The sequence below is a fragment of the Castor canadensis genome, chromosome 13, assembly GCF_047511655.1.
Source record: "Castor canadensis chromosome 13, mCasCan1.hap1v2, whole genome shotgun sequence".
NCBI lineage: Eukaryota > Metazoa > Chordata > Mammalia > Rodentia > Castoridae > Castor > Castor canadensis.
The window spans coordinates 13,270,318-13,387,119 of record NC_133398.1 but is presented as its reverse complement, the minus strand read 5'-3'; the positions used below and the strand labels follow the sequence as shown (position 1 = coordinate 13,387,119).

General features: G+C 46.9%; 3 protein-coding genes across 6 annotated transcripts; 1 reads left to right on the top strand and 2 right to left on the bottom strand.

The window, feature by feature from the left end:
• Nucleotides 1–40,950: 40,950 nt before the first annotated feature.
• Ndufa8 (NADH:ubiquinone oxidoreductase subunit A8) lies at nucleotides 40,951–55,546 on the bottom strand. Its single transcript, XM_020173110.2, has 4 exons — nucleotides 55,370–55,546; nucleotides 49,882–50,045; nucleotides 45,562–45,727; nucleotides 40,951–41,271 (listed from the first exon to the last, which is right to left on the bottom strand). Exons 1-4 carry the CDS (start codon nucleotides 55,418–55,420, stop codon nucleotides 41,134–41,136), a joined length of 519 nt encoding a protein of 172 aa, XP_020028699.1. The 5' UTR covers nucleotides 55,421–55,546; the 3' UTR covers nucleotides 40,951–41,133.
• A 74-nt stretch (nucleotides 55,547–55,620) lies between these two features.
• Morn5 (MORN repeat containing 5) lies at nucleotides 55,621–89,555 on the top strand. Of its 2 annotated transcripts, XM_074051078.1 has the most exons (5): nucleotides 55,621–55,758; nucleotides 61,222–61,369; nucleotides 63,462–63,573; nucleotides 67,340–67,471; nucleotides 89,382–89,555. In XM_074051078.1, exons 1-5 carry the CDS (start codon nucleotides 55,712–55,714, stop codon nucleotides 89,459–89,461), a joined length of 519 nt encoding a protein of 172 aa, XP_073907179.1. In that variant the 5' UTR covers nucleotides 55,621–55,711; the 3' UTR covers nucleotides 89,462–89,555. The 2 variants fall into 2 exon arrangements, with proteins under 2 accessions (XP_073907179.1, XP_020028700.2); XM_020173111.2 differs by lacking the exon at nucleotides 63,462–63,573.
• Nucleotides 89,556–91,734: 2,179 nt separating this feature from the next.
• On the bottom strand, nucleotides 91,735–116,267 carry Lhx6 (LIM homeobox 6). Of its 3 annotated transcripts, XM_020173091.2 has the most exons (10): nucleotides 115,987–116,267; nucleotides 114,750–114,821; nucleotides 114,189–114,371; nucleotides 113,716–113,837; nucleotides 104,962–105,182; nucleotides 102,464–102,564; nucleotides 102,143–102,238; nucleotides 101,776–101,950; nucleotides 98,240–98,343; nucleotides 91,735–93,868 (listed from the first exon to the last, which is right to left on the bottom strand). In XM_020173091.2, exons 1-10 carry the CDS (start codon nucleotides 116,068–116,070, stop codon nucleotides 93,848–93,850), a joined length of 1,179 nt encoding a protein of 392 aa, XP_020028680.1. In that variant the 5' UTR covers nucleotides 116,071–116,267; the 3' UTR covers nucleotides 91,735–93,847. The 3 variants fall into 3 exon arrangements, with proteins under 3 accessions (XP_020028680.1, XP_073907177.1, XP_073907178.1); XM_074051076.1 differs by lacking the exon at nucleotides 114,750–114,821 and having other exon boundaries at nucleotides 115,987–116,266; XM_074051077.1 differs by lacking the exons at nucleotides 114,750–114,821; nucleotides 115,987–116,267 and adding an exon at nucleotides 115,137–115,361.
• Nucleotides 116,268–116,802: the final 535 nt, after the last annotated feature.

The following is a 116,802-nucleotide window of genomic DNA, read 5'->3' as shown; positions in this document are numbered from 1 at the left end:
TTGAAAGCTGACTAGTACTCCATTCTCTGCATACAGCACATTATTTTTACCCACTCATCTGCCCAGGGACATCTGAGTTGTTTCCACTCCTTAGCTATTGTGAATAACCATGCTGCCATTACCATTTTGTGCACATATGTTTTTGAACCCCTGATTTCAGTTCTTTTGGGTTGCCATGTATTTTTAAAGGCAATCCAAGAATAGGTCTCTCTTTCACCTAGAAGAGCCATGTTTGTTTTGGTTTGACTTGAGTTTTAGGAAATGGGTTGGAAAGGTGTAAAAGCATCCCAGACTGATGACAGTGACTGTGACTGTACATAGGTGAACCTCTCCATACTGTGCTATGGGATAAAAAGAATACAGAAGCTCTAGTGAAAGGTGGCCCCTCTTCCTCTCTCATCTCTCCAGGACTCTTGCTTCTTTACTTTGACCCAAGATTTCACTTGGTGAGGGACCATAGCCTTAAGAGGTCCAAGCCTCCTTTGCAGTGGCAGTGGGTGGTCTCCTCTCTTCCCTTGGAAACCTCCATGCTTTCTTCAAATTTGCTCACCTAAATACTTGCACTGAGTAACCTGGGGTGCTTACTTAGAATGCAGGCTCCCGAACACCACCCCAAGAATTTGATTCAGAACATAAAGGTGAGCATGGGAGTCCGAATGTTAAATGAGCTCCCCTGTTGATTCTAAGGGAGCCAAGGTCAAGAACCACTGACGATTCTAGGCAAGGTCTCTGGAGACCCTTGGAGCTGTCCTTGGTACCAAAAGAGACTTCACACACGCACGCATGCACTCACAAATGCACACACACATCTCCCTCCACCATCCTGTGTGTTCCTGGTTTCAGCAAATGGCACCCATCATCATGCTTAAAAATTACCAAACTTAACTTATCCCTCTCTTTGACTTCCTGAAACTAGACTGTCTCCAACTCTTAAAGGATTTACATTGAGATATTGCTCACATATCTCCTTCCTTACCCTTCTCTGTCATCATGGCCTTTGGCCTGGGCCATTGTACCAGCCTCTTCATGGGTCTCTCTGCCTCCCATCTCCACCACAACCCCATCCATTCTCAAGACTGAGCCAAGTCTGCTCCTTGCCTGCTTAGAAACATCCTCTAGTTTCCTGCCATCTTTGGATAAGTCCAAGCATGTTAATTGCCCTAAGACACCCTTCCTGATTATTATGTCTGAAATCACCCCCACCTCTGCTGCCATGCCTTTGTACACACTGCTCCCTCTGCCTGGATTTACCCTTCCTCCGTGTCTCAACTTGGGAAACTAGCCTCAGCCTATGTGTCTTCTTGCGTGTGCTTTTCTCAGCAGCCCCACGCAAAAATAGTTGCACTCTCTACTATTCTGTGGACATAGATGATAACCCATCACCATGATCTGTCTGTCGCACTGTATAGAAATAATCTCAGCCTCCTCCTTCAGTCCGGGGAGGGACAAATATAGCCTGTTTCATCTCTATATCCCCATGTCTAGGAGCTAGAAGTTAGCGATCCTCAGAAAGTAAGATGAATGCATTGATTACTGAGTTCTTTCAACTTGTCAAATCTGGAAAGACCATCCCCCATAGAGATACTCATTTTAACCTTATGTCACATGACCTCTTCTGCCTTGGGGTCTTTGCTCATGTGTTTCCCTCTACCAAGAACACCCTTGCTCTAATCTCTGCCTACTTTTCCTTCAGTGTTCAATATAAAGATACACCTTCAGAGCTACCTCTGATATCTCAATCTAAATCAGAGCTCTCCAAGTGAAATAATGTTGCAAGAGGAAAACAAGATGAAGCATGTATATGATTAAGTGTCAAGTGAAACAAAGAGTAAGTTCAAGGAATGGAGAATTTATGTGAATTAGAAAGCCACACTAGGCTCTACATTAGACATAGACCATAAGCAGAGTCTTTAGGACAAAGAAAGGTTCAGGTAGACACGGTGTGGGCCATTGCAGAGGCTGCGAGCGAGCAACTTGGGGTGGGAGGATCCAAAGTAGGCTCTGCCCACTGATCTCCCCATTGTGGCTTTGTCCACTAGGTGGAGATGATTTTACTCATTTACTCATTGGTTCAAAGGCTCCCAATATGGGAGGACCCACATTGAGAGGGAAAAGGCACAATACAAGTAGATATAAGGAGAACGCTCTTGGAGGAAGGGAGAAGAGGAAACAAAGCCCACTGAGTTCCATTATGACGGCTTCGGACATCAATGGAGGCACCCTCTGACTTCTATTCTCAGGAAGCCCTGAAATGCACTAGTGGAAAATCCAGCCCCTTACAGGAGTCCTCCAAGAAAAGCGTCCACTGTAGCTGCTGAGCTTGCAGGGCAGGTTAGGATGGGGGCAAGGATTACAGTCCCCCAGTGCACAAATGTGTAAATACAGCACTTGCCACAGTTTAAAGAGAGTTTACCTGTTTGTTTTCCTTATTTGTCTCAGCAGCCAGAGTCCAGGTGCCAGGAGCAAGGAATTCATTATTCTTGTGGATCACGATATCCCAATACCTAGTTCAGCACCTGGCAGAGAAGTAATAACTATTTTCTGAATGAATGAGTGGAAAATGAAACTTCTCAGATATTCAACAATAAGGAAATTGTTAAGCGAATTATGACGAATGCTATTAGTGACAGCTTCAGCCACGGAGGAAAATGTTGATGATGTAACATTAAGGGAACTAGTGCAAGCATCGTAATTACAATGCTTAAAAATGGCTCCACGCACACAGGGCCTGGAAGAATATAGAGACAAATGAGAACAGCTGTGAAGCTGGAGACACGAGATCTTTCTTGAATTTTTCCTCTCCATTTTAGCAAACTGCAGCATCCTTGTGGGTCTTCATACCCTTGAGCCCAGAAATGAGTCCCATTTCAAGAGATTATCACTGAGAATCAGAAAGACAAAGCTTTTCGTGGTGAGCAGCCTCTCTGTGACAGACATTGGGCTAAACATTTTGCATACATCGTGTCATTTCCTCCTCAGAACAGCTCTGGAATGAGTCCCTTGATGAGCCACCTTTCTAGATGGCAAAGGAAATTGTACTTGGAGAAGAGAAGTCACATGCCCAAGTCACATAGTTAGTAAAGGCAGACAGCAGTCTAACTCAGGGTGGTCTGATGTTAGCACCTGGCTCCCAACACCCACAATGGACACCAAACTCTTGTCCACAGAGACATTCAACGTATGTTTAAACATAATGGAGCCCAATATATGTACGTGTACATAAATGTACAGACACACTAGTCCTCAGCTATGGAACCATACTCAGAGTCAGGCACTGGAAGTAAATATGCCAAATACTAATAGTGATTACTCTGGGTGATGACATCAGGGTGTTTCTTTTTCTCCTTCCCCTTGTCTTCCTCCCTTCTCCCCCTTCTCTTCCTTCTTTCTTTGGCAATTCTGGGATTTGACCTTGGGGCCTTGCACTTGCTAAGCATACACTCTATCATCCCCAGCCACATTCCCAGCCCTTTTTACTTTAGGTTATTTTTCAGGTCTTGTGTTTTTTGTCCAGTGTCCAGCCTCAGACCACAATCCTTCTCCTTGGGCCTCTTTCATAGCTGGGACCACAGGCATATGCCTGGTTTGTTGGTTGACATGATCTTGCTAACTTTTTGCCCAGGCTGGCCTCAATCTGTGATCTTCTAGCTCTCCATCTCCAGAGTAGCTGGGATTACAGGCAGAAGCCACCATGCCAAACCTTTATTTTCCTCTTTATTCTTTTTTGTTTTCCAAATTTTTTAGAGTGAGCATGCAATTGCTTCATGTACTGGAAAATCAATTTCTAAATAAAAAATTCACCTTGGCTGTTGTTATACCACTTTAACAGCAAGTCCACTTCTGACAGACTCATAAGGAAGAGTTGGTCTAGGGACTGGGGTGTGGGCAACTTTTTCTGCCCTGTAAGTATGAAGATCTGCCACCAGGTGGAGCCCGAGGTTAGTTTTTGCAGCCATGGTGCATGGAAGGTTTCCTATCAGTAAGCATCTAATGCTGAACCTCTCACCTAGCTATTGACAAAAACACACCCACCTTTGGCTTTTGCTATTGTTGCTCCTTCTGCCTGATGCACCCTCCCCCTCACCTCACCTGACCCTTTGTCTGCTCAGTTTATCCTCAAGGAAAGGCCCAGATACACAATCTCCTCTTCTTAGGATTTGGCAGGACATCTGGCCTCCAGGATTATATCGTGTAAAATAAATTTTAAGTGATTCTGTGTTTTAAGAGCCCACTCTGTCCATTATCTGCTCAGTGTAAGGAAGCAGCATAATGGGGACTGTTTCCACACAACAGGGCTGTGGGATCCATAACAAACGGAAGTCCATAGAGAGTGGAACCCTGCTTCATCACAGGTGCTCACAAAGTGTAGTTTGATGTCTGTACTGTGAGTGCCCCTTCCCACCCTGCCCACTATATACACATGCTGTGAATAAGGGTTGTGAAGTCCCCAGGGAGGGGACAGAGATAAGAGTGGGGAGACTGGCAGAGACAATACATCAAAGAAAGGCCCAGAGTATTGCACCAGGGAATGTAAGGGAGTGTTGGGATATAGATGGGGCTGGATGGTAAAGACATGATGAGGCTGGCAAGGTCAGTGTCAAAACAAGCCCATTTCAGGCTGGTAGTGCTTGCTAGCACATACAAGGCTTTGGATTCAATCCCTAGCATTGGAAGAGGAAGGAAGGAAGGAAGGAAGGAAGGAAGGAAGGAAGGAAGGAAGGAAGGAAGGAAGGAAGGAAAGAAAGAAAGAGAAAGAAAGAAAGAAAGAAAGAGAAAGAAAGAAACAAAGAAGAAAGAAAGAAAAAAGAAAGGCCCTTTTCACAGCCATCAGGGTCCCTGGTTTTAAGCAGAGACTGACATGGTCAGGTTTCTGTTTCAGAAAGAATGTTCTGACCATGGAGAAAGAGAAGTTAACATTGATCAAGCCAGACCCTGTTCTAAGTCTTTTATGTGGATCATCTAGTTTAGGGTTCACAACAGCTGAGGAGGCAGACAGCATAAGTATCCCCCATAGAACGGATCAGAAAAGAGGCCGAGGACAGTGTGTGTCCAAAGTCACAGCTGGAAGGATGCCAACCCTGGGCCAGAGCCTGACCCAGCTTTATTCTACCTTGGGAGAGGGGTGAGGGCAGCATCAGAGTGGGAGACCAGGGAAGAGTCTACTGCAGGGAGGTGGGAACAGCAAGAAAGAGCAGAGTGCACTCAGACACAAGGGAGTCCTGGGCTCAGTGATCTCTTTCCCTGGCACCAGGGACTTGGTCCAGGCTCCCCACTCACCATCCTAAATCCATAGATTGCCAGCCTCCTTCTTCTCTTTCACTGTCCCCAAAGACTTGACTTTTCATGCTTTCAACTCATCTGAGGAACACTTGGGAGGACCCCACATTCCTGGTCTCTGTCCTGAGGCTCCTGACCCTTTGTGGGAGGGTCTCTGGAAGTCCTGGGGATCGTGGTCCCCTCTAGTTACCATCCATCACCTTCTCCTCTAAACCTCTTCCTCCAGGGCATCCCTCTCCTGGAAGCTGAGCTTGAAGCTGCCATCAACTCCAAGTCTGGTCTCCCTTCCTCTTGGGTGGGTGAGGAGCCACTAGGAGATCTCTAGACCAGCAGCACTCCACCACACCCCAGCCCCTGTCCTGGGAAGTCTCCAGAGATGGCTGATGGAAGACAGAGGGACCATCAGGTGGGCAGCCACACCCAGAAGGAAGGAGCAGAGAGACTTAAAGACTTCTAAGGAGAAAACCGAGGTATAGAAAAAGGCGGAACTTGTCTGCTCCAAGAAAGAGACCTCAGGAAGGAAGAAGAAAGGGCCATGGATAGAAGGAGAGAGGGAGGGAGAGACGAAGATGACATTTGCTTAGCACTTCTGATATACTGGAAACCTGACCTCGACAAAACCTTCACAGCAAAAACCATGAGGCTCCATGGTCCAGAGCAGGAGGCAAAAAATTTTCCTTGTCAAGAGCCATGGTAAAGATTTTAGGCTTTGAAGGCCTGTCACAAGCACCCAGCTCTCCCATTTTGAGAAAACAACCAGAGACAATGTGAACCTAGCATGGCTGGGTTCCAAACTTTCTTTACAAAAACAGGCAGAAAAGATACTCGAAGTCATTAGCTATCAGGGAAATCAAAACCACAATGAGGGAGTGCTTCACAACCACGAGGATGATCTGTGGCTTGAGTGTGTCCCCGGAGCTCACGTGTGGATTCCCAAATTTGTATGGTGATGGTGTTTGGAGGTGGAGCCTTTGGGAAATGAGCAGGGTTAGACTAGGTTATGGGATGGAGCCCACAGTTCTCCAGAGGAATGAGAACTAAATCTCTAACCCTGTGTGTTGTATTCTGTTGAAACTACATAAAAGAAACTAGGACAGATGACTATAATAAAGACAGTGAGCGTTAGCAAGGACATGGAGAAATTGGAACCCTCATACATTGTGATGGAAATGTAAAATAGCACAGCTGCTTGGTTAAACGGTTTGGCAGTTCCTCACATGGTTAGCGAGAGTTACCGTATGACCACCCAGCACTTCTACTCGCAGGCAATCCCAGTTACTCAGGAGACTGAGGCAGGAGGACTATCTGAGTTCAGGATCACTTGAAGTTCAAGTGACCAGCCTAGACAACATAATAAGACCCAGAGAAAGCAACAAAAGGAAAAAATTAAGAAAAGCAAGGAGAGAAGGAAGAAAGGAAGGAGAGAGGAAGTCAAATGAAGGAGCAAAAGAAGAAAGATGTGGGTTTCAGAAATCGAGGTTTGTAACAGACATGGAAGTCAAACGAATAGCGATAAACCTTGAAAACATTATGCTTAGTGAAAGAGTTAGACACCTAAGACCACACACTATGTAATTCCATTTAGATTTGCCCAGGATAGGCAAATCTATAGAGAGAAGGTAGGCCTGGGGTTTCCTAGGCTTGGAGGCATGAGGGGAATGGAAGGTGATGGCTAAGAGGTATAGGGTTACATGCTTAGGATGACAAAAATGATTATGGCAGTGAACACACAATTCTGAATATATTAAAACCCAATGAATTAGATACTTTAGAGACATGAATCAAGAGGTATATGAGTTATATCTTAATAAAGCTGTTTAAAAAAAAAAGAACAGGTTAGATCTGGCTACCATAGTTTTCTGACCTCTGATAAGTAGTCAGACTTTCTGGGTTGGAATGTACTTTTTCTGTAATCTTGGGCCACAAAAACAATCTCTCTCTCTCCCCTATTTTCCGCATCTGAAAAGTAGAGCTATAATAAGCGTATCTATCCAGAGTGTTGTGAGTTGAAATATGTGAAGTGTCTATACATGAGTACTCTATAAAAGCCAGTGACTAATATGATTCCCATTTCAGAGAGGAGAAAACTGAGGCTAAGACAAAGGAAAGCTTTTGTCCCAGTCCCCATAGTGAGTAGTGACAGAGTTGAAGTTGAATCTTCATGTCAGGAAGTCTGTGTTCTTACCATCCCACCATGCTACCTCGCATTCACCCACGGGCTGTTTCCTAATTCACTGAGAGAAAATAGCCTGTCCCTGTGTCCTCTGGGTTTCCATTCCCTCTTGCTAAGTCAGGAGTTTGGCCCAGAACCCGCTTAAGAGCTCTTATGCTGTAATGTTTTATACATCAGTGAAGAACATGGTGTGGAAATGCTGGAACCTTGGCAAGGCTCTGTGTCCCATGCATCCCTTACCATTGACATTGAGCCTAGAGGATGGATTTCTGCCTCCCTGGAGGAGGAGACACATGGTACTCCATTCACAGATCAGAGAATAAGGCCAGGCTTGAGAAGCAGTAAGCTGGAAATAAAATAACTGACAACGTGACACCACCTTGGATTCTTCAAGCACTCTGGGAAGGCAGAGAATAAACACCAAATTTCAAATCACTTTTCCGAAAAGGTCAAGAGAAATTGAAAACCACTGCACTCTCCTAACAACTGGTTTCTCTCTTGGAGAGCTGTCAGGGTTTAAAAATATTTTACAAAGCAATCATCTGTATGCAATCAAGACAGATGCATCTCTCAGGTCAAGAAGCAGGGGCTGTTGAAATACATCAGTGGAGTTGTGCCAGAGGGGGTGGAAGTACCACACCAAGCACTCAGTTTAAGCCTAACTTTGGAAAGCAAGTTTTAAAAAAATAAACAAAGAAAAATAAATCCTTAGTGTTCCCAAGTGGCATAATCTGAGCTGTCCTTTCCCTCGTTGGTTTGAGGGGTAAATTGTAGGAGGGGATTTCCTTCCAGTTTTGGACACCTAACTCTTTCACTCCCTACTACAACTAACTAGCTATCAAGACCTGTATTGGCTTCTGCTGGAATTTATCAAATGGATTTTGAGATGCTATTAAAAATGCCTTGCAATTTTCCAAAAAGCCTGGGTATGAGCTTCAGTCAGGTGATTCCAGCAGCCTATGGTCTCTTCTGTTGAACATGAATGTGTGTGTCAGTCAGGACAGTCCATGTCATGCTCCAGTGACAAACATCCTCAAGTTTCAGTGACTTAGCAACCTATTTCTTACTCACACTACACATCCAAGACAGGGGACTCTGCATGTAGAAGTCACAGGTTAACAAGCTCATTTCAACCTGAGGTAGAAGAAAGGAGACACAATGAATCACACATTGGCCTTTTTTTAAAAAATCAGAGCTGGGGATCAAACCCAGGGCCTTGTACATGTTGGGTCCAGGAACCAACCACTAAAGGCAGGAGTATGGAACTCAAGGAACTGAGAAGCATCCAACATACATCTAAAGTAAGGATAAATAAAGTGACCTGTGCGTGCCTGGTATGTGGTAGGCACATGTAATAAATATAGCATTACAGGATTACAACATGGATGGTGACAGAGAAGAGACAGGGAGCTGGAGTGTAGTTTAGTGGTAGAGTGTATGCTTAGCATGTGTGAGGCACTGGGTTCAATCTCCAGCACAGGTAGAAGAGGAAGAAGAGAAAACATGGGGTGACAGAAAGAAATCTTAAATGTTATTGATCCCAAGTCCCTGAATCAGAAATGAGAAAAGAAAAAGAGAAATGATAGGAAGTGATGAAATGGAAGAAAGTATTTTTCTCACCTGCTCTTTCCAAACAACCCTCCCATTTATGGGAACCCTCTAATGTTCTCTTTCTTGGTAGAAAACAACAACAACAACAAAAAAAATATCATTCCTCTTCTACCATCTAGGGTGATAGGTATCCCATGAGATGCAAAAGTTCCCAAATACCCAACCACCCAAAAGGTAAGAGTCATTTCCAGCATAGAGAAATTGGTCTGGGTGTCTCCCTCATGTCTCTACCTTCAGACCCAGCCTAGGTGAATGAGACAAGGCCCATCTGGACTGGAGAGGGATCAGAGCCCACTTCAAACTTTCTTGGACCAACTTGCTCTTGACCTGGCAGAGCAGGTATGGAGGATGCTCAGTTGTACTCAAGATCATTTCTGAAGAAGGAAACATGACCATGGTCAACAGTTCTTCTGAAAACCCCAGTAATCCACAGCCCACCCTCAGTCATGGCCACATGACTTGCTTTGGCCAATGGAACATTAATAAGTATAACATAAGCAAGGATCTAAAAAGCTTTTGTACACTAGGAAACATGCTCTTGCTATGTTCTCTTGAGGAAGCTGGACACCACGCTGTGAAGATGCTCAGGCAAGTCTGCAGACTGATGTGTGGCTGCATCTCAAGAATGAGAGGATGTGACACCAACTGAGCTCCCAACTAATTGCTAAAACATGAATGACCTCAGCTTCATGACATGGAGCAGAAGTCCCCCAGTAGAGCCCAGTCAACCCGCAGAATCAACAGAAATAATAAACTGCCAATGCTTCAAGTGACTTTGCTTTAGGGCCATCTGTTGTGTATCAGTAAATAACTGGCACAGTAACTGCCTTTTGGTCAGGATAAATGTACAGTAATATACATAAAGGTACTCACTTGAGCCTGCATCTGGACATGGCTCTCCACGAACCTCAGGATTAGTATCACTGAGAGACTTCCTTCACCCCTGCCTCTGTGCCCAGGCCTGTGCCCCACAGTTTGGCATCTGGCTCCCTGAGCTAACATTGGCCATGTCCTTAAAAAAATGGCACTGACAGGCTGGGACTCCAATCACCCCCACCTACCAGTCCCCAGGAGGTGGGAGTGAGGGTAAAAAATGGGCCCTTTGTCTCCTCCCTAACACCTGTCACTTTCTCCACGCCTCTGCTCTCATTCCATTTCTGATTTCAGCATGAGAGAAAATCTGTGTGGAGGCTGTTATAGTTTGAATTGTGAAATGGCCCCCACAGACTCATGTGTTGAAGGGCTTGGTCCCAACTGGTGGCATGCTATTTTGGGAGGCGGTGGAAACTTTAGGATGTGGGACCTAGGAGGAACTAGGCCACTGGCAACAAGCTTTTGAAGATTATACATGGCCCTAGGACTCTCTCTCCTCTCTCTCTCCCTCTCTCTCTCTCTCTGTCTCTCTCGCTCTCTTTCCCTCTCTCTCTCTCTTTCTCTGTTTCCTGTTGGCCCTAAAGTAGGTGGCCAGACTCCTCTTCCACACACGCCAACACCATGATGTTCAGCTTTACCTGAGAGCCGAAGCACTGGAGCCAGTCTACCAAGGACTAAGACTTCTGTAACTGGGAGCCCAAATAAGCCTTTCCTCCTTTTAAGCTGTTTATGTCCAGTATTTGGTCACAGCGACATTACTGACTAACACAGAGGCCAGGGTAATCTAGCATGAAGGACTTTTCAGGTTCCTTCTAACATCTCAGGTCTCTGTTTCATAAGGCAAACACACACCCACAGCAGCCCAAAGTCAGGCACTGGGCTGGTCCTCAAGCCATAGACAAGTCCTCTTGCCCACACTGGCCTGCAAAGCATCACACACAGCTCAGTTCTCCTCGGATCGCCCACCGCCAATATCTGCCTGTGGGAATCCCACCCATCTCTCGAAACCACCACCCCCAGAAAGCCTACCCTGACTGCACCTCTGCTATTCTCCCCACATCCACCTGAGACAGAGCGATGCTCCTCTTCAGCCTCTACACCCCTTCCTCTGACACTGGCCTAAGGTTTAACCACAGCAGGCCTAGGAGCAGCCTCCCCCAGGGTGCCATGAGCTCCTGAGAGCAGCCCTCCTTGGTTCACAGCAACAATGATGATGCTGAGTGCTGCTGCTGTGCTTCATGTGTGGCATGCTCGCCCTCACTGAGTCTGTCTATGCTCTGGCCCTGTGAGATGGGCACTGAGACCATCCCCACCTACCAAATAATGAAACTAGGTCACAACTTGATGAGTTAGTCTCAGAAGCAGCTGGGACCTAAACATAGCCTGGACCTTTTCTGCCTTGCCCAGAGAAAGTGAGGAGTAGGCAAGGCCTAGCCATCTGCCCACAGCCTACTCTTGCTGAAGCTAGCTCTGCCCCACCTGCTTTTCCAGAAGGGATGCTCAGCCAGCTGCCAGCATCCCTCCCAGGGTATGGTATGGACTAGGCTTTCTCTGAGTTGGAGCCCTCCATGGCTGAGTCCGGGGTTCTCAGCCAAGATGAAACCAACCTGACTTATGGTAGCCATGGTGGCTGGACCAGGCTACATCATCCACTCACATTCGTGCCCAGTTCCCCTGCCCTGGAGCTGCTGCCTGCTTTCAGTCTTCAAGTAGCTTCTGTGTTAAGGACCCCAAACTCAACTGGCCACATCTCTGGGCCCCAGAAACATTTTGGGGAAGCAGATAGGCCTTGGACAATCTGTCCCATCCCCACCCTGCCAAACTCATGCTCCTTTCCCAGCCTGCTTCAGGAGTCAGGGCCTCCAACGGACTGGGTTTTCTCCCTCAAGGATGTAACACCTGCAATTTTCTCTCCCAGACTAAGTCCACTGATCCCCCAGACTCTATTCAGAATCCTCTCCTAAAGTCAGCCAGCCCTGGATGCTAGGGTAGGTCTCACAGCACCTGGGCTTCCTCGTGGTCCACATTTGACATGACGCCTTGCTTCAGCATCAGCTCCATGTGTTCAGGGCACTGTCTTCTTATCCTAAGAATCTAGCACAGTGCCTGACTCACAGTGACACACTGGAGCTGAGAACACGGTGTGTAGTTTCCTGGGTCTCCAGAGAGGGAGACAGAGGTCAAACCTAAATGGTCAGTGCTAGCATCTGAGTTCACACCTAGGTGGCCAAGGTGGGAAGGGCACTTCTAGAGAGGGGAGAAACCTGAGCAAATGTCAGACAGAGGCCCAGTTATTGTCCCAAGTGGACAGGCAAGGGACCTGAGGCTTAGCTGGTGGCACAGTTTTCTCAGTTAGCAACAAAGCTACCTTGCAGGCCAGCCTCTGGCTGGAGCCCATGGACTAACTCAGCAGAAAGAGCCTGAACTTTGGGGTCAACCAGCACCCTCCACCCTCCAAAATCCAATAGCCCAGACTGAACCTCACACCATAGCTGCCCATGAAGGAGACTAGAATTCCAGAAGAAGGGAAGCTCTGACCAGTGGTGGCTATGGTCCAGGCCACAGGACATGAGACATGGGGCCCTTGACACGGGTCTCTCTGTGCAGCCCCCTCATGAACCTTCCCCCCAGAGCCCTGTTCCTTCATCATTAAATGGGAACAGCCATGCCTGCCTTGAATAGTTCTTATCAAATGATGACATCTAAATAAAATACAAAGCATCCTATAAATGGGAGTTGTTGGCATATCGATAATTTAGTCAGGACTGTGAGGAATACTATTGGCTCCTGATTCCTACTTCACATTATACTTTTATTATTTGGGGCATGTCAGGATTTTGGGGGTTCCCTTCTGGTGGCAGCAGCCCTTGGCCACAGGCCACCCTGGAATCTTTGTAGAAGCAGAGCTCAGACTCCATCACAAACGTCTTCTGAACAATCACTCCAGCTCCTGTTGCTCAGGCTTCCAGGCTACATTGGCTGTTCCTCTTTGCATTCATTCTATAACATTTACTGCCTACCACTGCATACCAGGTATATGCTGGGGTAAGCTTGAGCACCACGCTCTGCTCCCAGAGCTCATAGGCTACTGGGGACAGAGAAGCCAGGGCTGTGATAGCTGAAGGTAGGTGCCCCAGTTCAGATCTCTCCCAATCTGGTATGGCCTGGAGCTAGTTGCCACTTGCCAGGACCCTTGTTCTAGAACCCTGTTTGGATCTTGCTTCCTTGGCAGCTGTAACTTGAGTTTCAGGTTCTACTGGCCTATAGGTGGCTCTTGGAGCCTGTTCCTCCCTCCTGACTCTCTAAGTCCCTCAGCAGCTCCCCATCCTTCCCTCCTCCCACTAGTACACACACTACTCTTTTTGGGAAACCTTCTGGGTGTTCTGCTGAAGGAAATCCATCAGAATGGCCTGGGAGGAATTTGGTTCCCTTCAATAAATGTTTACAACTGTAATTAGAATTCACAAGTTTGGATCTTAGCCTCAGCTGCCCTTGGAGCTACTAAGATCCCCTTACAGATGGTAAGCTCAAGGTTCCATTCATTCATTCATCTCTGCTCAAGTGCTGAGGTGCAATGGTGACCATGCAGCCAGGACTGCTGTCCTGTGGGAGCCCAGGTACACTGAGCGAGTCATTCCTGAAAGGAGCCCTGGAGTGTAGACTATGAGGAGGGGGTCACCCAGATAAAAGCAGGTTAGAAGTGGAACAGCACAAGTAAGTAATTTGCCCAACCATGAGTCAGAGAAACTACTGAAATCTGCTGGGCCATGGCCAGTGCTCTTCCCACCACATCAAGCTGCAGTACTGACTGCCCTCAAGGCCAAGTCCTGTCCTAGGCACTGTGGAGATAGGCATGCTCACCACTGTGCCATGAATGTTGTAGTGTGAGGGTGCTATGGTGCCCAGAGGAGGAAATCTGCCTTGAAGGAGAGGAAAGACCTGGAGGGCTTCACAGAGGAGGTGATGAAGGAAGCTGGCTTTGGAAGATGGGTAGGAGTTTGCCAGATAGAGAAAGGCTATCATCCAGAAGGAGTGGGTTGTGCCACAAATCAGAGGCTTGTGGAGAATACAGTGAAGGAAGCAGGCATGGGGCAGTGGCTCTGAACCCCTGTAGCTCCATCAGGACATAAAAATAGGGAGGAGGAAGAGCTGGAAGGAGAAGGGGCTCTAGGAGTGGGCTCTGGGGCTGCCTCATGGAGAGAGGACCAGCTGCCAGGAATTGAGGCTGGTTGTTAGCTCCTCTGTTCATCCTGGCTTGGCTCTCTCAGAAGCTGATTAGCAATTGTTACTCCTGCTTCTTGAGAGGCAGGGGGAGGGGGAGCTGGAGATGCTGCCAGGCTTCTATGCAAGATCCAGACTCAATTTGGGAGGCCTCAGACGCCCATCTCCAGATCCTTCATGCTCCCTCTGTTCCAACCAAACCTGGGGGAGAAAAAGCTAAAAATCCTGAGATAAAGTGAAGCCTATTCTGAGGTCGAGGCACTAGAAACTGTGGAGTCAAAGAATGACTGAGGCAGTGGGGGGAAAAAGTCCTTAACCTCTGGCCAGCAGCATTACTACTGTCTGAGTCTTAGGTTCCTGGTTAAGGTTGCCAAGAAGGGTTTAGGAGGCAGTGATGACACAGAGGTTAGCGAACAGGTGTTCAATCAGTGTGTGCAACTGAAAACACTTGGAACTTAATGTCTATCTCCATCCCTAAATCTGTCTTAGGGCAGAGTCCTAATGGGGAAGAGATATAGAGGGAGGCAGAGGCTAGCTCAGCACAACCCAGAGAGGAGAGAGCAGCCTCTCATCACCACCCCAACACACTCAGATGCCAAGGCCCCCACAGATTTGAGTTGTTCAATCAAAGCTGGCATCCTGGGCATGATTCACATCTCAGCTGAAACAGTAACCAGACAGCTGCAAGTCTCTCTGCCTCTCTCTGCAGTGTCTCTATACCCACTCTTGTCTCCATTTCTGTCTCTGTCTGTCTCTGTCTCTCCAGCATCTCTCTCTATGTGTCTGTGTTTTGCAATGTCCTCATGCACTCATCTTCCTGACCATGTTGCCCTATGTGTCTGTATGTTGGTCTCTGTCTTTGTTTCTGCATCATATTCTGTTTTTCTTTCATTCTTTCTCTTGTCAGCTGAAAACAGAGTTCCTGAGAGTAAGGATTGGGATACCCTCACTTTCCCCTCCAGGGAATGTGCCACACCCCAGTCCTGGCGGTGCCTCTGCTGTCTGCCCTGTAGCAGAGGCCTTGTCTTATTGGAGTGGAAAGCATGGCCTACTAGACCTCACCACTTCCTGCATTTCCACGATGTGCAGAGAGAGGTATCCTCAACCTCCTTCTCCCTCGCTGTGCCTTTGGGTCATGAAGTCCTTGGAATGTGAACTCAGTTGGTTCTTCCTGCCCTTCCCTGAACCAGGCTCTCCTCTCAGCCCAATATGCAGGACTGGCCTCCTCACTGTCCTGAGGCCTCCCACCATCTACACCCACCATCACATGGTGAGCTTCCCATTCATCCCTCCCTGGTGAAGGGCCTCCTGTGGTCCCCACCTCCTTTTAGACTCACCCACATCTGCTCCCTAGAACCAGAAGGCCTTCTGCAGTGCCTGCCTCCTGCTGCCCACCTCTGGGCAGCCATCATGGGCCTCTCGCAGGCCCTGAATACGCTCCACCTTCTGCTGACTCTTATCTTGCATTTGCTGTTCCTTTCAGCTGGCACTACAACTCCTCCTTGGAGGACAAGAAGTGTCCTCCAAGCCCAGATCCAATGGCCTCTACTCAGGGAAAGTGGGTCATTCTCAACCCCATGGCCCCCAAAACCTGGCCCTCCCTCTGCATAATGGCAGTCACGCTGACTGGTCTCCTGATCTACCTCCCCATCAGGCCTTGGAAGGGGAGAGGGCACAGAGGAAGGCTCGGCACCTGTACAAAGGAACCCCAGGCCCTATGGAGTTCTGTCTCAGCCACTCCCACCAGCCAGGAGCTTTTTGCCAGGTCACTTTTCCTCTGCCCAGTCCCTAGAGCACTGGACCAGGCTCCTTGAGGGAGGACAACCTCTTTTCCTGGCAGCTGCTCAGTCAACACCCCCAGGACCACTATTGGGGGCCGGCATCCCAACTCTTTCAGAGCCCCCCCATCCTCCACAGAGCCACCCACATCAATGAGTCTGGAGGGGAAGTGTTCCTCTTTTTGTGCAAAGCACAATGATAGGGCTTGGGGTGCAGGGCAGAGGGTTGGGGTTTGCTGAGAATGAGGTACACCATGCATTCCATGAGCCTTTGCTCCCTAGTGGGAACCTCTACTTGCTGGTGCCCACTAGTATCACACAGAGGCAGGGAACTGGCTGGAGCAGGGAGGGCCCAAAGCTGAGGTCCAGCCTTGACTCAGCTTCCAAGCTTGGACTGTACGACCTTCTTTTTGGACATCTGTTTCTCCATCATATCATGAAAGGCTAGGATCTGATGGCATCATTGACCCTAGAAACTCTGACAAGTGGGGCTGTGAGACAAGTCTTCCTGCATAAATAGCCGCTTTGTGCCTCACCAAAGCAGTGTTCGTCTTCCCAGGACACTGGGAGCCATCTCTTACAATTGAATTATTTTGTACCAGGGGTCAACCTCAGCACTCTTGACATCTGAGCGGAATAATCTTCATTGTAGGAGGGGTCCTGTGCATTGCGGGGTGTTCAGTAGCACCCCTATAGTTCCCATCAAGGTGTGACCACAACTGCCTCCAAACATTGGCAAGCGCCCCTCAGCACATCCTCAGCAGGTCGCTCATTTTCTTTGTCCTGTTTCCCTATCAATGAAATGGGACTCCACAGGGTGAGGAGGGGCTTGGGGCTTAGCTCAGCAGTAGAGCTTGTGCTTAGTGTGCTGCAGGCCCCAGCGCTGATGGGAAAACATGGCCAGGAAAAGGCTGCCTTGTAGTTTAGTGTATTAATTGAAGGGGAGAAACTGTTCTTAGGGCTTTGTTTGGTTTTTGTTTTAAACCGCTGAATTCTCACTGCCACCCTAAAGGTGGGTAATAGTCTCCCCATCTCTAGTAACCCCAACCAAGATCATACAGCCAAGAAGCAGCAGGTTCAAGCAAAGCAACTCAGCTTGAACTCCAGGCCGGTAACCTTTATGCTTGACCTGCAGGACAGTTTTAGGATTGGGTGAGACAATGCCTGTGTGGAATTGTGTCTGTGCTCAGTAAATGACATTTTCCACTTCTAAAAGCTTCTTCAACCCAAATGCTGCCTGTTGTGTTTTCTGTGGTCTCTGAGGCAGTCAATGGTTATATATCTGCTACTCTGCGCCAGGCCACAGATAGCTCATTAGTTCTGTGAGAAAGTCCCCTCTCCAACCCCAGGCTGCAGAGGAGGAAATGGAGACTCAGGGGAAGAAAGAATGGCCCAGCGTGACCCACCAGGTGCAGGTCCTGCCTGTCATGGGTCTGCTTGTCCGATGACAGGCTCACCTCCCTGCCTCTGTGCAAGATATCAGGAGGAAGGAAGTGAGCAAGTGGTGTCTGTGCAGAATGACAGGGAGACTGAGGAAGAAGCCAAGATAAGTGTCCTCTCCTCTTGGAGTAACCAGTCTTTCCAGGGTCAGGGCCTGCATGCAGCCTGTACAGTGTTGAAAACAATCATGATTGGTTGCCAACACTTAGGAACTCTTAAAATTATGGAATTTCCCATTAAAATACGTATTACTGCTGTCCTTTAAAAACTGGAAAGAGGGGGTGTACCTGCATAGGTGGATAAGAGCAAGAGCTCTGAAACCAGACTACTTGGGTTCCAATCCTAGCTCTGCTGCTAGCTTGCTATGTGTCCTTTGCCAAGTTTCTTCACCTTTTTTGAGCTCAGGTCCCTTCATGTGCATAATATACACAGTAACAGTACTTACTTCAGGATTGTTATGAAGATTAAATGAGACAGCACCCACAAATCACAGCTTTAGGCACACAGTGAGCACTCAAAATGTTAGATGTTGTTTTTGTCACCATTTACTAGGGTTGGTGTGAGATACCCCTCACCCCACATTCCCTTCCTTGGCAAATAATAATAATAATATTAATAACAGTAAATAATGGGAGCTGAGAAAGGGCTGCTTCTTTAGATAAACTGTGAGCTCTTCTATTGTCCCAGCCCCTGACCTCACAGATCCAGGCCAAGGTCCTTAAAGAGCAGTGCTGTATAGGGACTTGGCTCATGGTTGCTGTATGACTTTAGTCACTCCCTCTGTCTGAACCACAGTTTCCTCATTTACAAAATGGAAACACAGAGCCTTGAAAATGTAATGCTATGCCAAAGAAGCCAGACTCAGAAAGCCACATAGTGTGTGGCTGCACTCACTGAAATGCCCATCCTAGGCAAATCCATAGGAAAGGAGGCCAGGGGGAGGATGGGGAGTGACTGCCAAAGGGTGAGGATCTCTTTGGCGTGATGAAGGGTTTTGGAACCTAGGTGGTGGTGATGAGACCCAGCCTTGTGCATATATTGAACTTGAAATTTAAAGTGTCTCTGAATTATACACTTTAAAAGGCAAGTTATTTAGTGGGGGATTTATGCCTCAATTTGTTTCTTATTTTCAGAAGGAGATTTCCAGTGCCTTCCTGGCACGGCATGTGATGAGAATCAGAGGAGGAATGGGCTGTCAGTGAAGGCCCAGAGTGAGTGCTCAGAGAAAGCACATTCTGAGGCACCCCACCACGGCCGGCTTGCCTCCCTTTGAATCGGGTGGCTTCCTGGTCTTTTGCCTGGACTCCTTCCCTTCTGTCTCTCTCTGTGGCTAGGGTCCAGATGGGGCCTTTGTACCCTCAGAGGCCAAGGCCACAGCCAGACCTGGTTCTGATCAAGAACTGTGCAGGGCAGGGCAGGGCAGGGCTAGATGGCTTCCCTGAAGGTAACAGCTAGCCCTGATGTCCCAAGGAGAGCCCCGCCACATGGAAAAACCCAAGCACCCATGTCTTCTGCTCCCACTCTGGGTCTGTTTATTTCCTGCATGGGGGCTGCACCCACAACCCTTACCTGAGAGGTTCCCCTTCCTATCTCCCCTGCCTCTCCAAGGCCAGAGCTGCCATAAGACGGACGGACTCCACCCCAGGGCTAACAACCCCATCCGCAGGCTCGGAGCCCCTGGGCACCCAACCTGCTCGGCCCAGCAGCCCTGCAGCCCAGCTCCACTGGGCCTGTAGCACCTGGAGTGGATCATACCTCCTATCTCCTCCCCTCCAGAGATCTTCTGTATGTGCCACAACCCCCAGGACCTGAAGACATCTGGCTACATTATCCAAGATGGTACCCAAGACACCTTCCATTGCCATAGGTCCAAGAAAAGGTGAAGTTCACTTTTCCAGTTCCACTAGGAGTAAAATGTAAGTCTCCATCCACCTAAAGCCAGTGCCTGTCCTGGACTCCTGAGAGGTCTGCAGGAGTGGACCAAAGGAGTGGTCTATGCTCTGAGTAAAGTAAGTTCCCTGTGTGCCTACATGCTCCTGTAAGTACACTGTGCCCAAGTGTTCCTGCGTACTCTGCTTGTGTGTGTGTGTGTGTGTGTGTGTGTGTGTGTGCATGCACATGTATGGATATGTGTGTTCAGATATGCATGTTTGCCCATGCAGGATCTGTGCACATGTGTAGAAGTCTGTCTTTCCACGTGTGTCTGTGTCTGTGCTCCTGACTCTGCATATACCTGCATTTACAAACTTACCAGTGTTCATACATAGTATATCCCTGTCTACCCTTTGTGCTGTCTGTACTTTTGGCTGTATACTTGGATCTGATGGTACATTTACACTTGTCTAAACTCAAGGGCTGAGACCCTGTGTCCTCTGCACCTACGTCTATGCACCTGTCTTCTCTATGTTGCACAGCTGGGCAGCACAGTGGTCAGTGTGTGAGCAGACTCAGCACCCACTGCACATGTTAGGTGGACCAGTGAGCTGTCACAGAAGGCACAGATGCCAGAAGAATGGCTGCTCCAGCATCACCTCACCAATAAGGCCAGCACCATGCTACCTCAGGCTTTGGAGGGTTTGGAGCCTGGAGGACCCAAACAAAGTGCCATGAACAAGCCAAAACCCAGAGAGGGGAAGGGAACTACTTGAGGCTGAAGCAGCAAGCCTGGGGAACAGGGATAATTTGGAGATGCTCAGTGTCCTCCTCAAGCCTATGATACATATTGTCCTAGGGCTCCCAGAGTGAGAAGAGCTACAGACAGTGAAGGCCATCCACAGGTCCCCAGGTCCAAGTGTGAGGCTGGGCCCAGATGGGCAAGGAATCAGAATAGACAGGAGGAGATCCTTCTGTATAAAGCATTTCTAATTCCCCACCTGTGGGATAGGGCCTCATCCTGGGGTCTCTTCTCGGGCCACTTACTTCTCCAGAAGTGCCTCCCTCCATCCTTTCTTCAGGGCAGGCTCCCACTCCAGCAGCAGCAGATGTGGGAGGCTGAGGCTCAGGTGAAAAGGCTAGTGAATGGTGAGCTTGGGTAGGTGCCAGATGTCAGGCTGTCTGGTGTACTGCTTGAGGCTTAGCTGAGCACCAAGTCACAGGGCTCCATACCTGCCAGTTCCCTGCACCAAGTACAGGCTCCTATAGTGCCTCGCACCTTGGGTCCCACAGGGCCAAGCTCAGGACCCCCAAGGGGAGAGAATGGACCTGAGAATTGACCCAGCCTGGCTCCTGAAGGCAGGAGGGTGGTGGGAGGAGGCTACTCTGAAGGCCTTACCATGGAGGAATCTCAGAGAGAAGAGGAAATGGCTGCTCAGGGAGGGGAACTGCATGGGGCTGCCTGTCCTAAGAGTGGCCATACCTGTGACTGCAAAGTCCTTTCATTAACCTTTCCAACCCTCAAGCCAAAGTATTGGTACCAGGATCCAACCAAGTCAGATCATCCCCAAATCTCCTGGAGCTCCAGTGGGTTCCAAGGGCCAACCCCCCACGAACTTGGTCCTCAGGACAGGTGAGTGGCCCAGGATTGCCTCTCTTATACCAATCCCAGGGCTGGCCTGAGCCTGTAAGGTGCTGTCCAGAATCCTGAATAGCTTTCCCAAGCAAAGCCCAGAGAGGGCTATCCATGTGCCCAAGGTCACACAGCAGGAGAGTTGGCACTGGCCAACTGGCCCGTGAGTGCTGTCCTGCCCCTCTCTGCAGGCTACCCCAGGCTGGTTCAGCTCCTATGGGGACAGCTGTCTCCCCACATGGGCATTCGTGCTCGTGCTCGGGCTCTGATCACCCTGCCACCCCATCAGAAGTGATCAACTAAGGCCACACTTTGTGAGACGTGTGAATGAGCCCCCAGCCAGTTTCCCTGAAGATCTGATCATAGCTCCAGAACCAGGAACCAACTGTCCTGACCCTCAGCATTGCCACTTCTCCCAACTGGCACCAGAGGCCAGGGACTCACAGGCAGCTCTGGGAGGTCCCCAAAGATAAGGTAAGGTGCCTCAAAGAACTGAGGATGGAGAGGTACTAAGGAAGCACTCATGTTCCCCCCCCCCCCCCGCCTACTCCTCTGTTCTGACAAACCCTAAGGCTCTGAGAGGGCAGAGGCATGGACATGTCACACAGAGGGTTAGTGGCGAGCTCCTTCCTGGCACGAAGCCAGAGCCTCCTTCAGAGATTATCATTCCAGGCAAGTCTAACATGAGCTCTTGGGGTCGTCTGGTCTTCCCTTACAGACCTGGTACAACCCATCTGGCCAGTGTTCTGTGCTGCTGCTCACATTCTGTGCTTGTGCCCTTGCTTTTGGGGCTGTCTCACTGGGATGGATGGATGTAGGGAATACAAAGTGAAGGGTATCCCCAAGAGGGCCCAAGAGATTATGGTGGCCAAATGCCTCACCTTTCAGGAAAAGAAGCTGAAACTGAGGCCCAGAGAGCCTAAGAACTCACTTTAAGTGAAAACACGTCTGGAAATAACAGTCCTCAGATGCAGAAGCCTGGGTCAAGGCAGGACCTGTTTTGGCATCCCCCTTATGGTCAGAGGAGGAATTGCCACCAAGTCTCTCCCCCTTGGACAGGGACACCTGAAAGGCCAATCAGCTGAGCAAGCACTTATTTCAAGGCCCATCTAGCAGCCCCATTGCCATAGCTGGGCACTGTCCTCGGTCCTCATCTCCTTGGCCTCTTGTTTTCAACAAGACTAATCACAACCTATTTCTTGAACTGTCCCTTTTTCAGGGATACCCCTGGTTCTCCTCCTGTCTTCCCAACAGGTCCTTCCCAGACTTTTGTGGGCTTCTTGCTCCCTCTTTCCCTCGTTGTGGGTGTCTTCAGAGCCTCTGACTTCTCTGTTCTTGCCTCAGAGTACCATGAGACCAGAAGCACTAAACAAGGAAGACAGGAGGTAAACATCAGTTGCCATAATTTCATCCATTTGGTGGTATGGAATTTTTTGTAACACATATGAGTGTTACATTTTACTATGTAATCTTCTCTTTGATACACAGAGGTGGGGGGAGTACCACCCTCTTTCAGTGCTTAGGACTTCCCAGGGCTCCTCCTGTGTGACTTCAACCTCCCTTCTGTCTTCAACCATGTGTCAGTAGGCTTCCAACTTACACATGGCTATCCTCAGATCTCTTTTCACCTGTTTCTCTGAGACCACCTGTGTTAGTCACTTTTCCTCATTGTTTCAATACCTGATGAGAACAATTTAAGTCAGGAAAGATTCATTTTGGCTTGTGATTTCAGAGGATTCAGTCCATGGTCAGTTAGTTCCATTGCTGTGGATATGAGGCAAGGCTAAAGAAGGATATGGTGTGGTTGCTGGAGTGGCTCGAGTGGTCGAGTGCTTGCCTATCAAGCATGATGCCCTGAGTTGAAACTCCAGGACCACAAAAAATAAATTAATTTAATTAAATAAAAGGGATATGGTGAAAGAAAGCTTCTCACTTCGTGGTAGCTAGGAAGCAGAGAAAGGGAGACAGTAAAAGGCTAGGGATAAGGTAGATCCTGAGGGCTTATTCCCTCCAACCTGGCCTCACCTTCTCATAGCCCGTTCAGCTATGAACTCATCGGTGGATTCATCCATGGATGAAGTTAGAGTCCCTCACGATCCAATGAACAGCACCACCAGCCGAGGAATCAGAGACATCAGCTCTCCCCTCTCTCTTGCAGCTCCCTGATCTCCAGGACCAATCCCTCACGAGGCCTGGTGAGTCAATGTTTTTCAACAGCTGTGGAACTGGTGCTCTTCTGGCCACCCCACTGTTTCCTTGCCCTAGTCTAAACCACTGTTGTCCCTCCCAGCTGACCTTCTTAACTCAGGCTCTTCTTAACAAATGCTCACATTCTCATCTGCTACCTTCCTTGTCCAGAACAAAATCCATGTTTTCAACGCTGGCCTGATGACCCCAAGATGTGGCCTTGCTGCCCTCTGAGGTCTCATTTCCCACCACCCAGGGTCTTACCCATGTTCAGGTGCTGAGGAGGCCTCGGAGTGCCATAGCTGATAAGCAAATCAAACTGAAGAGTGCCAGGGCTGGAGTAGGGGTAAGACAGGGCTCTTCATGCTGGTGATGCCCTCTGAGGTTGTCCATTCTGCCACTACAGGACACTTATGTACAGATGGTCCTAGCTATGTTTGTACACCTCCCAGGATGGGCAGAGGAGCACCCTCTTTCTCACCATCACCAGACTGGTCCTGCTGTCAGCAAGTTCTGCACCTGCTGTACGTGGAGTGGCGGCAGGGAACTGGAACTCAAGCGACTATTGCCCTCAGGGACACTTAAATTCCTTTTCCTTCCTGAAGCTTCATCTCTGGGAGTCCCAGTTACCTGAGTCTGGGTACCCCCACTATGGCTCATCTATGCCTCTAGGAAGCCAGTCTGGGCCTGACAGATTTCAGAATAGCCACCAGAGGGCAGTGCTGCCACACACACACAGCCCCTAGAACTGGCTTGTCTTTGTGTCAGCTGCGTGGGTCTCTCAAGGAGAATGTGTGTCTGTTTGTGTGTATGAGATTGTGTGAACCGATTACTTTGTCTGTCTCTGGGTGGGGGTGTTTGTCTTAATCAGTTGGTGTCTGTGGTTGTCCATTTTTGTTCACATTTGTGTCCCCCAATTTCCACCCCAGGAAGGGGTGTCCTGGTCACTTTGCATGGGGCTCCTAGGCAGGATGGGGAAGGAAACAGTCCCTGCCACCATCACCCTCACCACAAGCCTCATTAGCCACATCCGGGCCTCAGCACCTGTCAATCAAAGCAATGACCCTGTGAGAAAGACCAGTCATCCTTGTCACTGGGCAAAGCCCAGGCCTCTCCTGGCCTGTGAGACTCATATAGCTGGAGGCTCCAGGCCTCAGCGTCACATTCACTCCTGCCCACCAACACCCTGCTGGGAGGACGGGTGACTACATCCCTATATTGCAGAGGAGGTATGCTAGTTTTGACATTCCCGAGCTGGAAACCAGAGCTCCCAGTGTCTCAAACCAGCCCCCAGACCTCACAGGTCAGGCCTGGGAGGACATGAAGGTACTTCGCCAGTTGCTCTAACAGGACATGCCTAGAAACAGAAATCTCAGGGGAGGGAGCTGTCCTGTGGCCTGGGGAGAAAAGGGCAATCTCTCTCTAGCTATGGTGGGAATGGTATTAGAGAACAGCAAAGGTCTGCTGTCAAGGGACCAGCACATGCAAAGGCAGGGAGGCGTGAGAGGGTATGCTGGCCACCTACGGTGCCTGGACACCTGAGGGGTGGGGGTGACCACATACAGGGGGGAGGAGACGCGGCTGACAGGAGCCTTTGGGAGACTGGCCCAATGGAAACATCTTGAAAGCCAAGGTAGGGATCTTGGGATCCACCTCATATCGCTGTAGCCACTGAGGAACAGACAGGTATCTCCCCTACTGCCCTTGCTGTTCCCAAGGACCAGGAGCCTAGGGAATCTCTGGAGGGAGAGGGAGAAGGGACTGAAACCCATCTGTGTGTCTCACACTCTATTTACTTATTATTTTGGTGCTAAGGATGGAAGCCAGGGCCTGTAGTATGCTAACCACACGACATCTCCAGCCCCTGTTGCACATCCCAGGAGGGAGAGAAGCACACACAGAGTTAGACACCCCGAGACAGACAGAAAGTGTGTCTTGCACAGAGAAAGGAGAGAGAAAAGAGAGAGAAGGAGAGACTCCAGGAGAGAAATCAGACAGGAAAGACAGTCAGGCTGAGAACAGGAGGAGGGGGCAGGGAGAACTTTCTTGGCCTCCCTCTCCGCGCCCTCCCGGGCAATCAGGCCGGCGGGAGGCAGGTGGTCGGGGCAGACAATGGCGCGGAGGAGTGCGGAACCTGGGACTAAATTTGGCGTTGCCTTTGCAGGGCGCGGGGCCGCGCGTTCATCTCCATGCAAAGGAGAGACGAAATGAATATGCAGCGCGGGCTGTAATTGGGCCGCCGCGGCCGCCGCCGCCGCCGCCGCACTATAATTTTCCAAACAGGATCTTGCAATCAGGGCCTTATTCATTAGCGCATAAACAATTTTGTTTCTCGGCACTCGAGCCTGTCAATCACGCCGAGAGGGAACATCTTGGCCGGAGGCGCGGGCCGCCGCGCGCGCTCCCACGCGTGCCGCCTCGAGCGCCGCCCAGTGGCTTTGTACCCCGGTGCCCTTGGGTGCTGGGGTGAAAGGGGACCGGAGCTTGCTGCGGGGTCCCCGGCACCACGAGATGGGGAGGTGGGATGGTTTGGAAAACCCGGCGATCTCAAAATCATGGCTCTGTCCTTGAGCAATCCCTCTTCCTCCTTTCTCAAACTCAGTTTGCCCAGGGCTCAGCCCCGCAGGACTAGAGGAGTAACAGATGGAGGAAGGGGTGCCTCCAGCTTTGGTTGCCAAGGCTGCGGGTGCTGGGGCAGCACGGAAAGAGGCCATCTACTAACTTTTTATTAAAAGGGAGATCAGGGGTCCCACCCAGGGCGGTCTTTGGTACTCTGTATGTCTATGAGGAATCAGAGTAGTTTTCAGAGAGCTGGGCTCAGCCCTGGGCTCCCCCACAAAGGGGCATGTACATGTGTGTAAGCGCCTGTGTTTTCCTGGCAGGAGGGCTGTGGGCCCTAGGGCACCTATGATTCTATAAGTCAGTGTTTGACCCTCCAAAGGGCTTTGTGTTAGTGCATGGTTGTGTCGGTGTGTGTCACATGCCTGTGTGTGAGCACACAAGACCATCTGCAGATACTCTGTGATTGTGCAGTTGCTTGGCCCTCTGAGGTGTGTGTATGACTGTGAGGTGGGGCTCAGTTGGGGCTCAGGTGTCCTGACAGGAAGTGACACAAACATTGAGAGGCTCCTTCCTTCAGAACAGAGAACAACTGTGTCCTCTCACCTTCCCTAGCCCAGTCAGCCAGGGTACCCAGGCTGGGCTGAGGAGAGTGTGGCTTTGCCCTCCTGGCAGGCTCTCCTAGCCTCTCTGACCACCCCAGTTCCCCAGGTGCCCTCCTCAGGCAAAGCCCACTCAGCCCCTGCAACTCTTTCATCAGGAGCCCCATGCCCTCTGGAATTTCAAGGCCAAATGTTCTGATCAGCTCAGCTTTACACAGATCACACCATGGCAAAGCTGGATAGACCCACTGCATGGATGGAGAAACAAGGCCCAACACAGGAGACAGGAAAGAAATCCTTGCCAAGGGAGGAGCATAGCCAGGATTTGAAATCCTATCTGTCTACCCTAAAGCTGTGGGCAAAGGACCTGACTCCCAAACACACACACACACACACACACACACACACACACACACACACACACACACACACACACAAAACCCAGACCTAGTCTGCAGGCCAGTCAGACAGCAGCAGAGGCAGCAGGCGGCTATGGAGATGTACCAGTGTCCTGTCCTACCGCCCTCTCCTGCTCAGTCCCCATCCCTGCCCCCTGCTGTGTCTCCACTTGCACAGAGACAAAGAATTTGAGGGTGTGCCAACAGTCAACTGACAGGCCATCAGTCTCTGCCCAGACACCCTCTTCACAGCTCTAGCCCGGATGCCACCCCACCCGATGGTCACCCCCAGCACCGGGCCAGGAAGGGAGGTGGCCTGGGGAAGGGGCTGTGGGGGGAAGGCACGGAGTCTGGAAGCCCAGAGGAACAGTCTTCAACCTGTGAATCTGCCTGTGCCTGGCCCTGAAGCGTCCCTGCTCCTGTGTCTCCCTGGATGCACAATTAACCCCAGGCTGTGAGGGACAGTACAGCAATGTGACTCTTAGGTATGTCCCATCAGCACCTCTGTGTGCTGGGCAGAGGCTAGAGGCAATGATTTTGGACAAGGATTCACAGCCATTTTCTGGCTGAGTGACCTGCTGCATGTCACTAACCTTCTCTGTGCCTCAGTTTCTTTATATGTAAAGAAGAACTATTTAAGTCACTGGGGACCCGCTTGGTGCTTGGTGCTTGGCACTTGATACTTAGTAAATGATAGGAAGAAGCAGAGCACAAAGAACCAGACTTAGCCCTGGCAGAGTGTAGACTCCATATACAAAGTTTTCACTCATGAGGGACCCCTGCCTGGCTCCTGCTTGCTGGAAGCAATCAAGTCAGGGCTTCTACACAAAACTCATGAGTTTGTCTTGAATAAAGAACAACTTGAACTTCCAAGCCTTGTGCCACTCTTGGAAGGACTGTGTGCTTTTGTGGCTATCATGTGGCCCTATCCTGGGAAGTAGGTTACTTTGCCCATTTTATAGATGCAGAACTCAAATCTTAGCAGGTCAAAGTGTCTTCTCCAACTGGGAAGAAAGAAGTCAGGAACTGAATCTTCAAGCACTGAGAACAGCAATTCCCACCCCACCCCCAACCCTGCTCCTGTCTCTTTGCTGCCTTGCTAGGTGATAGGCTTTCAGATTGGAGACAACAGGCTGCTCCCAGTCCAGCCTCCAGGGCTGCCAGGTCAGCAGGGGAAACAGTCACTGTCCCTTTTAGGGTCACTAAACTCCATGTGATCCTGGAAGAAGATGGCCTATTTCAGTCTCATTAGGAATCATTGGTTCCAAGGTCCTAAGCATCTGCCCTCAGGCCACTGAGGAGAGGGCCTTGAGTGGGGAGATGAGGAGCCATGTCTTCCCATAGGTGTGGAGACCTAAAGGCCTGAGTTTCTGTAGCACGGTCTCTTGGTGGGTCCCACCAAGCCCCCAGCTCCTCCCTCTTGGGAGTTTTACTTTTACTTCAGTTACTCAATACAATGTGGGGCAGGAGAAAGAGCTCAGAGTGTTAGTAGCTGTGTGACCTCCAGAAAGTCACTCAGCTTCTCTGAGCATTGGCTTCCTCATCTCTGAATTGGAAACAGTATTCTAGTAAGAATGACTACTCCATGTTCAATGCACTATTCTCACCCTAAAACCGAGCACAGTGTCTCACACATAATAAGCGGTCAATAAAAGTTTGTCAAATGAGTGAGCAGCTGAAAGAAAAGGACTGACCCAAAGGAAAGCAGAGGAAAAAGCTTCCTTTGACTCATGTGATTGCCTTTTCCCTCATCCTGGCCTTAATCAGCTGGTTTCCCTAGGGCATCTCTACAGACCTGGCACCAACCAGTACCTCATTTCTGGTGGGTGGGCTCAGAGCCCAGAGCTGTGCAGTCTGGTGAGTAGCACTGACAACATGTGGCTACTGAGCACTGGCCTGTGACCAGTGCACACAGATGTGCTAGGACCGGGGGACGTGGCTCAAATGGTAGAGAGCTTGTCTAGCAATCTAGAGGCCCTGGGTTCAATCCCCAGTACCCTCAGAAAAATAAAAAATAAAATAAAATCCTTACCAAACAGATATGCTGTAAGTATGGAATACACAACATGGGCTTATGAAGAGTTTGTGCCCCAACAGGGAAAGGTAAAACATCTTTTCAATAATATGTATATCAATAACCTTTTGAAGTGATAATGTTGTGGACTTGTGGAGTTAGGTAAAATGTCATTAAAACTAATTTTCCCTGCCTCTTTATACTTTTCTAATATGTTACTGGAAAAGGTGACCCATGGCTTACATTTATGGCAAGATGAAAGATCTTGCAGGCTCCAATCTCAATGTCCAGACACCCCTGGACAAAATCACCACAAGACCCCCGTCCCAATGCGCTCAGGTTCAGTGACCAACATGCCATATTTACCTCCATTTCCCTTACCCAGCCTTCCACTTCTTTCTGGCCCCAGCATCCTACATCCACCTGGAATCATCTCATGGCCTCATACCTAAACTAGAGTAGCCCCAGCACAGGGCTGCAACTTCCAACTCAGAAGTCCTCAGAGGCCTCAGGCATATTGCCACCATCTGACCACCTCAACCTTAACCCAACCAATCATTTGACCTTGTACGCCTCTGCACACTTCTCTCCTTCCCTCCACTATGCCTCCCATCCAGGCCTCATTCATCCACTCAACAAATATCTGTTGAGCACCAGGCATGTTCTTGGGGTTTGATGTACATCAGTCAAAGAAGTAATCAAACCCTCTGCTCTTGTGAGCTGACATTCTAGTGGGGAAGCCAGACAGGAAACAAGCATTAAAACAAGTAAGTGGTGTGTGTTAGAAGGTGTAAATGCTAATGGAAAACGAAAGATTGGCATCCACAATGGTCTCCTCCAGTCTCACCCCTTTGACCCATTCTCTGTGAGCTGCTGGAGGGATCTCAGATCCAACCATGCTACCTCCCCACTTCAAAGTCCCCACTGGCTCCCCAGTATCCCCAGGTAAAGATCCAAGTTCCTTAGCTTGGCTTGCAGAGTCTCCAGGTTTGAGCCTACCCCCTTGTGGGTCACCATGTCCCAGGCCTATCTGTGTTCTGGCTGCATGCCTGCTGTTGCCAGAGTTCACTTACGCATGTGTGTGTGTGCACAGACTTGCCACATTCCCGTACATCCTCCCCCTCAGAGAAGCCCAGCCAGGCACAGAGGCTGCCCAGGTACGTCTGACTTCCAATGCCTCAGCGGGAACAGGCACTGTGATTCAGGAAGTCTCCATGGCAACCGCCAGGCCCTCCTGCCATCTCCTGCAATCAGTGCTGGGACCCGGCCACCCGCTGGGCTTCCTGGAGATTTGTTCCCTATGGTGGTAGGCTTGGGGGAGGGGACGTAGGGGTTGCCTTTAATCCTCTCCCTCTTCTCCTTACCAGTATAGCAGGGCTGCCAGGCTGGGACAGCCTGATATTTGGAGAAGACTGCCCTGGACTGGAAGCAGGGATGGGAGTTCTGGTTCCACATGAGCCACTGGCATCTTGTCTGACCTTGGGAAGATCCCTTCCTTTCTCTGCATCTCTAATTCCTCATAGGTGAGATGCTTCCCTGACAGGGTCTCTGTGGGGTCTGTGGCAATGATATGGTACATATTAGGTGCTCAACTAATGCTCTTATGGAAATGGAAGGTCTAGAACAACTCCTTGCCTTTACAGAATTTAAAGGCTCTTTTCAGTTCAGTTTATGACAGGCGGGATGTTTTAATATCAGTATGACAGAAGAGAAGCCTGAGGTCAGAGAGGAAGAGAAAAGGATCAAGGTCACCAGCCCTGGCTGGTCAGAGGAGGTCAGGGACACAGAGAAGGCCCAGGGAAAAAGGCTCTCTAGGAGGGACAGCACTTGAGACCATCCTTCCTCTTCCAGTGGAAGTTTTGACCCAGCCTCCCTTCCACTTCTCGGCTTTCCACCTGCCATCACTGGGCCTCACTTACCTGGTGCTCTAGATTAGAAGATGAGCCAATGACTCGAAGGGCACAGCTCACTTGCATGGGCTGTGGTTCCTATGTTAGATCCAGACAAGCTCCCTGGTGGTTGCAACCTGAGGCAACAGGGACCTTTGAGTTTGCCAAATGTCATGCTTAGCCCTCTGCCACTGGCTGATGGGTCCTGCTCCACACACACACTCAGAGAGACAGGATTCAGAACAGCATCTTCATTCTCCCAGCTCTCTCAGATCTGTGGGTTTCTTAAACATAATGCCACACCGTCTAGTTCTCCATCTCCCAACAATTCATGTCACCCAAGTGAGGGAAAAGGCACTGCATGCTTGTCACGTGCTCTTTCATGTCCTTGACCTTGTTTAAGCCTCACAACCACTCTGCAAAGTAAGTCTTATTGCCTTATTTATGGGCGAGGAAACAAAGGCTCAGAGAGGTAGAGTGACTTGTTCAAGGTCACAAAGCTAAAAAGTAGAGTTGGGATTTGAACACAAGCCTTTCTGATTCCAGAACCCAGCAGAAAGACCATCTTCAATTTCTGCACTACTTAGTTGCCTGATCTCACCCTCAATGACAGTCTGTTACCTGGAACTATTCTTCCTCCTCCTTCTGAGACCTTAGGTGCTACCCCTTCTTCATAATCTACACAGGAATGATGTCTAGACTCATAAGTATGGAGGTGTAGGAGGCCTTTGAGATGACCCAGGCCAGCACCTCCTGACCAGTTCTGCCTCCAAGCAGATGCAGAAACTGAGGCCAGGCCTGGGACCCAGAGTTAAAGGTACAGCCCTCTCCAGCCGTGGGGCATGGTAGAAGGAAGTTTCTATCCAACATGACTATAGGGTTGCAGACCTCTGGAAAGGGTGGTCTGGGATGCTTCTAGGGCAGAAAGGCTTGTCAGGGATTGAAGGGTTTGAAACCAGGCTGGCCAAGGGGAGAGAGAGCAGAACAGACATAGAGTGGGGGCTGGGTGGCCTGACTGAGCAGAGGGTCAGGCAGCCTTGGCCAGGCTCCCATCTCCAGCCCCAGGCAAGCGCGTGAGGTGGAGCTGAAACATTCAAGCAGCTTCCTCTCCTTTGTTGGGAGTGATGTCGCCCATTTCCTGGATGTCCAAGAACTGCCTCAAACAATAGTGCTGTCAGGAAGCCAGGAAGGGGCTGCTGCCCTGTGCTTGGTCCTGCCCCATCCCTCCCCACCTCCTGAGACCACGCGGGCCATCCTTTATGCTTATCTCTTGAAGTCTGATGCCTCGCTCCACCGGCAGCTGGCTGTGTTTCTAATGACAGGCCTCCTAACTTCTCTGGGTGTCAGCTTCCCAGCTGACACTTGGAGGACATAGCCTTACCTAGCAGAACTGGTATGTTGATTAGAGGAGGTAATCTGCAAATGCTTGGCTTTTGGTAGGCACTCAGCAAATTCATGTTGGCTCTAAGTGATAGAAGTTGTCAACTCACATTTTTCAAGTCTATTAACTGCCATACGGTATGTTAAGGATTAGTTTGGGGGTCAAACAAAATTGGGTTTAAATCACAGTCCAGCTATCTATGATATATGACAGCTGTATGACCTGGGACAACAATGTAATCTTTTTTTTTTTTTTGGCAGTACTGGAGTTTGAACTCAGGGCCCACACCTTAAGCCACTCCACCAGCCTTTTTTTCATGTTAGGTGTTTTCAAGATAGGATCTCTCAAACTGTTTGCCTGGGCTGGCTTCAAACCACGATCCTCCTGATCTCTGCCTCTTGAGTAGCTAGGATTACAGGTGTGAGCCATCAGAGAGCTTGGCAGTTGTAGCCTTTTTGAGCTTCAGTTTCTCTACCTGTCAGAAGAGAGTAACAATTAAACCTATGTCAGGCATCACCAAGAGAAATAAATGGGCAAATACATGTAAACCACGTGGTAACAATACCTGGCATAGAGTAGGTGTCCAGTAAATGTTAGCTATGATTGTTGTTTCCACAGAGCTCATGTTTGTCCTCTGCTTTCAAGTCTTACCTTTCACTTGTCTGTCACCCGGCTCTGCACAACTTGGAATATCTAATGGCAGTCTTGTAGGTTGTCCAGGGTGAGGGAGTCAGAAGTCTAGACTCAGTCCTAATTTCACTATTAACTGACCCTTTCTCATCTTTGGGGTTCAGTTTTCCCATCTCTGAAGTAAAGAGAATGTGTTGGTCTCCAAGGGTCTCTCCATTCTCAGAATTAAAAGAAACACTTCTCTGATTCCTGTCCTGGAACTTACCAGTGAGTTGGAGCCCCTACCCGGCTCAAGAGGTTGTCTGTGTCCCTAGCTCACCAACAGATTGCAATCCCCCCCAAAAGAGGGGAGCTGTACAAGTAGTTCAAGCTGTCTCCAAGCTTGGGATGTGGGTGGGTGCTTTTGTCAAGAAACATGGCCTTTTCATTAATGCCATTGTCCACCAATTAGCCCAATGCAGACTCACAGGGAACGCTGTGCTGGGGGCTGCCATTCTGGCGGTCTGTGGTTGGACCATTGTGTTCCGTCAGTCCTGCTCCCCCTTCTCTGGAAAACCTTGGCTGTGCTGCCTGTCCAACTTGTCTCATCACCCCACTGCTCAGTTGCACCTGTCACCTTGATGGGGTCATATATGTTGTACTTGGTAGCAGGCAATGTACTTGTTACTGAATCAGTAAAACCACCCGTAAGGGAAGCACTGTTGTTACCATTGTTTCTTAGAGGAAACGATGTCAGCGAAGTGGAGTGCCTTTGTCAGGTCCCACAGAGGACAAAACTACCTCATTAGTTACCAGACAGGAGCACCATGGGGCCATGCTCACCAAATAAGCTTAGAACTGTGTAGCCTTGGGCAAGTCACTTCACTCTCTGTTTTCTTTCTTGTCCCTCACACCTTCATCACCAATTCCCAACCAGCAACTCAGAGTGGAGCAATGAGTGCAGGTTTGGGAACCATTCAGGCCTGGATTTTAATTCTGCTTCTGCCAACAATAAAATATCCACAGTCCATGCCTTGAGAAGCTCAAGTCAAGAAAGGGAGGTAGAATAGGACAAATAATCACCGTGTAATTGCCATGTAAAGAAGCCACAACGCACAGAAATTTCCCGTGTCAACACAGAGTCACTTCAGTTCTTTGCATGACTACTCAGGATTGCATTGTACTGCTGTATTGCAACTTGTTCAACTGTTCTGCTACTGATGAACACTTGGTTTCTCTCTCTCTCTCTCTCTCTCTCTCTCTCACAGCTCCTCCCTCTCCCTCATCCCCTCTCCTTCCCCATCACTCTCCTCTCTCTGTCTCCATTTAAAAAAATTTCTTCAATGAAACTCTTGTATACATCTTAACATATTGGAACCAGCACTTCTGCAGTATAAATTTTTATACTGTATGTGGAATAGTATACATACTTCATATTTTGAAAGATGCAATAATTTGCCTTCCAATCATAATGCATCAATTATCAATTTGTGATCCTACTATTTATCCACATTTGGATTAACATTATCAAGGTTTTTTTTTTTTACAGTTTGGTGAATAAATAAAATGGCATCTCATGGTGGTTTTAATTTGCATTACTTTGATTGCTAGTGAGGTCAAACATCTTTTTCACATGTTTACTGGCCATTCTAATGTTCTCTTCTGCAAATTACCTATCCAGAACCTTCACAGATATCTCTATTAGAGTTTTATCTCCCAACCACTTTCCAATTCAGTTCTGTCTTAAGATTTTGGTCCCACTTCTGGCCCTTTTGGCTTCTGATGCTCAAATCTCCTCCAGAATTTCATTTGCTGCTCCCTACTCCTATGGATTGATTTTCCAATGTGGACCTCCACACAGGACTGGCCTCTAGGTTCAACCAGCCTGAACCCAAGAAGGCAGACTGAACTTGGCCAATCAGAAATAGTTCAAGTAGCAGATGTTTCCAAAATGTTTACCTGTTAATTTTAAGGTCAAAGCCTTCATAATAATCCTCTGAATCAATTCAACCTAAACCACTATAAAGTTACATGAAATTATTTCTAATGAGGAAAATGGATGACAAAGTCTCTGCCTCTCTTCCATATCATGCCTTCAAATGTCAGTATGGGTGATCTATTCATAACAGAAGTCCAAACACCCTTCTCATCCTAATGAAATTTCCAAAATGAACTACCCAGGGGATTAGATCTACTTTAAGAAAATCAACACAGTCCCACCATTTACCCTAACAGACTGGCTAATAAGAAAACCATATTACATGCAATTCTTTATATGGAATTCTTGATCCAATTCTTTATTTTACAGCTAAAGAAACTGACTTAGAGCAAAAGTGGCTTGTGGAGGCCACATAACAAAGTCAGAATGGAGTAGGCATAGCCTCCTAACTCTCCTTCCTCTTGGCCCAGCTGCCCATCATAGTGATATGGGAGACCAGATGCTGAAAACTTTTTTTTGAAAGTTCTTCCACTTGAGTTCATTCTTGAGACCCTCAGATCCTTGGAAACCACCAGAGCAACACAAGGTGCTGTATGTTCAACAGACAATCAGATAAATAAATAAATAAAGTCTTTAAATAAAATAACTGTCACATCGTGTAATACCTTAGCTTTGGATAGCAAGTGAAAGGAATGTTATTATCATTTTCTTTTTAACGTCAACTCTTCCACCACAGCAGCAGAATTGATTAAAACAAGGTTTCCAGAAAGGGCATGCCTGCTTAATTTGCATTCAACCCTCAAATTAAAGGAATACCGGCATGCAATTATATTTCTTATTACCATAGCCTAATTTGACCTTTTATGCATCCTCCCTTCATTTCACAGACAGCATTTTTCCTGAGTCTGTCACAGGGATTTTTTTGGCTTTTTTTTTTTTTTTAAACAAAAAACAAAAACCTGAGGGTCCCTCTTTTTCTCCAATGGTATTAATCATTAAGGTAGAATTGCAGGCCTCACCCACCTTGAATAGAAAATGTCTTGTGTTTATTCTGTGTCTGTGGTGAACTAGGCTATCTCTCTTGGAGAAGTGATGGTGTTATAACACTCATGCAACAAATACTGTCGTTCAAGCACTGACTTGTGTATTGGCCACTAAGCCTGAAGGAATAGAACAAAGGGAAACAAGACGTGGTGATTGCTCATAAGGAGGACGAGGGCCATGATGTGAAAGTGCTCTTGAACAGAAGGAAAATGAGGTTTCACAGAGGAGACCTGATTTGAGCTGGATCTTGAGGGGAAAGGAGAGAGTCCACCATCTTTCAGGCAGAAGATGCAACAAGACCAAAAGCACAGATAGATCAAGTGTGGAGAGACGATGATGGAACTTGAAGCTGGAGAGCTCTGAGCCAGATTCTGGGGAGACTGGTTGTCACACTGAATCTGGACTTTGTCCAGGAGATTGTGGAGACACCTATGGCAGCAAATGTCCCCATCAAGACAAAGGCAACAGTAAATAAGCTGTAACCTGCATTGAGCTTTCACACACAAAACCATACTCCAGCCAGAGTTTTCTCTCTGTTCTTGCTCAGGGATCTGCTGTTCCCTCACACTGGGACACTCTTCCAACTCCTTCTCAAATACCACTTCTCCTGAGAGCTTTTCCATGGCCTCTCTTCCTAGACATACCTCCTCCATACTACTCAGTGACTTACTCCCACCTTAACCTCATTTAGTGCCTTCTCAGAACTTATACCATACGCCAAATCATCTTGTTTCTGTGTTTACCTGTTTATTGCCTCCACCACGGGAACAGAAGATCCTTGGGAGGAGGCGCCTGTCTGTTTTGTTCATTGTCTGTGTCTGCGTGGTCATTAGCACATAGTAGGCTGTAAAATATTGCCTGGATGAATTAACTAATTGATTAATAATGTATTCTCAGTTTTAGCTGCAACCACATCCCTTTCTCCCACTGAACGAAGAATATATGAGTATAAACGAGCAAGAGTGTCATTGTTTATTATAAAATCTCTATGTCCAAGTCACTCCTTAGACCAATTAAAATCTCTAGGGATAGGATCCAGACATCAGTATTCCAATGTCTCCTGGTGCCTTCAATGTGCGTCCTAGGCTGAGACCTGACAACCTTGAAGGGTAAGAGTGTGGCTACTTGTTTTTTAGACTCATTTTATAGTGAATTTAGTCAGAACTATGTATTTATGAATATAGATGAAAATTTTATCGCTTACCCATCGAAAGATGTGTTTAAAAGATTTAAAAAGATGGTTTCAAAATCATATCCCTTTTCAAATGGATGGAACTAGAGGACACCATGTTAAGTGAAATAAGCCACACATAAACAAATATCACATTGTTGTGTTTTCTCTCATATGCAGAAAGTTAAAAATAAGCTGAAAGTAGAAGAGGGACTATTAGGAATGGGGTAGGGAACTTGGAGAAAGGGGAAATGGGAGGGGAGGGATATATGAATGTATTGAGATGTCACAGTGAGACCCATTATTTTGTACAATATGCATCAATAATTATAAAATTTAAATTTAAAAATGAATGTGACCATTGGAACCAAACAACCATTATTTGTTTCCCAGACCTACTACTTTCCATATACGAAGCAAAGTACACATAGTTGCAAATTTCAATTTCTTATTTAAGCATAAGAATACATACTTGAAATACATACCATAAATGATCAAGGCCCACAAAGACATCATGACCCCCAAACTGAAATTTCCTATGTGGTAGAATTAACTTTTTAAAGCCCATTGGGATCTGTACCAGAGCATGAGAACATGTCCTTTATAATACTCAAAGTATTACAGCTAGGATTTGATACCTGTGAAGATAGCAATTTAGCCTCCAAGAGTTACTCCTATTTCTACACAGAAAACATTTGTTTGTTTGTGGTTTTGTAGTTGGGGTGGAATTGGAACTTCTCTGGAAAAATAAACCTGGTGAACAGTTAGTCATTTCCTAGATGTCTGTCATATAGTGGGCTCTAGGATATAGAAAGTAAAATAAGATAGAAGTCCTACTCCTGCAGTACTGGGACCAGAAAAATAAGACACACCCAGTACTATGACTCTGGTGTCATATGCTTGGAGTGTTACAACCATGCTGCCATTTGTCAACACTGTGATGTACTTCTCAGGTATATAACTCACCAAATACTTATGTCCACATCAGAAAGTAGGTACTATAAATCCCCCCCCCCACACACACACACATACACATGTTTTTGGCAGATGAGGAATGAAAGGTATAGACTGGTCAAGGAACTGGTCTAGGGTCACAAAGTTCCAAATTGATAAGGCCTACATTCAAATCCAGACAACCCAATTTCAGAGCCCTCGTGCTCAGCCATCATACTATATTCTGTCTTGGGAACAATGGAGCAGGAAAGACCACTTCTGATTGTAGGAAGAGGATGCTTCCTGGGGAAAACAGGACGAGTGTTTGTCTTTAAAGATGGGTAGAGGTTCAAAAGGCAGAGATGGGGGAAAGACATTTTCCTGGCTACAGATAGTAGTATAGATTTAGAAGTTGGAAAGGAATCGAGGAATGGCGTTTGGTACAGCATAGGACACATAAGAAGGGAAAAAGAGGCTAGGCTAGGACCACATGTGACTATCAGAATGCCAATAAGGATTTGGGAGCCAGTGGTGGTGTTTGAGCAGCAGAGGCATGGAGGATGGACTGAATGGGGAGATGGTAAAAGGAAACCAATTAGGAAGTAGTTTTAATAATCCAGGCAAGGGGAACAAAAACACCCTAGAACAGGGACAGTGAGATAAAAGAGGAAGTAGCAAATGTGAGAGATTAAAGAAGAAACTCAACAGGATTTGGTGTTGGATTAGAAGTTGGAAAGGAGTGAGTGGCAAGAGCCAAAGATTCTTCTCATGTTTTGACACTGGGAGGATGGAGACAACATGAACTCAGATAGGGAAGACAGGAACAGACTTGGCAGAGGAAAAGGGGGCAGATAAACTTCCTTTGGGAATGTAAGGAATTAAGTGTCATTATAGTCAAGCCAAACTAGTAGGAAGATTTTCTATTCTTTGTAGCCTGCTCAGGAATCTTTCACACTAACTGCTTTCAAACTGTTCTGTGACCTTTTACCTACTGACATTGAGACGTGCATTTGTTGTAAGAAATTATTATCGTTAATTACTTAGACCCTTCTGTCCTAGAAGTCTATGATGTCGTGTAATTCCATCAAGAGTACAGGAAAGCCAAAAGTTGGTTCCTTTGTTCAAGGAATTCAAAGCAAGCTGGGGAGAGGGGAAGACAAGAACTGCTGTCCAACTTAGGTAAAAGTTAAAACATCCTAGAATTGAATTTGAAGCCATTAACAGTTCAGAACGTGTTGCCCTGATTCTGAAGGGGTGAATTAATATTTGGGGAGTGACCAGTGCTAAACATTGCAGTGGAATAGATTAGCCAGGCAGATCCCTGCAATCAAGGGCCATTATGGTTTATTCCCTTATTACCCATGTATAGTCAATGGATCAGCATTATTAGAAATCTCAGGTCCCACCCAGCCCTACTGAATCAGTTTTTTCAATTTAACAAGATTTCCTTGTGATTCATATGCACTGGTTTATATTATGGATATTTTTGCCATCAGATTGAATGCGTTTAGCAGTACAGGGGTTTGAACTCAGGTCGTTGCACTTAATAGGTAAGTGCTCTACCACTTGAGCTACCCTCCCGGCCAAACGGGGTTTAAACCTCAGTGTGGTCACTTACTACTGACCAGCATGTAACTTCCTGACCTGCTTTTTCATATATAAAATCTGTCCATAGCCACACACCTTGGTTTGACATGAGAACAGCCTGGGGAGCTTTCAAAAATCCCAGAGTCCACATAACAGACCAATTAGAACACAAACTTTGGGGATGAGCTCCAGAAATCAGTATTTAAAAGTTCCCAGGTGTCTCTAACATGCATCCAAGGATAAGAGCCACTGATGGCTTTGAAGGACAAGTGTGGCCATCAGAACTAGCCAATTCTTCATTTGTATCCTGTATCTACCACTTCTTCTATGAGGCTGGGATCTCTTTACCTCTCCCTAAGCTTTTGCTCCTTCATCTGTGAAATGGGTTTGACATAAAATGGTATCACTTTCAAAGGCTCTGACCATGGAAGGAACTGACATATGTGAAACACTCAGCATGATGCACACTGTTTGATGAGTGTTTTGTTATTATTTACACAAGATCCAGCTTCCTTTGCAAGAGAAAGCGGAAAGCAATGTGACTTGAAATATTGTATACATGCCAGTCTGTAACCATGCTCTTACTTTACTCACCAGAGGAGACTTCTAATTAATGACTACACCAAGTGGTTAATGAACTTTGCCTCAGCTATTTTCAAAATGCAAGAAGGGCCTATTCTTTAAGTTGGAAAATCTGAGGCAACGGCAAGGTACTTTTGCAGAAAAGTGGGAGTTTCATACAAAATGCTTCCAATTGTGGGGTCAGCAGAGGTGTCAGGGGCATGGCAGATCACACAACGCTTGGCCTTGAACACTTCAGGTAATAAAATTCTGTACCTCATCTGTCTAATGCCTCCTAGCAACCTCCCCACCTATAGAACACAGCAAAGTTGGAGGAGACTTAAGAAACACACTTGTCCAATTCACTTTTTTACAGATCTACAGAGAAACCAAAGCCCAGGGAGTTGAGATGACTTGTGCAGGGTCCTATGCAATATCAAACTACAACCAGAAGGTGGACAGTGACCCAGCCAGATGGAGAGGAAATAGCCTAGTGATGAAAAGGGAATTGAATGAAGGGGGCTATGAGGGGGGGCTACAGTGCTTTGAACCAAACAGCTTTGTAAACACTTGTGGCTCTAACCTGCGCAGGAGGTAGATAAGCATGTGCCCTTTAGTTTGTCCTCAGACCCAACCTCTCACAAGAGGTTAAGGAACACACCCAAGGTTGGAATTGACACTCAGACCTCCTGACTTCCTGGCTTTGGAGCTGGGAGCTCAGCCTCCACCTCCCTTGTCTATCAGGAAAAACATCTGGGTTATAATGCTTGAGGATGGGATATCAAGGGGAAATGGTGGAAGTTAGGTTCTTTAAGAAACTTTGAGCAAGACAGCCTAACACCCAGCCAGGAGCCCCTCCCGTGTCCTGAGTCACAAGGCTCAAACATTTCTTTATGCCTATCCTGGATGTTTCTCTGGAATGACCTCTAGGGAAATAGTTGCTCGAAATGTTGGATGTGGAGGAAGAGGTGAGACCTCAAAATATATGAACAGACACACCCCAGTGAGCTGTTTCAGGTAACAATACAGCTCTACACAGTCATTCCTTCAAGTTCTATGGTGGCTCCCCTGCCACACTAGTGGGAAAGTCCTACTTAAAGCAAAGTGAGAGGAACAGGCAGGACTTCAAGAAGAAAAAGCAAGAGTAAGTCATCTTTAAAGGTCACAAGGTTACATAAAACATAATAAAATATAACTGTTTCCTTTAAAATTTTTAATGGACAGGAAATGGTATAGAATAACTGCCAAGTCACATAAATTAACTTTTTTGTTAATGTCTGTGATCCGGGAAAGAACACTCTATCGGCTGATGCAAACTGCATGGGCGTTTTCATCTGTTGCTGTCTGGGTGCATGACTGAGTGTGGGCTGTGGACCCATCCTTACATGGTCCAGAAAAAAAGGCGGCTGCCGTGTTTGGCAGGCTTCAGATCCCCTTCTATCTCGGGGTTGGGCTCCGGTCTTGGTCTTGAGTGATAGGGATTCTCTGGTAAAGGTCGATCTGTTTTCACTTTGGTGACCTGGGAAGGGTGAAGAAGGAAGAGGCAAAGTTGAAAGTAAGGTTAGAGTTGTTTGTGACCTTATGTGAGCCCTCTGGTGTCTCCTCTCTATTCCTACTGCTCAACTACTCCCTGACTTTAAAGCCCCAGCAATTCACATTTAGACTCATTTAGTCCTTAAACAAACATCATTTCACATGGTGGAAGTCGGGGATACAGAAGGGAACAAGAAATACACTATGCTCAAGGGACTCACTATCTACTAAGGGATACAGACAAGAGTATCAACCAAGACTGGGAACAGTAGCTCCAGCTATGCGGGAGGCAGAGATTGGGAGGATCAAGGTTTAAGGCCCCATCTCAACAAACAAGCTGGGCATAGTGGCAAATGCCTGTGATCCCAGCTAGGCAAGAAGCCTAGCTGTGGTTGGAGCCTGACCCAAGCAAAAACAAGACTATATGAAAAATAAGTTATAAGCAAAAAGGGCTGGAGGTGTATCTCAAGTGGTGTAGCAAATAATGCCCTGAGTTCAAACCCCAAGCAAAAACAAAACAAAAGAATATTGATGAGGATTTCTCTATTACCTAATGACCATAACGGAGACATGAACTGTGTGGGAAGGGAAAAGGATTCTGTATACTCATCCACACCACAGGCTGGGGGACCTGGACTATTTCTGAAGAGCTAACATTTAGTTTAATCTTGAAGGAAGAACAGGAGTCAGCCAGGAAGATTATGAGGAAGACACTGAGAGTGAACAAAGAGTACATATGAGGACAGAGTAGCCGGAGCAAACGCTGCAGGAAGTGGGGGAGCTGAAGCACTTAACCGCTCTCTTAATGTCAGCAAGGATGCTGAGCACATTATTCCATTCATTCTCCCACTCCTATGAGGTCATTTTGCACAGGTTCACTGAGGCCATTGCACTATCAGCAGAACTACGACACAAAGCCAGATCTGCCTACTTACTCCTAAATAACTCTGCACTTTTTTTTTTTAAATTGTTGTGCTGGGGGTACATTGTGGCATTTACAAGAGTTCTTACAACATATCAAATATATCATACTTGAATTCACCCCTCCATCATTCTCCTTTATCTTCCCCCATTCCTGGAATAGTTTCAATAGGACTAATTTTTCCATTTACATACATGTGTACAACTCTGTATTTTTGAATACCATGCAACACTTGTACACAGCACTGGAAGACAAAGGGTACTAAATGATGTGCAAAGGTGCCTGGATTTGAATTTGATGGTAACAGATGCCACTGAAGTGGAGAAGTAGCCAATCACATCTATAGGCTGGAAAGTGGGGAAGCTAGAGAAAGGAAAGACCAGAACTGGGAAGCTGAGCTAATAGGCCAAGTAAGATGATGAAATACTGAACTCCAACAGGGAGATAGAGATATTCACACCCATACCATTCCCAATGGCCACCCAAATCTCACCAGGTGTCAGAAGCTCACACCTGTAATCCTAATTATTTGGGAAACTGAGAATGGGAGGATCAAGGATCAAGGTTGGAGGTGAGTCCAAGCAAATAGTTTGCAAGACCCCATTTCCAAAAGGTGTGGGTCAAGTGTTAGAGCATCTGCTTTGCAAAAGCCCTGAATTCAAACCCCAGTCCCAGCAGAAAAAAAAAAAAATCTCAATTGGAAAGCCAGCAGAAAATATTCGTCTTAAAGATGAGGAACCAGGCACAGATAAGAGGGCCATAATTATTAACCATCTCCTGATTACTACTCTAGGGTACGAATTCTGAGCTGCCCCACATATGATCAGATTGATCTGCATGATGTACAAATTCAGAAACTATTTTTTGTGATCAAAGCTTTTGGATATTCCATCACAAAATTACTTATAACACCCTATGTGGCATTTATTACCTCTGGCTCACAGGTGAGGACCAGGGAGACTGACTTGACTAAGATAATAATACATGGTAACATCAGGCTGGAACTAGAACTCAAGTCTTTGGAGTCCAGAGTGCTATGTTGTTTGCTTGTTCTGGAAACAGTTTTCCCATCCCTCTGCCATAAGTAGAGATCACTAAAGGTTCCTTATTGCTTGAAAGTAATTTCAAATGCCTCTAGCTGATATTTGAAGTTCTTTTAAAGAATTCAAGGTACTTATTAGATAAATCCAGAAAAATGGTTTCTCAAGCTTACAGTAATCAAGGACCTCTTGAAAGAACAAATTATTGAGGAAAACAATAAAGCAACTTCCTCTTCCATACCATCCCCCCCCAAAAAATGGGCAGAGGCATACGGTCAAACCAATTACTAAGTAAATAACTTTGGGCAGCCTATTTAACTTCCATCTGTAAAATGGAGCTATGAGTAGCTCACAGGGTTATTGAAATAAAGTAGAAAAATATACACTAACTACCCAAAGGATATAGGTGCTCCATCGTTACTTTCAACATCAACAGGATGATGGGTTTACAGGTAAGAGCAATTCTGCCTAGGAAGGTCACAAACTTCAGAGAAGACCAAGACATGACACATAAACTAACACCAGATGAATAGGTAAGAATTCACCAAGGGACCATAGGAGGGACAAGTAATCAGATGGGAACAAAATACAAAAGTGAATAAAGCTGCAACTCAGGCTTTACTCAGCTGATTACCACCTTTCTAGGAAGAGACTGGATACTGAATTGAAGTGTAACTAAAACTAACAGTATACTTCAAAAAATACACTTCTAAAAGTAAAAATAATAATTTCACTTTCAGGGTTTTTTTTTTTATTGCTAAAACAAAGACTCAAGAATAAATACATTTTATTAATAGCATGATTTGCTATTAATGTGTTCAGTGTAGCAAAAGAAAATATGTGAGGGAAAGATGAGTACACCAAGTACAAAAAAAATATGACTTAAGTTATTCTGCTACTTATAACACTAAGCTTCTGAACTCAGTAATCAGATGCTATACACAAAGGAAAAAGGGCTAAGAATAACTGTGAACCTATGTGCCTAGGTACTGGAGGGATTCACATGGGCTCTTTGTTGTAATTCTCAGAGGAAGGTGGATTCCTGATCTACTGTAGATGTGGCAGAACAGGAATTTGCTCAAGATCCCGTATCAATTACGCAGTAGCACCAAGATTCAAATCTACTATTTGTGTCCACTCAAAACTTATGTTTCCCTCCATGCCTTGCCACGTGTGCTGGCCCAGAAGGAATGGAGGACACCTAAGCTGAAGCAGCAAGAAGGGTCAGACCACTAAGGGTCTCACATGCCATGCATGATATAGAGAGGATGCTTTATCTCTCTATAATGGAGTGTCCCTAAAAGGTTTTAAAAGGAGAGTGATTCCTGATTTATTTTCCATACAGATCACTCCTACAGTGAAGATGTAGTTTTATCTCTAAATTCTTCAATTTCAGAGAATGAATGTAAAGTCTAAGGCCCAAATTGATCCACTTCCCTTCCCAGAAATGCAAGTAGCTCTGTTAAGGACTCCTCTCCAAGATGGTAACAGCAGAGTGTTCAATGAGAAGATTAAAAAATATACATATTCCAGCTAAAGCTAATCTACTCCTGATCAAATGGGATTAAAAAAAGAGCTGGGAGTGAAGAATAAAGACATCTGGGCTTTGGGTCTGACGTTTCAACAGATGGTAATGTCACAACAAACATAGGAGAAAGAGAAGGAAAACAAACTTTTTAGCTACAACCACGTACTTTTATTTATGTATGTATTTTATTTTTATTTATTTATTTATTTGGGACTGGAGCTTTGGGCTCCCCACTTGCAAAACAGGTACTCTACTGCTTGAGCCACACCTTCAGTCCATTTTGCTCTGGCTATTTCAAAGATGGGGTGTCATGAATTATTTGCTCAAGCTGGCCTCAACCCACGATCATCCCGGATCTTAGCCTCCCAAGTAACCAGAATTATAGGCCTGAGCCACTGGCATATGGCAAGCGTGTACTTTTTAAATCTTAGGTTCCCCAAAACTCTGGCAGGAGTTGATCCTAATTCCCCAATGAATTCCACCACAACCTCAAGGATGTTTTTGACTGACAGTGTTTCACTAACATTTTGTTTAACCAACCTCTGCTCCCTCTGCTCTTCAATTAGCTAATTAACCAAAAACAAATCTGCACATGCTAGAAGGTCTATTTACAGGTATATTTCTATTGAAACACTCCCTCTGGATTGTGTATAATCACTCCCTAATTAATCTAGTTGGTAAATGTGACTTCTCACATCCTTCCTATCCCATGGAGACCCCCTTCTGCACCTCCTGCCTCTGCCCCATCCCTCACTCTGGGTCTGAGGCCCTGCAGGAGCCTCTTACCTTTGATAGTTCTCCTAGATCAGGCCGCACCCAGCCCAGTTTGTCCAGCACACACTCATCAAATTTTGCCTGCTGCTTGCGACAGTAACGAAATAATTGCAGATTGGAATAATCGATGCAAGTCCAATATTCTGTAAAAGGCTCTGCACAGTGGCGCTTTATCTGCCTGGAAAGGAGAGCTAGAGGTTAGTGGTAGCTCTTCGCAAAACAATGAAAAATAGAGAAGCATGAACAACAACAACAAAAAAAAAACCAGACACAAATAGCAAGTACATCGCCTTGTCTTTTCTTTAAAATTTTAGTTTTCGATCAGCACACATCATCTGTGCCATACCACCCTGAACACTCCCAATCTTATCTGAATTAGCACCCATTAATCATATGAGGCAATTTCATTGTGGTAATGTGCAAAGTATACCTTGAAACTGGTTCAGCACCTCAATTATATTTCCATTCCCCCTCTTCACCCCTGGTTTTTCAAGCAGTGTTTGGTGGGTTTCATTATGCTGCCTTCATATGAATATACATAGGGTACTTCGATCCTCTTCACCCCTCAGTGTTTTTTCCTCTCCTCCTCCCCCTCTCCTGCTAATCCCTACCCCCAGACATCCCTCATTTACATTCATGTCTCCTTATCATCATCTAGATCTAGGCTCCGCAAACGAGTGAGAACATGCCATACTTGGCTTTATGAACTTTGCTCATCTCACTCAGCAAGATGATCTTCAGTTCCATCCACTTTCCTGCAAATGACATAATTTTACTTTTCTTTATGGGTGAGTAATATTCCATGGTTTCTATACACACACACACACACACACACACACACACACACACACACACTTTATTTATCTATTCATCAGTTGTTGGGCACCTAGACAGGGCCTTGCTTTCTGAAAACTATGGGGAGTAAACATTGCTAACTTACAAGATGATTTAAAGACCTTCAAGTTGAGAACCAAGAAGTTTAAAAAAAAAAGATTGCTGAGGAAAAAACCTACTTTATGCAGCAAAAAGAAAAGATTATGGCCTAAGGCACATACATCTTACTCAAGAGGAGAGCTCCTTTGGGGCCTATTTATTCTTTTCTTTAAATCCAATCCTCAACAGTTATCAGCTGAGCCAACTTAGAAAAGAAGGAAGCATAGTCAGAGATGGACATGCTGACAGAAGTCAGAGGTGACAGACAATGGCAAAGGAGGAGACAGCATTTCAAAAAGCAAACATACACACTAATAAGAGAAAGTCCTAGAGTCACTCATAGAAGCAAACTTCCCTCTACTCCTCAAAAACTTGAAGTCTTCATTCTATTAATGCATCAAACAAAAGTATAATCCTTGTTATCAAGAAGAAAGTTAATTATATTTGCTGCTCTCTGTTAAGAAATAGTGCAGCATATAATTCATCTTGTGACATCAAAAATGTCTGCAGAGGGCCAAGGGCATAGCTCAGGTGGTAGAGCAGCTGTCTAAGCAAGTGTGAGGCCTAGAGTTCAAACCCTATTAACAATAACAATGACAAACAATGTCTGAGAAAATGCCACTTCTATGAATAAAAAAAGGTGTATCTTCAGTTGTTTTGCAAAACTTCCCTTCTGTTATCATTCAACCCTGCTAATATTAAAATAAATGCAGATTCAAGCATGAATAAAATACCATTGTTTTACATAAAAGCCCTATTGAGACAGTGGGAGGAATTCAGAACCTCTTCCACCAAAGGAATAATGATTATGAAGTGCTCACCTGCCCTACTCCAGCAATCTTAGCTCCCTCCCAAAACCAGATCTTCTTTAAAATGTCTCAGGAGAAGCATCAGAAGAGGTCTAAGGAAGTATATAGGAAAAATCTGTCTTCGAGTCCTGCCCTACCACCACAAGCTCCCCTCCTGGGAGTTACCAATGTCACTAGTGTCCTAGGTACCTGCAGGTGTGGTAGGCATAACCTGAACTCAGAATCAATTTCACTGGTAGAAAGCTACCGTTTCCAGTGGGAGCTCTGTACTCTTCCACACTGCAGTAGCAGAGAAGCTGCCTGCCAAGTGCTCTAGCACTGTAGATTCCTTTTCTGCACCCTGTTGCCCATGTCTGGCAGACTATCATCTACTAAGACTACATAAGCAATGTCAGCAGTGAGAAACCCCTCTGAGAGGTGCAGTGAGAAACCTTGGGAATTTGTGAAATCCAAACGTTTCCCACTTAAAACATTCTACCTCTGGATCTCAGCAAAAATGCTTTGCCAAAGTTCTCTCAGAAAATAATTTTTTTTGAAATAAGTAAATACATATTCAACCTATTAACAATTAGATTAATGCAAATTCAAGCATGACAGAATACCATATTGTACCTATCAAATATTTAAGTAACAAGTAATATGCATACCAGGATGCAGTGCTAATGACAGCAAAAGCTGATCCAAACCTTTAAAAAAAAAACAAATTAAAAAAGGCCAAAGCTGAAGAGCTATAAATAATGCTCAAAACATTTTGAGAAAGAAAATATCTCGCCAGCCCTGAGTTCAAACCCCAGTAACTGCCAAAAAGAAAGAAAAAAGGAAGAAAGGGAGAAGAGGGGAGAAAGAAAGGTATCAATGCTGGGAAAGTTATACCACGGAACTAATTTAAAAGATGAAAAAGAGGGCTGGCGGAATGGCTCAAGTGGTAGAGTGCCTACCCAGCAAGCATGGAGAAGCCCTGAGTTCAAAATCGTAGTACCACCAAAAACAAACAAACAAAAAACAGACCAAAAAATGAAGAAGAGCTATTTACAAACAAAGGTGATCACTAAAGATTTAAACAAAATAATCAAATCTGAAACAAACTATCAGTGATGTTCACTAGCAGGAATTGGACAGGTATATTATAGTTGGTTCAACTACTGATGGATTATTATATAGCCATTAAAAGCAATAATCATGAAGACTATATAGTGACTTGAAAAAATGTTTCCAATAATTTCAAGTGAAAAATCACTTTTTAAAATACACAAACTGATTATAACCACAAAAATCTCTTTGCATGTGAACAAAAATCTCTGCATGTGGACAAAGAACAGGCAAGAAAGAAGGAAAGCAGCTATTGTGCTAAGATATTTTATTTTCCCCTCTAACGTCACTGTAGTGGACATCTGTGGTTTCTGCCTAGCCAGCAGTCATTCCCCGTTCTTCTGTAACATCCTTGTGATTTTCCTTTGGGAAACAACCCCTCCCTGTCTCTCAGCAATGTGGTTTGGATAAAGCTAAGACTATTCCCCACTTAGTCCTTACCAATCAGAGCATTTTATCTCCTGAGGCACAACTGCTATAACAATATGCATACAAGTCAGTGAGCCAGGATGACCCAACTCAGGGCAGGCACTCTGCTCACAGCACTGAAGAAATGGCACTCTGTCACACTAACTACCCAAGGAGAATAGCAGTTTCACGTAGCTGGTGGCCATTTCCACTACAGCAAGGAGAGTCTCTTTGAAAATAAAGTCAACAGAGAAAGAGGGGAGAAAAGAGACAAAAGACATCAAGTGGTTTTGAGGTCATTAAGCCCTTGAGTCCAGTCCTGCCTGATGCCAGGCCTATTTCTGGACTTCACAGTTAAAAAGCCAATTTCTTCTGAGTTGAGTTTCTGTCCCTTTTAACAGAGCTCTGCCTACTATGGTTAAAACATTTTTCTATAATTATGCATCTTAGATTTCTGCACTTAAGTGACAAGCACAGTGGCCTACCTAGAAGTCTGACTCAACACTTGTCTTTCCATCACAACTGTGTATTCTTACTAATGATAACAGTCTAGTGAATGGCTAACAAGCACTGTGCTGAGTTGGTTTTATTTGCCTTTTCAAAATTTCCACAGCAATACTGTATATGATATAAAACCTATCATATGCACCATTTACAGTTTGGAAACTGAGATCCAGGGAGATTAAAGAACTTGCCACATAATAAAAACAAAAACAACTATCATTAGTCTATCTGATTTCAGAGCCTTCAAACTTCCTAATAAAATTACCCTTCCATGTAAATAGCTGGATGCTTACTTACGTACTTCAGAGTAACTTGATCTTTCAACCACAAAGGCACTGATACCAAAAGATTCTTACCAGCCGGGCACAGGTGGCTCACACCTATAACCTAGCTACTCAGGAGGCATAGATGAGCAGGATCTCGGTTTGAAGTTAACCCCAAGTAAACAGTTTGTGAGACTCTATCTTGAAAATACCTAACACAAAAAACGGCTGATGGAGTGGCTCAAGTGGTAGAGCACCTGCCAACAAGCCTGAGGCCCTGAGTTCAAAAACCGACCCCTTTTGGTTCCCCAAAAAAAGATTCTTACCTAAAGAAGTCCAGAGCACACTTGTTGACCAGCTTGCCTTCCTCTAGACACCTTCTAGGATCCTTCTCTTCCCAGCGGCAAAGCATGAACTCCTTGTTGGGTTTATCACACTGAGCACCATAGTGATGGGCTGCAGCTTTGAGCACAGCAGAGCTGACTTTCACCTGGGAAAGGAACACAGGAGAAAGATCACAGTATTCTCAATGCACCTGTTTTTGTTTTGTTTTTTGCAGTACTGGTGTTTGAACTCAGGGCCTACTCTTTGAGCCACTCCACCAGCCCTGTTTTTAGTGACAGGTTTTTTCAAGATAGGGTCTCACAAACTATTTGACCAGACTGGCTTCAAACCGTGATCCTCATCTCTGCCTCCTAAGTAGCTAGGATTATAGGTGTGAACCAGCAGCAGCTAGCACACTCGTGTTTTGACTAAAATGTCACATGAGGTCAGGTGAGGAATTTTCCACTTGTGGCATCAATGTTGGCACTGAAAAGGTTTTGGATTTTGGAGTATTTCAGATTTTGGGTTTTTGGGTTAGGGATGCTCAACTTGTGTTAGGTCTCTGCTCAGAGTTGATGTCCTCCAAGTCTTTCCCTAATCATTTTACAAATAAGCCAACAGCAGTGGTCACTCATGTGGCCTAGATGCAACCAGTAGAGCATAAACTCCATGAAGGCAGGGCTTTTCTTTTCAACAGAGACCCAATACTGTAAAAATATCAATTCTCCCTAAATGAAGGTGCAATTAAACGCAACAATATACCAAGTACCCCAAAAAGTGTCGAGCACAAGTAGCTGTTAAGCACCCCTTTTTTGTCAGGCAAGGGAGAGATAGTATTTATAAAGGTGGTAAGAATACATGGATTATGTGTTTTTATCCAGGACATGGTATTTCCCTCCATTTATCCACATTTGGGTCATTCTTGTTCCTTGATTAAAAGTGAGTTTCCTTCATACAGGGACCTTGTACATTTATTGTATACTTCTCAGCATTTTGGCATTTTAGAAACTAAGTAGAATTTTTAATATTAAATTTTCAAACTGTGTACTGCTTGTTGGTACACTGATTTTCTCTCTAGTCATCTAATTGAACTCTTACTAGTTCTGATAGAAAATCAAGAGGATTATCAGAAAATAACTATTTTTTTTTTGTGGGACTTGAGTTGAACTCAGGACTTCTCACTTCCAAGACACGTGTTTGACTCCATTTTGCTCTGGTTATTTTGGAAATGGGGCATCAAACTGCAATCCTTCCGATCTCAGCCTCCCAAGGAGCCAGGATTAAAAGTGTGAGCCACCAGGCTAGAAAATGACTACTACCTGTAGCTAAAAATGATCCTCTTTGTTTCTGATATTTATCTCCTTTTTTCCTTCTATATCTATCTATCATTTTTTTGTGGTACTAGAATTTGAACTCAGGGCCTCACACTTGCTAGGCAGGCACTTTTACTGGTTGAGCTGCTCTACTATCCCTCCTTTTTTTCCTTCTTATTCTCCCCTCCTATGTTAGTTCTCTCATCAAACCCCCCCAGTGCAATGCAGATGAACAGCAATGACAGTAGGCAATTTTTGCTCTTGGGATTGGGATATAGTTACTTACCTATTCGTTGCTGAGGGAGTTTCTATCCTAATTAGTTTTGATTAACTGTTACTGGTTTCTCCAAGAAAGACTATGAATTTCAGATTTTTTATCATAACCTATAAATATAACATAGAGCACTGACATATTTTCTAAACTGACTCATATACCTGGAATAAAATCTAGTCTGTCATAGTGAATTATACCTTAATATACTACTGGATTTGATTTGTAAAATTAAGGATTTTAAGTGATGAAAGTCTGCATTTTTCATTTTATGCACTTTACACAGTTAGGTTAGTCACTAATAAGGTAAATGTCCAATAGAGTAATTCAACTACACACTACAGAAAGAGGAGGTGAAAGTTATGTCTGCTATTATTACAACTGTCATAACTACCAAAATAAAGTTATGATGTAAGTGAAATTTGTGATGACAATTCTAACAAATTTAAAGTAAAATCTGTACATTTTTATATTAAAATTTGGTATACATTTGCTTGTTTTGTTACAAATAAACAGCTAGGAGCACAAAAATAAATACTCCAAATATTTTTGGTTTTTGTTTTTGTGAGGCAGGGTCTGGCCATGTAGCCCAGGCTGGCCTTGAACCTGCACTCCTCCTGCTTCAGCCTTCTAGTGTAGGGATTATAGCAGTGCCCTGCCATGCCCAGCTTCAAACATTTTTTTAAAACATTACATTTAAAAAATTAATTTAGCTATATTTACTTCATTGCCAAATGCCTTAAAATATTCCTACATGGATAATTAAATTACTGAAGTGCCCATGGCAGTCATGCCCCAAAGCCCTGCAGCATTGCTTTACTTCTCTACAGACATGGAGGTCTTATCAAAACGAAGGTGCCCCATGCTGCTGAGCACATAGAACACCATCCATGTCACAGGGAAATAAAGGATGGATGAGAACTACTCTTTGAATTCATTAATTAAGTGATGAATAAGAGAGATTGCTCTAGAACTGGAACCCAGAGACTGTGACCTCTAGTCAGGCCTCTTCCCATGACATCACCTCTGAGATAGCAGAGAAGTTGAGATGTCACCGTGTGCCCTCACCTGCTTCATTCCAAGAGCAATGACATCCCTTCACAGCTGCTTCCTATGAATACCCTCTTGAATTCATTCAGCTCCCTTTGTCTCAAGAACACAGAATCTTAACATCCTTCCTCATTTATCCACACACAGCCAACCTGCACAGCAGGATTCTACAGTCTGCAGGTGTGGAAAGTGAGGCAGGGAGTCACAATCTACAGCCTACCAATCTTCCAGTTCTGAGCTCACTTCCTTAAACCATGACTGCACTACTTTTTATAGTACATACTTAATTCATGCCAGACCTTATATTTTGCTTAATTTATGTAAAGTGTAGCATGATACTATTCACTTTAAAGTACTGTTGTAATAACCAAATGAGTTCATGGTAAAAACAATGGCTGACATAGGGAGTACATGATCGATACTGCTTTTTATTATTATTATTTTTACTCAAAATTGTCAGTGTTGAAGGAGTTAGCAGTCCAAAGCATCTGACTGCTTTTTACACGAGGATGTGTCATAATTCCTAGTCAATGAGGCCTACAGTGGTTTCACTTCCTCCCCCAACCTGCTGCTTCTGGCTTCCCCAGGACTGCTGTCAAACCACGAATCTAACACTGATTCCTCATCCTGTCCTGCCTTCATCATTAAACCATCGCTAAGTCAGATTGAGGCTAGATGCTTGTACTTGTTTTTTCCTCTCTATAAGCATATTAGGGCCATTTATAGCTTTCTCAATTATTTTAACAGCCACTGAGACTAGTTTTCCTGCTTCTCTTTCCCTTTCTTCATTTTTCATAAAGCTGCTAGTAATCTTTCCTAAATAACAATTCTTATTTTATTATGCTATTAAAACAAATTAACAACCAAACTCTCAAAGGATTCAGCCCTTAACATCAGAATAAAGTCTAAACTTCCTATTGGGTATTCAAAGCCTCTGGACCTAAACTATTTTTTCACTCATAAAGGGACTCTTTGCTGTTTCCTCAAAACACTGAACTTACTGTTCCTGAAACCATTTTTAGTTCCCTGCATTTTCCCATCTCTCCTCTTACCTTTGTTCAGATCCTACGCTCATTAGCATTCGTCTCCATCTCTGCCACAAAAAAGTTTGTCTTCAGATGTTGTACACTATGTCCAAGAAGTACTTTCTCTATTCCCTATGTAGCTGCAGAGAACTGCACAGCTGGAATTGCCTTCTCTTACAAACAAAAACCTGGATCTGCAAATGCTGAAAGTGACTAATCAAGGTGACCAAGTAGTTCAGCCTAGAATTTAGATCCAGCCTCAGATCCTACTCATTTCTTAAACCATGTTTGCCCCTCTTTCACAGTATTTAATCACAGTTGTCTTATATTGTATTATATTTTAGTTGTTTATGTAATTATCTGTATCTCAACTCAGTTGTGTAAATCTTGAAGGCAGATTTATTGCAGATAGAGAACGCTTGCATGAAACAGAACCAAATTACAAATACAGAACTCAAGTTTAACCCAGCTTCACAGTGGGATAAGAAATAAATGACTGGCTCCATGGAGCACCCCTCCTGCCACCTTAGTAATGTCACTTTATTATATACTCCTTAAATACAGCTAATAATCTCTTCAGCTGAGGAAAAGAACAGTTGCCATTCTCAGGGACATAGAAGACTAAATGAAGTGATGCAGATAAAACACTCAACACTGCCTGGCACATAATTTCTGGCACATAAATTTTAGTCCTGCTCTCCCTCTCCTTTAGTATTGCCTGCTCTACTACCCACTCCTGCCATGACAGTCATTAGTCTTAATAACTTCCACCTCCTTCCCACCACCTCTCTTACAGGATATAGTCCAAACCACTTGGTCTGGCTTTATGAAGGTTACTTCCAAGACCTACCTCATCCTAAAGTACCACTCCAGGTCAGTACCACTACCAACACTAGGGTCACATCAAACAGCACTTGGTTTTCTAAACACAAGGTTCTGCTAAGCCTTCTCACTGTTGAGCTTTTGCCCATAATATAATACTGTAAAGACAGACCTGGATTCATGTTCCAAGTCTACTACATACCAGCAGTGTGACCTTGGGCAAATCACTTCTCCTCAGGGCCTATTTCCGATCTACACCATGGAAAGAACAATTATATCCTACCTGATGTTAAAGATTCCATGAATTAATATGTTCGAAATAATCATCAGTATCCTGCATGGCTTTCCTTTAGAAATGGCTCGTTCATGTTAGTCTTCACTTCTCATAGCCATAACTACATTGTATTGCAATTGTCTCTTTGTTTCCTTATTAGATTACAAACTCTATGACAGCAGGGACTTTCTTACTTTTCAGTGTATGTGCACATGAGAATTATTCAAATATCTCTTGAGTAAATCATTGCTTTAAAATGTCCTGTTACCAAACACCTCGCCACGGCTGTTAGCAAACTCTCTCCAGTATCATCGCGTTTTCCAGCGGCTCCCTGACTCCACTTGATTTCGCTTTGCACCAAAGACACTTTAAGGCGACGGTCTGTCTGCCTCGAGTGTGCGCTCCTGGGGCGGTACACACACCTCAGAGAGGTCTGAGAAATACAAAGTAACTAAAGTGGCTGATGCTTAAGAGAAAGCATTACTATTTACGGAAGGAGAAGCAGGTCGCCTGGGTGGGGAGGGGGTGTCTAGAGCCACATCGGATTGCGATATCAGGGATACAGGGATGACTCCAGGACTGCAGGGGACTTTTGGGGTGGACCTGGGTGTGTGTGCATTGGGGTCGGGGAACCGTAGCCGGTGCCCAAGGTCCGCAGAAATGAAGCTGGCTGGGCCCAGGCCTGGGAAGCTGCAACCCTGGGCCCCTCTTGCCTGCCCTCCGGACGAGCCTCACCTCGTCTACTTTCAGCTCTTCCAAAGTGGGCAGCTCCACTATCCCAGGCATGACGGCTGCAGCCCCGACCCTGACCAGGTGCCCTCTGCCGCGTTGTCCGGGTCTCCTTGAACTCCCCTTTCCAACGCCGATGCAGCCCACACAGCGCCTGCGCGTACGCAGCCAGCGGCACGCATGCGCACTGCTTTGCCCAACCGCGACAGACGGAGCGTGCGCTACCAGGAAGTGCGGAGCGCCCGGGGGCGTGGCCTCGCGTTGGCTCCGCCCACCCCCTGGTTGTCATAGTGAGGCAGTATCCACTGAGACTGGGATCCCAACAGCTGGAAAGTAGAAGCTGGTGCTATGGAGTACACTGGGAGCCAGTATATCGGGGAATATGTAGACGGGAGGTAAGGTCTTCATTTGATTCTCTGTATCTTGAATATTTGGAAAAAGACGGCTGTCTTTTTTCCTCTGCGAAGGAACTTGTACCAGATACTTTCAAAACTTGCTTAAGCAACTTGCTCAGGAACACACATGTAATAAGCAGCAGAGCTGAGATTCATTCATTCCCATACAAGGTGTGTGTGTGTGTGTGTGTGTGTGTGTCTGTGTGTGTTCCATCTGTCGGTTTTAGTTATGGGGATAATATTAACAATGTCAAGATCCTTACTCTCATGGAGTTTATAATCTAGTTGGAGCTTTATTGGCACTAAACAAATTAAATGAGAAAATAATGTCACGTAGCCAGAAAGGCTATGAAAATAAACTTGGAGATTGGGGAAGGGAGACTGTGGCTAATTTGTCCCTCAGTATCTTCAGGGGATTGGTCCCAGGACCCCACGTGGATTTCCTTTTCTATTGGCGGTTCCACATCAGGGATGGAAAACATTTGGGGAGAAAAATTGTTTCTTTACTTAACATGTACAGGCTTTGTTCGGTCATTATTTCCTAAGCCATATAATATAACAATTACTTGCATGTCATTTACGTTCTCTTAGGTGTTAATAATCTGGATAAGATTTAAAATATACATGAATGATATGCAGTAAACTAAATGCAAACACTATGTCATTTTATATAATGCACTTGAGCATGCACATGTCTGATGGAGCTCTGGAACCAATGCCTCCATACCAAGGGACATCTGTATTTTCAATATATGGTTGGTTGAATCCACAGGAAAAGAACCTTGCAGATACAGAGCTCTAACTGTACATGGCCTCCTCCTTCACAAATTCACAGTCTAGGATTATTACAATTATCTACACAAATCACGCTAAAGGACTAACAGTAAGAGCTATTCGATTCAACAAATGGTAATCATCCTCCAAGTACCAGATCCTGGACTTGACACTGGTCATAATCCCTGCCTTCAAAAAAAAAAAAACTCATTCAAATATGGTGGGGCAGATAGGAAGAACACAGGTAACCACAATTCAGTGTAGTCAGTACTGTGGTGGAGAGAGCAGAAGTCAGCCATGGTGGTGCACAGCTGTAATCACAGCAGTGGGAAGCTGAGGCAGATGGATCATGAGTTTGAGGCCAGCCTAGAATGCATAGTAAAACCCTGTCTCCAAAGAGAGAGAGAGATTCCTAGAGGTGTTAGAATATATTGGATGAAGGGAGGTGTTATTATCTCCACTACAGAGATTATACAAGGGAGGTTTACAGGACTCAAGACCCTTGTCCAACTCATCAGATAAGTGGTAGAGATGCTTGGTGTATATACGCAACTGTGAGTAGTTCAGGCTGCAAATAAGGAACTGAGGTTATGCAAAATTACCTGCCCGCCATTGTTGATACACAGCTAGGAAAGGATGGAGTCAGAATTTGAATCCAGTTCTGTATTCAAGCCATATTATTTCTTCTCCCTCAAGAAACTGCTCCAGCAAAAGTGGTAGAGTTTTGTCAGATAGAGGTGAGGGAATCAGACATTTTATAAAAGGCACAAAAATTTGAGAACTACACTTCTTTTCTCTCTGTGTGTATGAGACACCTATAGACAACAAGATCAAGGACAGAAGTCCTTCTGTGCATTTTCACTTAGTCTGTGTATTGCATCAGTCATTCCCATATTTTTGTTCACAAGAAGCTGTTTTGCCTGGGAGTTTTTTTTTTTTAAAGGTCAGAAAGATTTTATTTGTGGAGATTTTAGTTGGAGAAAAGAGAAGAGAAAGACTGCATATTGGGGAATGCAGGGGGACCCGGAAACTTGTGATCCCCTGCCTGGGAGTTTTTGATACTACTGTAACCAAAGTAGGGAATTCCAGACCTGAAGAGGTTTTCTTAATTTCAATAACTGGCAAAAAGTCAGTAGTTATGTTGCCTGTTATAATTCTTTCATATATGTCTATGCATTCTGTATTGCTTTTGCTTTTTAATAACAGGTAACTAGAGTCATCTGGGGCCTTTCTGATTTCAGCCTGTGATGAAAGTGACAGGATAAAGGGCTTCAGCATGAGACAGACCTTGGCTCAAGGCTACCACTTGCTGGTTGTATACCTTGGTTTCCTCCCCTGTAAAATGGGAAAACAATGCACATCCAGCAGGAGTGTTCCAAGGCATACATAATGGAGCACACATGAATGTTATTTTTTTTTTTTACTTTTTTGGTTGAGAGAGGGTAATTTCCTTTTAGAAGAGTGGCTCAAGTGATAAGAATGCCTGCCTGGCAAACATGAGGCCCTGAGTTCAAACCCAGTATCACAAATAATAATAACAGAATAGCTTCTCAATACAATAGAAAATTAAAATTTAACAACTGGTTTGTGTAGACTATCTACTGCTGGCAGGAGTATAACTTGGCACAACTGCTTTGGAAAAGTTTGTCAATTTCTTAAAAAGTTAAATATACATGGTACTCCTAGGTATTAATCCAATAGAAATAAAAGTATATATTCATACACAGACATAGAAACTTTCTTTGTAATAACTGAAGATTGGAAACAACACAAAAGTGTATCAGTAGGTGAATGGATAAACAAATTGTGGTATATCCATTCACTCGAATAGTACACAGCTATAAACAAGGAGTAAGCTATTGGTACACACAGCAACAACATGAATGAATCTCAAAAAGGTTACATTGAACAAAAGAAGCCAGACAAAAAGAGTTCATACTATATGATGCAATTCATATAAAATTCTAGAAGATGCAAAGTAATCTGTGGTGGCAGAAAACAGATCAGTGGTTGCCTGGGGAGGAAGACTATAGGTAAAGGCAAGCAGGAAGGATTATACAAGGGCATGCAGAAATTTTTGGGGTAACAGATATATTAATTGTCTTGATTATGCTAATGGTTTCTCAGGTGTATGTTAGAACATACAATTGTACATTTCCACTTTAAAGATACATAATTTATTCTGTGTCTATTGTACTCCAATAAAGCTGTTTTTATCAAAACATTAAAAGGCATGATTTCCCTGTACCATGAGTAAATATAAAAGCATAAAAAATTAATGTAGGATCTGACTAATCTTCAAGATCATGGTTTCTATGGAAGAGGTGCACGATTCTAGATAATTCCATTGCAAACCAGAACAAGGTAAGTGACAAAGAAGACCTACAAATACAGGACAAAAGAAGACCAATAACTTACATAGCAACCACTATGCTCCAGGGATTATTGCCTGCCTCTTCCCTTCTCTATAGCAATTCTGTGTGATAGATACCATTATCCTGTTTTATAGATGGGAAAAGTAAGGCTCAGAGTAATTACATCATTCGCCCAAAGTCATCTAGTTAGCATTTGTCAGAGCAAAGATTATACCCCAGGCCTGTCCTACTCTAAGCCCCTCTGCCCCCCAGTGCTTTCTACTGTAGAGCCCTGCTGCTGGGCCTCTCAAGAGGACATGCCCAGCTGGGGCAGTCTTTGAAGGTTTCAGGAGGAGATATTTGGAATGGGCCCCGACAGTTGGGTAGTATTCTTGTGGGTATAGAGGCAAGATGAAGAAGGCTTGGGAATAGCATGACCAACAGCTCAGAGGGCATGTGTGGGGAAGAACAGGCTATTGGCTTGGCTAAAGGTAGATGTGTCTAGAGGGCTGTGGGCAGGGAAGCTGGATAGGTGGGTAGTTCTCTGGCAGAGATTTCGGTGCTTCATGCAATTCTGGAGATGGTGGAGTCACTGAAAGACCTTTGGTAGGGCCCAGCTTTAGGAAATCCCTATTTCATCTCTGTAGCCCTCCTCATAGTTCACGGATGTGGTAGACACTCACTAAATTGTGGCTGAATGGATTAATAAAAGAATGAATGGGGAAGGGGGATAAAGGAAAATGATGGCAGGGGTGAATTCAACCATGATATATTGTAAGAATGCTTATAAATGTCAAATCACCCCAGTACAACAATAATAAAAAAAAGAATGAATGATATTTGAGACAAAATATTCATGTCCTCATTATGGATGGAAGCCTTCATTATTAAGTGGTTCTTTTTAACCTGGTTTGAATTCAGTAAAAGGTGAAAGATTTGTATGATCTGGAGAGAAACCAAAATAAGCTTTGAAATTAGAATGAAGGCTTTTTATCTTGACTGGATAAAAAAACAGAAGGGAAGGCGCAAGGAAGGAAGTGAAGGAGGGAGAGAAGAAAGGAAGGAAGGAGAGGGGAAGGGAAGAGAAAAGAGGAAGAGGGAGAGATGAAGGGAAGGAAAGAGGAATGGAAAGAGGGAGAGGGGAAGGGAACAAGGAAGGCAGAGCAGGTCACCGAGGCATGGAGAGGTAGAACCAGCCTGCACCAGAAGCTGCACCTCCACCACAGCACACTCCTGCTTGGGGCCTGTGGCCAGCACCTCCTGTCCTCCATCCCATCAGCTCATTGACCTGTTTCCTTCATTCCTTACTCAGGAGATATTTATAGGGGCCTCTTTAAGAAGGAAGTATGGTCCTAAGAGATGAAGAGAACAAGGTGTCCCTCTCACGAGAGAAGCTGTGATTAAACACAAGAGATGAGGTGTGCAACCGCCATGCCGGGTAGAAGGTGATGAGTCTCCCTTCAGAGGTACCAACAGAAACCTCAAGAAGATCAGAGTTTGGGAGGTGACTTGAGCCCAGTGGGGAGAAATGGAGAAGGAATGAATGGAAGCACATTTCTGAAGCATTCACCGTCCTTCACTAGGAAAACCGGGAACATCATCTGGGTTCATCTTGGCATTAATCTCAGCCATTGTGCCCATAGCCAAGCTGGCCCACTGGTCAAGCTGGCATTCCAGCCCATTGCTCCCATACAAGTTGTGCAATTGCTTCCTGTGTCCCCACTAGACTGTGAGCCTCCTGAGGACAGGGACTGCAGCTGCCTCCATCACTGTTCTATCTGTGTTGTATCTAGCAGGCCTGGATGCCAGCACAGCACCTGGCTCATACCAAGTGCTCTGAAAATATTAACTGGAAGGAAAGGAGGGAAAGAGGGAAAAGAGATAAATAGAAGTGTGGGAAAGTGTCCAAGATGATACAACTAGAAAATGGTGATGATTCAAGCCCCAATATCTTGTAAATTTCACATGTTTTCAAGCAATGTGGTTTAATGGGCAGGGGTGGGCAATCATGGGGGTAAGGAAGTGACAAAATCAGCTTCCCTGCTTCACAGTTTCTGCTGTGTGGCTTTGGGTACATACCAACCCTCTCTGGGCTAACCAAGGAAGTATTTCAGTGAATAGTGTGAACTCCAGGATACCCTGTAGGTGAGGGGAAGATGAATAGACCAAACACTGCTCCCTCCTGAACAACATCTTTGAGGTTTTGAGGGAAACAAAACAAAAAATTTGTTTTTAGACAGAATATTGCTTGGATGATAACATCTGAGGATGAGATCCCTGCTCACTGTCCCTACAGCTAGCATTCAGGGCTTAAGATTTCCCTATATCCTTACAGGATGGAGGGCAAAGCCAAGTACATCCTCCCTACAGAAACAAGCTATGTTGGGGAAATGAAGGATGGCATGTTTCACGGCGAGGGAACACTGTACTTTCCCAGCGGCAGCCGATTTGACGCCACCTGGGATAAAGGCTTGGTCGTAAAGGTGATTGATTGGGGTTGTAGCAGGGAGAGCCTGGGCAGGCACTGCCCCCACTTCTGTGGCACACCGCCCTTCCTGTCTGGTACCTCCCATCACCTCTTTTCCCTGCTTCTCTATTTCCCAGGATTCTAGAATTTTCTTCTCTGGATCAGGAAGAGTCCAGCAGAGGACATGAATTCAAGTCCTCTTATACTACTTACTGTCTGATCCTTGGCCCATGACTTTACCTTGAAGACTCAAGTTCTTCATCTGTACACTGGGGACAACAGTTGTCTTGGTTACCTATTGCTGCTGTAACAAATGATCACAGATTTATTACCTTAAATCAGTACAAATTTATTATTCTGCAGTTCTGGAGGTCCAGAAGTCTAAGCCAGGTCCATGGGGCTACATTCCTTGTGCAGGCTCTTGGGGAGAATCTGTTCCCTTGACACATGACCATGTATCATCCCAACCTCTGCTTTCCACAGCACATCACCTCTCCTCTGCTTTTCTCATCATTCCTTGTTCTCTCACCTAGCCCTTTCTACCTCCATCTCAGAAGAACCCTGTGATTCACATAACCCAGGACAATCTCCCCACTTCGAAATCTTTCACTTAACTGCATCTGCAAAGTCTCTCTTGCCATGTGAGATGACAAATTCACAAGTTCCAGCAGATGTGGACATCTTTGGGGACTGTTATTCAGCCTACACAATAGTGCCATGCATTACCTAGGATGGTTGTTAAGCGTGAATTACCAAAACATGTGGGCACTTGGCCAAGTTCCTAGCACACAGTAGGCACTCAATAAGTGTTATCTCTTACTGTTACTACCATCACCTACTTTCATTATAAATCATCTAATCCAATGATTCTGAACCTAGGATTTATCTACCATGAATAGAATTCAGGGGTCAGAGAGCTCTCCTGACTTACATACAAAAATCTCTGTGTATCTGGGACTATATTTCAGTCAGTGCTACTAAGAGTGTGTTGGTCCTGACTCATGACCTAAAAAAAGTTAAGAAACACTTCTTGTTTTATAGCTTGGAGAATCTAAGCCCCAGGAAGGGGAAGTGACTTACCCAAGGTCACATAGGGAACTAATAATATTGTGGGAATTTCCACGCATGCTTCCTGATGCCTAGGCCAATGCAGTTCCTACATCCTGAGTTTCCCTTTATCTGTGAAGCAACAAAAGTAGAATGCATGTATTTGGACAAAGGGCCATGGCTGATGACTATGCTCTTCCTAGCTATGCTAATATTAAAAGAAGAATAACAGTCATGTTATGTATGTTACATATTAGAGTTCTCCAGAGAAACAGAACCAATAGGTTATAGATTGATAGAGATTTATTAAAAAGAGATTATTTGTTCATGAGATTATGAAAGCTGCCTCACAGTCTGCCCTCTGCAAGCTGGAGGCCAGTGGTAGTTCTAGTCCAAACTCAAAGGCTGAGAATCTGGAAAAGCAATGGTTTAAGTCCCAGTCAGAGTCTCAAGTTCTAAGAACCAGAAGCACTGATGCTCAAAGTAGGAAGGAATGGATGTTCCAGCTCAAGCAGAGTAGAGTGGTCCTTCTGCCTTTTGTTTTATGCAGGCCCTGATAGGGTTGGATGATCCCACCTGCGTGGGTAAGTGTGCTCCTCTTTATTCAGTCTACTGATTCAAATGCTAATCTCTTCTGGAAACACCTTCACATAGACATTCAGAAATAATGTTTTACCAGCTCTCTGGGCAGCCCTTAGCCCAGTCAAGTTGACACATAAAATTAACCATCACAGTCAGGCACTGTGCTAAATGCTTCACATGTACCATTTCATTGAATTCTCAGTCACCCCTATTAAATATGCATGACCATTATCCTAATTGTACAAATGAGGAAACTGAGGGCTGAGGGAGTAAGTCATCCGCCCAAGTTCACACAGAGAGTGACCATGTGGGCACAGAGCTCAGTGCTTTATATCCACTCCCTCTAATCCTTACAACCATAGTCATTGTGATAGTTATTACAATGGCAGGTAGAAATAAGAAGCCACCTCTTTCCTTGACACTGGCCTTGGCAAAATGTTTTGGCTTCCTCAGATGCATGTGTGCTCCTTGTCTTCCAGGGCACGTATACCTTTGCAGATGGGCTGCAGTATGATGACAAGAACTGGCATTATTGTGACAGCTATGACCGGAGGTTTTACACTGAGATCTGCTATGGCTTGAAGCCTTCAGGTACCTAGGCCCCCTTCCTTTCCTTCACACCCAAACTGAAAAGGAAACTAAAGGCAGTTTTAAATGAGTGCCTGGGGCTCACTGAAGTAACTCAAAGGAGTAGAGGAACTGGTGAGATGCAGCAGAACACAGAAGAGTCAGGTCCTAGAAAGGCCAGTCCTCACATCTCAGTTCTACTGGACTGACTGGGACAGTGAGCAAGAAACTTCATCCTTCTTGGGTTTCAGTGCCCCCACCCCTTGAAATGGGAATGATAGCACCATCTACCTCACAAGATTGTTTTCAGTGAGACGACTTATGGAAGGTGTTTAGAACAGTGCCTTATAAGCATGGCAGCTACAGGGGACATGTAAGCTGTTCTTCTTCATGGTACCTACTGCAGCCCTAAAAACATGCAAGTATTTAAAAGAGAGAGAGAGAGAAAGGCGAAGAGCAGCACTTGCAGAGCTTGTGCTCTGTGGACCAGGTGCTGAGTGAGACTCTTTGTAAGCCCTGTCTCCTTGACTCTCCAGAGGGCCTTTGCCTGGAGAAAGTTGAGGCTGGAAGTCCTGACATGTTTCCCAGTAGTAGAGGGAGTGTTGGAGTCCCAGTCTTCCTTTCTGAGGTCAACTGTATCATGATAACTCCCTGAAAAAGCCATCTTCCATCACATAGGGCTACATTTGGGCCAAGGACCTGGCTTCAGAGAGTGGCAACTTAAGAGTCACTCTGTGTTTTTAAGAAGTGTGTGAGGTCAGATGAACCTCAAGAAAAGCATAAGTTGTGGGCACAGCAGAGACTATGTATCCAAAATGACAGATGGCAAAATAGCTTTGTGCACCGTAAGAAGAATCCCAACCTAACTTATAAGAGAGCATGCAGGGCAGTTGAGAGAGCCTGGAGCCAAAAGATCTGAGTTTGGGTCCTAGCATGCCCTCCCAGAGACTGACCAAGCCTGGACAAGTCAGTTCCATTAGAGCAAAAACATCCAGAAAGCACCCATGCTTTCTGAGCTTAAATCCCAACTCTTTCACATTTTGGCTTTGTGACATTAGTTCAGTTACTGTACCAGGTAAGCTGCATTCTCTTCTTGGCCTTCCTGACAGTCCTCAATTTCTCCCTCTTCAGTACCCCCCCCCTTATTAATGTCAGGGCTCTCTGCCTAGCCCTTTTCTGTTATTTTTACTAAAGAAGTTGATACACATCTAAGCCTTCAATTGCCATTGATCTCCAGATTACTATCAGAGTCCCTCAGCCTCAGATTCCTATTTCCAGCTCCCCAACCCCTGTATGAGGCATCCCTCGACTTGTCTGCACTGAATTCATTATCATCCCCATCAACCCACTCTCCCCAGTGCTGGCTACCTTAGTGCTTGCTACCTTAGTGAATGTCATGTCCATTCACCTAGGCAAGTCTACCCCTCCCCTGCCCTTCTCCACGGGCAATTGATCACCTGACCCTGTGAATTCTGCCTCTTAAATATTTTCCTTCATTTCTTCATTCAACATAAACCAAAGTGCCAAGCAGTTTTCTCCTCCTTCTCTGCCACTGTCCTGTTCCAGACCTCCTTCATCGCTTCTCTGGAATACCTGATTTCCCAAGACTCCTGGTGGCCCCCTCTGTGTCTGTCTAACTCTGGTTGCCACCCCATGCCCTCCACACAGTCAGTGCCTCCTCCTACCTTCAAGGTAAAGCTCCAAATTCTCAAAACTACTCATGTTTTCTACTCCTGCCAATGTCTCCAGCCTCATCCCAGACTGCCCACCTCCCCCAGCTTTTCTTTCTCCCTGCTCACCATTCATGCTTCCTATCTGTTCCTCAAAGAGACCACACCTTTTCCTGCCATCCCTCTGCCAGAATGCTCTAATCCTCCCACCTCATCCAAATAACTCCTGCCCATCCTTCAGGTCTTAGCTTTATGTCCCTTTTTCCAGGACCCACTCCGCTGAATTCTAGACTAGGTGAGGTCTCCCTATGCCATGTCTCCAAGGAGCCATGACCCTCCTCTGAGCCATGAGCTCAGATCAGGAACATAAGTGTCTGACTTCCCAAGCTAGCTGTGAGCAAGCAACATGAGGGGAGTCTGGGTGGTATTCCCAGCTGCCTCCCCAGTGCCTGGCACACTGCCTGGTATTGGGGTTGGGGGTAAGATAGATAATACTGATATCACAGTAGAGGGAGGGGTGCACCTGGGGAATTAAGGCAATGACATTTTCACTTGCTCCATGTCAAATACTGGCTAGCCCCAGGGGGTCCCAGAGCTAAGAGGACAGTCTCTGACTTTAAGAACTACTAGTCTAGATTCAACTTGGGAAACTTGCAAATTGCAAATCCTAGGCTAGTTATGTTGAGGCCTACATTTTGTCACGGACTCTTCACCCCATCTGAGGCTTTTGGGCAAACAACCCTCCACTCTCAGATGACAGCTGGTTTCACTAAAGCACAGTCTGTCAGTCTCAAGGCAGCATGGTGGCCTTCCCTACACCTGCCTGGCCTTCCCCTTCAGACTCCTCGCAGACCAGCTTTATCCTAAGAGGACACTTTTTCCCATATCACTCTGCATCTTGCCTCAGGGCAGGTACTGTTAGGGCAGCTCTGCTGTCCTGCTTGCATGGCAAGGTGGTGATAAGGGTGACCCCTGACTTCTCTGAGCATCTCTGAGATGGGCGTGGGCCTAAGGCATCAGTGAGAGAATGACTATAATGCACTTGGCCTGGAATAAACAGCCAGTGATCATTAGTCAATATACATGGGATTGGTGTCAGGTCTCAGGGTCAGGGTCAGAGTTAGGAGTATCATTAGTCAACATTAGAGCATGTACTGTGTTCAGGACACTGAGCTGTGAGCATATTACTTTATGCTCAATGGACTCTGTCAACAGAACAGGGAATTACAGGATCTGTCATTCGAAGGAAGCTGAGAAGTTATTTATTCCAACTTCTGCCTTTACTCAGACCATGACATCCCAAGATACACACATGGGGAACATGACCTAAAGGTGTACTGATTCCTCTTTCCCTCCCTGGGGGATGTCTCCAGAGTCCCTGACTTGGGACACACTCAAGCTCTCTCCTTCCCTGATGTGGGCATGTAGCACACAGGTGCCAGAGCCAGGCTGCTTCCTGGCTCAATAGCACTGAGCCTGAGCAAGTTACTTGGCATCTCTGATCATCAATTTTCTTGCCTGTAAAATGGAGCTGCAGGGTTTCTCTGAAGGGTAAATGAAACAAGAAAAGCATAAAGCCTGGCACTTAATAAACTCTGAATAAATGGCAGACACTGGTAATTTTGGTGAGAATCAAAGTTCTCCATTACCCACTTCTGTCTACCTGACCCATTTCTCTTCTATGTTGTCCCTTATCTGTGCTCTGTTCCACAGGTTTCCTGTGTAAGGCTAGAGAGTTCATACCTGTGGCCTTTGTCCACAATTTGAATGCCATCCTTGTCCTGGACCTACCCTCCTATTCACCTTGCCAACTCAGACTCACCCTCAGGGCTCTCTGACTCCAAAACCTGTACCCTTTGTCATGGCATCCCAAGAAATGGAGGAGAATGGGATCAGGAAAGAAGGGGCTGTACTGCCCAAGACCCTTCCCTCAAACCCATTTTCAGAAAGCTCTCCAGGGCTTTCTTCCTGCTGAGTTTGTTCCCTTCCCTGAATAGGAAGTGTTTAGTCCATCAGTGGAACTGGTCACACGAACTGCCAGCCAAAGGTGGATCTCATGCAAGTGCTGGGTTTGGATGTGACCTTGGTGGTGAACTAATTATCTATTATGCCCTTTCAAGGTATCTCTCAACTCACCAACATGGACCCACCTAGAAAAATTCCCACAGGCTGTTATGATTGCGGAGACGGCTTCTACAACCCAGACTTAAGGGTCGTCAAGGACTACAGGAGCTGCTTCCTGAGAAACGCAGGTAGGTTCATACTGACTCTGCAGCAGGCATTCTCTTCTCTCCATCCAGGGCCGAGCTCACATGTGTGTGCACACACATACATGCATCTGATGAGAAAGAAGCCTTTGCTGAGAAAAGATCAAAATCAATTATATGGGTGTTTTACTATTTGGACTTCAAGTCCATATACTGCCATGAGTGAGGTGAAGAACATTCGTGGTCTGTGATAGCTCATAAGTGTAGCGTTAAAAGGACTCAAGTATTTATTTTTGCATATATTTCTTCAATTAGTATTTAATGGATCCCTACATTATTCTAGACACTGTACTTGGTGGTAGGGTAAAACAGCAAAGCTAGACACAGATCTGTTTCCCATGGAGCTGATGTTCTGACAGGCAGTGGACAAATCTGTAAACAGTTACTTACACTATAGAATAAGCACTAATTAAAAGGAAAACCATGGCCCTGCAGGGAGGGGAAATGGGCATCCCAGAGAGGTAGGAGTGATACTGTGGGAATACCATGAAGCAGTACCTAATCCAGAACTGGTACACCACAGAAAGTAACCTGAGACCTAAGAGTTGACCACAAGCATGGAGTGAGGGTTTCCCAGCCAGACAAAAAAGCACAGGCACAGGTCTAGAGGTAGCAATACTATGGGGTCCAGGAAGGCTGTTTGACCCCTCTGTCAGCTGGAGGATCTAGAACTTCAGTTTGGTGAGTGAACTCAGGCTGATGGAACTGAGAACTGATTTACATTGACTTAACTCACAGGAGACCAATGTAAATAAGAACATGAGCATTTTCCTGTTATGCATCAACCCCTAACCTTTCCCTTTCCTGGAGTCACAGTCTTACCAGCATAATAACCTCTTCCCAAACACACACACACACACACACACACACACACACACACACACACACACACAGTTTGCTTGTAGTCTTTAGGGATCAATGGTGCCCATAAAGACTTGTAGAGCAAGAAACCATGCTCTACATTGAGAAGGAAATTGTCAGGTAGATCAGACTGGCTATGCTGGCTGTGAAGGGCATCCTCTCCCTCCAGAGAATTTACTGGATTGGTCAAAGAGGATCAGAAAGTCACCTTGTGGGGCTGGCATAAGAACAATGGGAACTGTCAGCTGATTCTGTGGCTGGAATCCTGAAGATGGTGCTACTAGAAGAACATGGCAAATACTGATCTGAGTGTTCTGGCTCCTAGTTCTCTGATGACTTTCTGTGAACATGGGGAACTGCGCTGTAGAACACTAATTCTGCTGGGTATTAACAGGCTCACCGTGAAGTTTCTTGATCAAATGAGCTAAGGAGATATACCATTAAACAATGGCTTCTGGGGCCTTTAACATGCTAATGTGGTTTGGCCTTTCCCTTCATGGCATTACTTCAACTATGTTACATACTCATCTCTGTCACTATTTGCTGAATGCCTGTCAGGCCCATGTGAGAAAGGACTCTGTCTTTTCTCCACTTATGTTGTCAGAGGCCAGTCAGAGAAACAGAAAGAACTGTTATATCAGAGCTCAGCTGAATGGCCCTTGGAGAGCTGAGAAAGCAAAAGGAAGAAGTCACTGCAGGAGGAAGCTCCCGCACAAGGCCTGCAACCAAGGGCAAGAGCCTGGGTTCTGAGAACCTGCAAGGTTAGTGGAGGTCCCAAGGTGCTGCGGCCCAGACCTCCAAGAAGAAGGCATTTCCCAGGTGGAGCTGGTTCCTTGGCAGCTCTGGGGGGGGTGGGGGGGACGGGGGAGCACTGCCCAGCAGTCCTCCAAGACAGTGGTGTTGATTCTGGGCATGTGGAGCAAAAGTAGGCACTGGATGTGAAATGCCACTGCGGAGCCATACTAGCACAAACCAAAAGCAAGACAGAAAGGAGTGCAACTCCTCTGCACCTCTGCATTGCCACTGCTAACAGGGTGCCAGGGCACAGCGGGAATGTGTTCCAGTTAGTTCCAGTCCCAGCATGGCAAGGCAGAATGCAGAAGGGGGGTTTCAGTAGCTTCTGCTGGCCCAGCCCACCCTTTCAGTGCTCAGCATCCCCACAAGCTCTTCTACAGATTGTCCCAACAACAAAGGAATGTCCTTTTCTGTGTAATATGAATGTGTTTTCTTGTATGCCAAGTTGCAACCATCTTTCTTTTTAATACAAGTATATTCTCTCCTCCCCCAAACCTCAAAAGAAGATCAGAAGCCCAGCAGACATTGTATCCATCTTTGAGTAATGTTATTCCTAAACAGTCTTGTTGGTTATATTCTATAACCTATAAACCACTACCAATAATCCTTCTGTGAAATAATATGGGGAAAGTGGACAAAAAAGAAACTAGTAAAGCAAATGTGTACACGGATAAACAGAAAGATGGATGATATAACGGTATACCTACACATACAAGCAAGGAAGAAAACCATATAACCACTCCATATGAGGTGAAAGATGATATAAATTCTTTCTTTCACTGACCATTCCATGTTCCCTTACACTCCCATTGGTCTGTTTTGGTTTGTTTTTTTAATCTGGTAGGGTGACCCAAACCTTCATTTGTGAAGGTTCTGAATCCTGACTAGTCTTGCCCAAAAGTACAAACCAAAACAGTTTGGCTGGTTAGTTTGTTGGCTTTGTTTTTCATTAGCTTTTACTATTGGCAGTGGAAGTATACCAAGGGGTGCTGCGAAGAATTCCTTGGATTCTGTATAGTGGCCACTTTGCCCTCCCGATATGTATGGGTGGCACTCTATTTCAAGATGTTGAGGGAGAATCACAACACTGTAACAACCCCAGAAGGAAAGAAAGACTACAGCAGCCACCCAGTTTCCCCAGCAACCAGGAACAATCATGACAACAAGTACAGTATTCCCCTCTCTGTTTGTTGTTTTAGTGGCCAAAGGAGCCAATTGAATGGACCCATCATTGCATCATCTGATGGGGCTGTTCCTTCCTGAGAACTAAGACCTCTGAACAAGTAAAGTTCCAATGTGCAAAAGTTCTGCCCCAACACTGGCACATTGCCATAGCCTGGGTACCAAGCACAGCCCCAGCACAAAGGAGGGCTGGGGATGAGGCTTTAGTGCTGGACATCGTACCTAGCACTGCAAAGGGAAACTAGTACATAGGAAGCAGGTGAATCAAAGGATGAATGTGTGCTATGAATCACTACCAGGAAGATATATTTATCCTATTTTCCAAATGTGTTTGACCATGAAATTATCTGGGTAGTGGGGTAGTTACAGAACTAGGTCTCCTTGAAATACATTCTAGGGCATTCTGTGTTAGTGTAATATTTTTTCAGGTGTGATATAAAGCAAATGGTTCATTTTCAGCTTTGAAGGTTTGAGTTGTACTCCAGTCCCGCCTCCCTGAAATGGCATGTTGGCCCCATGGAGAGTCATAGTCCAGACAGACAGAAGCACACAATTACAGCATAATTGGATATGGACCTGGAGGAAGGAATCCTGGAAGATGAGGGGGAATTGAGGATCGGGAAGTGATCACCCAGCTGGGATGGGAGGGTGTCAGTCAGGACAAAGATCACAGATATGAAGGGTTAAAAAGAATAAAGAGGGGTTTTGTGAACAGGAATGTTGGATAAGGGCATTTTAGGGAGAGGGAACACCATTTGCAAAGACACAGAGGCATGAGAAAACATGTTATGACTGTGGAACCAAAATGATGGTTCCAGAAGAAGTCATTCATGGTGATACACTTACTTCATGGGGAGGGAAGGCCATTCTTGGGAAGATAGGAAGATGGACACTGATGATTGTTTGTGAAGACTGTTAAAGGCAGAGGGAACAGCATAGGCAAAGGCTTAGAGTTGGAACAGAACTTTTCCTTTTTTTTTTTTTTTTAAAGTACTAGGGTTTGAACTCAAGGCCTTGGACTTACTAGCTGCTGATCCACACCTGCCCCACAGCCTTTTTTGTTTCTTTATTTTTCAGATAGGGTTTTATGTTTTTGCCCACACCAGCTTCCAACTTATGCCTCCTGCCTAGCTGAGATTATAGGTGTGTATCACCACACCCAGCTTAGTCTGGAGATGGGGGCTCACTAACTTTTTGCCCTAGCTGGCCTCACACTGCAATATTCCCAATCTTAGCCTCCGAGTAGCTGAGACTACAGGTGTGAACCACCATGCCTGGTGGAACAGACCTTTTCACATCCAGATACTACAAGTGGTTCAAGAGCATGAGATTACTACACTACATGAGGTAAAGAAGAGAGAGAACCTGACAGGTGGCAGGACTGAGGGCAGTAGGAAAGAGTATGGGTATCTTTTCACCCTAAGGCAGTGGGGAGCAAGGAAAGGTTTTAGGCAGGTAGCATAGCATTTATGCTTAGAAAGAATTCTCTGGTTAAATATAGAGAAGAGATAAGAGGCAGTAAGATTAGATAGGACATTCTTCTGATAAGATGGTGGGGGAAGGGTATCTGAAAGGGCTTTGCATCCTAGGTGGTGGCATAGAAGACCTGGGTTCTGAGTTTGGGCCCCAGTCCTAGGCTGCCTGCTGGCTGGTGCTGGGGCAACACCTTCCCTCTCTACTATAAGATGAGTGAGTTAAGTTGGATAATTTCTAGGGTCTTTCTAACCTTAACTTGTATATGGTGGAGTGTTGGGGATATGGTTCAAGTGGTAGAGTACCTGCCTAGTGAGTATAAGGCCCTGAATTCAAACACCAGTGCCAGCAAATAAATAAATAAATAAAAAGAAGGAAAAAAAGTGTATGGAGGAAGAGAAAGGCAGCCAAGGAGTATTTTGAACCTGATAGTATAGGACAGATCAAGTTCTGAGTGTCCAGAAAACCACTAAAAGGGAGTCTCTGTTGTGGTCACCTAGTTATTACCCCTGACTTACTCCCCCTGGGATGACTGATCCATGCTTTGGCCTTCTTGTTTCCTTGGGGTCCTGCTCCCCTGCATTCCAGTCACCCCCCATAAACATCCTGAAGGTATGGGCTGCTGGCCTTGTGGGCCTGACATGGGTGACTGAGGCCACCCCAGAGCAAACATAGTGGCTTCTGCCACCTGGGTGGATAAGAGCTGATGCTTATTTTATAGCAGATCATGGGTTGGGACACCAGCAGAGTCACCTTTTTTGGCCTTCAGCTCCCTCCCTGTCTCCTGGGGGCTTTTTCCCCAGTGGAAGCTAGCTTTAGGCCTGGAAAGACAAGACTGTTACTAAACTGCAAACATGTGTGACAAATCCAAGTTCTCTGGGCTTGGATTTTACAGATTGCCTTTTGTAACTGGGGAGGGTTGTACTTACTTTGCTGAATTGCTGTGAGAAAAAAAAATTTTTTTGAGATAGGTTTCACTATATGTCCCAGGCTGGCCTCAAACTCCTGGGCTTAAAAGATGCTCCTGCCTCAGCCTCCTGAGTAGCAGGGATTACAGGCACATACCACTGTGCTGAGCTTGCTCTGAGAATTTAAATTTACCCTTCTGCTTGCTTATCAAAAAGGTTTTGAACGCCTACAATATGCCAGGGGATCAGGGTAGGCAACACATTCTCTCCGAGTATGGCCTCTATTCCTTTGGCCCACAGTAAGGAATGTTTTTCATCAGATCCTAAAAACACACAGCACACATGCATGTGAATGTATCTTTGCATGTGCAATGGACTAGGATATTTCCTATTCTGTTTATTTTTTAAATGCCGGTTGCTATTTCACTAAATTGATTTTATAGTCCTCTTTAAAGCCATGATCGTCCATCGGTAAACCACTGTTCTAGGCAGCCTTCCCTGACCAGCTCCTACCCTCGACTGCCTTGTCTGCATTAAACATCCCTCCTCTATAACCATACAAGCCTCCCTAACAGTGCTTAGCTGGGGGCAGTGGACATATTTTTATTTGGGAGTTGATTCCTCACCATCTCCAGCATCTCACACAGGCCGCATGGGTTGGAGCTGATTAAGTATTTGTAAAAGAAAAAGCAGGCAGGCAGGCAAAGCACCTGCTCACAAGTCCCTTGGATTCTTCAACTAATTATACAAAATTCAGTTCCTGGCACATAATAGACAACTTGTTACTTTGAATAATAAAGGCAATCGGTTATATTTCTATGCGCTTCCAAGTTTCAAAGCAACTTAACAGCCATTGGAGGTCTCAACCCAGGGGCTCTCAGGCCAAATCTGGCTGCAGAATTCTGAATCTCACATGAACCTCCTATGCAGTCAGGGAGCTGGGAATAGCCTCAGAGTGATGGAGGATAGACTGGCAACAGGGAAGCTGGAACTCAAACTCATTCCCATCCCATTATAAGCCTACTACACCTTGCTGCTTCCTATGTCAGGATCAAAAAACCTTAAAACTGTCTGTGTACAAATGGACACAATTATTGTATAGTCCAATCAGCACAGCAAACAAAACAAGACAGAGGCCGGGTGAGGACCTTTTGCCCCACAGTGGGATAGCACAATATGATGGTTGAAAGTCCAAGGCTTGGAACCTGCAGCTCTGGCTGATCTCCAGTCCTGGATCCACCATAGACCAGCTGTGTGATGATGGGTAAGTTACTTTTCCTTGTTAAGCCTCAGTTTCCTCATGTGTAAAATGGGCATGATAATGCCAGTCTGAAGGAACTGTGGTTAGGAAAAATGAGATTAAGTATGTATAACACATAACCCAGCACCCGGCCCAAACATGTGTTCAGGGATTCTTAGTTGAAGCTGTTATGATGATGATACTGACTCAGGCTGGGGGAGAGAGAGGTCAGTTAGGTTGTGGGGCTTGTTAAGCTTTCTCTGGGAACTGGAGAGCAGAAAAATCTCTGGGGAGGAAGATGTGATTAGATGCACTGGCCTTTGTGCCTCCTAAGGGGTTTTACTTGGGAGATGAAATGCTGCCTGGGAATTTGGGGTCTGCAGGCTCTCAGTTATGGGATTCAGAGCCTCAATCTAACTTTGAAGGTCACCTTTCCATCCTCCTGTCTCCCACCCCCTGTTGTAATTCAACTTGGATAGCTGCCATCCATTGGTAAACATACCCAGCTCTTTGCATTGCTACTCTTAGCTTACATGGCTCCCAAGTGCCCACCATAGTCCACCCATCATAGTCCTCCATAGCTCTCAATGCCTATCCCAGAACAGAAGGCCAGGAAGTCTTTGACTTCACCTGTATACCTACAGCTCAGGGAGACAAAGCTGGGAAAGGATGCTCACTAGGGAAGATCCTTACCAGACCCTGTGAGCACACTTATCTCACCTGCTCTTTCCAGGTGAGTAATTTGCACGAGCCACATTTGCAATGTGATTCCTGGTATCAGATAGGTTGGTTAACAACTTTATATGGTTGCACAGCTAGTGATAAAGCTATATTCAAACCCAAATAGTCCCAAAGCCTATTGCTATGGTTTGAAAATGGTGTACTGTTGGGAGGTGTTGTGGCCCTTTGGAGAGGAAGGGCTTTGGGGAAGTCCTTTCATCATTGGAGCATGCCATTGAAGGAGATTGTGGGACCTCGGTCTCAGTCTCTCTGCTCAACTTTCTGGCTTATAATTTAACAGTTTGCTATGCTATGTGCTCCCGCCATGATGTGTCACCCTCACCAGAGGCCCAAAGCAGTAGTGATGGCAATCCCTATTGGAACCTACTGGTTCCTATTGGAACCTTCAGAACCATGAAGAACCAGTTAAATGTCTCAAATATTTTGTTATAGTAACAGGAAGCTGGCTGTTGTTTTCATACTGCTTGCCAGCTTTGTACACCAGCTTATTTTGAGCTCATCTGTTTCCTCTCCTACACAGGAGCATGTCTGATTCATAGCTGTTCCTCCACCAAGCACAGTTCCTGGAACACCTCAGAAGATCAGCAAGGTTCCTAAATGAATCCCAGGGCCCATTTTAGAGTCTTAAGACAAAAATGCCACAGTCCCCCTAAATGAGATGCTACCTTCTTTGTTTTGGCAGTGCTGGGGTTTGAACTCAGGGCTTCACACTTGGTAGGCTTCACACTCTACCACTTGAGCCACTTTGCCAGCCTTCGTTGAAAAGGGGTCCTTCATACAATGTGAACCAGTAAGGGAAGCATTTGAAGATATTTGGGATAATTACCTTTCATATGAAATTGGGAGGTACACTAACCCCACCCTTCCCACAGGTCCCTTTCATTCCTCTCAGGACAGATAAGCCAGAGTCACATTGGCAGTTTGTCTATGTATCTCTTTCCATGTAGCTGTTGCTTGCCTCAATGTTACTTGTAGGAATCATTTGCAAAATAACTGTACCACTAATCCCTTACTCCCTCCCCCCAATTAATGATACCCCGTGTGAGTGTCTCAGATGAAAGGCACATTATTAATATTCAAAGAAAAAACCCTCGTAACCATTTTAACATATACAGCTAACAATGAACTAAATTTGCTTTGTGGAAGACAGAGAGTGAGCGTCCCAAATTAGTTTATGTGAAAGCTGAAATTCTTCCCCGAAAGGTCTCAGTACCATCCTCAAAGAATATCCTGATCATCAGAAATGCCGTCAAGATTCCCGCCAACATTATCCCCTTTGTTGTCTGAAATGTCGAATCAAGCACATCTGGCAAATGTCCTAGAGCTCACAAATCTTTCAAACAGCATATAATTCCCAATGGTGAAAGAGATAACGCCACCGCTTAATCGTGCTGCTCTTCAAAATAGCACCAACTTTCCTTCAATCAGAAACAATGGCTTTGACTTCTTAAAAATATCACACACCAGTGATTATTTGCAGAGAGGGCCCTTTTGCGTTTGAACCTGTGGGTTCCAGACAGAATTCAAAATCAAGACCATGAGTCTCATTTGAATGTATGCTGGGCTAAATGGACAATGGGGAAAGGGTATGAATTGGGGTCTGAAGAATGACCTGGCTTCTGTGATTCGGGGTCTTTGGGAGGTGATGACTGCCTTCCCCAGGGTGAGGCAGAGAAGAAGGATGGTGATGAGAGCTAACGCTGACTGAGCATGCACCCGGCACTCCACCAAAGAGGAAGGGAGTCCTGTGGGAGCCCAGTTGGACAAATGACAGGGAGGCTCAGTGAGGCTAAAGAATTTCCCCAGGAAATTTGGCAGGAATGGGGATCCACAGTCAGCCTCCTTCTTCCTTCTGTCTCCCAAGGTTTTCCTCCTTCTACTTTGCCTGGCCAGCTCCATGGTCATCTAGCCAAAGGGGCATTGGCAAGGTGCTCTCTAGCCAACTTTAGAAAATGGTGGCATTTAAGCTGCAGAGTGGACACCTAGAAACAAAAGACCACTTTGGCCTTCTAAAGTTCTCTTGTCTTGCTTCAACAGCTGAAAACTAGTAACAGTCCAAATGTCCAGCAGAAGGAGTCTAGTCAGCTAGCATGGCATATTCTCACAATAGGATACAGTCAGAGCATTAAAAAATGCAACAGGAGGGCTGAGGATGTACTCAGTAGTAGAACATTTACCTACGAGACAGTGCACAAGGCCCTGGGTTCAATCCCCAGCACTGGAACGATACATGCCAGTGGAGAAATAGATCTATTGATATGTGAAGGTGTCCAAGTCTAAGCACTTCACATGCATCGTTTCATTTTATCTAATCTAATTCCTACAGTAGCCTTGCAAATTAGTTGTCGTTATTATTCCCACTTTGCAGAAGATAAAACCGAGGCGAGGTGAAATGCCTAGCCCCAGGGCTTGTGAGCTCTAGGACATTTGCCAGATGTGCTTGATTCGACATGTCAGACGACAAAGGGGATAATGTTGGCGGGAATCGTGATGGCATTTCTGATGATCAGGATATTCTTAATAAGGGGCAGAGCTTGAATTTGAACCCAGGTCCAGCTGGCTCCAAAGTTAAAAATGACATTTGAGTTGTTTCAAAACGAGAAGATGGAGTTTACTAGTGGAAGAAAGAAAGTACCAAGCAGCCCAGAGAGTTAAAAAGTATACACCCAATGAGTGTAGGGTTACACTGATGGTTCCTTTCCCCCCAAGACACTTTGCTGCCAACTTTTTTATTACTCAAAAATTGGCCAATGAGCCAGGTGCTGGTGACTCACGCCTGTAATTCCAGCTACTCACGAGGCAGAGATCAGAAGGGTCGCAGTTTGAAGCCAGCCTGGAAAAATAGTTCAGAAGACCCTATCTTGAAAATACCCAACATGAAATGGGCTGGTGAAGTGTCTCGAGTGGTAGAGCACCTGTCTAGTAAGCGGGAGACCCTGAGTTCAAAACCCAGCAGTGCCAAAAAAAAAAAAAAAAAAGAGCCAGTGAGCAAGTCTTTCAAAGCTTCTGATAAGAGGCAAGACTCCTATAATTTGAAGCCACTACTTTCCCTAGACAAGTAAAAAACCTGAGATCCAGAGAGGGCAAATCACATGCTAATTCCATAAAGCCCAACTGTAGAAGAGCCAGGGCTGGAATCCCAATTTCCCACTGCCAGTGCCACTCCTTCAAAAAAAACAAACACAAAAAACAGGCTCCCTCTCCTTGGTGCCTCCCTTGAGCTTTCTGCAAAATGGCCAAGTGAGTCTCCCACACGGCCCCTCCTGCCATCATCTCTCCAGCGAGACAAAAGGCAATTTACCCAAATGTTATAATCACCTGGAGGCTGGCACGCAGGGGCATCCCTGCTTTATCTGCGGTATTGTTAGCAGCAGCATAATGAAGGCTTTGTGGAAGGATAATATCACACTTGTAACTGCCAAATAAAATGCCCGCACAGATCACAAGTCCCTGCCAGCAGACATGGGCATATGCCTGTAAGAAAAAGGAAATGCCATTATAGCTATTTGGCAGATGGGGAAGCCAAGGTCCAGGAAACAGTTTACTTACTAATGATCATGTCACTATCAAAGGGATGAGGCAGAATTTGAACCCAGGTCTCTCTGATGCCTTGCTGTGAACCAATGAGATACGCTGTTGCATTTTGAGTCAGGAGCCTCTCCGAGAATTAGGCAACACTGTAACCCTTCTCCCTAGAAAGACCCTTGAACCCCAGACCAAATTTTTCCTACAGAGGGTGGGATCCACCACCTGCAAAGACCTCTACTCTAGAAATGACAGCCTGTCCACACTGGCCGCCCTCCCTGACCTGCAGAATTGCCCATTACCATTCTCTCTCCCCACCCCAACTCCAGAGGCCCTGGAAATTCCCCTTCTACTTCAGTGCCCATTGGATTCTGGTAACAATATGCCCCAGGACAGTCTCTTGGAGGCATCCAGAGGACACAGCTTCCCCTTCCGGGGGCTGGAGCCAGCCCCCCCCGCCCCCCCCACCCCACCGCCCCAGCACCGTCAGGGTTTGTTTTGTCTCCTTTAATAGAAGTGGTGCAAGGCCAGAGCCCACAGGCAGGAGCCTCACCTCTCTTCCTCAGCCCACGCTCTGGAAGTCAGGATGGCTGGCTAAAGCCTCTGCCCAACCTCAGGTCCAGGAGAGGCAGGCAGGGTTCAAGCCAGGCTTTGGAGTTGACCAGATCTGCAGTCAGATCCCTCTGCTGATGCCTACCGCCTGTGTGACCTTGAGCTAAACTCTTAGCTTCTCTGAAAAATGGGAGTAGAAAGAGGGCCTGTTTTAATAGGATTGTAAAGTGGATACAGGGGATACAGGTGCCTGTCAGTGGTTACAGTGGTGATTATTTTTCACCCTGGGGTGAAAAGCTGAAAAGCAGAGAACACTTTAACTCTACATCACTAAGGAAGAGCTAGTGTCACCTTGGTTCTCTGGTCCCCACCCACCTGCTTTTGATACTAATTTCAGGACTGAACTGGCAGCCTGTGGTTTCCTGATCTCTCTGCTTGGCCCATGGAATTCTATTCTGGATGTGGGTGCCATCATCCTCATCCTTTCTTGTCCACCTAGAGCCTCAGGTCCCCAAATTCTCCCAGACACAGTCTTCACTGAGCCACTATGTACATGAGGATTTTACTTGGGGACCAGACCCAGCACCTTCCCCCATGCCCAAAACCAATGCAGGGATGGAAGGAGCAGATGCATAGACTGACAGTCTTAGGACTGGGTTGGGTGTTCTCTGGAGAGAAGCCTGAGGACTTTTCTGAAGCCTAAGTATTCAGATGACTACAGGGAACCCCCTCAAAATAAACCTCAGGAATAAAAATAACATAAACCATAAAAGACATATGAAAAGCATCCAACATAATTTTCTATATGCCTTATGATGTCTATGCTTAATGTTTAATTTGTAACATCAAGTATGAAATGCTTACCCTCCCCCCAACTAGGAGCACAGTATGCTGAGAGGGCACAGAGAAGAGAATGAGGGTGTCCCCAGTGTGGTCTAGATGATGTCCCAGAAAAGGAGGTGCTAGGCTAGGCCATAAAGGATTTTGCTGCATGGAAGGGAAGTAAGAGCATGGGCAAAGAGGCACAGAAACGGGTTCAGGATTGCACACCTGAGACCTGCTTGTGTAGTAGGAGCTGGTGGGGGGCGGGGTGGAGAGTCAAGGAGACCTCCTTCAAGAATCGATGGACAGTCAAGCTTTGACTAGTGTGTAGGGATGGTCTGAGCTGTGATTCAAGGCAGAGGAACCCAGTGAGAGGGAGGAACTGAATGTCAGGGAGTTTGGCTTCAATCCTTCAGAGGGAGCAGTAAGGTGGGAGCTGCAAAAAGCTTCCTCAGGAAAGCGGGTAGAGGCCAAGGGCTGAAGCTCCGAAGACAGACTCAGCTATGACCCTGTCCACTCACTAGCTGAGTGAGGCTGGGCAGATGCCATCACCTCCCTGAGCCTCAGTACCCTCTCCTGTGAGACAGACTTTATTTGCAAGATTGCTGTGAGGACTCATTGAGTTCTAGTCTATCATAGAGTGCTTACCATCTTCACTGTCTTTACAACCCCAGCCTAATTGAGCACTCAGTGTCTTCCAAGGACACAGTGGGCTCCCAGCTAGTAGGCCCTCTTCACATGCAGCTAGAGAGCAGGGGTGAAAGGAGGGAAGGGTCAAAGCAAAGGCCATGGGGTCAGGATGATAGAGTGACCTTGGCTATGGCACGTGGCTGCTCTGGGCTGCTGTAGAATGGTGGTTAGGCATTATGAGCATGGTTAGTAAATCAACTACAGTTATCAGTGCTCAAAAAATAAAAATGGGGAAGCAAGAAGAATAGTAAAACAACAGTGCTGGTGATTTTGCAACCCCTCCGTTCAGTGTGCACTTGCTCTGGAGAGGGTGTGGGGAGCCTGTGTCAGCAGTCACCATCCCTGGGTGACTCCTGACCTGGGAGCACACTGCTGCACATAGAATGGTTCTAGTATTTAAAGATGGGTATCACCCATGTACACAAGCCTGCTATGCATCTGCAACGCAACAGCAGGACTCACTTTCTGTCCCAACAATGTCACATGACTGTGTATGTGATGTATAAGGAGGCATCCTTCCAGCCTGTGGCCTTCCTAAGTGATTTCGAAGGCTGACTGAGACTGTAGGTACTTTTCCCTTTTCCCATTGACTTAGTCTCTGCAACCCCACCTGAGACCACCCAGCTGTGTGTTTGTTCACAGGGGTGTTAATGAGGACTGCATGAGGTCGGGCATGCAGAGTGCCCACCAGGCATGGCACCTGTCCCACAGAAGTGCTCCCTAATACCGGGCAGCTGCATTCCTTGCTCAACTTGCCCTCTCCAGTGATAGCCCTAAATCCTGTTGTAGACCTGAACTGAGAGACCCTATCCCAATCATTTCAATATGTCAAAATAAAATGTCACCACACCCCCACAACAAATATAGATTTTTTGCTGTAAAACTTTGAAAGGATCTTTCAAACTTTGTTGGTGAATTGACTACAAGTCTTAACAATTGGCTGTGATTTCTTGAGAGTTGTGTGCATACTGGAGAATTCTGGCAAAATGAGGACACTGAGCCTGCAAATGGAGCTCAAGTATAATAAAATTGTTTGATTTCCAAATTTAATAATTAATCAAGTCTGAATGCATTAATTATAACATTAATTTCAGTTTTGTAATTTCTGTTTTGGGTGTTTTAGAGTTGATCATTCTCCCTAAGCCTCCTTACATCTGAAAAGGCCTTGACAAGCTCATGGGTGCTGGGCCCTGCACCTCTGGTTCCCAGTGGCTGAGATGGCTCACCCAGCCCAGAAGATGCTCCTGTACAGGGAATGCAAGAACAGCCCAGAGGAACCCCACCTGCCCCGTGGCAGGCTCTGCCTGGGCAATGGCCCGTCAGTCAATATTGACGATGCTGTGTTCTTGGCCTTTGGCCATCACTGCCAACAAAGTTCAAAGCCTCTTTCTTGTCAGGAGTTGTGACAAGGATGCCAGGGCATGGCTGCTCTCACTGTAGCACTGTCTTGGCCCTGCCCCACCATCTCATGAAGCTCTATATTTACACTGAGGGTGGGTCAGGGCTGTAAGTAGGCTCCAACTTACGGGCAGGGAGCCTGGTTTGCTGTGCACCTCCACCCTGTCCTGAGTCCTCTGAAGATGGGTGTTAACCCCAGAAAAAGAGGGTAGCTCCCCATGACAGAAGTCCCCTTCCCCCAGAGTCTAATCCAGCCCTGAATTCACTGCTAGCCTGGCACTTTGGATGAGCAGTAGGCCTTCTCTGCAGGTCGGCAGTGCTTCCTCCCTCTGCATGTGATCACACACAGTCAGACTTCAGATTCTCACACACTGCCACACACCGTGCATGTGTCGCATGTGTCACACAAACGCTAAGTGTTCCACACATACCTCAGACATAGACAATCACACACTGACAGGCACACACCTATTCTCACTGATGTATGTGTGAGAACAACTGGATGGAAACATAACATTTGTCTGTGTGCACATACTTGCAGCTTCACTGAGTGTGGCTAGTGCCAGAGCACACTGAGTCCTCCCCTCTGCCCTGATGAAATAAAGCAGGCAATGAACTCCCTCTAAGCCTCAGCTTCCTTGTCTTAAGTGGGGATAATCCCATTGCACTCAATGAAGGAGGACAAATGGACACACACACACACACACACACACACACACACACAGCTGAGCCCTCCTACATGCTTGCCCGGTGAACCTCTTTCCCTCCCTGAGTCCAGAGACTTTGTTCCTTCTGGATCTCCTCCTTTTCCCAGTCCCCACCCCACCCCTCACACAGGTGGGACCAGCATAGCAGTGGTGATCACAGGTGTGCCCAGCCCAAAGGTGTGCCAAGAGACGGCAGAGTCTGGTTGTGGGTGCCCACTGACCCCAATCTACCTGTTTGCCCTCCCTGGGCTCACCTGCCCTGGCCTGCCCTCCTGGTTTTGAACAAAACTCACTAGCTGAGGTGTGGCTTGTGATTCTAATCCTGTGTGAAGACCTCCTCCTCCTCTCATACCTAGCAGGGAACCTGGTGAGTCCCTTAGGGAGGCTGCCTTGCAGGCATCCAATTTAGGAATTAAAGTCCCATCAAAATGACAACTGCAGCTTCCACTCTCTAAGTGCCCATCAAGTGCCATCCTTCCTGGCAGGCCTCACTCTGTCTGATTCAACCCACTGCATAGACAAGAGCCTGGCTCAGAGATGGGGAGTAACTTGTCCAAAATCACACAGCAAGTTGGTGGTTCAGCATCCAGCCCAAGCCTGACTAGTTCCAGAAGTCCCACCTTGCAAAAATAACTTCTCACTTCTCTTTGGGTCTTTGGCCTTTTCTATGCACCAAGAGCTGTGCTAAGCACTTTTCGGGGCAATATCACTTGGTCTTCATGGCAAACCTTCAAGGCAGGTGCATTTGCAGATGAGGAAATGAGGCCCGGGGAGGTGTGCGGCCTCTTGCCCAAGATATGGGCACAGAGGTCCAGAACCCATGCTCTCACTCTCAACCACCATACCATGCTGCTACCCTCCCTGATAACTTCCTGGGTAGCTGCTATTTCCTTGCAGCTATTCTGAGACTTTTAGGATTTCTTCTGCCCCCAGCACCATGCTGACCTGCAGACTGCACTAATGCCACCCTCTGTGACCTGGGCACAGCTCAGCTGACTCAGCACAGCTATGGCCTGGACTATCTCCACCTTTGCTGTGAGGCAGGCCCATGGCCAGGCAAGCTTTGAGCTTCCTGGATGTGATTAGTGCTCAGGTATGATCCCAGACAACTCAACCTCTCTGTGTGGTGAGGCTGCCCAATCTAAGGCCTCAAGACACAAAAGGCAACAGCAGCCTGCAGCCTTGGGCCTGCACTTGGCATGCCTGCCTTGCCCTCTTAGAAGCTCCATTTGCCCAGGGAGGGGAAGAAAGTCTTCTTCTTTTGTCCAAATCCCACAGAGTAAGCCCATTACTTTCATGTCCCCAAATTTAATTTTCCTCATTCACTCATTCACTTATATTTATTAAATACTTTTTAAGGGCAGGATCTGTGCTGGGCCCTGATGACACAGCTGCCCCAGGCTGATAGGACACCATGACCTTGACTTCCCTCATCAGGAAAGGCTGATGATACTCAGGCAGGGCCCATGGGGTGGGGTGGGGGAAGCTGGGAAGGCACAGAGTCCAGCTCATACACATTCATGAGGGGCTTTAAGGAGGAGTAAAGGAAGACTATGTTCTTCAGATGACTCTAAATCCACACCCCCTTTCCCACCCGCACTGCTTTCGTACATTTTGAACTTACACTTTTTGAAAGAAATCCTGGAACAACACACTTATATTACATTTGGTTGTTTATGTTAAAAAGCAATAACTTATCAAATGTAAATGATTAAAGTATAGTGCAATTAATATCATCTTATTTAGGTTTTTCTTCATTTTTATATGCACTAAAGCCAGAAGTGGAAAGTGCTCTGGGTCTCTCTTGTGGTTAAGAGGCTGTGTACCTGAGCCAGGTGCTGAAAGGAAGGGTGTCCTCTTCAGGGAACAGCACATACAAAGGCACAGAGGCGCTGTTGAGAATGCACATTTGAGCAACTGTAGTACCTGAAGGTGGCTGCGCTTTAGGGTGTGAGGTGAGTGGGGAGGGAACAGGAGGATCTGGAGGGGTTGCTCTTGCAGCAAGCTCCTTTTCTTCTTAGGAAGTCCCGTTTTCCTAATAATCTGTGGGGGCCAAGGCATATGGGTGGTGGCAAAGTCATTTCCAAAGCTTCAGAACCAGAAGAAAGACATCTTTCTGTCCCATAGCAACAAATATACCTAACATTGAAGAGTGACCAGATTGGTCTTCTTGTTGATTCACTTCCTCATTCAACCTACTATATGCCAGAGAGTTCTCTAAGCAGTGGGGACACCACAGAGAACAAGCAGACAAGGCTCCCAATGTCATTAGAGCTTACAATCTAGATAGGGGAGACAAATGTGTATATAAACAAGAAGACTGCAGAGAGTGGTGTATGCTATGAAGAAAACACAAGATAGAGTGACTGCAAGTGGAAGTGGTCAGATGGAGGGGTCACAAGAAGGTGACATTTGAGTTGAGACCTGAACGCCAAGAAGTGGGCACAACTTAGGAAATGTTTATTGATGGCAACTGAGCAGAGTCAGAATGAAAAAGCTTATTCAGATTCATCTGGCAGAGCAAAGCAGACATGATCCCCAAATTGAGAGTTTACAGTTGAATGGGAGAGGAAAACATTATTTAAGAAAGACTCAGGCCTGCAGAGTGCTTTCTTAGCATGTGGGAAGCCAAGGGTTCAATCACCAGTGGAAGAAAAAGAAGAAAGAAGAAAGAAGAAGAAGAAGAAGAGGAGGAGGAGGAGGAGGAGGAGAAGGAAGAAGAAGAAGAAGAAGAAGAAGAAGAAGAAGAAGAAGAAGAAGAAGAAGAAGAAGAAGAAGAAGAAGAAGAAGAAGGAAGAAGAAGAAGAAAGAAGAAGGAAGAAGAAGAAGAAGGAAGAAGAGGAGGAGGAGGAGGAGAAGAAGGAAGAAGAAGAAGAAGAAGAAGAAGAAGAAGAAGAAGAAGAAGAAGAAGAAGAAAGAAAGAAAGAAGAAGGAAGAAGAGAGGAGGAGAAGGAAGAGGAAGAGGAGGAAGAAGAGGGGATGGAGGAGGAAGGAGAAGAGAAGGGGAAAAGGAAGAAGAAAAAGGAAAAGACAAAAAGAAAGAAGAAGGAGAAGAGATGACTCAAAAATTGTGCTCTAAGGGGCCATGAGTGAGGAAAGGAGTGAACAGCTTCAGTTTGTATGGTTGGCAGTAAGAAGGGACTTCCACTTCTCTTGGGAAATCCCTTAGGGAGCACACTGGATTTTCAAGCATTTTTAAAATAACCTTTTTATTTTAGAGTAGTTAAAGTTACATAGTTAGTATGAAGATAGTTCAGCTTTCTCCATATACCCCACACCCAGTTTCCACTACTATTTGCATCTTATATTGTAGGGCATACATGCCACAACTAACAAATTAATACTGATTAACTAAAGCCCATAGTTTCTCCATACCTCCACAGTCTTTCCCTACTGTCCATTTTGTTTTCCAGGATCCCATCCAGCATATCACATTACATTTAGTTATGTCTTCTTCGGCTCCTATTAGGTGTGACTGCTGCTCAGAAATTTTTCCATGACAGGTTTGAGGAGTACTAGTCAGGTATTTTGTAGACTGTCCTTTGATCGGAATTTGTCTGTTTTTCTCATGATTAGGCTGGGGTTGTGGAGGGCAGAATATCTGCATAAATTGTTTGGAGTTCTACACAGGAAACTTGCCTATTCTGATATTTATACATCTTACCAATATTTTATGCTAGGATTTTTACTTTTTTAGAAGTACAAAAACCTATTACTATTTCTAGCAGCCTAGAACTCTTTTATTTATCTCAATTATCAAGACACATAAAATTACCAAGACATTAAATTGGAGGGTAGGAAAAGAGCCAGTAATTATTTAAAACTTTTTTTTATTGTCCATACACATTAACGAAAGATTTGGGAAATACCAAAGCAGAAAGAAGAGCCTCTAGTCCCACTGCTCAGAGCTGATCACATTCACACTTCAATTTATTATCTTTAACTTTTCTTTTGTGCACAATCTTTAATGGAATATACTGTCTATGGAATTATGTTTCTTGCCTCTTCTCATATTTTTTGGTTTATTATCTCAACAAAAACATTTTCCCTATGTTATCATACAGACTTCCTAACTATCATTTTCAGTAGCTACTAAATATTCCTTCACATGGCGTATGGTAAGGGTCCCCTGGCCCCCTCCCAAGCTAGCACAGTTCCTGGCATGTAGTGTGTATTTAGAAATTATTTGTTAAATGACAACAAAGTAATCATTCCCTCCTCTGCAAATGTATATTATTTTCCATTCTCTTGATTCTAAATAGTTCCAAGACAGATTATTCCCTTAGGATAGTGTCCCAGAGTGGAATTAACAGGCCAAAGGAGACCAAAAACTTTTAAATAAATGCACCAAACCAGAAATCTTCCTCCTCTTCTCTTTGCACCACCAGCAATTGTGCCAAGGGTAATAATTTACAATTGATTAAAGAGTTTGTGGGATGTTTTTCCCTATCTTTTTTCTTTCTCCTCTCCCCCTCCTCTTCTGCCAAAAAGGAGGAAAATTATCTGAGAAGGTGAAGATGTTCTCAGACAATCATATTAACATATTCCAACAATCACAATTTGCAAAATAGTAATCACAACTCCCGGGCTCTGGGAGGCATTAATCAAAGCTACAGGTTTAATTCCATCTTAAATATTGATGAAATGTGCTTCGGTAGCCTCACCCTGGCGTGGCAGGGCCAGGGAGCCTCAGAGGCATCGAAGAGGTGGAGGGAGGGTGGGTGAGCAGCTGCTGGGAGGGGAGGCATCTGTGATTCAAATTGGTGGCTGTGCAGCCAGGTAGAGAGTGAAAGGGGTAGTGAAGAGGGCTGTTAAGTCCATTGCTGTCAATTTGTAACGATCAGGGAGGAGCCTGAGGACTGGTTCAGCACAATACACCCAGTTTGTCTGGTTTCAGGGGTTATGCTGAAGAGGCTGCAGCTGCACTGATTCGAATAGCCTGGAGACTTCAGAACTGTAATTATCAACCAGGCTGCTCACAGTATGGCAAAAGTGGGCTCCACCAGCGCTTAACTCCTTGTGTGCTGACACATCACGGCTGCTCTCCCCACCCCTGGGTTGCCAGCCTCAGCCAGGACTTCCAGACAGCCTGCCCAGGGGAAACTGAGGCCCACTGGCTGCTTTGGGCAGTTCCCCAAGGCCAGAGTGTGCTGGCCAGTATCTTTGAGTTGTATGTAAGGAAATGCAGGATGGGCTGTTTGGCTTTGTGGGGACAAACAACATTGCACCATCAAGTCCTCCCTGGGTTGAGAAGTCATGCTGCCAGGGCCTGATGAATCTTGGCTCAAATTCCACAGGCTGTGGGCCTAGGACAAGGCTGTTTTTTCTATAAAATGGGTGTATCTCCTCTTCCCCTGCTGGTCCAGTGCTGGTAAAGCACACAGTAGGCTGTCCATGAGCCTCTGTCTTCCAGACCTTGACCTGGTCCTTTTCACAGAAGAGGAAGGCCTCCCTCAGGGGGGTCTGATTTGGTGAAGGGCAGGCTTTTGCTGGCCCTCTGCATTTCAGCTCTCAGGGAGTTCCCTTGTTCCCCAGCTTCCATGATTTGTCACCCAAAGAAGATAGAAAGTCCCATCCTCCCACTTCTTGGGCAGAGGGTTGGGCACCAGGTAAGGAGGGAAGACCAGAACTCCTCCAGTGTGTGGCCCAAAGGAGAATGCCTGAAAGCAAGCATTTGCAGAGAGAAGGGAAGGATGACGGAGGGGAGGCAGGCAAGCATGCAGTGGGGGGCAAAAGAGCGTAGACTCAGCTGGAAGTGTGGTCAGTGCAAGATTGGTGACCCTCCTCCCAAAATAGAAAGAGAAATTCTTCCACATATGTATCCAGGAAGTCATGGGCCCCAGAGCCCCCAGGGAGGTTTCCAGTAGAAGGTGACCAGCACTGAGAGGATGGAGAGTAAAATCTGAGAGGAGCCAACTATGGAACATGAGGCAGCAGTAAGAAGCAAAGAACTATTATGTACATGTAGCAACAAGATTGAATCCTGAAACAGTCAAGTCAAAGAAGTATGACACAATGAAGTTCGCAGCACAATGCCATTTTTGTAAATTAAAAACACATTCGCACACAAGAGTACATATTTTCTAGTGCTTCGTGCATTTTTAGGGATATGTATCTCACCATTAGAGTGGGTCCCTATCGTGGAGGGGGAGGGGCTGGATGTGGGTTTAGAGGAGAAAGGGGGAAAATAAAAGTAAGTCCACAGGGGTTCTGCATAGAGAGGATGAGAGTGTACTATGGACTGAAGATTATGACTCACTCAATTCTGTATTTGAGGTTTTGAAATGCAGCACAGGCTTTGTAGTTAAGACAACCCTAGGCTCAGATCTTGGGCTCTCCCACATACTAACCCTGAGGCTGTAGACTCCCCCCCCACCCCCCACCCCGCTCCATTTGTTCATCTGTGTAGTGCCTGTTGAGGCATCTTGCCTGTTGGGAGGCCACAAGGAACAACCCAGCCCAGGGAGATGACTGCATTCAGGGCCTGGAGGGGAATTATGCTCTTCCTCTGCCTTCCCCACAAAGGCACCTGAGTCAGCAGAGGGTGTCGGCCCCCTGGGAAACCACATATTCTTTGAAGGGTCACGAATAGAGAGTGGGAAGTGATATCTGAGGCTCTCATAGCACTACAGCCAAGGCCTGGCCCCACTGCACTGCGGGTGCCATTTGTGTTATGTCAGCCCAGGTGAGTGCCCAAGTGTAAGGCTGCCACTCTGACTGCCTGTCAGGATCAGATGAGCTTAAAGTGGCGCAATAACCTCCAGATGCCTCCATCAGCAGCATCAACAAATTAAATCCTTTTGTTTTCAGTTTTCCCAAGACCAGGCACTGTGCTGAGGGATTCAATTTAAATAAAAGGTTTGCTCCTGCCCACTCTGAGGTAGACATGGGCCAATTGCAAGCCAATGGCTTGTGCTGTAATGCATTCCAGCCTCAAGACTCCAGGTAAGAGAAGGTCCCAGTGAACACAGGCATAGCTGCTTCTTCCTCTTTCCTTACAGATGATGATGAGCACAAGTGGATCATCTGTACCTGCCGGAAGGGCTGGGATGAGATCGTGGGTCACAGGCCCAAGCTGTGAACACTGAAGCCAACTCCATCTGCCCTGCTGGCACTGACAAGCTGTAGTTCTAGGGCCTCAATTTTGACTTTGGAATAAAAGCTTTCTGCACTCAGTGGCGTCAAGTGTGTTTGCCTTAAATACTGTTTCTCAGAAGGTGTCTTCATTTTACCTGCATCAGAGTCACCTGGGCAAAATCATCAACCATAGCTATTCCCAGCCCTCAGCCCAGAATCCCTGGGAATGAGGCCTAGCATTCCCAGGTATTTCTTATGCATATGAAAGTTTAAGAACCACTGTTTTATAATAATAGATATGCCTCATTGAATAAGCAACTACAGGCAGGAGCACTGTGTGTGCATTTTCTCTGCAAGGGAGGGCTAAGCATTGCCTTTTGCAGGTGGGGAATCTTGAGATTCAGAGAGAGACAGCAACTCGCTTGGTGACTCACTTGGTCTCAGAGGGCAGTAGGATCTGATCTCTGTACCCAGTTCATAGGTGGTACCTTCCCGAAGACCTGAAAATGACTCCTGAGGACAACCTTTCCCTTTTCTGGACAGCTGTACTGTTTGAGCCTCATATGGTAGGCACAGAATCAGTGTGGTGTCACAGAAAGAATATTATTTTGGCATCATCCATGTCAGGGTTCAAATCCCAGCCACAGATACCATGTAACCTTGGGCAACTCACTTCTCTAAGCCTCAGTTTCCTCATCTATAAAATGGTTATAATATGTTTGAAAGAGAGTAGCTGAGTGGATTGAATGAGACAGTACAAGAAGCTGTGGCTTAGCAGGACCTAGATATGTGTTTGCCTTAAAGATCAGTTTGTACTGGGCATCGTGGTACACATCTGTAATCCCAGCAGTTAAGAGGCTGATGCAGAAAGATCGAGAGTGTAAGGCCAGCCTGGGTTACATAGACAGACCCTGTCCCAAAAAAAAAAAAAAAAAAAAAAAAAGATCAATTTGTTAGTTGTGCATGTAATCATCCATCAAAATCACCCGAGAGATAACATTTGTTGGTTAAAACTCAGGAATTGGTAACATGTTCCAGGGCCACACCTGGGCCCCAAGCATCCTGGATTTTTGTGTAACTGTCTCTCCATGGAGGCTGCTTTATCCTGCAGGCTGCCAGCTGTGTCCCCTGACTCACTAGAGCTGCCTGGTGGAGATAGGAGCATGAGTCAGGCTTGGGAGGACTCTGCTGATGTCTGCAGGGGAAGGAAACTGAACCTCAAACTAGGGACTCAGAGCTGTCATGTGAGAGAACCAGCAGTCAAAGTGAGACCTGTGCCCATTCTTAGCTGTACTATGGAGGAAACCTGCGGGAATTGCCTCTTCCCCATTGAGGGTCCAGTCCTCTCAGTAAATAAGGTTGAATTCCACCAGTGGTTCCCAAACTGTGTTTTGAAAACAGAAGGTACATTAATGTGAAGAAACACACACAACTAAACTATTTTCAATGATAATACATATATCTAAATCAACACTTGGGAAATGGAAGAGTAGAGGGGAAAGGAGCAGAAATGGAGTTAGGAATAGGGGGATAAAAACTAATAAAATGGGAGGCCCTAGGGTCGATGACCACATGCACTGTGAGCCAAGGTTTACAAGCAACATATCCAGGACCACAGGCGGGCTGGGAACCCTCTGCACGCTACAGGGCAGCTCTCCTCTCCACAATGATTCTGCAGATGAACAAAGGTTAGACAAACACCAGAAAGACACATTTTTTTTTCATTCCCCAGAGTACATGGTAGCCCTGGAATGTGACAAAGCCACTATAAGAGCCAGTCTTGTGCAGAAGCTAGAGCCCTGTCTCCCATTCCATGTATTTGACTCCTCCCCATCAGCTAAAACAGGCCCCTGCGTACCTCCTTCCCTGCCTGCCCACAAATACCCTCCTCTTTCCTACCTAGTCTGTGAACTTCTCATTTAACAAGATCCAGCTCAAATGCTACCCTTAGCCCCACAGCTTGCTGGAGGAACTGACCAGACTGATAGCTTCTCTAAGGCAGGGCCAGTCTGCGACAGCATAAGGCCCAGCAGAGAGCTGGTGTTCAGGGAGAAGAGGACAGCAACCAGTCTGATTTCCTACAAAGCTTAGCTAAGACACAGGGGTGATGCAGTACTTAGGGAAGAAACCTGTCATCATGCTTTTGCAATGCATGGTTTACTAACTGGGAAATGGTACCACTTTCCAGAATTGCATTATCCAGCAGCCCAGACATTCTGGGAGCCAGGGACCCAATCCCCTAACCAGAGAGCAGGAAAGAAATGGAATTCCACCATGTTCTGGATTTAAGTGCCAGCACTTCTACCTGCATTAACTTTATTTATTACACAAATAAGACATTTACAAAGCACGACATGAAAGGTATGTAACAAAACAGACATTGGTTTTACAAAAAAAGTGCTTACATTTTTTTTCCATGTGTGTGTTTTCCCCTTTTGTTTGTATTTAAATAAATAGTCTTGATGGCCTGTACATTCCCAGGCTGCTCTTAACAGGGTAGTGGAGACATTCGAACTGCAACATGCTACGGCCATGTGACCCACGCAAGGAACAGACCCTAGGAGAAGGCTCAAGGCAGAGTGGGTACTGAATGACCCTGGCCAGGGCTCATCCATGCACTTACCACATGGTTGCAGTCAGGGCTTTGATCACTAGGAGCAAAACTCTAAGGAAAGGTTTGAGCATCCCAAGGCCAGGGATCAGGCCCTGGTTACTTGTGATAATATCAGGGCCCAGCACAGGACACTGGATGAGTTCTGAACTGAACTGCACTCACTACATTCTAAGTGGTGCCTTTTCTTTGTCCTTAGTCCGCTGTGAGATCTTTGGAAGGGAGAGGACACAGGTTCACTTCTTAGGCCACACCCATGTCTTACCCTCCTCTAGGTCCCAGAGCAAATAGCAGAGAGATTCTCATTTAAGTGCCAACTTCCAAAATATGAAATCTGAAACTTTATCCAGACTTAGTGAGATAGAGTGATGCAATTGATTAGCAGTGTCTGCCATAGGTGAAACCAGGGATGGCTGCTACATATATGTTATGAACTTGCTTTCCCTGTCCTAGAGTCTCCTTCCAAAAGCAGGAAGGAGGAAATAGTCTAAAATATGCTTTCTAGCAGCTCTAATGGAAAATGCATCAGGTCACCAAGTAGTTCTAGAATTACAGGATAAGCTTGGGACAAATGGGCCTCCCCTGAAAATATAAATCATGGTCTTGTACAGTCCAAGCCCTTTGTTTGGGGTGGGAGAGCTGCAGCAGGCTGGGGTGGATATGAGCACAGCTGTGTCTAGCCTCTGTTCTCACGAGTAGGTGGGGCTGGCTCTGGGCAAGGTTGATGAGAAAGCACAAAGGTGCCAGTTGGAATCCTGGGCCTGGCACACTCACCTAGACCATGGGCAGTGTTCTCTACTCAGATGGATCAGAATGAATATTCTAGCTGTCATTTCACTGGGCTCTATTCCCTGGCCCTCCATGGGTAGTCTCCCCTCCACCCCAGAACACTGGTCTAGGTACCCCCATCAGGAATGAACAAGTAGCCAGTAATGGCCCCCAACTCCAGCCTGCCCAAACATTCAGCAGTGACATCACACAGATCAAATGCCATCTCTGCCATGGTTCCTGCATATATGCTAGATAATTCAGTGGGAGAAGAGCCCACACCCAACTTTTCTCTTTCTATGAAACAGCACCTCTCCCAGTCCAGTGTGTCACATCCCTCTCCTCAGTCTCCAAACCAGTGGGGTCTTTGTGCCCATCCCTGTCTGTCCCTCTGCCTCTTGGTCTGGGCAGGACTCCATCTCTGCCCTATTGGGCCTCTCAGGGTTGGTCAGTGTCTCTTCTCTTTCTGAATTAACTTGACATAACCAGACAGATGGAAATGATAAAATTAGAACACAGCTTTCCTTTGGGAATATCCCACAAACACTGTAGAGTTTTCCAGACAAAAGCAACAGAGTGGATAACACTGGGGGTTGTTGGCTATTTGTAATTCAGGGATGGTTCCAAGGAAGTAGTAAATAAAGGCCAATATGAGGGGAAGAAAACCTGTAAATTAGGAGGCTGTTGGCATCTCACGATTCAATTTGCCTTTTGCTATTGTAATAGGCTGAAGTTGAAGATAACTCTTGTTTGAATGGTAAAAACAGGCTTGTTGTTTTCACCCAGTTTTCACATTGCCTTCCAAGAGGAGGACTCTGTGATGCTCCTGGTGGGTTCTGGTTCTCAGCAGGAGAGGAAAAGACCAGGCCTGGGAGGCCGAGCTGGCTGAGGGCAGGATGGCTGGTGGGGGTGGATGTGGAGGCAGTGGATCCCTGGCTGCAGCTCGACACTGGTTCTCAGCAGCTGAGGGATGTGGGATGTCCGTGGACAGATGCGCAAGTGCCGGTAGTGTTAGTACTGAAAAAGGATGACCTGAAAGAGGAGGGCATGGAAAGTGGCTGAGTGAGGGCCTGTCCTCCTCCCCTCTCCCGACCCTCTGCAGCCCCGGGGGACCTCAAAGATACTGAACATGAGGATGGGCTCAGAGCCTAGACCTGGGTTTAAATTCTAGTTCTCAGCTTTCTTGCTGCAGGACCTTGGGAAACTCACTTCCCCTCTCTGAGGGAAGGTAATCAGGGATGAGAAGTTCTCTCAGAGCAAGAAGGATTCAACAAGATGCAGTAATAGCAGCAAATGTCTAGTGAGCTCTTTACCCTACACTCGCCAGGAGGAAATCCCACCAAGATCCCTGTTTCACAGAAAGGGCACTGAAGGTCACAGAGGTGACTGTTGGTAAGCCCATGATCACATAGGCAGGAAGAGGTGGGCCAGCTGAGTGGGTGGGCAGACCCTCTGCTCCTTTCCTTTTCCCTCTCCTTCTCCACCTAAAGCACCGGGCTGATACCTCACTGACCCACCCAACCAGTTCGGCTGGTCAGTGGGATGCTCCTTTTCACAGTAAAATGTAGAGGAGACTTCAAGTGATCCAGGGACATCCAGTGGGAATGGCCACATGGCTGATAAATGTTTTTTTGATTAGGAATGTTTCTTGCCCAGAATCAGATACCACAAGGAGTTAGAGGAGGAAAGCAATGATGATGATCTCCACAGTAGCACAGTAGTGCCTTCCCAAATCTGTGATTTTTGGTTATCTGTGGTCAACTACAGTTCAAAAATATTAATATTTGTCTTGACTCTTTCAAAAGAGAGACCACATTCATATAAGTTATTATAGTATATTGTTACGATTGTTCTATTTTATCGTTAGTTATTATTGTTCATCGCTTAAGTCTAATTTATAAATTAACCTTTACCTCAGATATGTATGTGTAGGAAAAAATATAGCCTTACATAGGGCTCTGTACTAACCATAGTTTCAGGCATCCACTAGTGATCTTGAAACATAACACCCAGGGATAAGAGGAAACTATCACAATGAAAGTGCTCTGTGTTGACCTACAGAGCACTTTCTGTGTAGCAGGCATGGTGCTAGGCTCTTTATGTGTCATTGCATTTAATCTCCACAGCAACGCCATGTGATGGGAGCTATTATCATCCCCATTTTGCAGATACAAGACTAAAATTCCAAGAAGCTAACTGTACTCCAAGCTCTCAAGGGAAGTGGTAGTTCTGGGACTCATGATCGCCTGGCTTCAGAGCCCTTGCTGCATTCCTCACCCCATCCTGGGCACTGCTTCCCTTTGGCTTGCAGGACATCTTGCTTTAGACCCTTATTAACCCTTATTAAGAGAAGCTCATTTCAAAGAATTGACTCTGGTCAGATCTTCCCTTCTGTGGACCTTAGTCTCTCCATCTGACCAGCAGCAGGGTGATTCTGACTTTTAAGAAACTTCCAAAGGCTGAAGTTGTGAGATCAGGATACACGACCAGGAAGAGATATAGTTCTGGAAACTTGCAGGCATGTGTGGCCAAATGATGATGCCCTGGAGACAGGAAGCTGCCCCTAAGAATGTCCAGGGCCTTGCTCTCCTAGCCAGGCCAGCACTGGTCTAGATGTGTGGCTTCAGGGACAACCCCAGGGGTCACTGAGTCTCCTCACAGATAGGCTGGCTCAGTCCAGAGGAACTTGGGAGAAAACCCATACCATCCTACCCAGCCCACACTATGTAATTCATCAGGCCCCATGGATTTGATCAGATGTAGATGGGAAAGGTCCCTGGAGCAGGTGAGAAAGACAGACTGTAAGAGGGCAATAGGTCATGGAGGAGAGAGACCCACTTTAATACAGAGCTTCTGGATACAAAGCTGGGGACACAGGCCAGCAACAGAGAATTCTGGCTCAGCAGACAAACCCAAGGGCCAGAAACCTAGAATCAAAGCTGCCAGCACCCAGCCTGGCTCATCTTTCAGACATAACCACAAGCTTAGCTGAGCCACCAGGAGACAAGGGCTTCTCTCCAAGCACTGAGCCCAGCCCTACACACTTCCAAGACCCACCCCTTCCCTGCATGCAGTGCCCAAGCTCCTCACTCCAAGAACCAAACTCATTATGTGTAGCTCCTCTCCCCCACCCTCTCAGCCCCTCACACTTCCCTGGGCCTCAGCCACACTGAACATCCAGTTGTCCCCTAAAACTCAGGCTCCTTTGTGCTTTTGTGTATTTGCACTTGCTGCACTCTTGACATGGAAGGCCTTTCTCATCCCCTGCATCTCCCCTAGAGTTTGTCACTCCCTCTTTGGGGTCCTTGAAGGTTAGGGTAGTTCCCTACTCCAACTGCCCAATCACCCTGCAGCTCAACTGCCCACATCCTGCTCAAAGCCACAAGCTCCTTGAAGGCAGAGTTCAGGTCAGCTCCCTTCTGCAGCCCCAGAGCCCGGTCTAACAGGACGAATGTTCCCCCACAGGAAAGGAGCAACTCCAAGACAAGTAGTTCAGGATCAAGGTCAGCTCTGCTCATGTACAGTGTGACCCTGAATGAGTTATTGCTCTGTTTGAGCCTTGGTTTCTACAGGCACGAAATGGAGATCATTGTAATCATCCTCTCAGAGAGGCTGTGAAGGATGAGGTCGCAGAGCACTGTGTAAATTGTAAAGTGCTACCCAAAAGGAAGAAATTACTGAACTGCAGACTTCAGAGTCCAACAGACTTGCCACAGCTATGGACAAACCATGTCATCTCTTTGAGCCTCATTTTCTTTATCTTTACATCCAGACCATCTCCACATCCAAAGGTGGGTGGGAGTCAAGCAGATAATGTGTGTAAAGTGCCTACCTTGAACAGAAGAGAAGACCAAAAAACAGAAGTTGATATTGTGAATGTGACAGCCTCAGAGGAGACCTTCCTGGTGTGTGCTCACCCATCACTAAATTCTTGTACTGAACCTACCGTTTACTTGAAAATGTAGGCTGTCCAAACCTCCATGCTATACACATTCCCTGTGGTACCCACCACAGACAGAGCCCAGCACACAGTAGGTGCTTAGCCAGGAGACAGAGGCAGAGGAAATAACCTGCAGGAGTATTCTTTACTCCTGGGCATTACATGGGGATGGGCACCCCACTCCAGACCTCCCCATCAGTCTCTGGCTTGAGAATCTATACCTTTCCAAACTGCCTAGGTAATTCTGAGGCACACCAAAACTGGGACATGCTAGATAAGAGTGCCATGGAGGGTCCTTCCAGCTCTAAAGTGCTAATCCTCTCTCCCTGGACCATTGTGTCCACTAGCTCCCAGTTTCCCACACACATCCTCCCTCTCAGCCTCTTTGAGGACCACCACAGTGATAAAGTCCAATTCTTCAACTTGGCAACCCTAGGGCCCTGTTCCTCACCCTTTTGCCTCCCATACCTATGTGCCTGTGACATTGAATGGCTCAAAGTTCTTTAAAAGCAGGATGACTTCTCTAATAAAGCCTTTATTGAGCTTTCAGGCCTAGGCCTGGGCTGCCTTTCTCTGAGAAGTCTTCTCTACACCCTACATCTTTCCTTTGCTCCCACCTCGCCCCATATCCCATGCTTCCCCCTTCACTGTGTTAACACACACCATTATGTTAAAAGCATTAGAGGTCTGTCTCCCCATCCAGACTGTGGACTCCTTAAGGGCAGGGACTCTGCTTTCCTTAGCTCTGTGCTCCTGTCTAAATAAATGCATAAGTGAATGAATAAATGCACAGGTTCTCATCCAGGTTAGGCCCCTTAGCTACCTGGACCTAGAGTAATGGCTTATAAGACCTGGGAGCTGAGGGGGAGGTACACCACCCCTCTCCAGAGTTTCATGCAAAGCTGCTCCCTCAACTTTCACCTGTGTATGGACAAGATTAAACAACCAGTGCTTACAAAGCCTTCAAGCCATTGGGCTGGGTAATATCTAAGCACCCTCAGGATATCAGTACTAGTTCCAGAGACCTGGGTCCGCAGAGGAGGCCCTGCCAGTTGACCACCATCACATGCTGGTCCACTATCCTTGGGCCCCACAAGGATATTCACACCCAACAGACAGGAATGAAACGGAGGAAGAGGAGCCAGTGAGATAATGGGATGCAGGCTGTTGTGTGACAGAAACACTTCCTAAAACCTCAAATCTTGAGTAAATTCACAAATCTGAAAAAAAGAAAAAAAAATGGCCACACTGCAGGAAAGGAAGGAGCTATAAGGAGGACTTTAGAGTAATATGCACATGGGATACACGAGTGGCTAGTCAGGTGACTGCCTTGAGGGTGCAGTGGGAACCTAAGCAGTCTGCTGAGAGTGGTATGGTGCCCACTCAACAATAGGGAATGCTGCCAGAAACTCATCCCCAGAAAGAAAGCTCAGACCCATCAGACCCAACCAGATTCCATTTACCTTCTCACCCCGGCTGGAGAGTGGCCCGTCCATATCGGCTTTGAGGTGGACAGGGGGCGCGGTGTAAGGCAGTCGGCAGTGCACCTGCCCACACTGTACCTGACCTGTGGATGAGAGGATGCCTTGGAGTCTATCCCCAGGCTCCACACAAGATCCCACCTGCCCCAAGCTCTGTAAGCTGGATCCCTGAGACCAGTTCCACTTTTGCCACTTACCACTTGGGTAACCTGGGAAAGATTTCAGTTGAATTGGTTCAATGTTGTATGTGAAATGCTTTATAAAGTGCTGTGATTACTAGGTATAACTGTCCAGCTCACTGATAAACAAGTACTACTACATGCATATGTCCTGAAAACTTACAAGCAAGGCTGTGCCCTGTCTGTTCAGATCCTCACCTGTTCATCTGATCTCCCAGGTGTCACCAAAGACGATTTGCTGGGTGCTTCCTAGAAGACCCTGCTCTTGCATATCACCACCCTATTTACAACTGCAACCCAACACCAACAGCCATCCTTCCCCTCCCTATCCACCTTCCAGCCTACTTTTTCTTCCTCACCCCTAATCATCTGACTTACTGTTTATTTTTATTGTTTATTTGATATTACCTGTCTTTGCCAATTAGGATGTAAGCTTTGTAAATGCAGGAATTTTTGTTTTCTAGATTCTAGATCTGTGTGGATTTCTAGTACCTAGAGTGAGGAATGGCATCTGGTAGATACCCTTTCAATATTTATTGAATGAAGTTCCATATCCTATTCCAACATCTAAAACTGTTGAGGAAATTCTTTGTGTCTGATTCAAATATCTCATGCTTTAGCCTGTTAACCAACTCTAGTGGAGAAGTTCTTTACCTGTCTCTTCTCTAGACTTTGTTCTCTTTGACCACAGAAAGAGCCCTGTACAGAAACTTATAATTGATATGTAACTTGGGACAAATCACTGTGCCTTTCTGAGCCATTGTTCTTTTATCTGTATAATAAAGCAATTATATTAAATTAGGGGTTCTTGACTCCCTGGGATCAAGGAATCCATGAACAGCCTTGAATTACTCAAGTATGTGTTTCTGCCCATTTTCTGAGGTCTGATTCCAAAGATTTTTATCAGATTCTAAGCTCTAAGGCTCTAGGAAACTCAGGATCCTGTGATTTTAGTTAACTGCAAAGCAGTTCATTTTGTGTGGGATCTGGTTCCAACACTCTCATCAGATTCCAACTCTAACACTCCAGAAAATTCAAGGCACCATGACTTTACTAAGCTGTAAAGCAAACTGCTCAGATAATCTTCAGTCAAGCAGTAAGAGGTAACAAATAGGTCCAGGCAGTCACTGTGGTTCAAGCCTGTAACCCTAGCTACTCTGGAGGTGGAGATCAGGATGATCACAATTAAAGGCCAGCTCAGGCAAAAAGGTTTTGAGACATTATCTCAACCAATAAAAAGATGAGCATAGTAGTGTGTGTGCCTGCCATCCCAGCTATGTGGGAAGCATGAATAGGATCACAATACAGGTGGCAGAGGCATAAAGCAAGATCCTATCTGAAAAATAAAGCAAAAGGTCAAGTGGTAGAGTGTTTGCCTAGCAAGTGCAAGGACCTGAATTCAAGCCCCAAAATGAAAGAGAGAGAGACAGAGAGAGAGAGAGAGAGAGAGAGAGAGAGAGAGAGAGAGAGAGAGGTCCAGATGCTGGGTTCCACCTCCAGGGGAAGAGAAAAGGCATCCCAGCCCCTTCTCTAGGCATCAAAGACATATCTAGGCTTAATCAATAGAGTGTGTGAAGAATCTTGACCTGGCTTCCAACAGGATCACCTAGCTCTATTATCAACTCCATACCAAGTATTAGCTGGTAGCCAGACCCCTGCTACCTAGAGAGCATTTGATCCTTTACATGTTTAACAAGTGTTTAATAGGTTCTATACAGGCTGAACACAAGTCACTGCTTAGAAATGTGTCTCTGGTATTGAACAGATGGTTCAGAAATGGAACAGTAGACATGTGGTTCTACCTAGCAGCCTGGTACAGTAGGCAGGACTCTGCACTCCTACTTCTGCCAACCAAACTCACTGTCACCATCCCAAGAGCAGCTAATATTTATTGGGCACTTACTAAATGTAGAAGACTTTAAGTAAGTTATCTCATGTGATGCTCACAACACTGCTTTTAGATAGGTACTCTTACTTTCCTTGCTTTTATAGATAAGGGAACTAGTATTCAGGGAAGCTAAGAACCTTATCCAATGCTACATAGCTAATAAATGGCAAGGGTGGGATTTGAAGCCCAGCAGTTTGACACCAAGGCCCACATCCAATTATTGAAGAGTACTAGCTCCTACTTACTCACAGTGGGCCCTTGGTTTCCACATGTTTAGTGAGATAGTGATCTGTGATGTTTAGAGACACAGTCAGTATAATGTCTGGTACATGGCAAGTACTTTGCAAGCAGCACTTCCACCTCCCTTCTTTTCCCCTTATACTTGGAGCTAGAGAAAGGGAGGTTGTGTGTGTTTGTGTGTGTGTGTGTGTGTGTGTGTTGTATCTACTTCTGTTAGTTTGGTCATGCCCAGCTTTGAGGAAACAAACTTAGAGGGAAAGAGAATCTGTGATAAGCACCTGTTCATTAGCAGAGTCACTGAAGATTCATCCCTCAGAAACCCAAAGGCTGCTCCCTCACTCCTCCAGGTCCCTGCTCCAAGGTCACTTCACCATGATTTGTGCTCACTGCCCACCCACATGTCTGCCCTTCCTCCTCTATTGGATTGTGTCTTCACCATCTCCCACTAGGGAATCTCATTTGTCTTCATTGTTGTATCCTAGTGCTAAGAACACAGGAGGCACTCAAAATATATTTACGGGATACAGGAATAATTTTTCAAGATCCTTTGAGAGGCATTATCAATATCCCAGTTTACAAATGAGGAAACCGAGGTTCAAGGAATTAGGTGATTTGCCCAAGGTTTCACAGCCCTGAGTGGTCCCACACTGGCCTTCTGCTTCCTCAAATGTACCCATGCCAGGATGTTTTGTGGGCCAGGTCCTGCCCACATTCAATTCCCCCAATCCATGTGTCTCACTAAATCCTCCCCATCCCTCCTGTCTCAGTTTGCAGAGGCAGTACTGTCACCAGCATCTCTGGACACTCCCACAAGGCACCTTTTCTCCATAGGAATCATTGCAACGAAAGCCACAGGCTCATCTGTCCATTACTGTTGCAGGCTGCCCCGCCCACCAGAACACAGGAACAGGCAGGAACCCTGCCCACCTTCTTCTCTCCCCAAGTCCCTGGGTCCTGGCACATAGTGAGTGCTGGAAAAGTATTTGGAAAAATAATAAATTGCTTCCCTCTACCAAGGGTCCCGTCCCACTGAGGGAGAGTGGGGAAATTACACCCTGGGAGCAACCCATAGGTCCGAGTGACTTCGACGCCCACATCTTCACCCACGAGGCTCCGCAAAACCTCTTTGCACCTGGGCCACCCACACGCACTCCTCAGCGTCCTCTTCCCCGCAGCGCAGGCCCGGCAGCTCGGGTGTCGCGGTCACTTACTCTCAATGTAGCCGTGCAGGGTGACCATGCGCGCCCGCTCGGGGCTGCTGAACGGAGAGTAGTGGATGTCGTCTGACAGGGCGGAGGGGAGACGGGACGGGGGCGCCCCTGAGGGCGGCACTGGGTGCTGCGGTGTATGCTTTTTATGACGCGCCCGGCAGTTTTGAAACCACACCTGGAACGACAGCTTCAGCAGTCTCAGCCTCGGGGAGGAAGGGGTAGGACGCGCAGCCAGGGGGACCTCAAGTCGAACTGCCTTGTCGCCTCCTGAAGAAGGCCGGCCACGTGCACCCCCGACCCTCGGCACAGCTACCAAGGCCCCTAGGCCCCGCCCCAGACCTGAAGGTCCCGTCCACCCGAGCCCCACCTGGATGACCCTGCGGCTGAGGCCCGTCATGTCCGCCAGCTTCTGCAGCGTCTGTGCGTCGGGGTTGTTGTCCTGCGCGAACTGCGCCTGCATAACCTGCAGGGCGCCGGAGGGCGGTGAGGCTCCACTACGCGGAGGTCGCCGAGACCCCGGCCCAATCAGAGGCTCGGGACCCTAGGCCACGCCCCAGACAGCTACAACCCCACCCCGCCACCCGCGGGGTCCAGGCAGGTGGGAGGAGCTTGAGGCCCTCTCAGTCCCCGCCCACTCTTAGACACCGCCCACATCCACGCCCACATCGTTCTGGGATTGCCCGGGTACCTGCAACTGCTCGGCAGTGAAGGACGTCCGCGCGCGCTTGGCCGGCTTGGGCTGACTGTCCTGTTCCGAGGGCACTGCCCCCTCCAACGTGAGGCCATTCCCTGGGGGCGACAGAAGCGGCTGACCACGCGTCCCCATCTCTTCTAATGGCAGCCTGGAAAGGACGGGGGTCGGGGGAGCTTGTCCCTGGAAGGGTCAGGAGCGGAGGTTGCTGGTAGCGGGGATCCCAGGGTCCTAGTTCCCAAGCTCAGTCTTTGGGGAAAGGGCTTCGGTCTCACAGTCCTAAGGAGAGGTAGCATTATCCCCATTTTACATAAGAAGAAACAGGCTCAGAGAGAAGAAAAGACCCTGCCCCAACCTCTGACTAGAATCTGAAAACTGGCTAACCCTAAGGCCCCAAACTGTGCCTCTTAGCAAAAAGGGGAGGAGGGGAAGACTGGTGGAGATAGGAAGCAAGCAGGTTACAGAGCCATGACCCGAATTTTATAAAATCGAATGGAAAACAAAGTTTGGAAGTATTTATAGCAAGGTGTTAGCAGTGGTTTACCTCCAAAGAGTGCGATTATGCAGACTCTTTACTTTCAGTACTTCTGTAACTTTTGAGGTCTTTGAAACAATTGCATCACCTTAATTCTCTACGGTTTAATTTTGTTATCTGGGCTATATGCTAGGTATTCTTTTTTCACTTTTATAGTACTTTCACAATTTGCTTGTAAACCACTAAATTTATTCCCAACTTATTTTTAAAACTTCGTATTTCTGAATACAAAAGTAATAGGTTTTTAACAAAAGCCCAGAACATTCAGATAAACACAGAAAAAGAGAAAAAAAAATCACCAGTAATTCCACCACTGAGAGATAACCACTGCTTAAATTTATTGTAATTTTTTTAACTGGGAAAAACTATGCTGAAAGAGAAAAACCACGAACTAACATGCATATATAGAAAAAATGGAAAGATAAACAGGAAAACATGAAAGAAGGTGGCATTTGGAGTGATCTTTATTTTCTTCTCTTTTGTTTAACCATAATTTTTCTATGATGAACATGTGTATGTGTGGTACATTATGTTTCAAAAGCAAAACAGTAGCCAATACATGAGTTCTCCTGCATGGTGAGAGCTAGAGTGTCATTGGCAAGGTGGTGACTAAGTAAGAGTGGTCCTGGATGGTTCAGGTGTGGAAGGAGCCCGTGACTACTGAGGGACCATGGTGTGAAGGAATCTGTAACTCCTGGATTTCCATCTTAGCTCCAAAGCTGACTTACCAAGCACTACAGATAACTTCACTGCACCCCAAGTTCACTTGCTCCCCACTTAATCCTGATCCAGACAGGAGAAAGGGACAGCCTTGACATGGCCACACCTAGGAACACACTAGTGGTCCTGGATGGGGCCCACAATTGAGGCAGGGTGGTCCATACCACTTCCCAGGGGAACTGTGATATTAATGTCTCATAGGAAAGCAGGCAGGACAAGGATTAGTGCCTCTGTTTTTTTCAGAAGGAAAAATGAAAGTCATAGAGGCAGAGCCTCCTGGCTTTGTGAGTTCTGGTTAAGGGGTCCTGCACTCTGGTATGGTAGTTAAGATCCTGGACTTTGGAGTCAGACCTACAAGTAACCTTTAACAAGTATAAGACAGATAATCTTTGCCTCTTTCCTAGTCTATAATATGGGAATACACCAGCCTTCTTCCTAGAGCTAGCATAAGGATTACATAAAACAATCCATGATACAGAGAAGTTAGTAGCATCCACACACCCTGACAAGGAAATTATGCCACAGCCCAGCCTCCACTCCCCTTCCCTAATCTCTACCTCACTTGTGACTCCATCCTCCTCATGCCTAGAAGACCTGGACCCTGTCCCTGGGACTATATGTCTTGGAAAAAGCCAGAGCAAATTTGGAGACCATTCTAGTCCAACACTCATCTTACACAGATGGAGGAAGTGAGGCCCAGAGAGGAAGGGAAACTTCATATATCTACACAGTATGCTAGAGCAGGGGCTCCAGACTCAGGGAGGGGTCCCTTTAAAACACAGTCAGAGTCCCTGGTCCAAGATGAAACCCCCACCCTTTTCGTTGCCAAGAGGGGAGTAGGGAGAGAATAGGGGGCTACATAATCTCTCCAGGACTGGCACTAGTAATATTGAGGGGATGAGACCCTAGGCCAATGAGAGCTTTCCAAAAGTGCCGCCATGAGAATCATCTCCAGGGTTCATTGAGTGCCTTCGATTTACAACACATCAGATCATCTATCTTTGAGGTGTCCTTTCATTACCCCTTTTAACACAATTGCAGGCACTGGCAGTGACTTCACTCCAAAACAAATGTTGGAACTGAAGCGCATGCTCTGTGCGCAGCTCCATCCCCTAAGCTGCCTCCAAGTGCTCTAGAGACTACCCAGTAGGTAAAGCAAGCGATGTGGGCCATACTTGGGGTGCCAGAGTGGGTGGGAAAGGGCTGGGGACAGAAATGCTGGGCGGAGCGGGTTGGGTACCGTTCTCGGCGGCCCTCTTGAGGTTCTCGATCATGGTGTCGTAGTGGATGCGGCACAGCACCTTCTCCTCGACTAGGCCGAACTCCTCACCCGTGGACAGCTGGCGCTTACAGGAGAAGCAGGCGAAACAGGCCAGGTGGTAGGCGTTGCCACGCGCCCGCCGCACCCAGTCGCTAGCGTAGATTTGTCTGCCGCATCGGGCGCACTTGGTCCCAAATCGGCTGTGGGACAAGGAGCAAAGACAAGAGATGGCAAAGCTTAGGCTTCTCTCTCCTCCTCTATCCCCGCCCCAGGCTCCTGACCCCAGGGTCTTAGTTCACGTAGTGCTCTTAGTACTCTTTACTCTCCACAACCCTTCTACAGCCAGGTCCCACCTAGAAGGTGAGCTGGTGGGTGATTTTTATTTTCCTCCTGGTGCTTTTCTGAGTTTTCCAAATTTTCTTTGATGTTCACACATATCTTTGTATATCATATTAATTTGTTCATTAAAATACATCCTAAGTGTTAAGAAAAACATAACAAAATTTTTGAGCACCACGTGCCTAGCAAATTTTAAGTGTTTTACAGATTATCCCAATTAATCCTCATTTTGCAGGGGAGAATAATGGGGATCTGAGATTGCAAGTAAATTGCACAAGGTCACACAGCTCACAAGGATAGGAACCCCAGCCAGTTTGACTCCAAAGATGAATAACCTATAGCTCCAGCTATGCAGAAACTCAGAGTTTCTTGGAAGACTCCACAGACATATACTAACTGGAGTTGTGATCCTGTGCAAAATGTTTAATTCCTCCAAGCTTTCATTTTCCTGGCCCTGAGCTGCAACTGTGACTACAAAAATGACTGTTACCATTTATGTAGTACTTTGCAGTCTACCAAGAACCCAGCCAGTCTTATACCCTGGAGCCTGTGACATCCTAATACTAAATATTAAAAAAACAAAAATAAAAAGCTCAGATCAAATGTTCCCTTGCCCCTTACGCCTTCCTTACTTCTGCTTCCTCCCCTCTCCATCTCTGTTTTGGGTAAAGTTGTCTCTATCACCAGACTGGAAGCCCCTCTAGGAAACAGTAGTCTGGTGTGTCCTGTGCCATAAATCAGGCCCTGGGCACCAGGGAAGGTTTGTTCTTTAAGTAGCTGACTTACCTGTGACTGTCTCAACCTTCTCAGCCTGGACAGTCTGTTTCAGGGAGCAGTGCCACCACTCATGCAACCCTCAAGCATGGAAATCTAAATCATACTCTTGTCAAAATCCCACATCCAACCAATCCTCAGGGACTGTAGGTTCTGTATCTCTGGAATCCATCTTCTCCTCTCCACCTTCAATGGGACCCTCCTAGACCAAGTTCCCATCGGGCACCACTCACTGCCAGTCTCTACCCTGGCTTCCTACTTTCTAGTCTTGCCCTGACAACACATCCTTCACATGCAGTCACAAGAAACTTGCCAGTATACACATGGAATTCTGTCACTGCTCTGTTACAGTCTCCAGTGGCTCTACTCTACCTCAGGATCTGGTCCAAGATGCTTTTGGTTTATAAAACTCAACAGACCACATCCTCTTCAGACCCACCTCCTTCCTAATCTTCAAGACTTCCCATCCCATACCCAAGCATGGGTCTCAGTCAACCACAATGGAAGGTCACATCCAGGTCTTTATGGCCCCCTCTGAAGCACTTTCCCACCCCTAGGCCTTTACAGGCTGTGGACTTGCCCTCCCACAGAGTCCCACCACTCTTAGCATTGATTGCTGGTTTTTAAATGTCTGGTTGGTTCTCTCCTTCCACCTCAGGCATTTCTGGAGAGGGGGTGCGTATGAGCACCAAAGAGATTTGTGTCTCTGCTCCCAGGATTGGAACCCTTCTGCCAAGGAGCATTCAGAAACCACCTGTGCGTGGCTGAAGAAAACAGCCCAGCAAAAATGTTCTGGTTATCAAGATACGATAAGCATATCTTGCCTTAGCAAATACAAGCAATTGACAGTTGATGAAAGTGTCGGGTTGTTCTGACTGGGGAAGTGTGGCAGGTTCGGTCAGCTCCCGCTCTCGCATGCACCCCCGCATCGCCAATGCCACTTTCTGACAAAGGGTGCAAGAGAACCCGGCCCAATCCTCTAGGTTCGCTGGCGCGGGCTGTGCCGCACGCCTTTGCCGGGTCAGCCGGTCCCTATGCAGAGGCGGTTCCCGACACTCCTCGGAAACGCGGTTTCTACGGGGGGGGGAAAAGCCCAGCACAGTTTATGGTCTCTGTTCTCCGTCCGCCAGGGAAGAGGTGAAACCGCTTTGCCCACCCAACTCTAGTCCTGCCTGGGGCCAACCCCTGTTTCTGGAGCGGGGCTTGTGGCGTCCCAACTGAAAGCACTTTCTGGACTCAAGAGTCCAGAGGGAAGGTTTGCTTTACATTATTTGTGCTTCAGGAGTACCGCGCGGCCAGCCATGCACAGAGACCACATTTCGGGTCGACATCCCGGGGCGCAACGTTTTCATTCCACCCCTCCCTCGGCTTCGTTGAAACACGGTTACGTGGGAATCTGGCCTCCAGGGTTCACACATTGGAGCCGAGGTTCAGAATCGTCAAATGCCTTCCTGCAGACAACACAGAGTGTAGGGCGGGGGTTGAGGCCCCCTCGGAGGCACGGAAAGGACCTAGAACCTGCGGAGCAGCGGGACTGGAGACAAGGGGAGCTAGCAACCCGAGGATGAACGGGAAGGGGGACCTGATCTGACCGAGTCGCGTTCCCACTCTCCGCCGGCCACGGGTTCCAGAAACAAACTCCTGCGCTCGGGGCCACGACCCAGCCGCCTCCAGAAAGCGGGAGGTACATCCTCCGCGAGCGAGGAGAACCGGAGCAGGGAAGGTCCGGACCTTCAAAGGCGGGCAAAATTGACTGAAATGCCGCCTGTGGTCTCGGCGCTCTGCAGAATGTGTGGTCCGCATCCTCACGCGTAGCTGGGTGGGATTCCTGGTCCTTGGCCAGGGAAGTGTCCGAGTCCCTCTGCACACCCCTGGTTTTCCTGCCCTACAAGTTTCCGACACCCAAGTCAGTTCTGTGACTACACAGGTAGGTCACAGTGTCCCCATCCCCTTGCTCCAAAGCGTGTGCGCCGAGTAACTCATCAGCAACTTTTCACCCTCCGCGTAAAACCCCCAAATGCCGGGACCTGTTCACAGCCCTAGGATCTCCCTCATTCGCCATGACTCCTTGCATTCAACGAACTCATCCCTGCACCGAATTATTGGATCAGGCATGGGGGTATCATTATGCAGGTTTGGCTGCATTGTGTCCCCCCTCCCTCAAGACATGGGTCAGATCACAAAGGGCATGAGGAGGCTCTGGATCAGGCTCTGATAAACTGACAGATTCCTTCCCAAACTGGCGGCAAGGTTCCAGCCGCCAGATTCCGGAAGCAGCGAAATCAGCGGCAGAAAACAACGAAACTTCAAGAAAGGGATGTTCGACAGTTGTGAAGGGAGAGTCAAAGGGATTAGGGCGCGCGCCTATTACCACCCAGACTTTTTGTGATGTCCGGGCCTTGCATGTCCCCTCTGTGGATCCCGGCAAGCAAAGGGCAAAGACGAAAAGGACTGAGTCGCTTTTAGGGATGGAGATGTGTGGGACAGACGCTGCGAATCCTAGCAACTGTTGAAAAGAGTAGCATGGGCATCGCACCAGAAAGCCCTCTATCCCCTGAAAGGAGAAAAGGGTATTCCTGGTTTTGCTTCGGAAACTGTGCGCCACTAACCAAGTCACTTTCCAGGTCAACTGTCCCTGGATAACAAGTAGACACTCAGTAATTATTTATTGGATGAACGAGCTTCTAGGAATGAGCACATTGGAGTTCCTTGCCCCATTTAATAAGCTACCCACTTTCTGCATGAGAAAACTAAAACTCAGGGTGGGAGAACCAACATTAGTTACTAAGCTACTGAGCCCACGGGCTGAAACTCAAACTGGACTTCATTTATTTTGGGTTCCAGACATTCGCTGGATGATGGCCTTACAGGGATTCCTTGAAGTGAACAAAGAGGATTGGAAGTGAAGCTCTCCCAGTGCTCTCGGCTCTTGCCCTTTTAGGCAAACCCATTGGACATGAAGCCAGGAAGGAGGGAAAAAAAAGAACCAGCAATTAAGTGGTTAAAACACTGGTGCATAGGAGGTCCTGGCCTAAGGCTCCTCCTTTCCCAGCTCCCCTCTAGTTTTTTCCCCAACATCTGTCCCCCAACAGCTGGGCCCCGCTGCACCTCCGTGGGGGGCCCACTTCCAGGCTCAGAGTCTCCCTTGGGACCCTCACTCTGGAGGAGAAGGCTGAAGTCAGGGGACAGAGAAGTTCTCAGAGAAGGCTGAGTACTTGCCCTAAGTGGTGTGAGCCAAGCAAAGAACATGAACTTCAGCCCAAGTGACACTCTAAGAGCCCCCACCCCATAAACACACAGGAAGGAGGCAGTTAACTCTTTATTCCTTGCTCTCAGTGTCAGAAGGGAAGAGGGCCATGGACTAGGGTGAGATGGTCTTGGCAAAGTTACTTACCAGCCATGGACCTCTGAGGAGGTCACTCCAGCCCTAATGCTCCCAGGGCCACCCACAGAGAATCACACATCACAGTGGATGGTCTTTATGCAAAGCCAGTCAAACTGGGCTGAGAACCTTGGGACCAGCAGGGAGGGGCCTTTGCCATTCATGTGACTCAAAATGCACAAAGAGGTGGCTGGCATATCTTACTTACAGAAGAAGAGTATGGGGGTATTTAGGGATAGGAATGGTGGAATTAGTGGCTAAGGGGCTTATCTGAGCTCTATCACTTATTAGCTGTGTGACCTCACTTCTCAGGGCCTCACTTTGATACTTACCGGGTGGACCTGACATACAGGATCCAATAGCTAACGGGTTAGCACAGTTTCTGGTGAAGGAAGAACTCTGTATTCTGATGATGGCTGGCCTCCCTCCTACTCTTCTCATCTTCCACGTTCTCTATCACTGTGTGACTCTGGTCATGTCACTTTCCACTTTCCCAGGACCTGGGTCTCCCTAACATCACAATGGGCATGATGCTTCAGGAGGCTGAGGGAGCCCAAAGGGCACTGCCAGCAGACCATGTCCTATTTGTGGTGCAGGAGCTGCAGGTAAGTAGGCAGAAGGGAGCTATGGGAAGCTGCCCTGGGTTGTGATGGCTGGTGGCAATGGAAATGTGAATGCTTCAAAAAGGAACACTATTTTTCCTCCAGAACTTTCTTCACTTCTTAGAAATGTCAGAAAGAAAAAAAAATGGTCTTAACAAAAGAGTGAAGAAATTAAAAACCCTATCCTATTTCCCTTTTGGTAATTTTTTTTCCTGCTAAGACTCTCCAACAGTGAGGTGAGATGAAAGTCAGGTTGAAACCACTGTTTGGACAGTGAACTGGAGAAACTGAGGCAGAGAAATCCAGAGACCTGGCCAAGAATACACAGCTGATAGAAAAACAAACCCCTCTCAACAATACAAATGAGCCAGGAGCATCGCTAGACATCCCCAACTGTTCCAAGCTCTGAAACCTCCCTCCCTAGAGAACTTGGAGTTCCTTCCTAACTTCTAACTTCAGAGCTCTGCCAACACCAGCTCTGCCAATGGAGACTGAAGGAGAACCTATAAGACAGGAGACAGAACTGAGGAAAGCCCCTTCCCTGTAGAATAAGGAAGAAGTTGAGCACCCGGGAAGCCCAAAGTGCCTTCTCTGTGGGGCTTTGGCCACTTTCTTCCTTCACTCTCCTCTGTTGGAAGATCTTGGCCTCTCTTTGGGCAGAGTGCTCTACACCACATTCCACATGATCCTCCCCTGAACCCCAGCTCTATAGACACTGCCTCCCACACGCCACCATTCTTCCAGGCTCACCATAAAGAGCTTCCTCACAGCAGCCAGTGCTGCCACTCACTGCAGACAACAGTCCTTGCCTGTTGCTCCATCAGCTTTTTCTTTTCCTTTTTTTGTGGGTTTTATTATTTTTGTTACTGGTGGGGCTATCAAAGATGGATTATGCCTGCGGGGAGACCTGGCAGGGGGAGAAATGATCAGAAAAGCCACAATTTTACCCTCATTCTGGGAAAGTGAGCTTTTATTCCCTCCATTTTCTTAACCCAAAATGTGATTTAGTTTTGCTTTGGGGTCTCTTGTCACTGGAAAAGGATTAGTGCTCAGAACCTGCAGCCTAGCTCCATCTGCTCAGGCAGGTCCTGCTCCTCAAACTGCCTGCGGAAATGCCATCCTAAGCTTGTGCCCGGTATCCACCTTGTTAGGGTCACAGTGATGGTATTCATAGCCATTGGCTTTTAAAAAGCCTTTATGGAAACTTCTCTCCTTCAATGGCCTCCTTGTCAGCTCAGGAGACAATCTTGGAAAGGGAGAACTCAGAACAGAATGATGCAACTTACCCAACGTCACAACTGTCCTGACAAAACTGGTCTTCCACTTTTCCCTAAGATGGCTGCATATACTACCTTCTACTGCACTGTGATGGAATGGGGAATCAGTGTAGGCTGTGAATGATGGAATCAGGATCCTAGTTTTGACTAGTCCTTCAAGGTCTGCTAACCACAGCATCCAAGCATGCTCAGTCCAGCATGGCCATAAGCTGGGGCTGGAGAAGGGAAGAAATTTGGGCAAGTGGTAAGGTTGCCAGGTCTGTTGTCACCAGGAGAGCTGGGAGAGAAGTCCTGTCCAGCTTTATTCTACAGGGGAGGACCCAGACACCATCCTGCTGGGGTTCCCAAGTTCCCCGTCACCTGATGAATCCAAAGGGCCCCCTAATTGGAGTCAGGCCCAGAAAAAGGAGGTGGCTACACAGTGACTCTAACCACCGTTTCTTGCCTGTGCCAAATGAACAGATGGGACAGTTGGGGAAGACAGCACACTCTGGTTACACACCACACGACCATAACACCCTTCAGCCTACAGACATATGCAGTAATCCACAACCAGGAGTACACATTCACATCATACCCTTCATCCCTTGGTACCTGGGGAGAGAGTCTTAAGCAGGAATGTCCCCTCAGAGAAGATGGAGGTGAGGTGTAACCAATTACAGAATCCTCTCTCCCCACCCTCTCTCCAGATCCTGGTCCAGATGTGATCCCGTTCTGACCACCCTGCACAAACTCACAAACACACATAAAGGTCTCAACATTCACATATAGACCCATACTGTCAATACTCACACATGAGCTAAAAGACACTGTCTATAATGAAACATGCCTGCTATTTGCACACTCCTGACCTGCTGAGGGGCATATTCCCCAGCACCACTGCACAGATCGCAGATAATACAGATGCACTGGCTCCTTGCACCCTGAATCCTAGGCCAGCAGGTACAGTGCTCCCCCCATCCCTAACACCAGCTGCACTTTTCACCTCCATCACATAAAGGAACTATAAACCTCTTCAACCACACTCCTCATGGTTTCCTCAGAGAATCCCAGCTCCAAATGCTGCCAACTTCCTCCTAGACTGGAGGTCTTCTCCTTGGGCCCTGGTGGGGGGGGTCGGGTAGGAGTGTTCCCGTTGCTACTAACATTCCCATAGGCTCAGAGGCTCTTTCTGGGACGGGGGTCTTCTCCAAACGACTGAAGCCATGACCTCCCCGGAGGCAAGGAGAGGAAGGATGTATGTGGATTGGGGGTGGGGGTGGGGGGTGTAAGACGGGGAAAAGCAGCTTTCTCCACTTCCTGAGAAAGCATTTGGGAACAAACGTCCCTCCCAGAAACCAATACCATGCTATTTCGCGTGGGACTCTGTAGGCCAGGCCACCAGGCTGGGCCTGGCTCATGCTTCCCACTAGAATCTGGCAGACCGCCCTGGTGCCCCTGGCATTGCAGTGACCCAGACCCCGTGACCAGACCAGATCAGGCCCAGGCTGCGTGGTTTGTACTGAGGCGCATGCAAGAGACGCCCGGCGGCGTGGCGGCAGGATGGATCATAAGCTGCCCGGACGCGCGCCTGTAGTGCGATGCAAACAGCGCGGCGGGGGAACAACCCTACTCGGCGCTTCGAACTTCTGCGCCTGCCTCTCTACCTTTCTGTCCAGACTGCCCAAAGCCAGAACCTAGACCCAGGAAAGAACGAAGCCGGGGCCGGAAACGGTGGTGGAGCCGAACTAAATCAGTGGCCTGGGATCCAAGCAAGACCCCAGACTCGAAATGCTACCAGGGCATGAGTTGAGGCGGAGACAAGAGACCGAGGTTGGGTTTAGGACGAGAAGCTTGGATTGGAGTTAAGATCTGAATCGGATGCGGCGCTGGTACTTGGGACCGGAGCAGATCTGAACCCAGAGCAGAGATCCGGTCAGAGCCAAATCAAGAGTCCAGGGCCCATCTCCGGGACAGGGCCTCAGCACGACTACAGTCAAAGTACTGTTGAAGCCAGAGCAGGGCTCACTGGAGATAACAGCCAGTTGGCAGCTGGGATCCGAAACGGTCGGGACCAGTGCCACGACGTCGGAGCTCGACCGCGGCGCTTCAGGTCGGAACTGGAGCCTGATGCTAAGGCAAGACCCAAGACAGAGCCAGCAGACCGCGGGAACCCGAGGCAGAGCTCTGGCTGGAACCTGTACAGGCACTGTCACGCGGCCTGGAGCTTTGGGTTTGGACGCAGAAAGCCGGTGGGCTGGGTCCTGCGTACGCCAGGGCTCCGGAATTGGAGACCAGACGCCGCAGCAAAAGTGGCTTAGGGTATGCGCGCCCGAGGTCTGCCTGCCGCAGCACTGCTGGCCCGGCGGCCGCAGCCTACCTGAAGTAGTCCATCTTGCAGAAGATTTCCTTGTTCTTGATGTAGCAGCTGTTCTGCTGCCTCAGCGACGTGCGACACACGGAGCACTCCAGGCACCGCACGTGCCAGATGAGGTTGTTGACCTGGGGAGGGGGCGGGGAAGAAGGTCTGCTCAGCCCGGGCTTTTTTCACGTCCGGCCCCAGTATCCCTCGCCTCATTTGCTGGCAGAGTAGCTGAAACTCAGAAGGTACTTGTGACTCCCCTATTTTCTTCTGTAATACTGAGACTGCGGGAAATATACACTCTTAGTACTTTCCAGTCGGAACCTGGAGCTTAGAGAGGCCCTAAGAATCGCCCAAAGCTGCGCAGTCGGGCAGCGGGCTGAGCCAGGATGCGGAATTAAGCGGACCTGCCACCAGCGTTTTTTCCCTACAGTTCTATGGGCTACAACCCACGCCCGCCAATACACAGACAACAATCTATCCTGACTGACCTTGAGCAAATACCGGTCCAGGATCTCGAGGCCGCAGCTGGAGCAGATGTTCTTGCCGGCAGACGGCACGGAGGAGGCAGCAGAGGGCGGCGAACAAACAGATGGTGTGCTGGGCGTACATGGGGAGGCCCGACCCTCGTCCTTGTCCAGAGCGCCTGCCAGGGCCTCTGCGTCCGACTGAGCCTGCAGTGAAGAAGAGGAAGAGCAGAGCGCTGAGCTGAGCACTCAGAGTTGCCCCTGCCTCGGATACAAATCTGACTCCCTTGCGCATCAACTGACAACGAAATCTGCCTGGTACGCCGCGCCCTAGGCTGGAGGACAAGAATGCAAGGACCTAGTTGAGACGAAGGGACGGCTGCAACTTTTAACACACGCATCCTAGGTGCCGGAAGCGGGCAAAGCCCACATTCTTGACCGGAAAACCGAGGCTCAGAGAGGGGCGGCACCCGCCGGGAGTCCCCCAGCTCATGGGCAACGGTTCATGGCCTGAAAGCTGGGCCAGGTGCCCAGGGCTGAGCTTCTGGGGGACGGAGGGCCGAAGGCAGAGCCGATCGGACTCACCATGGCAGGAGGCGCGGTCCCTTCAAGACAGCGGGTGGTCGCTTTGCAGCCGGACCCTGGCTGGGCCATCACCTGGGGGAGGGGGAGGGAATGCAGGCAGCGGCGGCTGCAGAACTGGCTCAGCGCTGCCTGAGCCCAGCGCCTCCCTGCGCCTGTTATATAAACCGGCGCCGAACAATGAGTCCTAACTTTGTAGTGGGCATTTAAAGCCCTTCCCCACAAAAGCGGTGTCTCTCTAATGAAGCAATTTGAATTTGGATTGGATTTTTTCCCTCTCTCTCCCCCTCTCCCTGCACTTAACCCGTGGCTCTTGAAGTAATCGCTTAGTTCCCTTGCAATCCAAGCCTCTGAGGGGGGAAAAAAAACACGCGCATACACACAAACTACCTGCAATTAGAAATTGTCGTGAATGCCCAAGATAAGAGGTAGCCAGAGTGTCAATTCCAACTGTCAATCAGTGAGATCCATCAGGCCGCCCAAAGAATTGCAAATTTGATTTTTTAATGGTAGTAATTAAAAATCGAATTTTTTCTCTCCACCCACCCCCCCTTTCCTCGCTCCCTTCTCCTCTCGGCACAAAATGCAAAAAGGAGAAAAGAGAGAAAGAAAGAAAATAAAAAGGAGATGGGGGTGTTGGCGGTTAAGAAAAAAAAAAAAATCACCCGGAGCGCCAGGAGCATCGGCCCGCCAGTCCGACGCGCGCCGCGAAATTGACACGGATTCAGGCGCCTTTCGAGGGCCGGTCCAAGGGAAACCCGGGGCCAAAGGGGGCGAGATCGGGGGAGAAACGGCACCAAAAAAGAGAAAAGAGAGGCGTCCAAGAGGAGAAAAAAGCACCCTCCAGCACCTCGGCGCGCCCGGGACCGGCCCCGCGGCGGAATTCTCAGCGTTGCTCCCGCACAACCCCCGGCGCATCGACGCTATCAGCGCCTATTCAGACGGACAATACCGGCCTCGCCTCCTCTTGATTCGCCTGTGTCTTTGCTAAATCGCTTTTTGAGAAATTCCTCCAACATTTGCATAATGTCTTCCCGCTTTCCGCGACCCCCCCTTCTTGCGCTCGCGCGCTCACACACTCACATATACACTCACATATACACTCTCCCAGGCGCACCCCCGCACCCCTCCCTCCTGCCGCAGCCAGCCTCCCGGCCCGGCCCGAGCTGGGTCCCGGCCCCTACCGGCCCGGCCCTAGTCCCGACCGCTCGCCCTCTCACAAGCTCTCTCGGTTGCTCACCTGGTCGGTGGCGGGGCCGCCCTCGGCAGGCAGCCGACAGCCCTCGGGCAGCGCCGGGGCGGCGTTCTCATGCTTCCAGTACATGGGCCCGGGAGCGGCGGACTCAGTGGGCGCGCAGCGCCGACAGCCGCGCACAAGGGGGCCCCGGCCGCAGTGGGAGCAGAGGCTGCAGCCAGAGCAGGAGGAGAGAGGAGGCTCCGGCCCCGCGGCCCCTGGCCCGGCCCCAACCCCCGGCCCGCGCTCAGTCCCGGCCTCCCTGGCTGCCGGCGCCGCCGCCTCGGAAGAAGGTCCCGACAAACTTGGAGAGGCCCCCGCCCCCTCCTTCTCCTCTTCCTCCTCCCCCTCGTGGTAGTCCTCCTCCTCCTCCTCCTCTCCCTCCTCCCCCTCCAGCTGTGGCGGCGGCCGCCCTGCCGCTGGAGCCCCGCTCGGTTCAAAATGAGTCATGCGTGACCAATCTCCTCCCCGCTAAGGAAAAGCGAGACACACACAACCAGGCAGAGACCCAGAGACATACACACAGACAGAGAGACACACAGAAACTCAGAGCTGCTGATAGACTCAGACACAAGCTGACATACAAAGGCACTGGTGGGTACACATCCACACAGCTCTCTCTACGGCCCCTCCCTCAAGAGCACCCACCGCCCTCAGACACAGCCCCAATTCGCAGGTACAAGAGGGACCCCTGGTCATCCTATCTGCAGAGACAGACTCCAAATGAAGTCATTCATTATACTCTTGATGCAATGCTGTGCCTGTTCATTTGTGTACATACTGATGGAAATCATTACTTGCTCATATCATTTAACTGGGGCA

What these genes read in the sequence shown, in the direction of transcription:
- Lhx6 (XM_020173091.2), bottom strand. Translation starts at nt 116,070, where the DNA reads ATGTACTGGAAGCATGAGAACGCCGCCCCGGCGCTGCCCGAGGGCTGT. An exon ending in CAAGAGGGCCGCCGAGAACG is followed by an intron (nt 102,565 to 104,961) that starts GTACCCAACCCG and finishes TGTCGCCCCCAG; the next exon opens with GGAATGGCCTCACGTTGGAG. An exon ending in TCAGCCGCAGGGTCATCCAG is followed by an intron (nt 101,951 to 102,142) that starts GTGGGGCTCGGG and finishes CTGTCGTTCCAG; the next exon opens with GTGTGGTTTCAAAACTGCCG.
- Ndufa8 (XM_020173110.2), bottom strand. Translation starts at nt 55,420, where the DNA reads ATGCCTGGGATAGTGGAGCTGCCCACTTTGGAAGAGCTGAAAGTAGAC. An exon ending in TGTGCTCTGGACTTCTTTAG is followed by an intron (nt 45,728 to 49,881) that starts GTAAGAATCTTT and finishes TCTCCTTTCCAG; the next exon opens with GCAGATAAAGCGCCACTGTG. An exon ending in ATCTAGGAGAACTATCAAAG is followed by an intron (nt 41,272 to 45,561) that starts GTAAGAGGCTCC and finishes CACCCTTCCCAG; the next exon opens with GTCACCAAAGTGAAAACAGA.
- Morn5 (XM_074051078.1), top strand. Translation starts at nt 55,712, where the DNA reads ATGGAGTACACTGGGAGCCAGTATATCGGGGAATATGTAGACGGGAG. An exon ending in GGGGAATATGTAGACGGGAG is followed by an intron (nt 55,759 to 61,221) that starts GTAAGGTCTTCA and finishes ATATCCTTACAG; the next exon opens with GATGGAGGGCAAAGCCAAGT. An exon ending in ATAAAGGCTTGGTCGTAAAG is followed by an intron (nt 61,370 to 63,461) that starts GTGATTGATTGG and finishes CTTGTCTTCCAG; the next exon opens with GGCACGTATACCTTTGCAGA.